This window comes from Phalacrocorax carbo, chromosome 1, assembly GCF_963921805.1.
Source record: "Phalacrocorax carbo chromosome 1, bPhaCar2.1, whole genome shotgun sequence".
Classification (NCBI taxonomy): domain Eukaryota; kingdom Metazoa; phylum Chordata; class Aves; order Suliformes; family Phalacrocoracidae; genus Phalacrocorax; species Phalacrocorax carbo.
This window is the reverse complement of record NC_087513.1, coordinates 102,531,978-102,649,650: the sequence shown is the minus strand read 5'-3', so window position 1 is coordinate 102,649,650 and position 117,673 is coordinate 102,531,978. Positions and strand designations below refer to the sequence as shown.

Below are 117,673 nucleotides of genomic sequence, written 5' to 3'. Positions count from 1 at the left end.
CCCGGAGGCGGGATTGGGCCCCCAGCGGTATTTATTTATTGGCTTCGGGGGCGAGTCCCCCGTCACTTCTGGGTGGGAGAGGGATGCGCCTCGCTGATGGGTTTCAGCCCCGTGAGAAGCTCGGCCAAGGTTAAGCAGCGTGGACTCTCCATAGTCAAGCATCACCTGCATCGGCCACACTTCACCTCCTTAGGGATTCTTCCTGGAAATTCGACTGGGAGGAAGGAAGATCCCACTTGTCCCATAGGAGGTGGCAGGTTGGGTATGTTTTCAACTAGCCTGGGAAGTCTCCCTTCCCTTCCCACATTTGGTCTGCAATGTTTAAAAAAAAAAAAAGAAAAAGAAGAATTAAGTGCACTGCTCTACTTGGAAAATATGCAGAAAACCAGTATCTGGTGGTAGTGGCTCTAGTCCTACTCAAATACATTTACGGCCTACCTCTGCACACACATTTTTGCCCACAAGCCACCCTACTGCAGTCCTGTGCTTGAAGGCTTTTGATACCATTCCTCACATGGAAAAGACTACGCACGTGGCTTGTTAGCATTATCCCAGCCTATGAGCCTGGGAATGACTGCACTTGTTTGCTCTTGTTTTCTCCTCATTCAGGCTAGGATGAATTATTTCAAGTTTCCTTTAAAAAAAAAAAAATTGTTTTGAAGTTTACCTGCATTCAATAGCGGCCAAAGATTGAAGCCTTCAACCAAAAATTCTAAATTTATATTCTCCTCTCTCTGTGTATATACACACAAACACACACGCATCTCCTTGGCCAGAACAGTTAGATGAATACATAAGGTTAAAATAGCTCTGTCTGACCCCAGTAGGATTCCCTGTTTATAGAAAGCATTTCGCTGAAACATTCGGCTGTAATACTTTTTAAAAAAGATCCAATTTCCTGCAGGCACATTTAATTATTTTTTTTTCTCTCTCTCTCTCTAAGTTTTGGGCATACAGGTTTTAAGGTAGCTATACACTTCTTTTAATAGCATTCTGGTAATTTGTTCCTGTTGCATTTTGAGTCCATTTAGGTAGATATAGAATCTTAAGTGTTATCCTTTACAGCTAGTCCAAAGTTTCCGCAAGGGTACAATACACATACAGCATACACTTTGCTACAATAAATATAGGGGCTTCCGAAAGGTTTCTTCAGGGGAAACAGAAAAATCCAAGTGCTGATTGCTATCTACAAATCTCTGCTCGGTATGAGCCCTATTAATTTCAGAAATCTCTTCCTACTCGTTTCCTACCGCAACAACAAGCCTAAGGCAGAGCATTATCCTGACAGCAAAGTTTGCAGGAGCCGGAGGCCGCCGATCAGCAATAACAAGTACCACCTTCTGAAGTTCGCTGTTCTGGACACTCGTCTGATCCTGACCTGAAGGTTTTTACCGGGAGTGTATGGCCGGGCTGCCTTCAGGCATTCCTCCGGCTGCTCCGTCTCCTGGCACCCGGCCTTCTCACATTTGGACGACTGGCTGCTATCCACCCTTGCAGATCCTCTCAGGGAAGCTGTGCTGCTTGCCGCAGAGGATTGTGAAACATGTTTCCTGTTTTAGGGAAGATGTTGTTTAGCACCATTCTGTCTGAGGTAAAACACTTTCAGATGCGATGGCAATAAGGCCCGATGCTAGTTTATCAAAAACCCCTCCAAAACAACACCCTCTCATGCTTAATAAACAGCAACAAAAACAAGTCTGTAGAATCACGAACAGGAACAAGTTCTTTCATTACCAATTGATCGTTTTTAGGAGAAAATCCACTATCGGTCCTTAAAGCAGAACCAGACCAAAATAGAAAATGATTTATCATCTACTCTGCTAACGCAACACCTTGGGGTGGGAGTACATTAGCGATCATTTTACACCCAAGTACATGAGGCACTTGCAAGAGATTTACTGATGCACTAACATAGATATCAGTGTTTTCCACAGGATGCCAAAATGCTCCGATATTCATTTAGCACACATTCCTTATTATCAGATCCTGCCACAATTCCTATCGGATGCCTTCGGGCATGATACAGTGTCATGATACCTCATGTCAAAAAGCAGAACGGGACCATTATCAGGCAGATGTTTGACATGATGCATCATGTCAGTCAGCCGGTGGCACGCAGCCATTGCTGAAAAGGATTTTGACATGACACAGTGTGCCAATGCTGTAGCACAAAACTAGCATGTTCCAAAAATAGGGACAAATTCACCTCTGGCATAAGTAGAAGTAACTGCAGTGACTTCATTAGATTTGCATCTGCTTATGTCAACAGTGAGTTTGGCCCGTAACCTGGAATTTGTATAAAAGAGTGGTAAGTGGGTGCATATTCAGATATTTGTTATATTGCTTTCTATTCCCAGCATTCAAGCATCATGAGACAGCTGGGGTAAAGCTGCCACCTTTCTCAACTCTTTCTCCACCACCCCACAAGAAGCCGCATCAAATTTCCATTTTTAGCAGTGTAACAGTACCTCAGAGTATATAGAGGGCCACTATCTCCAGAAGCATGGGAAGGTGTGAATTTGGGGATTTCACAAGGAATATGAATTTATAAAAAAACGGAGAGAGAGGGTCTCCACTTTCTTCCTCCATGCTATTTCACAACAGTAGCTTCAAGTTTTAGGTGCCGAAGTACAGCAGCAAACCATAAATTCTCAGTGGCAATTAGAGTCATAGTAAAAGAATAGCATGAAAGAGCAGCCAGAATGAAATGTGAGATCTGATAAGATTTGGAGATTTCTTAAAAGGCACTGCAATTTATTGTTGTCCCCTTTCATCGCTCTAGAATGAAAAGCACAGCTTGCTAATGCAGATGCATCATGCTGACTAAGGAGAGGAGGGGTACAGGCTAAGGTATGACTGGTGCGAGATCTCCGTCACAGAAGAGAAACACCCTGGTTTCCTGCCACAGTCCGTTTCGGTAATGAGGAAAAGAGCCCACTGGCCGTATTTTAAGTAAAGTTCACTCATCTTTGCTGTGTGTTCTAGCTTCTCAAATCCATCAGGCTACCCTGATTCTTCAACTAGCTGAACCTCAGTGATGCTAAGGGCAACCATGGAAATAAAGACAAGAAAATCCTCATGGAGCACTAGGTAAGCACCACAGCTAAATGCTACTTGGTACAGCAGCTCTATGGGTTGCAACATCAAGGGAACGTGACTTGTCTGGTACGCTGTAGTTCTGGAGGGGAGAGAGCGCGTAATGGTGTGGTGGAAGCAGTCTCTGCACAGGCTCATCAAGAATTCATTCGTTTGTCTGTTTTGAGATGAGCTTTTCCTGTTGAAGCTGGGGGTACTCGCCACTTCCACAGATCAGAAAAATTATGCAGGGGTCTGAATAAATGCTGGAAAGCAGTTGCAAGCCTTTCAAACCTTTTTGAAAAATAACAACAAGAAATATGGGTCCTCCCCCTCCCTTCTCACCACTATGCAATTATTTCCAAATATTTCTTTGAGGAGACAACTCTGTGGAGTTGCAGTTCCACAGAGATTAAAACAAACAAGTCCTCTCCTTTATCCCCGCTCCCCCCCGCTTCTTTCACCCTCTGCTGGCATCCTATAAGTATTTAAATCATTGGAAACCACACCCTAGTGAGCTGTGGCTAGTATTTACAGGCAAAGCCCCTTGGCTTTGCTGTTACAGTCCACTCAACAGCCAAAAATGTAACATGTTAGTTTTTCCTAAAAGAGGAGATCAAATCTGAATATATGCACTGCATCCCAAGGAAATAAACACCAGGTGTTATCTACGCCTGATATAAAAAGCAATAGGAAGGGTAGAAATAATGCCTGTTCACAAGTGTCTGGGAATTATCTGATGAGGTGGACAAAAAAAAAGTCCATTTTGATGAAACAGCATTTTTGTGGAGACGACTCAATTTTGGCAAACACTCCCTAGAGCAAGTTAGGTTTCTGGCATAACTTGCCACACAGATTTCTAAAGGTTTCACACCAACTGACATGATGCCTAGCAGCCCAGCTAGGGAGTTTAGCTTGACCTAGGGACCCAAGGGCTGCCAAGCACATTCCTGTAAAGCTGCCGTGCTATCACCACCGTGATCTACACTTCCAGCTGATCCAGTGCAAGTCCCAGAAGTCCAGGAGGCAACAGAAAGTTCCAAAGCTACTGGGTTGAGCTCAGGCTCTCCCCATTCCCCAGGGAAGATGCACAAGACAGAGGCAGGCAGGCACACCCTTTCATTCCTAAACAAAAGGAATGGAAACAGACTGCCCTAAACATTTGGGGAGGGAGAGAAGGGTGAGAGTTATTTCCTTTCCTGAGGACAACACTTCTCTCTATACATGCTTATATCACTCCAATTTGTAACAATATGGAAATTGAAGGGTTGGCTGTTTGGGAAATAAAAGAAGTGCTCCATTCATTCAATGCCATTTTCATTCACACAGCACCTTGGGAGTACAGGAAACAGGCTTAACGTTTCACTTATAATTATAGCGATTACACACTCACCACCGAGGACCCCTCTGGAATGGCAGGCAGCAGCTCGCATGCAGCAAGTACATTACCCTGAGATTTCAGAATCACTGGGTTCAAAAGGCAATGAAATACAGCAAACCACTGGCCAAAGTTACGATCATAAGATGCAGAGCAATGGCTCCATACAACGTGAGGATCCGGACACCTCTCTAGTCATCCCCTTCATATTTGGCAATATAAGCAAAGCTGCGGTGCCAATTACAGCAAATATCTTTCTCAAGCCACTAACCGCTTTCACATCTCTTGCCTGTAATCCTCAGCAAATAGATCAAGGACTGTTATTCATTTTAATGCCTAAATGCATTATATTTATTCTTGTTATAATATTTTCTGTTACCACAGAAAATGTTTGGCTCCCAAAGAAAAAGAGGGAATTGTGTCAAAAGTCCAAATTCTTTCTTGAAACGCAAACATTTTTAATGGCTTTAATGGAAGATATGCATTGGAATCCCAGGGCACAATCTGGCACTAAAATCCTCTATCTATATTGGAATTTTTCACCGTGTCTTTTTCATAATATATTATTAAATGTCTTTCTATCTCAGCAGTTGAATTTTGGGGCCCTGTTGCATCTGTGAGGGAAGTGCAAAGCAGCTGGGGAGTAACTAAAGGAGAAGCAGAAAACTGACCGATACCTTCAGCTGGATGATGCCTTTCTCCTCCTCACAGGAAAAAAAGCACACTGGGGCGCTCCTTCAAACTTGCAGCCAGTACGCTAGCTGGCCCAACGCAGGGTAGCTTCAATACTGTTCCCAGTTATCCTGAAGGTTGCTTTGGACCCTAACTGGCCACAGATTGAGCATAGACCCACTCCCTCCTCCCCCTGCCAAACTCTGGGCCTGCAGCAGAAGTGGTGAGTATGGAGCGACTGAGGATGAAGTCCAGCAGCTCCTGGCAACTGAAAAACCTGGGAGAACAGGATTTTAATCGTTCTGCAGACTGGGGACCAGTGACCGCTCCATGAACAGACTGACACTTTGCTCTGAAATTAGTCCTGTTGTCATCAGCATAGTCGCTCACAGAATATTACTGTGGTGATACAGCACCTGTAACTGCTGAATGGCATGCATATGAACGCTTTTTTGATGAAGTAGACAGAATACAATACAAACTGACTGCCAGTTTTATGCAGCTGGGGGCAAGCTGACAATGGCTGGTCTGGCACGAAGCCCGTAGCAAAATATTAGCCCAGCAGCACATTTAGAACAAATCTGAACCAAAGTGAGTTTGTAGCAGAGCGTGTTTGCATCACCTAACTGCAAAGGTTTTGATCTAGTCCAACAAGCCCTAAGGTAGGGCTAAGGCTTTCGATTACACTTAAGCCATAATTGCTATTAAAAAAAAAAATAATAATCCCATCTCCTTGCTTACCTTTGCTTACCCTCATGTCAGCTCAGACATGTGTATCTATGAGGTTAGTAGGACAGAGATACTAGTCCAAACTAGGACTAACTCAGTAAAATAATGATCAGTTTTACCTTGGATTAGTTCTTAGTTTAAAAAAAAAAAAAAAAAAGAAAAACAGACTTACAATCTGACTTCCCCATACCCAAATGATGCCTAGATTTTCTACAACGGTCCCCACTGGCACAGCTATCATTCTCCCTGCCTGCCCGTGCTGCCCCGCCATCTTGCATTCAGATATTGCAATCTACAGGATAACAGGAATGATTCTACACTCCTGCTTCACCCTCAGACCTCTATCGCAATTGTATGGTTTTGCCACCAGACGTAGCAAATCCATCTTTCCCAGGTAGCTGCTTCAGATAACTCCTCATGAAACAAAATAATTACAGTACTGCATCCAGCCAAGCTGCACTCATTTTACTTCTTCCTCCTTTCCTTCTGCTTGAAATAAGTGGTTTCTATAAAAATTCAGCTAGTAACAGTCCTTATGTTTTACTGGGTATGATTAGCGACTATAGGATTATTTGATGAACACTCTTGGTTGCAGAAATATGGCAATGCAAATCCATTCTTTTGCTTAAATGACAGAAAGCATTTACTACAACAACCACTGCCATGTTTTTAATACCACACTCCATTTCCCAACTCTAAATATATGTTAGATGCAAGTGAAATTTGTTTTGCTCCTGCAACACACAGTTTCATAAATGCCTTTAACAATTTAACAATTTAACAATTGCTTGGGGGGGGGTGGTCAACTCCTTTTGCCAAGAGTCTATATTAGAGTAACAATGTAATTTGCTCCTATACTAGGTTATATTATAATAATTAGGACTGTCAGCATTTCCCAGTTTCTTTTCATATTGCTCTTGTGATCTCATTATCATAGGCTTTTCATTAGCTTTTCTCTGCTCATTGAAAGCATGTGCATACGGTAAAGGAAATCACTACAAAAAATACTTCTAGAGCATTACCAGTTTCTTGATGTGTAAAAACAGAACAAACAAAAAAAAAAGAAAACAAAAACACAAAAACCAGCTCTCAATAACAGTTAACCAGCTCTTCTCAGTTGTTTATGGCATCATTCCCTTCCCATCACAAAACCAGAATACTCTGTATGACTGGGAAAGCAAGTAGTTAATTATTAGTGAATTGATATGTTGTAGAGTAAAATGTATAAAAAATTTATATATAAATGTACTAATTTCCACAATGACTATGTGAGCTATCAGCACTATTTCTTTTAGAGTTGGAGACACAGAGGCTGTGGGCTTAATCAGCTCGAGATCATGGCCAGAAGCTTTGCCATTCAGGCATAGGCTTAAGTCATGCCGCTTGTTTAGTCTCCCGTAGAGAGCGAGATTCATTGGCATGATTATTCCCTACTCCATGGGCATGTCTATGCTACAGAATACGATTGCCTTAATGAAAAAGGAGGTCTTTAAGCAAGCAAAACCAGATTCCTGAAACTGTCTGGAAAAAAGCAACTTAAAGAAGTATATCGCTCACATTGATGAGTCTCCACTTCCCAGACGGCCAGAGGGTGGGGGAAATACAGCAGAATGGTTTTTGCTAGTGCCAAAGCTAAAGCAAACTACTGAATAGAGATAATATTCCCAAAGTCAGGGATAAGACAGCTGAAGATTAAGCTCCATGTCTTTCCCCCACAATGGAATTCTCCTACCTGTTAAACAGTCCTTACCCCATACACACACATGCATTAACCTTAACATCTAAAAGAAATACTGTGCTTCTGTCTCAAAATTACATACAACATATCACGCATTTCAGTTTTTTGGAGGACGTGAGTTCAACACAACAGTACTTGGTGTTTTATTTCATTAAAGTTCTCTTTTTAAAAAAAATAAAATGCTTTCTTCTAAACTCACCTTTCATATGTCAAAGTGAGACACAGAATTGTTACCTCGGCAAGGTACATTTGAGGCAAACAAACCAGATGGGCTAAGAGCACTGGCCTGAGCAAACAGCTTAGTTCTCCAAGTGTATCAGTACCACAGTTCCCATGAGCACCATCCATTTTGGTGGTGAAAGTTTCAGGGCTTGGGTTTTTTTTGTTAAGCTTGCAGCAATACATTAGAGACAGGAACTAGTTAGCAACACTAATGCTAAGCCAGGGCACTTGAATGGCACACTACAGTTTATTTCAGAGGTATCCTTACAATGTCAGTAGAGTATGCTGGGGTATCCCTTTAGACAAATGCAGTCTTGAAGCCTTTAATTTTGAGAAGTACTATTAACTGCCTTCCAAATAAGAGAAGGCTACGCCACCAAAGAATGAGCCATGCTCTTTTTTACTGTAAGCAGCTTATTCTTTGCAGGGCTGCCTCAGTGGTATTGAACACCACCATCGTTTTGCTGTTGCCCTCACATCCCAGCCCAAATGCTAACAGCAATGAGAAGTTGCTCACCTGTTCTTGAAATTCTCGCAGAGAAACCTTGAGAAGCACCGTAAGCAGGATACACAGGGAGCAATGGAGAAACATTTCCTCTCCTGGGCCAGGGAGCATAGCAACACCCCTCACTAACAGCATTTTCCTTAGATGGAGAATAGAAGCCTGTTTGTCTCCTCTGTCCTTACACCTAACCCCTGGGGTCCCAGTCTGCTGCTGTAACTCTAAGTTAGAGGTGGCAAAGTCCTTTCACTCTGACTAAAGGCAACTATTTCTTTCACCAACAGCATCTGCATATTCCCAATCAGGGAACGCTTTAATAAGCAGCAGCATCTGAGAAGGGTGGGCTGCACAGTCCTAATTAAATGGCAACTGACATATCACTTTTCAAACTAAACATCCAACTGGGATGCTCAATCTAGTGCACATGATTTGTAAACAACTGAACAGAGCACTCCATAGAGCAGTCCTACAGGTTTCTACCATGAAATGCTGCAGAGGCTCCCTTTGCCCTTGTAACAAATGATCTAACGATTCTCAGGAGGAGGAAATGAGGCTGATTTGCAGCTCTTTTCAAGAGGCTAACCCAGTTAAGTAAGATTTCTTAATTGCCTGCTCTTTATTATTTAATGCATAAGAAAGTTAAAAAAAATCCTTAGGGCCAGATCCCAAAAAGGTATTTAGGTATCTAAGCAGGCAGCTAGGCAGAATTTAGCTGCAATTACAAACAGTGATACTAAAAACCTCTGCTCAGCTGCTGCCCAACTCTGAAGGGTCTTAAACCTAAGTAGGTACCTATTTCACTTTTAAAGTTCTCCAGGTGCCTACCATTCAGCTTCTGCACGTGCCAAGAAACACTTCACTCCTGACAGTGCTGAGGAGGCTCGTGTTGGCCCAGTGCTCAGCCAGTCAAGAGCCACGAGAAACCTGAGAGGTTTCAGCAGCGATGAATGTTTCTCTGGTGGACAGAAGCATCTGAAAGCCTACCTGTATCTCTTGAATGGGTTATAAATAAAGTCAGCCTAATTACAATGTGGCAAGCAAACAGACTGGCAAAAGACATGCAAGAGTTACACGACAGAAAGCAATACAGCAGGGAGGCAGTCCTAACACTCTCAGAAACACTCAGAGCTGCAAATTAGGAAGGACAAAAGATCCTGGTACCTCACCCATGGCAAGGCAAGAAACATGCCTTTTAAAACACTGCATCTTGCTCCCTTTAGGCCAAAGTGGGAAAATTAATCCTTTAAATGAGTTAGACAGAGGTCAGACTAATGTTTGAAGCTCATCAGCTGTGGCATCTGAAAGCAGGGAGGCAGCCCCTGTTGCCCCACTTAAGAGTCCTGCCAGAAACAAGGATGAGATGGACAGGAATGAGAGTGGGAGTACTTTGTCTGTCCTACTTGCACATCCCAACAATGGTTTTATACATAGGTCATTTGAAAAATCTCGCTTTCCTGGAGAATGGCATTTACGCCATGCAATTTAGGTACCACCATTCTGAAAATATTAGTTCTTTTTTGCTACATGTAGTCTTACTCTCACTGATATCTGCTTGAGAGGGATGGGGCTTTCTCAGGACAGTGTTTGGGACTGAGCTATGATCCACATACAGCATCTAATAAGATTTATTGCCATATTTCATTAGTTTGCTGTGAATTCAGGTAGTGCACTAATGGAACAATGAGATAGACCCTTGACTTGGTAAATACAGAGTCAGAAGAAAAAAGGCTTATGTAAGAGCCTATAAAAACAAGACGGTTCAGAAATCAGGCAGCTGCTCTATTCTTGATTCCCTCCATTGTGCCTCAGGATGGACAGACATCAAACTGCCAGATCTCTTACATGCATTGTTGCATTTTGTAAAGTTTGGGCATAACGGAGAAAAATGGCAAAGATGAAACGGTAGTGTTAACTTTTCTGTTTGTCTTCTGACACTTTAATTCTCTTCATCTGACATTGCACTCCTGGGAGATTTGATTTAGTTTTAAAATTAATGCTGTGTAAGGAAAAATGTCCCTTAGGCATATTGCAATATTTATAAAGGTAATTGCTCTTTTCTCAGAATATTTAGCCTTGGCAGAGATATTCCCCTTGTTCTGAATAGCATCTATATAGCAAAATAATATTAAAATAGGTCCTAAGGGCCAGGAGTAGTTCTGATCCGTGTTTCACTTGCTGTCATGGTCAGTGCCTGGAGACCAGTCCAGCACATTGGAAAGACTGCCTAATGCTTCGTACTGAAAACTAGTTGGAAACAAATGCTGTTTGGCATGAGGTTTCTGCCTCTCCAAAGTAAGGGTATCTCCCAGAGCTCTAGAGCGAAGGTGACACAAATCTCTACAGAAGGCAGAACTTTCTGCAGATAAAAAGGGAACAGCTTCCCCCAGAGTCCTTGCAAATGCCAGTATTGCTCCCATCAGGTATCAGGAATTGCTGTCTCTGAAGTATACACAGTGACATGTATAGCTATTTTGGTAACTGAACCAACTCTTTCCCTTCACACCTGCATCTCTCTGAAGAGAATGTAAACATTAGCGTGCACAGTTGGAAGGTGCTCTGATACTATAGTAGTTTTTTGTATTGCTATATGCAAGGAACAGAATTGGTGTTCTATGAATACTAGTATTAACAGCAATAACTAACATTTTTGATGTGCAAAAGAGAATAAAGTTGTTGCATTCATTCACAGCTTTCCCTTTCAAAAAAAGAAAGCTGAGTGCACACAGTGAATTTTAAGTTAGTCAAATCAGAAAGTTAAGCCATTGCGTATAGTTAAGCACCAACACACACCAACATGACACTTAACCATTGTCTCACTGTTTATTATGCTTTTGAATTGTCCAAATAACAGCCTGAGTAGGGTTTCATTGACTTTCTCTGTTTAAAGCAGCTTTAAAAGTCTGTTTGAATCAAAACTTGTTGAGAACGTGTGTTTTTCATGCAGAATTGCTGAGTTGGTAACCCTGAAGCTTCTTGCTAGAGGTATTCCATTTCAGTGGAACTTCTCTGTTGTAACAAGTGTACAAAACATATCACAAGAAGAAAACGTCCTGTCAAATTGCAAACATCAATTTTTAAGAGAAGTTAATGGTTGGGAATGCTGCCCTACTCATTCTGCAAAGCATTAAGGGCAACACAGCTCACTGGGTAATTAATTAGCCTGATACGGGTACTTGAAGGAGAAAAAGAGCATGCACAGCAGGACACCCAGTGCTCAGAGGCCATCAAAGCAAGACTTGCAACCACTTTCCAGTTGCACAGTGGTCGCGGCCTTTCTGTTAAACAACTGAAGTAGATGTTGGCTGGGATTCAGAGACATGGGTCTATCAGTCAACTCGCTTCACTCAGGCAGCATTGGTAAAGAGAGGCTCCAGGGAGAGTAGATGACTGCAGCATATAGGCAGCAAGAGTGCTACCCTTCCATGCTGACATGATGTGGAATGCAGCAGGATTCCCATTTCTGGCCATCCAACACTTTGCTTTGGTGCTGCAAAACACTTTGCTTTTGAATAATTTTGATTAGATGGTCTCAAAATCCCATGACATTTTCAAAAGGGTTTTGCGATTTATTTCTTGTTCTCTGACCTATGATTACTTCCATGGGTTACGGTAGTCAAGGTGACAAGGGATTTGGGATACTCTCAATTACTCTTCATAAATAAAATTGATATGAAAACCTGTTTGTTAATCATACTAATTCAAGATTTTATCTTTCTGTTTCACAGGGTTCCTATTTTTAAACACAGTTCAGGTACACGGGACTATTACATATGCCAGTTGTACATCTCCTCGTCAGCAAGATCTAGTGCACACAAGCAAAAGGATTAATTTAAGTCTCTCAGGAGTCTTCCTGGTGTAATGTCCCCTGAAGCAAATGGAGAGGGATTGCAGAACTGCGCCTTTAATTCATTTATATGGTTTAGATGTCTCAGACAGTGATCGATCATTCTTCTCCAAAATTTCCACTTGTTCTCTGGTGGTAAATTTATCAGCATAGAATGAGCCAAAGTCCACATTTTGAACTTGAAGAAAATGCCAGCAGCCTCATCAGGATGTAGGTAAGCATCTGAAAACAAAAGTGAGAACATATCTCCACCAAGAACAATGGGCTTACTGAGGAAAGCAGTCCATCAGAGAAACTCTGCTGCAGGCTTCAAGAATTTGCAAATCAACCTTAAAAAAAAATAAATCACGTTTATACATACAGACAGTGCTAACGTACCTTTTAGAGAAGCCGTTGTTGTTTGCTGCTGTAATATCGAGCTCTGCCCACTAGATGGACGTCATTTTCAAGAAGTTGAAAGGTTTGGGTCTGCGCTGGGCTCCAGGGTTCAATTTAACAACTCCATACAGTGAACTTTCTTTTCTGTTAAACACTTAACAGAGACTTATCACCGATAGCCGAATATAATCACCCCCCCGATGATCTGATATGTCCGTTCCCCCGTTGCAACCGTTGTAGCAAACACAAGCATTGACTGTGAATGTTTCTGGAAGGTTGCCCACGAGGGAAGAACTGCGGGTTATTTCCTCCATTTTAATAACCCGATTATAATAAGGCGCTATTTTTGGTCTATTGCAATCAAAACTCACGAGTCAGTGTGCCCCTAAAATCATGACTTAAAATCAACTTTAAAAAAATTGACTTCAGGAATGAGCCCCTCTAGATTCCTTGTTAGACTTTGGCCTTCTGAGCTTTTGGGTTAATTCTGGTTTTACCCTGCCTGGGGTTTTATTTGGTTTGGATTGTTTGGAAAATACCATTCTTAGTAATTGTAAGAACAAAATATTTTTTGCATTTTAAATGAAAGGTAAGAAATGTAAAAAATAATAATCACATCACGCAAAGAATCGATGTGTAAACCCAGCAAATATTGTGTGGTTTGCAATAAGAATATCAAGTTTTGGCAAAACTGGAAGCAACAAATTTCCTTCTCTTACTGTTTTAGGCTCATATTTGGCATTATACATTCATTACTTTGGGACACACATGTAAACACATGGATCTGCTTGAAACCATACATATTTTTAAGCTAAGACTTGAGCTATAAAAGCCCCTTTTGAAGAACCTGCAAAATAAACTTGGCTTCTTCTGGATCTCAATGACACCTGGCTTCAAAAACAGAACTAAGCTCATCAGTGGATTTCTCCAAGAAACCCTGGAACATAGGGAACCTCTGAAAAAGGCATTTTGCAACAGCAGCATGGAAATGTAAGGCAGGCTTGAAGTCAGAATGAATCACTACAGTAACTACAGGAGCAGAGATGTGATAAATTCGGTTTATGAAGTCACCCAGCAGTTTCTTACGTGACTACTACTTCCACTTTAAGGATTAGGTTCTGGTTTAAATCAACAAAATGCTTGGTTTAGCCAGCGTACACAAGATTTTGTCAGTCGAAGATTTGGCTCGCAGTATGAGCCGCCGCTGTGTATGGATTACACGAATACCCTGCTAATTAACATTACAGAGCAGTACTTACTTGAGAAGTTATTGTTTCTAGCAAGGCAGTCTAGTGCTAGCCAGCTGGTCAGCCTGCGGGTATTTCTGCCTCTGGTGCAGCCAGCAAACCAGAGAAGGAAGGTAAGGCCCATAGTGAGACCTGTTGGTTTTGAGGGACAAGAGAGAGAAGAGTACAGTGGAGTGAGCGATCGGAGGGTATTACATGTGAGGGAATGGTAAAGATCCTAGTGGGAAGGGTAAAGGACATAGGGCATAGACCTGTATAAACAAACTTCATTATCCTAAGGATCATGGAGCCATTAATTAGTGGACCAATCCACATTTAGCAGTTTTCCAAAAAAGCAACCAAGTGAAAGAAGCTTTGATAAAAAGCCATTTATGTAGCTTGCAAAGGAAATACAGATATAGCGCATGTAAATTAATACTCCTAGACCACTGCCATACAAACAGGTGCTTAAATCAATAAGCTTCTGGAAGACAAACATGCATTTAGAAATGAATTAACCTCAAGGCTGCAAAATTTTAATAAAAATAGATCTTAAACAGATGAAGGGCAATGCTTCCAAAACCCATGAAATTAAATTGCTTTTATATATCCTTGCTCTTCCTATAGCCTTGACTCTGAATAATATTTTCATTTTAATTGCATCAGCAGTTTTGTATTGTTCTTCAAAGTAAATCTTTCATAACTCAGGCTAGCCATGAATAATTTTGCTTCTCAAATGAAAAATCAAAATCTGGACTATTATAACTTGGTAATACGACCATTGTTCCTCAAGGGAAATAAAAATATGCTCCTGACCATATTCCAGAGTCATACTGAATGATGCCTTTCTGTGCTTGGTGAGGGAAAGTTGCTCATCGTGGGAGAAGAAATTCAGATGGTGACCCTAACTAGTGGAGTTCAGTAGAGCTGTGGAGTAATTGATACTGACTCCTCACCAGCAGTCTCCTAAGCCAAACCTGCACTTTCTGGGACCACATGAGCTGCAAGCATCACAGAAAAGGAAGCTAGAAAGTATCTCTCCCTGAACAATTATGGGAAACACCTGAAAATCATCTGATTTCAGTCTTTATGGGAGAGCCTGAATTACAGAAGGAGCCAGACTTCAAGAATGAGGCTGTGCCTTCTTGGATGTAGGTAGATAAAGACTATTCTTTAAGGTAGGCTGAAGCCTACTTCACTTCAAGTGAAATAGGTTTAACTTACTGATAAAACCCACCAAATGTGATCATAAAACAGTTCCTTAAAGTATCAAAACTGTGAGTAAGTTTTATTCTACATTGCCAGAAAATGACTTTTTTTGTGGGGGGTATTTTTTTTTTTGTTCAATACCTAAAGGGATACCTTTATTACCACACTGGACTTAAATAATTTCTTACTAACATTCATGTAAGTTTAAAGAAAGCCTACTGAGGATGAGAGCAGGTCCTGAAGAAAATATCTTATCTGATTAAAAATGAGAAATATGGATTCTCTGGGATGATGGGAAGTAGTTGCCACAAGATAGTCAGTGATATGATATCAATCAGGAGTACAGCAGAGAAACACACAGTGATGACTTACTGATGGAAAGCCAGGGGAAAATACTAAGTATCTGCTAGGCATCTATAACATGGATTTACTTTTCTTTCAAGCATATAAATCTATCATTTTCATATTCATTCTGTAACTTGAAGCAAGGTTTCCTTTGAATGATGATTTCATTAGGATTTGTTTTGCCAGATAGCCATGCCTCCAGAGTTATGTACTACATTAATTCTGTCACATTTTTTACCTTACTTCTATTTTTATTTCACAAGAATTATGGGAAAATATCTACATGCTGATAACTAGAGGATGCTATTTTGATGCATTTATCATAATTTAGATGAAAGTTGAACCTTCAAAATAAAACACAGTTCACAAAATAGGACTGCTTACCATGCTAAATGAATAACACTGTAGCTTATTAGAAAATTATTACAAAAGACAATAGCTACATTTTTTTTTTTGAGTCAAAAGGAGACTATATGTTGAATTTAAAGAGCACTGAATGAAACCCAGATTGGAGGGACAGTTAGTGGTAATACTATTTCATGTTATCCTCTTGAATGATCAGCTGCTTTGGAAAAATAGCCATACCTTACAAAGCTTTCTTCCTATTGGAATGTCGGCTTGAATCTGTCCAAGGGATGAGCCCAGACACTGAAATAAAACTGTCACTGTTGCTGGTATATGTGACATCATCTTACGAAGTCTCCAAGTCTGAAAACAATCAGAGCAGAACACTAACTACCACGCTTAAGATATGCAACTGGAACCCAAAGATGTTAATGACAGCTTGTGTGAACACACCCAAGTTTCTTTTTGTATTAGAATCATAGAATTGTTAAGGTTGGAAAAGACCCTTAAGATCATCAAGTCCAACCGCTAACCTATCACTGCCAAGTCCACCACTAAACCATATCCTCAAGCACCACATCTACCCTTCTTTTAAATACCTCCAGGGATGGAGACTCAGCCACCTCCCTGGGCAGCCTGTTCCAATGCCTGACAACCCTTTCAGTGAAGAATTTTTTTCTAATGTCCAACCTAAACTTCCCCTGGTGCAGCTTGAGGCCATTTTCTCTCATCCTATGGCTTGTTACTAGGGAGAAGAGTCTGACCCCCACCTCACTACAACCTCCTTCCAGGTAGTTGTAGAGAGCAATAAGGTCTCCCCTCAGCCTCCTCTTCTCCACACTAAACAACCCCAGCTCCCTCAGCTGCTCCTCATAAGGCTTGTTCTCCAGACCCTTCACCAGCTTTGTTGCCCTTCTCTGGACACGCTCCAGCACCTCGATGTCCTTCTTGTAGTGAGGGGCCCAAAACTGAACACAGTACTTGAGGTGCGGCCTCACCAGTGCCGAGTACAGGGGCACGATCATCTCCCTGCTCCTGCTGGCCTCAATATTCCTGATACAAGCCAGGATGCTGTTGGCCTTCTTGGCTGCCAGAGCACACCACTGGCTCATGTTCAGCCGGCTGTCAACCAACACCCCCAGGTCCTTTTCCTCCAGGCAGCTCTCCAGCCACTCCTCCCCAAGCCTGTAGTGTTGCACGGGGTTGTTGTGACCTGGCACTTGGCCTTGTTGATCTCATACCATTGGCTCTGGCCCATCAATCCAGCCTGTCCAGGTCCCTCTGTAGGGCCTTCCTGCCCTCCAGCAGATCGACACTTCCACCCAGCTTGGTGTCATCTGCAAACTTACTGAGGGTGCACTCAATCCCCTCATCCAGATCATCAGTGAAGATACTGAACAGGACCGGCCCCAACACTGAGCCCTGGGGAACACCACTCGTGACCGGCCACCAACTGGATCTGACTCCATTCACCACAACTCTCTGGGCTCGGCCGCCAAGCCAGTTTTTAACCCAACGCAGAGTGCACTTGTCCAAGCCGTGAGCAGCCAGCTTCTCCAGGAGAATGCTGTGGGAGACAGTGTCAAAGGCCTTACTAAAGTCCAAGTAGACAATGTCCACAGCCTTCCCCTCATCCACCAAGCGGGTCACCTTATCATAGAAGGAGACCAGGTTAGTGGGGCAGGACCTCTCTTTCATAAACCCATGCTGGCTGAGCCCAATCCCGATCCCCTGGTTGTCCTGCATGTACTGCTTAATGGCATTCAAGATGACCTTCTCCATGACCTTTCCTGGCACCGAGGTCAGGCTGACAGGCCTGTAGTTCCCCAGATCCTCCTTCTTGTAGAGGGGCATCACATTCAGTAGCTTCCAGTCATCTGGGACCTCCCCGGTTGACCAGGACTGCTGATAAATGATGGAGAGTGGCTTGGCGAGCTCCTCTGCCAGCTCCCTCAGTATCCTCGGGTGGATCCCATCCGGCCTCATGGACTTGTGAATATCCAGGTGAAGAAGCAGGTTGGTGACTGCCAGCTCTTCAACAACTGGGACTTCATTCTGCATACTAGCTCCATCTCCCAGCACAGGGGCCTGACAACCCTGAGGATGACCAGTCTGACTATTAAAGACTGAGTTAAAGAAAGCATTAGTTACACTGGGCACCACCAACAGCATCACTGCAAAAGATGATGTTCACTGGGAGTTGCAAAACTTGCTTTTCTGTCCCCATTTCTCTCCCAATACCTTCACCCAGTGCAAATATTCAGACAGTATATCATGCTGAGATCTGTGCTGTCACCCTACCAGATGGTTTTAAGCCGTATGTTCAGGTAAGGCTGAAGACAATGTTGTCAGCTAAAGGCCAGGCAGATGTATGCAGTGACCAATTTCTGTAACAGCTTAGACCAGACTCCCAGCCCACTTTTTAAGTCTTCAGGTAAGCCATCACTACCTCTAGGAGCTCTTGGAAAAGTCAACACTTTCAAAATACCCTTGGAGCAAGACCTACATGCTCCTTACCACAGTCATTCTTGCAGTAATATTGAGCTGCTCTCTCCATAAGAGAAATACTATGAGAGAAAGGTCATGATAAATCATATAGTCCCTAGAAAGCTGAGTAATAGTAACAAACTCCATTTATCTGCTCTGGTGTAGGGTACTCCTATTTGAAGGGGAGATGGAAGGAGATACACTCAGTATAAGGACTATGTGCTGAAAACAGGCAGGAAATTCTGCTAGTTCAGTTGGAGCAAGCATATCTTGTTAGTTTTCAAGTAGGAACCCCTGGACCTTGCCAAAAGAGGCTGTTGAAAAAAATGTGATGAATTAGCCTATTCCTTCCTACACTACAGCCTTTCCCCCACCAAAAGGGTCCAGGGAAAAAGGTGTAATACGGGAAGGAGCAGAACGGGCAGTTCATCATGTTTGTCAATCCTTTTAGGTTTCCACCAGCATCATCTGCTGTCATAAGTCTCCTCCAGAGAAGAGGGTCCTGGCCTCCTGACTAAAGCAGCAGCTGTCAGTATACTACAGTGCTGAGCTCAACCCATCTGTTCAAAAAAACCATTTCACACTCCTGCTTCAAGGACACTGAAGAGAACTCTATGCAGAAAAAAGATTGGTCTTCTGATGAAGAAAAATGAGCTTGTTTTTAAATTAGTACCTACGGTATTTTAGCTCCAATTTGAAATAGGAAAGAGATGACTGAATAACCAAAAGTTTGTTGAAAAAAGTATGTGGTTTGCCTAGTAGCAGCCAGGATAGCTTAGTTACTCCTCACCCAGGCTCAAATTTTGGGCTGTGCTAAATACTGATTAGTACCTTTTCATCTCTGCTAGTAAAAAATGTTGATTTTGTTCTAGGCACACAGCATATTGAGACAATAGACATGTGGAAGTGCATCACGCACCCTGCAACTAACTGTTTTCAACCTCTGCATCAGCTCCAGATGACTGGCAGGTTCAGTTCAAGCCCAAATTCAGTCCCAAAAATGAGTGACACATTCAGTTCAATGGGGAAGGCTGTGTTGATGACAGAGTAGAAGATTTTGACCCTGTTATACACGGAAGTCCTTCCATATATTAGAAATGTGAAGCTTTAGTGGGCTACAGAGTCTCATTCTGACTTTAGGGCGTGAATTCTGTGGGGTAGGTTTCACCCTGGTATGTTGCTTCTTCTGATGCATGGACACTGTCATGGTTTTAGCTGGGATAGAGTTAATTTTCTTCACTGCAGCTGGCGCAGTGCTGTGCTTTGGGCTTAGCATGAAAAAAATGTTGAGATAACACACCGATGTTTGGGCTGTTGCTGGGCAGTGCTTGTGCTAGTTGAGGACATTTCCAGCTTCCCATGCTCTGCTGGGTGCACAAGAAGCCGGGAGGGGAGGGGGCACAGCTGAGAGAGCGGACTCAAACTGGCCAAAGGGATATTCCATATCATGTAACGTCATGCCCAGTGTGTTACCTGGGAGGGGCTGGCCGGGGGAGGGGGGAGCAATCGCGGCTCGGGGACGGGCAGCGTCGGCTGGCAGGTGGTGAGCGGCTGTATCGTTTGTGGTTCTGTGTTTTTTTTTCCCTTCCTTTTCCATTTTATTATATTAACATTATTGTCATTATTATCATAATCATTACTATAATTATTATTTTATTGTAATCATTAAACTGTGCTTATCTCAACCCACAAGTTCTTTTGCTCTTCCGATTCTCTTCCCCATCCCACAGGGGTGGAGGGAGTGAGCGCACGGCTGCGTGGTGTTTAGTTGCCAGCTGAGGCTGAACCACGACAGAAGTAGTAATCTGTGAAGAACCACGTACAATGGCCTCACACCAACACACACTAACAAAGTGGTTCCAGGCTCTGCATGCAGAAAGCCTCTGAAGAAATTACTGCAAGTACCTTTCTTACTTGAACACTGTAGGAACAGGCCCCAGCTAGTTGTTTTTCTCATGTTCTGTCACATCAAGGTTTGTTGGTAGCTAGGGACAGCTGTTTGATTCTTCTACTCTTACTTCCCTGAGTCCGGGACATTTAAGAGAAAGTTGTGCAGCTGATCAAATATGGAGGGTGACAAATTCACCTAGGGAATTGTCATTTAATGAAGTGTTTCCTCAGCCTTGCAGAAACAGAACATGTATCCCTGCTACATTTTCATGTTCTCTGGCAAAGTAAGGTAAGATGATCAGACTATTGATTGCTGATTTATAATCAATTAAAATCAGCATCTGATGTCTTCTCTCATTTTTTAGAATATTACACTGTTCAGTGAGTACAATATGAAAAACAAACAGTCTGTGGAACAATCAGTCACCTCATTAATAAAAATTTTGTGTCAAGCCTTACTGACCAAGCCTTGAAAGGAAAAAAAAACCCTATTTAAATCCTCTTACAGTGCTCTAGTGGAGACTGGTCAGCAATTACAGACAGTTCTCAGCAGAAGTTTTTTAGCGGTGGATAGGTTTTTTAGAGGTTGGCACTAGTATTTGTTTTAGTGAGACAGAGGTAAGGTAAGGGAAATACTGAGGTGTGAGAAGGAGAGATGTGACACCCTGACTAACTTTTGTCTTTCTACTACAGTCACATGAAAAGACTGGGGTAAAGCCATTAGCACACATGGGTACAGATCAGCGTACTGGTGATAACTGGCAGAAAGAGTCAAAGAGGGAGAGGGACAAGCCAGGGAGAAATACAAAGCAAAAGAGGTCAAACAGTTCTCATCTAAGTCCTCACTGTGCCAAAAACTTCCAGGCAGTCTGAAGGTGGTCTAAGCAGACGGGAAGCATCAAATCTGAAGGGTCTTGTGCATGATAATGAGAGAATTTATGATGCAGCAGAGGCACATTGAACCTTGCAATCAATATCAGGTGGAGATCTTTGCCCTACAGCATTCAGAACCAGCAGTACTCCACTTTTAAGTAGGCCCAGCACTGTGAGATTTGAGGAGATGGCAGCTTGGATTTGAAGGGATGGCAGAGCTACAGCCTTCTTTCTATCTTGTACAAAAAGGCTGCATTAAAGTAAACCTAGTTAACTAAACTGATGACAGAGACTATGTGAGTCCATGTTAATGATAATTCACTGTGGTTTAGATTCTCAACCAAATCAAAGCACTAGTCTTAACCAAAATAAGAATACACAGATCAGTGTTGGTCCTTTTAAATCATTCCTCAGGATGAAACAACCTTCTATTTAAAAGGATGGGAGGTTTTAAATGCAGTCATTGTAAGATAGTAAAACAAGTAGCAGTGCTACTTTGGGTATACCCCCACAACATGGTAAAAAAGAGAATACCCTGCCAAATACAAGTGCCTTGTGGAAGAATCCTGACCTCACAGTTCACTAGAAACACTAAATTTGCAGAACTTCATAGGAAAATTTTAGAAATTTGGAAGATTTAAAACCAGGTTACCTGGTGTGAGATTCTTTAAACAGCTTCAGTACAAGAGTTGATATTTGAGCTGAGAGTCTTGACTCCATTCAGAGGAGGAGAGAAGCGGGTGCTTATAGGATGCAGCTTATCACATCCCATGGTAGGTGGCTGAAATAGATCAGATGCAATTGAACACTGCTAGGATACAAAGCTACAGGTATGACTCGAAAATACCAAACTTCTGTTAGTTTCAGAATAAAACCTCCTTTCATTCAAAGTCCTCAACCTTATCCCAGGTGAAAAAAAGCCTCAAACTTTGCACTTAATATAACATTTCTTTAAGAACAAAAAAGGCACTAAATTGATGCAGGTCTACAAATTGCTGCATTAAGTCTGCTGTACACAACCCACGCACAGCAACATAAGGGTAATGTAAAAACATGCATTAGGGATGAAGAAGAATATTAGATCCATTCCTCCCCCTGTGAAAGGATGAGCTGAGAGCTGATGGTGGGTGAGTACTGCTAGCAAAGCAAACACTTCACTATCTGTGGGTGAACACTTCATGCATGCTCTTTATTATAAAGCCCACTGCAAACTTAAAGCTGCTTTTCTGAAGGAGCTGTTGTGTAACTCTGACATCTGGGGTTTTCAGTCGCTGCCCTGTTTGAACTGGTTATGGAACACATTAAACCCAGAAGGCTCCACTTCAGCTGTTTACAAACCTTCCCCACACTCCTCCAACCATCCCAGCTTTGTCAACAGGCTCCAGTTCAGCACTGGGGCTGAAGGCTCAAGCCTGGCTTTCTTGGATAAGCGCTACCATGGGCCACAGCACAGCAGGAAGGAACTCTCGTTTAAAACGCAGCGTATTTTGAAGCTGAAGGGTCTGGCAGAATCAGGACTGTTGTTTTCAGAAGTTTAATCTGCAACTCTGCCTTTGGATCCACCCATACAAGCTGCTGTGCCTATAAAAAGGACCTTTGATTCCACATACATGTAAATCTGTGTATGCCTATAGCTGTATAACTGATACAGCTTGCATATATGCTTGGAACCCTACATCATACTTCCTTCTGTTTGGGTTGCATTATTATTATAGTCAGGAATCAGGTAGCAGGTCCATGCATGTCATGTAAATAGCATTACTAAAAAATTCAAATGAATAAATCAAAACAAATAATTCCCTCTTTCTGTTCACAGCTTTTAAACATGCTTTGAATTTGCTATTCAAAATAATAATGGGTTTATGTATACAATTTCCCCCCCTCCCCAGGTGCTCACAACAACTCAATGCAAACACTAGAGCTTCAGAATTCCTATGGAGGGAACCAGCTGTCACAAAGTGTTTTGGATGTCCAGACTGTAGGGATTCAAAAAGCAACTAGATAATTTCATGACAGAAAAATCCAGCAAGCTGCTATTAAACCCAAAGACCACCACTTTTGGATCAGAATGTGTTAATGTTGCAAATCTCTGGAAGCTTGAGAAAAGCGCTGGGAAAGTAATATTACAGGTATTCCCTCTTCTTACGATCTACCTTAAACATCAAGGTCAGTGTTGGAAAGAGGAGACTGGATGAAACCCTTGACCGGTCGTATGTTTATCTGACCCACCACTGCTTTCCTTGTTTTTCATTGTCTTATGACATAGATAAAAGTATCACTCTGCTTTGCTGATTTCATGGTTTGTGTTACATCTGCTACAGTAAAAATTCAAAGTATTGACAGATTATATTTTTGGTAAAAATTCCCTTTCATAAAACACTCAGCAAGCTTACTTATCGTTGTGTAAGTGTGGTATTTTAGGATGAATTTTTCCCTTCCAGACTCGCCATGGGAGTTTGTGGAAGCAGGGAGTATCAACAGGTTCAGAAAGCAGCTGCACACATTCATGGACAACAGGTCCATAAATGGATACTAAACAGAACAGACAGGCATATTCCCTTGATACCTCTAATAAAAAAATTTTGACTCCAGGACAGCAGGAAAGGCACGAACAGCAGGATGTGGACAGGCTCATGTGTTCCCCCCAAATGGCCACCCTGATTGGCCCAGCCGCAGACACAACACGCGGCTAGTCCGAACCAGCAGGCAATTTCATAAATTCTTACTACCACAACAATTACAAGGGGACCTGGCTATCTAAGCTATTACTGCTTTCTCTAATATGCCTTGAATGTTGAGTAAAGTGAACACGATCAAAGAGATGAAGATGGAAGCAAGCAAGCAATCTCAGCTACACACAGTGTGCTGTGGGTACCGCTGTGCTGGTTCAGTCAGGGCCTGTTACTGCTCATGACGGCAGAGGAGAAGCGAGCTTCTCCAACACTTTGAAACCCTTATAGTTGCATTATTTGTTCATTCTGTTGAGGACAGAGCCATGAGCACTGGAGCTGCAAGGAGGAGGGCAGATTTGTAGTCCAACAGGAAACTCATTAAACTGGCAGTGCTTCCAATTAAGGATAATGATGGAAGGCATTATTGGGACATCCAGTGCAGAAACAGCAGCTGAAATACAGCACAGCACAAATAGAGTACCACAGTTCCATGATATGGGCCAACAAAGGTTTGTGACTGTAGAAAAAGGGGGGAAAAAATGACCTGAAGCTGGGTGTGCAGAGTAGTCCCACACAAATACTTTCAGATGCATCTTTTTGGCTCTTAACTTTCTAAGAACGAGCTGTATATTGTAATTTTGGTTAGCTATATGACTCCACAAAGTGTAAAATGGGCACTCATATTGGATAATACAAACAGTCTTAGCCACCACAAAGGATGAACTATATATAAAAACTTATTATATCAGACTTCACCAACCTTTACACAATAAAAAACTTTATTTAGGGAAGCAAACTTTTATATTTATAAAAAATTGATCCTATGAACAGCTGCCAATGTATAATCATCTCATTAACTAAGACTAGTGGTAATAGAGATAGGAAATGATGCAAATAATTGCATAGAAATATATGAGCATATGGATAATATTGTGCTTTGCACGGCACTTGGAACTGAGACTTCATCTACCCTGAACAAAAAGGGTTGACTGCAGATTGAGTAACTCTGCTCAAACTGACTTTAAGTAGGGCAGGTGCTGACATTTGTGTAGCTACAGCAACATGGATTTCAGCATAGGATGATGGGCTGGGTAGGTACCAAACCTGGCAGCTGCACTATATTCCATGCAGTTGCAGTTATTTTCTTAGAGGGACCCAAGCATCTAGTTTAAAGTTACTTTGGGAAAAGCTGCATGAGCGACAGTAACATCATGAAAGAAGCAGAGCCCCACTATGAGTGACGCTTGGTACCGCTCTACTCATTACTCTCCTGGTGCTGGGTAAAAGGACACTTGGTACCAAATAAAACTGCCAGACAAAAGACTTGGGGCCTACAAGCACCAAAACTGCAATACATTTATGGGCAAGCCCAGGAAGATTAATTAAAATTTACCTGCAGAATTAAGAATGTTTATAGCTTCCAACAAAGTCCAAAAGTTTCTGCTTAGCCCACAAGCTCATCTGTGCAGCGCTGCTGGACCCAACTCTGATTTAACTTTTGCCCATTTGAAGCAGTGGAGTTATGCAGGCACAAAGTCAGAGCAAAGTCAGAATGAGATGCTTCTTACTGCAGTATCTACATGCTGATAGGATGTTACAAAACCACGATACCACTCCAAAACGGTATACAGCACATTTCTTGGTATGGGGACTATGTTCTACAACAGATTGATCATTAATAAAAGCCTCTAAGATGTTGCTGGTTTTACATCTAGAAAAGCTACTAAGAAGAATAACAACCCTGACAGCTAGATTCTTGGGTGATGTGAAGTATGTACAGGTTGCTGTACTTTTATTACCTAAGCACTAATGGCAATTTCAGAGAGGAATGCAGGCAAAGTGGCACATAATAGGAGATCAGTTATAAGAGTAATAAGTCATGTTAAAAGTCAGGCAAGTGACTAACATTGACAGGAATATAACCAGTCAGCTGGCTGTGGTTTTAAAGAAATTACCTAATACATTTACTGCATGAGAACAAGAAAAATATCAAAAGACTTGGGGGAACAAATAACATTTAAATCCTCAAGATCAAAGTCTATCATGTTATCACTCTCAGTTTTACAGAATCCAAGAAATGTGAAGAAGCTTCTGAAAAAGTCAACCAGAACATCAATTGCAGGTTCAAGATTAACTCGGGAATCTTGCCTCACTGTGGAGTGCATGTGCCTTATTTATCTGATGACAGTGACATGGGTTGCCTGTTTGTGAGGAAGAGAGTGCAAGAGTCTACCTTGGTTGACTTATGCCATATAGCAAGCTGTATTTTGATGCAGGTAATCATAACTTAATCATAAGAAACCATTCCCTTAAAGAGGGGTTCCCCACAATGGGATGCTGAAGTCAGACAACAGAATTCCTCATCAAAATACAACTCTGCTGCTAGTTACCTGTAGCAGAAACAAGTGCTGGATTCAGTCTATCTTTACTATATAAGCATGCGTCTATTTTTAGCTTTGGGAAATTCAACTAAATTTCTCTTAGTCTTTTCACAGCTGATTTTTCCAATCCATAAGAGCTCAGCTGTCCTTTGGGAACACAACACAGCTGCCTTTTTATATGTGAAGAAGTATAAAGTAACCAATACCTCTCACATACAGCCCTCTATGGACTGCCTTTTGCAAACACAGGGCCACTTAGGGCCTTAAGTGGCTTCTTTCATGAAATATGTCCGCACCTGCCATGCAGACATAGCAAATCCTGATTTACTGTGGATACACTCAGTGCACGTAATACTTCCATCGGTCTACTGGAACATGCCTGGCTTATGCCTGAAGCAATGATTTGCTTCATATGCACAGCAGTTCTGCTGCTAGCTTGCTCCCTGCATGCATGAAGAGCACCTGAAAAGAAGCCAGGAAGGGGCTACTTTCACCAAACATTCCTCCAGCCTGAGGCCTCCTAGAGCACAGGTCCTGTATATACTTGTGTGTTTCATGGACTCTAGTGATAACATGTTTAATGCTGCCCTGCCATGGATTAGCTGTTTGACCATCAACATGCTTCCAAACAGTTACTGCCCAGCTAGTGGCGATTCAGGGCTTGCAACCACCCTCCCTATATAGATTAGAGGATGTAAAAGACAAAACATTCTCGCTCTGTCCACTATCCTCTGCCCTCTGCTGTACTTGCTAAGCATCAGTCTTATTACCAAATTAAAATTATCCAAGCATAAAATTAAGATGGCACATTTTAAACCATGTGTAGCAGTTTCCTACTCACTTTCACAAATCCGAGAATCGTAATAATTGTCATTTATACACTTAAAACAAATTCCAACCAAAGCAACAGATTTCAGTCAATTCAAAGAAAGAACGTTTACTAATGAGGTTATAATTCACAGAGATTACCCAGCAGGAATTTTTTCCCCTCCTTCTTACCCCTGCCCCTGCCCAGGCTGGGGAGTGGGGACTTCCATTGCTGCAGGCAGTCTGGTCCCCAGATTTCAAAGGGAAAGCTGCAAGAAAAGGGCTCCATAAAGAAGTGGTACAGGATAAAAAAGATGCAGGAGCATAACAAATGCAGATTTCTAGAAAGATGCTTGAAGCTGGGATTTTTCCCTGAGTTTATTTTAGGACGAACAGTGAGAGCCTCTGAGCAAACAGAAACCTTCTTCACTGAAGCTAAATATGCCATTCCATGCATAGATTACGTACAAATCATGAAAGAAGTTCTGAGCCATTGAAATCATTGTTTGTCACATTATTTCAAGCATTCATTTACAATACCGCTTATTTAGCAAGTCGGTCTTCATACTTCAGAAATAAAAACCTTCTATTTAGCTCAAATGAAAATGGATGAGTAGAAATTACTTGACAAATTTGAGAGAGCCAAAGCCTGTATGGTGACCACTGAAAAGCAGTTTGCAGAGTATGACTGGTGATATGAGTACTCAGTCAGGGGCACAAGGAGTCGTGATGGAAGAGGCAGCTCTCAGAGCTCCGTGAGAGTGTGGAGACCTGCAGGATTCTAGGCTACGTCACAGGGGGCAAGATGATTTTGTCAAGCATCATCTGGTGTGTAATATCTATTGTGATAGTTGTACAGGTAGTAATGAGGAAGTCTGTAAGTACTTAAAGGAAACTATAGTTATGAATATTAACCAGCTAATAAATCATGCCAGAGACTCTGACTAGGTACTTGATCAACTCATAAAAACTTCTGAAATGGAAGTATAGCACATATTATATGTAGAATTCAGTAAAGTACCTAGTGCACAGATTCATACCATTTATATATAAAAACATAGTTTTCAGTTAACGACAAAGGCTAACATGGGGAGCCTTTACGGGTACAAATATTATTGTTAGATTGATCTTTTTCAACAATAAATTGATTGCCCACAGCAGACAGGCCCTCTGGCAGAAAAATGAAAGGCAAAATGCTGAGTTAGAACATAGAGTTTCACTGGGCAGGGATATATAGCTGTAGTTTGCCTGGACAAAACTCTCAAACATACATCTGGACAGCACCACTGATAGCTCTACTCTTTCCTAACTGTTGCGATGGGAAGAGATGTTGCCTTCTTGAAAAGCACAGCATCATGAGGTGGGATGACATTGAAAGATCTGGTCCACCATTTTTTTAACGTTGCAGTACTTTAATTGACAGATGAGAGGTTCAGGTTATGGTGTAGAAAGAAATTAGAGTCGATGATCCTTTCAAGGCCAGGCCATGAAGGTAATGACAGAGCGATTTTAATCTGTAAGCTCTTCACATGTTTACATGAAATAAATTGTTCTCTTTCCAATGATGGGATGTTGTCATTCCAGAAATCCTCACAGCTGGCAAGTTCAGTAGAGTTCAAGAATTAAGTGCATACAGACCCTACCTGTATCTTCATAGAGATACTTGTTTGGGGTCAGCTTCCATACAGATCAGAAAGGTGGCATGAGGAAACATCTTGCAGTTGCGTATTCTGTGCTTCTATGGATATAGAGAAAGTCATGGTTCGAAGCTGGTGTTTATTAAAGCTTCTATAATTAGAAAATACAGATGTTTTCTTTAGGTGCACAGTGTAAACTCTACATAGTGTAACTGCAGTAACAGTGAAGTGAAAGTTTCCAGCGCATAATATTTGTATGCGAATTTTAAGTGTCTGGATTCCATTCTGAACATTTAGCTATTGTTTTCAAAAATCATCTATGAAGATAGCTGAGCAAAGTGTCTGCAAGTCAAGCTGTTTCACTACAGTGCAGCATATCTCATCCCTTTAATACTGAAAAGATGAAAATTTCATGATCTCTATAGGTTTACTGTAAAAGTAATGTATAAATGCTAAGAAGCAGCCTGTATAATTTGTTTTTGTAACTCAGCATGCTGACAGAGAATTCTTGATCTCAAAGGATATGGTTAATTGTGAGTTGGGGGAATGTTTCCTTGGCTTTATTGGTCCTGCAGAACGTATTAGAGCAGGTTTGGCCCCATAATAACCACAGCCTCATTGACTCCCCAAAGAGAGGCAGCTTGCATCTAAGCTGCTCAAACTGCATGAGTCCATACAGGTGTGCCGTAAGGACTCAGCCACGGTACCAGAGGGAGTCAGTAGTAGAAGAGGACACTCAATCTAATACAGCTGAGCCTGAAGCTGGTAACAAACATCTGGACTATGTTGTACTATTCCTGCCTTGATATGATTTGCACTCACCAAAGAAGGACCATTGCTGCCTGTAGCCACTGAAGCGCAGCACAGAGATGTCCAAATTAGCTTTAAGCGTAGCAGCTCAGGCACTGCACTGTAGCCATTACAATGCAGAGACCCCAGCTTCTCAGCAGGGTGATTTAATCTGCAAGGGCTCTGTGCTGCTGTCACTGTCAAGTAGACATGCCCTAACTATTTCTCTTGAACTTAGCCTCTTTTATATTAATGGATTTCACTGCTTGAGGTATTCTAATTGTGTTCTATTGCCGAAGGCTTTCTAATACCTCGATGATGTTTTATGTAGAAACAGAAGTTTCTGGTTGCTTGAAGACTGAGATGACATCCTGAATAATTGCACAGCTTAGGAAGATGATAACTGAGCATATGCCTGACAATTTCACATTCACATTTGATAACCTCATCATTTATATGAATAATCTAAAAACACAACAGAAATGCCCCAGTGACTCTGATGCATTTATTTTTAAAGGCAATTAGCATACAGGCTTCCCGACATTCCAGCTATCTAGCCAGCTTTTTATACAAATGAATTAGACACTGATAAAGAATAAAACTGCTTGGTGTGGCTGGTCTCACCTGAATTGTCCTTAGTGGAACTATTTTGCTAAGTGAGATTCCCATATTTGTTAAAGCATGGTGAGTCTGTGGCACTGGTAGTATTTGGTGAGGTGACAATTTCAAATCATACCTTTTGCATTATTTTTAATGCAGACAGCACCCCAGTTTAGTTCCGTCGTGGTTCAGCCTCAGTCGGCAACTAAACACCACGCAGCCGCGCGCTCACTCCCCCCACCCCTGTGGGATGGGGAAGAGAATCGGAAGAGCAAAAGAACTTGTGGGTTGAGATAAGCACAGTTTAATAATTACAATAAAATAATAATTATAATAATGATTATCATAATAATGACAATAATGTTAATATAATAAAATGGAAAAGGAAGGGAAAAAAAAAAACCAAAACACAGAACCACAAACGATACAGCCGCTCACCACCCGCCGACTGATGCTGCCCGTCCCCGTGCCGCGATTGCTGCCTCCCTCCCCCGGCCAGCCCCTCCCAGGTAACACACTGGGCATGACGTTACGTGGTATGGAATATCCCTTTGGCCAGTTTGAATCCGCTCTCTCAGCTGTGCCCCCTCCCCTCCCGGCTTCTTGTGCCCCCGGCAGAGCATGGGAAGCTGCAAAAGTCCTTGACCAGTACAAGCACTGCCCAGCAACAACCAAAACATCGGTGTGTTATCTCAACATTTTTTTCATGCTAAGTACAAAGCACAGCACTGTGCCAGCTGCAGTGAAGAAAATTAACTCTATCCCAGCTAAAACCATGATGAGTTCACAGGATTGTCCCACAAACAGTTTTGCCAGCACTGCTTGGAAGACAGGGACAAGGTCTGTGCCACAGCAGTTGAAATGACTGGGGAAGGCAGCTGCCTAACATTGCCTAATGCTACCTAACACTTTGTACTGAAAAATTATGGCTACATCTGCATTCAAAAGAAAGCTTTGGGGGAGAATGTATTTTGCTGCTTTTTTTTTTTTGTTTTGGGAGAAGGCTTGTTCTGCAACACTACCATCTTGAAGTCTGAAATAGAAGATAAACCATGAATAAATCTATGTGGAAAATATTACTTACAGATGAATGAAGATGCTTTAATTCTCACTTCCAGCCTTACTAGGCACCGTTGAGGAAAATGCACTTTCGCCTTACACATGATGTGGTCACAACTGTGCAGTCAAGCAGCATTCCCATTTAGATCAAGACTTCATCCAGCCCTGATACAACTGCTGTTAACTCAAGCAATACAGATATTGCTCTCATTGAAACCTCTCATACACTCATTATATTTATATTATATGTACAAAGTTAACCGCAAAAGCCATAGGAATGCTCTATGGCAGGCTTGAAACTTTATTATTTACAGAGGTTCTGCCACTACAGAATTTCAGTTTTCACCTCTCTCAATGGTTATTGAAGATATTTATACGAGGATATATATACAGATAAGATTCTCAGATAGTGGAAAACTGAAAGTCTGGTTCAAGTCAGAACTATATCAGTTTACACCACCTCAAGATTTGATCCAGGTTTTGTGTTGCTTAGAAGCTTGCTTGTTTCTCACTTGAAGTCAGTGTTCACTGTTTGCAACATTACCATGTGCTGTGTTAAAGATAATCTGGTTGCCAGAAACAGTGAAGTATGTCTGCCTGAAAGAAAAAAGCAGCAGGAGCAGAGGAACCCTTAACCCACAAAAGATCATATTTTTCAGGGAAATGTACTTAGTAATTAAAAACAAATGGGAAGATATGATGAAAACAACATATTAACAGAACTGGCTGTTAAGAAATAAAACGTTTTCGTGGTTTATTTTATCCACTCTTTACCAGCAATTCTGAACCAAAATGATTTAATTTTAAAATTATTTAGATGACTACGTGAATTAAATGCAAATGAAAATAGATAACGTAGCTGAGGCCAAAACGTATGATTTGCTTAGTGAAGAGTAAGTGTCAAAACAATGGGACAAGCCACAATATAAAAATTGACATGATACTGTCAGTTAACATATGTAGAATCTATTAGTCTATATTCAGCTAAATACTACTTCATTTTTTTATTTCTTCCAACATTCAAACGCCATATTATGCTACTGCACATTTCTCTTCTTTTGGCACAAAACCATAATGGACACCGTTAAAATGCACACACAAATGAGTCAAAGCTCCATAGACCTTATCATAGAGACTTACTCCTTCAACATATTTAAAAGAATACTGTTTAGCCTTGCATTTTAAATAAAGTTGCTGGTTTGCTCTGCTCAGAGATTGGGATGACTTTTTCACATTACAAAACTTATGTCTGTTTGAACTATCCCACCAGTATTAATACTTCCTTTGTGGTTTTTAAATATTCCAGTATCTCGTTACCAGATTAAAAACTCTGATGATTTTTAAGCAGCTATGAAAACTATGGCATACGTTTTCCTCCATCATTTCTAATTTGAAATAGAAGCTGTTCTTTTTGAAAAAAAAAAACAACTGTGAAACAAATAAATTATCCTGTACTCAATCACGGAGCCATCCTGGTAGAGAGGGATTACTTACAAAAATCCGAGGCAGTAGAAAGCATGTGAAAAATATTTTTCAAATTATTTCAGTCTACCAAATTTTTTTACAATTAAATTTATAAATGGAAGTACTGACACTTTTAAAAATTAGAATTTCCGTAAACCATAGGCTAACTTGCCTGCTGTTCTAAAGGAGAAAACTTCACTGAAGCTTCTGTAGATGTATTCAGCTGTACAAAAAGCCATTTATTATTGTCAAAGCCTGTCAATTTTTTGTCAACTGGTGGACTACATTCTGTTTAAAACTGGGAGTGTGATCAAGAGCAGCAGAGGACTTTCCTGTTCTGTCTTCTATGAAGTGGCCACCAAATGGTCGACTGGTAACAAAAACCTGTTATTTCAGAAGAGGGCTGGAGGGGGTGATCCAACATTGACACATCTCTGCCCACCTCTTCTGAAATAAAGTCAACTTCTAAACAGTTCCAGTTATTTAATAAACAGATTTCTTTTTTTTTTAAAGGAAAGCAGGAAAGCAAAAGGGATCAGTAAATTAAAAAAAAACCCTGAATTAGTAAATAAAATTTTCATCTCCTTGATCTAAAGTGGTCATAATCCAGTGCAGCTTCCAGTAAGCTTCAGGGTTTATAAAAGCAAGTATACTAACTGAGCAGTATTTAATTGTTAAGGTCTGTCTATAGCAAGAAGCGGACTGTATTACAAAAGGTGCATGCATCAGGCGCATATATCCTCATGACAAATGTTTTACCATATTATAGACCTAAAGAAGGGGGAAAAAAATGTTCATTTGAAAAGAAACAGTTAGTGCTGAATATATGCAACAGACTGTACATACGCCTAGTTAGTTACTATAAAAATATGTAATTAAGAACAACTTTCATAACATATTGAGACACTTAAATTTACAGGATTTTCCTAAAGAAAAAATATTTTTCCACATGTGACCAGCCCTTTACTGAATTTCAGTAGTTTACAAACCACTCCTTACCTTGCCAAAGTATCAAAAAAGAACTGTATCCTGTGTCCTGTTTTGATTTATTAGTGGTTTATTTTACATTTCTTGACAGAGTAAACGGCCTTCAGCAATATGCATAACAGTTAAACAAATGCCAAGTAAAATCAGATAATTTTGTCATAGGTCCTTAGTTTTGAGTTGTGTCCTTGGCTGAAAAGTTCTTCCATGCAACTTGGAAAGCAATAGTGTGGTTTTATTAGCCCCACTGAAAACGTGAAAATAATTTCCTCCTATTAACAAGGACTTTCTTTGTATTTAAATAGATAAAATTAATACAACATTCACTGAAAAGTCTGTTTTCGAGAATACTCAGGTCCCGGTCCAGTGCTATTTGAAATCTGCCGACATAACGACATGTAGAAACAGATGAACCAGCATTCCAAAAGGTATATAAATGAATTTAAAAAAAAGCCCCTATGTTCTTTTATAACTCTTATTAAAAAAGCCTATTTAAAATTCAATTTAAAGCAAGACAGCATACATTAAGCTCTAAATTTACTACAACTTATTAAAATTCTCAAAACATAATTCAACATTCTATTTCTTAAGCAGTCCATGTTTGTGCTGAAGTTTTAAGGCTAAACCACAGGATCAATGGGAGAAGTCATTAAACAGACTGAAAGTTTATTGAAGCGGTATTTCAGGTTTCGGCAGCAGTAGCTCCACTTGCAGGTATCAAGAATATTCATTCAATTACATTACTTCAATACCTAACTCATACAACGTTATGAACTAATTGGTAAGTTAGTCCAGCAGAACTTTTCTTTTTTACTCTAAAAACTGCAGTAAGATCTTGTAATTCTGAAAAAAAAGATATAGTAACCACAATATATGTGTTTACTAATCATATGTAATGTTTCCTTTCGTTTAGAAGCACTGCAAAAAAGTTGTAACTCAAGAACACTTTTAAAAGTGTTATTAACTTGATATTATTTTTTAATGTTTTTCTACATTTTAATTGATTCTTACTTTGTATCAAGATCTAATTGGGTGGAAACTAAGTAAGGTTAATACTCCTGCAATGATAAATGTTATTTTTTGGCGATTCTTTCATTCATCATTGTCTAATAAAATAAAATGCAAAAAAAAAATAAGGCCAAATGCATTAACTGTGTTACATGATTTCTTAAATAAATGTTCATAATATTTCCCATAGCATATTTCCTTTAGGAAATATGAGCTTTGTACTCACTTGTAACTGACCTCTTTAATGGCCACCAGAGAGGAAATCAACTCCCCTTTAGAGAACTGACGAAATCAGTGCAAATGCAAGGCATGTTTAGAACCATTATTTTATTTTAGTCTTCCTCATTGTTGACTGGAATCATAAATGACGACTTAATCACTTGAGATAAGTTTAATATTTGCAGGTTTCATCCCAATGAAAGCATTGTTGATTGATTCACAACTGAGATATTGCACTTTGAAGACGTCATATAACTTACCTATCCCAAATCTTAACGCTCAAGAAACTGAAAGGGTCATAAGAAAGAGGGACAGAAAGGCATTTTGGTTTTGGAGGTACACAGATAACACAAGCAATGTCTGGGGATGCCAAAGACTCTCAGCCTTTGATGCGATCTTAATTTTCACGAGAACCAAAACCATTTGCTTGCTTTTTCAGGCAGGATCCACACAATGAAATGTCCAATGGATTAATCCGCTGTCAGTTATAAGAATGTATATCCACAGGTCACCAATTTTAATATACCGATGTATCAGAGGAAAACATTTCGGCCAGGAACTTTGTGAGGATAATCCCAGCAGGTGGAGAGCAGCACACTTTAAATCAAGGTTGTTGCTAGTCCTCTCGAAGTTAGAGTCTGCATCGGTGACATTTCTGTGCCACAATTTTAAAAATAAATACAGCTACATAATAACATGCCTTTTCTGTGCCCCCTCCCCAGCTCACCAGATCTGCTCCCTTCCCCACGGGCAGTCTGGTTCCCATGGCAATGAAACCACCTTCATCTGCTGTTTTGTACAGCCCCCTCCCCTTCTACCACCCCCACCCTTGCATGACCCAAACACTCCAAATGTGGAAACTCTGGCAAGTTTACTCATATTGTTAAAATTAACAGTCTGGGGGCTAGTGGGATGTAAACTCAAACCTCCTCTCTCAGATGTTTATCACTGAGAGCCCTCCTGGAGCTTGAACAAAAAAACAAATGCAAGAAATGCCAACCATGTGTCATGAAGTTACTTCTTCACGTAACCATGGCAAAGTGTAGGCAGTTAAGGAAAACTGTGATTATTTTGAATGGTTTAAAATATTCGTACTGTCATTAGAGAGGCCAACTGATGGCCAAATAGGGTTTAGACCAACTATGTGATTCAGGATTAGAGACGAAACTGGGGCTGGTATTTCTGCTTGCACTGGACCTAGTCAGAAAATTTCAATGTAATAAGGAAATCTAAAATTATATTTAAGTTTCAGACATTACTTCTATCCTGTTATCACCCTGGGTCGAAAACTCTAGGCAGCCAGGACCATGAAATCAAAGTAAAAGGACACAGGACAAGCCCCTTTGCCCCCTTTTTAAAGGCAGCAGAGTGGACAGCCACCACTGGCAGCCTGTTGGCTTCCTGGGCTTTTCCACATAACTATGTCAATGATATGATACATTTGGGGAAGTGTTCCTAGGAAGATTTTGCTGGGTAACAGCTACTACTCTTATGAAGTGCAACAGCGAACTAATAGCGTAATGTAAGTGTAAGCTTTTATGGCTGCTTGGAAATCTCTGATTAGTTCATCTAAGCCATGATTTTTCTATAGTACTATTATTTTAACAACATCTCCACACTGGTAGATGACTCTGACATGAGGACAGCCATCCTTTTTTCCCCCCTTTCTGTTGCAACCTGACCAAAGTTATTGCAAACTGCTATACTCTTTTTTTTTTTTTTTAAATCCATCTTATCTAACATTGCTCATGTTACAGCTGAAAACCAACACCAGTAAAGCAGACAGCTATGCAACTTTACAGCCCAGTAGACAGAACTTAAAATGGTGCACATAAGGGTGGTTTGTTTTCTTTTTTGACAGGAAGCTGACTAAAGCAAAGACACAGGTGCCTGATGCCACTTGAGAAAATTGTGGTCTTTCTCTCATCTTTATTGAGTCATGCTGAATTGCAGAACGCATGGACATTTGGTCGTGTGGGCCCTGTTCAATGGTATTCTGAGAAGAAAAAGGCTGAATAGCAGCCATATGGTTGACAGCTTGATATGCCAAGTAACAAGGTAAATGTTTGGGCAGCAGAAGAGGGCAAGGAACATGTTTTGAATATAATTCTTTCAACTTATGCTGTCTGTTCATCCGGGAGAGGATAACTACCAATACAGCCCACTGGTTTTAGTATGTGCAATACCTGAATAGTTTGAGACTGTTGTCATCATGGCGTCAAGAAATGACATCATTACAGCTAGAAACTGGAAATAGTTATGTGACTTACAAGAGTGTATTAAGATGTTAGCAAAAAAAAAATCATTAGATTGGATTTAGTGACTGATGTCACTGGATCGAAGGTATTAATTACAAACAAGGATCTTAAATTTTTTCACCATTTATTTCTACTGATAGTGTTTCCACAACATATAGCAAAGTCCTTGTATACACAGTGTATTTATATAACTCAATATCAGCCTTGATGCCTCAAATGTCTTAATTCATGAAAAATCTTAGACACTCTAAGATCATCCCTGGCCTGCCTTCTCACTCATAAACACACACACTCCATCTGAAAATCTTATCTGTCTTTATTTTTTCTCTCTCAATCGTTCCCTCACATTTTCCTCTCTATTCTCTCCGAGTAAACTGGATGTATATAAAATGCTAAAAATTAGGGTAACATTTTACTCCCAAGAGGCTATAAAGCATAAAGCAGTGGGAAAGCATATCTTGTTACAGCTTTCAGGTTATGTAAGTAAAAAAAAGGAAAAAAGAGATTATTAATTTGCACATACACAGTTTGCCAAGATCCAAAAGCCAATGAAACCTGATCAGAGGATGCTCACTTATTTTAGATCAAAACGTGTTTTGGCTGACTCCATTCCTTTCTACCTAATGCCAAAATAACACAAGTGCAAGTATAAAGACATTTGCAGAATGTATATTCTTTACTCTCGTTACTTGGAGGATTTACAAACTGTTTATGCTTCTCAATAGATGCAGCAAATCTTATTACAGAGTTCATATCCCTTCATTGAATACAGCATTCCGGAAAAAGGGCAAATAAGTGTGACTGGGAGATGAACCCTCAACCCAAAACTGAAGCCAAAATTTAACATGCTTCGCAAGTGCCCATAGTTCCTTCAATTATATCTAAAACTTGTAAACAGGAAAATGTTTTACAGATGCACTAATTTTTAAGCTATTGGCCAACCTCTGCCTCCCCTCTTTTCTCCCTCCCCTCCCTGTGACAACCATGATTTATGAAAAAATGAGGTGGAATTCTTTGGTGATGTCTGTGATAGAAATAGTAATAGCTCCCACAGGAACAATGTCATCTTCATTATTTTGGCAGCTCTGGGCTACGAGGCAATCAACACTAACAATCACTTCAAAAAAGACGACATGGAAATAAATCGAGGAGAAGTTATAGAAGAAGTAAAAGCAATATATTAATTTTCCCATCTTATTTGCTTCATGGAATGTTATCTTTCCATTTATTACTCCTATCCCCAAATTATAATAAAACAGGAACCTGCAAATGAGAATACTTGACAGAGTGAGTTATACTTCCCCTTCTCCATACAACACTGCATATTAAGGACCTCTCATTTCTAGTATAACAGACTTCCAATTCACAGTATTTTTTAAAAGGTCTGACTTTCAGCACAGATATTCTCCGATACAGTTTTACATGTACAAGTAATCGCAGGCATAGTTTTACTCTACTCACCAACCATTTTGAGGCCCATTTTAGTATGATCAGTTCCCTATTACTTATTGCATTTGCAATCAAATACTTAAACCTAGGTGACCAAGTTTCAGAGATCTGTCCCAAAAACTCTTATTACCTATCTACTAGTATCTTCAAGGGTATGCCACATATATCCAAGAGATGCCATAAAGAAAATTAAAAGGTTTTGCTATCAACATGCTTGTCACTGTGCAGGAAGTCAAGGGAATTGCATAACTGACACTGCTTAAATGTGAATTTGTACAGGATTAGCTTTTAATTCAAACCACAACTAAGGCATAAAAATACAAGTACAGAAATATCACAAAATGGTCGAGGTTGGAAGGGACCTCTGGATGGCATTTGGTCCAAACCAGCTGCTCAAGCAGGGCCACCTAGACCCAGTTGCCCAGGACCATGTCCAGACAGCTTTTGAGCATCACCAGGAACGGAGACTCCACAACCTCTCTGGGCAACCTGTGCCACTGCTCTGTCACCCTCGCAGTAAATAAATGTCTCCTGATTTTCAGAAGGAATCTCCTGTGTTTCAGTTTGTGCCCAGTGCATCTTGTCCTGCCACTGGGCACTGCTGAAAAGAGCCTGGATGCACCTTCTTTACACCCTCCCTTCAGATAATAAGTATCAGCATACAAAACATGGATGAGAACCCCTTGAGCCTTCTCTTCTCCAGGCTGAATAGCCCCAGGTCTCTCAGCCCTTCCTCATATGAGAGATGCTCCAGTCCATTAATAATTTTAGTGGCCTTTTACTGGACTCTCTCCAGTAGCTCCATCCCTGTTGTACTGGGAAAACATACAGGAACATGAAACATGATACAAAAAGTAATTTGGATTTTTTTTAAAAAAAGGCAATCTCTAATGCTAATTTTTGATGACCAGCTTTAGAGGAAGAATTAGGTTTTTAAATCAGTCTCTGAATAACAGATGCTGAAATCAAGGAAGTGAGCCAGTTACTTCCATTATCATATCTGCTTCCCATTTATTTGATTGAGTTCTTAGTTTACAACCTTCAGTGGACCATCATAACATCAACTTGTGATTCACAGGCTGCAAATCCTACAGGCATTTTTCAGGTACCTCCCATTTTACCAGAGAGCACCCTGCCTTATCTATGTCCTTATTACAGAGAAGTTCATGATGGTGACAGTCTTCATTTTCTAGCCCCTGCTGAGAACAGCTCAGAATAAGTTGGGAAGAAGAGAGACCCCAGTTTCTCAAGCTTTGGCAAACCAATCCTGCCTCCAGCAGGACCTGAGAACAGCCTGTCCTTTCAGACAACAAGGTTATCCAAAGTCAAATGAGAACATTTACTGGTACAGATGCCCTGTAAATATGTCTCTTCAATAGTAATGGATAAGCCTTGGAAGCAGTGGACGAACAGTTTAGGCATATATTTATAATTATTAAGAATAATTATTTAACTTTTTGAGACATGTGTCATGTTCTTATTCTTTTAGACTTCATTCTGTGTCTCCTCATACAGCTGATTAGATACAAAATCAGCTAATTCTGAACCTTCACAAACCAAAATCCAACTCCAGGAAAACACATAATTGCATATCTAGACCCAGTAAAAAGTCCCTCTGTAACTTTGCATATGCACACTTCCACATTTTATACATGGACCCAAAGTCAGTCTGAGACATTAGGTATGGACGAAGAGTCTCAAATTACTTGACGCAGCATCTAATTATTACTAAATGTCCAAGTTTCATACAGATATTATTTCACCTCCTTGCATGCTCTCTCAGCACTTGGATTTTCACTGATTTGCGCTGTGTATTCATGCTTATTCATTAAATCAAAGCACGTGACTTTTAGAAGACAGGGATCTCTTATTTTTCTGAAGTGCTGGGGTTTGAAAACACAGAACATGTGTTACTCATCTGCAGTAGTAGAAAAGAATGTTTGAAATTCTCTTTTTTTATTTGTCTTTTAGACAACATATGTAAACTTTTTCTGATTTGCTTTGCTAATCAGACACACGCAACACTTAGATGTGCAACAGTAAAAATGTTTTTGGAGTTAGTCACTATTTAAGAAAGAGCAGATATTAATTCCAAATACTTTCAGAGCATCGCATAGCCAAAAATAGATTTAAAAGTTATGCACAAATTTCTATGAGCACAATAAATTCTCTAGGAAAGTTTTGAAACGGCATTAAGCACTGTGGGAACAAGAGAGTACAGGTGATTCTGACCAGGGTTACAAGAAACAGAATGAGCTGTATGATATGCTTGTTGTCAGCAGTCAAATACTTGTCTTCAGTGGAGCAGTTTAGCATGGATAGCTCTCAGCAGTGCATAAGCAAAGAAATCTGCTTGCTAAGCTGAATTTATCAAGCCCATCTTTGACTACAACAAATCAATAGAATTGAAATAATCTTGGTCTTCGCAGGAGATGCTCTGTACCTTTAGACAGCTGCTCTCAGCAGCCTCAGGTCAAAAAAACCCAAAACAACAAAGGTATCATGGGAAAGACTAGTAGATATTTGCTCGGGGACATTCATGAAAATACATATAAATTTTCCAGAGCAAGTACAAAACCATCAAATTCAAAATGCCACAGATATCAATAACTCAGCAGGATTCCCTCAGTGACCTGCATGAATGCTAACACTTCAATCTTTGGGATTGTTTTGTTTTGCTTTTTTAAAAGAAAAGTAATTTGAAGGAATATAAAGCATAAAGAAGCCAACCTGCCCCTGAAGAGATATGTTCTTCCAGGGTGGAAGTTTCCACAATGGATCAGTTTGGACTTGTTTTTATCCTGAGAAGCATCTGGTAATGCTCTGAGATGGATTCTGGGTGCCTAAACATAAGGAACAATTGTGTAATAGGAAACTTTTTTTCCCCTTTAAGACTCCCTTCACAGGAGAACTGTCAGTGGAAGTACGCATTCATTCCTACGTAGGCTGCATATCTGGAACTCTTTATAGGACAAGGAAATTTAAATAACTGAAAATGTCCCTATATAAGGCAAGTCAGGACTACTTATGCTTTGTTATCAGTGAAGGGCATCTTGTAAGGCTTTCCTTCTCTACTCTACTGCTATTGTTTTGCTGAAAGACTTATTAAAACAAAATTGAACCTGAAGTATCTCTAAAATCTGTGAGATTACAGAGACTGCTCCATTTCTCCAAGCACTCTGAGAGTCTTCTGGAAAGGTGAGCTAAAAGCTTAAATCACCAATCAATTAGTCAACTAATTTGAATTAATTTGTTAACCTGTTTAACTAAATTAGGCTGGTTTCACGCCCTTAATTAAATACTGAGCAACAGTTTCTCTTCTGTTCTGCCTACAGCATGCTTAAAGGAAATTTCAGATGAGGCAGAGGCCTAAGTTTCTTTATAGCTTTCCCCTCCTCATCACTCCTCCATCCTGTCCTTCCTCTTGAAGCACAACAGGGTGCCAGTTCAGCACAATTTATCCTTTAGCTACAGGAGCCTCACTGAGCTGGTCCCATGTGAGAATGTGAAGATAATAGAAAAAAGAACAATAAAAATGAATCTCCTTTTTATAGATCACTAGGGGGAAGTTTGCACTTGGAGATGCTTCCCCAGCCTTCGCTTAATCTTTGCTCCTACTATGGTGCATAAAGCTCTGAAAAACATGTAGATCTGTTTGTAAATCAGAACCAAAGACACATGACTCTAAAGATCTGTGGCTCATTCTAACAACCAGCTGCTAATGAACTAGGTAATCGCAAACTCTCTGTCCTCCTCCCTGCCGCTCTTCCCAACAACCCGCTATTACTTGCTTGCTACCACCGTTTGGCCAGTGACAGCAACCTTGTGGCCGCATGGTTGGCTTGCTTATCCACTTGGGAGTTGGCCTGACCTAGAAATGATTCATTTTGACCCAGATCAGCAAGTGGCTCTGGTGACCGCACAGCCACAGGACTGCTAGAGCAATGTAAGGGAGGAAGCAGCAATGCACGGGCTGTGCTTTCCAAGGTCAGCCCACCATTTTCTTGAGGTTAAGCTAAGCTTGAAACTGTATATATATTTGAAACATCTGACCTTTTGCCAAAATTTGTTAACATCTGCCAACAGACTGAAAACATGGTGTGCAAGCCTCAGTCATGATGGTGCATATAAATATTTAGATTGCAGAGGTTGCATCAGGCTAATAATGTTATGTGCAAAAAAAGATGTAAAAGTTTGTTCTGATGTCCCAGGACAATAAGCAAACCTGACTACAGACTGAATCTGCACCTCACTGCTAGCTGGCATGACTTTTTAAATAAACCTCACGAGTCTGGAATTACTTCTTAATACTTAACTGTTTGAATTAGGAGCCAGCATAAGAACTTTGGGTTTCTTGCTGCCTGAAGAGGAAGTTTCTATCACTGAGAAATGCAAAGGAAATAAACTATCTTTTAAAGAGTTTCTCAAATCATGATATATGACCAAGTGACTGATTTTCCTCAGGAAAGAGGGAAGGAGCAAGGTCTAACTTTTGAATGGCTGTAGTTAGCAATACTGAGCACACGAAACACCTAAATCTGGAATACTATCAAACTGCTTGACAGATAAATGAAAAATACACATCATTAAGACTGAAAGCAAAGGCATGGAATTGCATAGAAAACAGGAAAGAAATTAATTCTTTGGCCAACAACTGCTTCTGAACTAGCTGGAGCAGCTTCTGGAGCAGTTCTTTTCTTGCTCACTATAATCATAACACATTTTTATTTTCAGCAGATGTTGTTTAGTTGTTCCAAATCTCACTATTTTGAAAGTCAAGGAAAAACAGCAATCTGGTTTCCAAAGCTCTTAGACAAGTTTCAGTGTCATGAAATTTGTGATTATTTAGCTTTGTCTTTTTACTTTTGAATCAACAGACTACAATCAGTTCAATATCTAAAGAATTTCTTTGCAAAGGCAGACTGCAGACTTTCTTACGGTATTTATTTTTAATGAAAGCCAATGTTCTCAGTGCAATTTATTGATTCCAGTAGTTAAGCCTTTTGGGAAAACATCTAAATCACAAAACTCATGCAAGTTGTCATCAAAGCTGAAAAGAACGTTTACAGGGTTTTTTTTTAAATACTTGGTGTTATAAATACTTCCGCAAAAAAAGAGCTGGTACAAGGTAACACCATCAAAGTTTTAACAGCATCACAGTCAATTCACAAGTGGCAGACTGAACTGATTATAAAGGCTATCTGTACCAAAAGCTGGACAGCACTGGATGTTGTGTCTATATCACTTACTAGAGAAAACCAATCCTTGAAACTGCTTCCAAAACACACGCATTTGCATATAAAATTAAGGCTTCTTTCAAAGTAACTCAAACATCCTTGAAAAGATCCCTCCTATATGTAACACCTCTCTAAGCCGTTACACCTTCTTTTTAAAGTTACACCTCATAAAGCCAGTATATTAATTACCTCGAATCCAACTCTTGGAATGGGGAAAGGAAAATTCTATTGCCACTTTAAAAGACTGAAAAATCGCCTTGCAAGCCCTATATATTCCTAAGTGCCCAGTCACTGTTGGGGGCAGTGAGTTGGCTTAAATGGTTTATATGACAGGGACCCCCAGCTCCAAACTCCCTAATCCAGAGGTAATGTGAAGAGCCCTTATTGCTGAAACATAGGTGTGGTTTTTTCTTTTTCTTCTAGAAAAAATACTTCTTCCCCATCACAAGATGTGATAAGAACAGATATCCTAATTAAAAAGATATGCAGCCTTTTCTCCCTCTCTTTCACATCATAACATAAACATAGTGCTTTCTTTTTGCCAAAAGACCATAAAATTTACATAAATACACAACAGTTAGGCTGGGCAAGATGGTCTTTAAATTTAGCCTATCCTACAGCTTTCCTAAACTTCAGCCATGTTAGGAACCTCTATCAAGAGATGGCCAAATTAATTTTTCAGGGACTAAAAGTCAAGTTGGAGATGTGCAGGTAAATTTATAATAAAGTTTGTGAATGCTCGACAAACTATTCCTATTAGTCCCCACTAACCACTCTTTGCTGAATGTGAATTGAAAAACGTTGCTGTTTCCAACAGCATTTGAACCAACACTTTGTGCTTGCCAGTGTTTTATTCCCCAGACTACGCAGAGACCAGCTTCTAAAAATGTAAAAAATGCTAAGTGATAAATTAGCCACCAGAGGGAGCATCTCCAGTTTCATAAATACAATCCAACCCAACAAAGACTGGCCAAGAGAGATACACTTGAACCTTAATAGATTTTAATGCAGACAGTTGCAGGGTTCAAAGTGCAATCCAGGTTTCGCTCTGACCTTTGCATACATAATCCAAGGAGTGTGGGGGAAATCAGATTTCATTTCCTTTGTTCTTTCCTGTAAAAGCAGAAAGATAACACATTGCATCACATGTTTATCTGTTACTAACACACCTCTTAAAATTTTTAGAAGCAGCGCTACAATGAACGGTGCCTATAAATCAAAAAGCCATAAAGTAAACAACTGAGACTGCTGTGGCACCACCTTGTCTCCCCAATTAACATAAATCCTGGGTAAAATTCTAACAAATCCCAAAAGGAGAGAGAGAGGAGACATGCAAAGATAGCGAAGTGCATCCTCTTTGCCAAAGGAGATCTTGGGACAGCTGTGCACAAGAAGCAACTGGAATGATTACTACACATGCTCACCCTGCTGGTGAAGCAAGGCAGTTTAATCTCCGCTGAAGGCACTATTAGCTGACCTTTATGACATTATAGCTTTAATGTTAAATGCTGCAATTACGTTTCACGCTATTTGCGATTCTTGTGTCCTGCTTTAGTTTTCTAATTCTCATATCTGGACTTTCATTTTATTTTTACAGACAAGGCTATCAATCAGTTGCATTTTCACAAATGTTTCAGTCATTCCAACTCTTCTCTAGAAAAGCCCTATACCAAATAGCAATTGCATACTAGACAGTAATTCCACAAGGGGGTTTCTGGGTTTGCTGCTATAACTGAACACAAGCTTTATCTTGTCCTTTCCAGAATTTTTGGTTTTGTTACTATGTAAGAGGCTACACAAATTCCTTTAATAGTACTAGCACTTATGCAAGCTGCCTCAGGACAGCATGATAGATGTCCTAAAGAACAGAAACCAACGAAGCTCAAAATTCTATAGGAAATTGGAAGGTACCTGCACATAAGCTGAAGAGAACATAACAGTATGTGGCAATATGTAAAGAGCTTATTAACACAAGGTTTCTCCAGTCAATGAATAAATTGGAAGGCACAGACCAATATAAGTTAAGTTTCTGTCAAGACCGTCAGGAAGATAGTAAAAAATAATCCCTTACCTATAATAAAAAGGTAAGCAATAAAGATATAGAGCACGAAAGCTCTCAGATCAAAGATTTATCCCTGGGAATGGCAATAAAACTAGCTACTCCAATTTAATTACGAAAGGGAAACATCTTGGACAATAAATTTACAGTGAGGTTCCAGCACACAAATTAAGATACACTACTTTGTATCTTATAGAATTATCCCTACTCAGCATAAATCAACAGATGAAGCACATGCAAGGCCCAGTGAGGCTAAGCAGAAAGCTAACGTTGCCTGCCTGAGGTTACAAAGCAAGTCCTTAACTCAGAAACTTTCCTTTAGATTCAGAGGAAAAGGAACAGCTGCATTTTTTTTTTCTCTTATCATATTCTCAAATAACAAAGGAGTGCATATGAGAGAACTGCTGTCTTCTTCCCTTTTAAAAAAGTCAGGTTAAAGAAATTAACTATGACACAAAAAGCAAGGACACCTCAAATATCCACAAACTATGCTGGAAGCTGAAGAGTGGGCTTTGTTTTAGAAATGGCGTTTTTTTCTGAAGCTTTCACTCTAGCCCTTAGATATTTATTCCATAAGCAACATAATTAAGACGTGTTGGATTTCAGAATTCTGCATAAGAAGTTGGATTCACATTCACTCCTTTTGGACTTCTTCATAGGTGTTCTCGGGGACTGTAAAATATAAAGATGAATGCACTGAAGGAAGTCCAAGGCTTTCTGGAAAACTTTTAGGAATACAAAGGCTGGATGCTACTCCCTATGGACTTTAAGGAAAAATTCCATTAACTTTCATTGTGTCTTTGAAATCAGATGTAAAATGAAGAATAATTTGTTTATGTATTACTGCTGATTTCCAGAAGCTTAGAGCCAATCAAAAAGAGAAAAAATATCTATACTTATAAATTAAGCCCTATCTAAAAAAAGCATTTGTAGGAAAGGGCTAACAAATCCTAGCTTAATAAAGCAGAGATTTATCAACAGGTTCTGATTTTGCAACATTTCCAGCCTGACTAGAGCTTAAGCACTTCTTGAAATCTGACTGGATTTGAGCATGTGCTTAAGCAGCGTGCTGACATGGGCCTTGGGGATGTCTAAACAGGATTTATTGTGGAACAATACATTTATTTAGCATCTGCTGAAGCAGGATTTCTGTTTGTCGTGGAGCACACTGTATTATGATACAGGAGAGGCTTTGGACGGTGTGTTGATTGTTTTCCCTCCATTCACATCCCTGCTGGATTTCCATCTTATTTTCATATTAAACAGTTCCCTAATCCAGTTTAAAGTGATACTGTGTGAGTGGACAGCAAGCCAGTGACTTAAGCACCCAGTGAGATGAAGCAAGGAAAGCAGAGCAGCTGTGCAGAATTTAACTGCACTGCAATGCACTCATTTTTAGTTACTTTTTATATTCTATAATTATCCCTTACACTATTATTCTAATTACCCGGATAGATGTCCCCTGTTGACAAGCACCCATAATCATACAGCTTAATTAAAACATAACTGAAATACCTGTGGTGATAAAAATACCTCTAGGAAAAAAAAAGCCTAGACTATAAAGGAAGCTCACCTTATATTTGCTACTAGACCCTATGCCTGCCTTCTTGCACCCTCACAGCAGAGCTTGTCTTGGTGGTCTGCAAGTTAAGCATATATTTGTACTGTCACAACAAGGAATTTGGAATAATACTGCTATTCTCTTACTAGAAAATAAAACCTGGTTCCAAACCTTTATTTACACATTTTATTTAGTCACATACCTCTGTGCAAAACGTGTCAACAACTGGTGAAACCAAGCAATTCAAAGCAGTAGTATTTTAGAGGTTCTTTGCACAAGTTACATACTGACCATCCAGGGAGGACAACTGTGGAGAAGCTGGTCTAGGGTTGTCTGAAGTATTCAGGCTGATAAACACCTTTACACCAAACAGGCTATATACTAAGAGGAGTTAACAACTTTCAGGATAAAATAATAAACACTAATACTCAAAAGCAACCTTTATATCTTCCTAAAGTGACATCATCTTGTCAAGGTAGCTGGAACCACTGTGAAAGAAAAATGGTGTGCTAGCTGTGAACACAGGGAGGTGATGCTTCCCCCCAGCCCTGGGGAGAGCACATGTGCCCAGCTCTGTACTCCCCACATACTGGAGAAAGTGCAGCAAAGGGCCACAAAGATGACTAAGGAACTGGAGTATCTCTCTCATGAGAAGAGGCTGAGAGACCTGGAGACGGCTCAAGGCCTTAGCTCTTATCAATAAGTATAAAGGAAGGAGTTGGGGGGGATTGAGATGATGGAGGCAGACATTTCTCAGTGGTGCCTGGTGAAAGGACAAGGGGCAACTGGCAAAAATTTAAATACAGGAATTTTCATTTAAACGTAAGAAAAGACCCTTCTTTATTGTGAGGGTGGTAGCACACACAGTGTAGCCTCAGCAGTCTCTCTCCCACTGTAGCTAATCAAAGCTAGATGCCTACACTGCACATCATTTATCCCTTCAAAACTATATAATAGTTCCTTTAAACTCTACGTTGCACTCTCTTTCCTTGTGACTTCATTTTTCTTTTCTCTGTGTCCAGGCAGGTCTTATTCCTGACACCTTCTCAGTAACGGCTCATTCCGAAAATCTCACTAGCAATTCAGATAATACAGGAGAATGTAGCAGGTATAAGTCATCATTTTTATCAGTTGATGGTGTTTTCTATGGATCCCAAGGATGGATTTTAAAGTTACAGAATACAATCAAAACTTACTACAAGTTTGAGAGAAGAGAAAGGTAGAGTTCCCAGAAATTAGTGCAGTATACTCTTTATGCAATTTAGCTTACTCCATCAATTTTCAAACTGCCTTTTAGCTCTCCACTATTGTATGCATCTGTTAAACTGAGAGGATCACATGTGGTGCCTTTTCTATTTAAATTATTGCAATTTAGGATTGAATTATAAACCCCTCAAAAATCAGCAGCCAATTAATATACTAGCAGGAACGTTATAGGTTAAATTTATGAATATGTATCCTTATAATTTGTTTCATTGCACATGTAGGCGTTGACAGACTTTAAGCTCTATTATAAGACATTAGCAATTTAAATGAAATATTAATTAGAAAGAAATTACTGAATTTAGCAGCAGAGAGATCCAGGCAACAGTTTGCTCAAGATTTGTTTCTAAGCCACAAGAGAAAAGGAGACTGATAGTGCCATCTGTTGGTCAATTTAAAATGGACAACATTTAATGGAGGCTTGTGGTCTAAAATATTACCTGTTATGCTTAATGTAACACCAGCAAGGTTAACCACCTGAACAGTCTTAATAGCAAACGACACTGTAATCTGTTCACAGTAGTGTGCGCAGAGCACAGTGGGGCCACAACACCCCAACACAGAAGCGGGGAATTGAAGTTCCGCTCAAACACGCACTGTTGACCATAAGAGACTTAACAGTGGTTTTTTTTTTTGATTGATACACCACGTATAGTATATACTGGAAGACAGTTTTTGCAGAGTGGGGCTTCATTACTGTTTTAGTGCGGAGCAGAAGGGCACTTGAAGCAAATCCTCTGATCTTCCCTGTTAACTGCACACAGGTTCAGACGGTTGAATGGTGCACAGGAACTAGATTGCTTTTGGTCATGTGCTCCATGTGCATATGCCGCACACTCCAGTGGCTAACGGGGCAAAAAAAGTCTGAACTAATGAGCGGTCCATTCAACCATGAAGTCCTCGAGCATGTTCCCAGCTTGCATGATGCAACAGACTGCTCTCAAAATACTGAGAGCTCATACGACATCCCAAAGTACTTCTTATGCTATGTAAAAAGTCAGATGGCACCTAGGTCATTACAGTTGGCCTCCGGGAGGTCTTGGTAGCACATATGGAAATGTTTGTATTTTGGCTGTTGCCTCACATACCATTTTCCTGTCTCTCTCTTCACACATCCCATTACCTCCTGTGCCCATCTTTGTTCATTCCCACACATGTTATGAATCATATTGGCGCTTGCAGGAAATAAAATTTTATTTTCCTTTGAACAGTCTTGCTGACCAGTTTCTCCCAATTGCATATTTGGCCTTTGCTCTGTACCAAGCAGGTGTTTTCTTTGTAATGAAGTAGTGGAGATTTTGGGTAATGGAATAGGCTGTCATGAGGCTGGCAGGGCACATTCACTTTCCAAATAGATGTTTTTAATCTTTTCAAGGAAGAAAGGTGTGAAGAGCTTGGCCAGTAAAGGAACATTCACATCCTGCCATCCATACAGGCTGTTGGCACGTTGTCATAGACATCATGTCTCACAGACAGGCAACCACAACCTGACTGCACATCAGAATGACATACAACAAAGCCCATTTAATTGGCCATAGGAGCATAAGTCATTGATTATGCAGAGACTCATAAACCCAGTGGGTCAGGAGGTATGTAGCATCTTCAGCAACTCTCCAAGCACCCAAACGATGCAGGTGAGACTGTCCCTACTTGAAACGAAGATGCAGGAGGCCCTTTTCAGGCCAAAGACTAAAACACAGCCATTAGAGAATTTTCACACCTTCCTGAGATACCCATGACCTTGCCTTATTGGTATACCATGACCTGCAGGACAATCTCACATGGTAGCCCTTGACGCTTACATCATCTTAGGTGCCCTGAGCCCTGCACAGCCCTGTTCTAAAACAGAACTGTGGACAATTTCAGAAAATCCTACACAGCTCAAGAAACCATGAGGAGTAAAGGCCTAGTCAGCACTTCCCCCATACACTATCTGCACACAGTGGACTTGTGAATGTCTTCAGAGATTTTGATCAGACTTCTCCCATAATACACTTGCCTACCACAAAGCGGTTAGCTACTGACCACTCGGAGTAGTGGCTCACAATACTCCATAGGACCGGTCCTTCAGATACAGAAACAGATTTCTGAAATTGCATCTGATGATGCTCCAGCTCTGGTGTCAGCTCACAGTAGACAGCATCACTAGTGCCCTTCTGCCTTAAAGTTCTGCACACACAGCTGTTTTCCCCACATCTCCAGGACGGAGTACATTGCCCAGGCCCACAGTGTCCTGCCAGGTGAAGACACAGTAGTCTCCTGACAAGGACTTCCAGACTGCCAGTGTCCATCAGACAACAGGATATCTAGCATAGAAAGAATAATTTCCTGGGGAGGTGGGCCCTCCCAGCATAGCTGCCAAAGCCTCAGAAGAAAAAACTTCTCCCCAGACAGCATGTCTGTCTGCCCAGTGACAAGACCTAGCATCAGAAGGTGGTTGAGCAGTAGGCACCATGGTGACATTTGTAAAGATCCAGGGATAGACTTACAGGAAGAACACAAGAAGGAACAGAAATAAAACTTGGTTTTCATGGGCAAACAACCCACATGCACGTATACACTTACAGGCAAACATCATTTCACTGTGAATCCTCACATAGGAATTAAAAGATTAAATAGCTAATGAATATGCTGGCAGCAAGTAGGAGCAGTAATAGGCTTAGACAGGATGCTGGGCAACAGCATGACAGGAAGACAGAATGAAGTTCTCTTAAAGATTTAATGCCAAAGACATCACCTTTGAAATACATTTACATATTTAGATGTACCTTTGGTCTCTGCTCCCTTTTTCCATTCACAGCTAATTTTTTGCAGCTAAGCCACTGACCAAAGGGGGGGGGGGGGGGGGGGGGCAGGTAGTAGGGGAACAAAAGACATGAACAGATTATGAATTTCATGTCCACTCACAAAAAAGTGAATTTCTGCTTAAGAACAATATTTCAGTGACTGTTAGAAGGCTTGTCCATACATAATGAAGTCCTAGCAGGGAGTGGGGGGAGAAAAGCACTCTATAAAATTTTCTTCTTACTGCATGTATTTTGAGTTGACAATTAAAAACACTGTCGTGTCTCAGGATTATTTACTCCATATACATATGATCTCTTGCACACGAAACTGTCAGTGTACTCTATTGTGACAAAGTATTTATTCCAGACAGTGCAAGAGAGTGCAGCAGCATGTTACACTCCATAACAGCTTTTGGTCAGATCTTCAAAGGACATAAATGACTGTAAAAGTATTGGCATAGTTTCACTAAATACAGTTTGCTCTCAGTAAGGACCTGACCTTTTACATTTGCCATACCAAAGACATGCTCTGTTACTAAGCATTTCTTTCTTTTTTTTTTTTTTAAACTTATTTAAATAAGGAATAGCATAACTAGGGGAGAGTGGGGGGAGGGAAGAAGCTTTAGGCAATTGACTTTTCCAAAGTGTTTGCAGAGATAATTAGAAAATGTATTGAAAATGCTGCCAATCACCTTAATAGATGCAAAAATCTCATATATTTCCAGAGAGACAGAGATGCTCCTCAGGGACACCAGGAGAGAGTTCACTGTATTTGATAAGAAGTTTCCATTGGAAAGAAATTTCAGGCTACACCATAATTTTATTAAACTCCTTTAGACTCCATGTCTGCTCCCAATCATTCTAGTGTATCTGCTAATTATTACAGAACAAACCCTTTTTCTTCTGTTACTCAGGAAAACATTAAAATATTAAACAAAAACCCCTTCTGAATGGAAGCACTTAAAGAATTTTGTGGTGTGAAAACTTCCCCGAGGTGGAGACAAACCACCTCAGCAGTCAAAAAAAAAATCAGTAGTAAGAGAGATGCCTGTATTATTTCACTGTTTCTTTACAAATTTTCTCTCGGATCTGTGGTGTAAGACTGTTCTATATCTTCGTCCAGTATTCACTTTTCCAGTGTCTACAGGACACTCACCAACAACAGAACCACTCCATCTTTCCTTTCATCTCTGCATATACTGAAACCAGGGATACAAGAGTCAAATGATGTTACAGATACTATTGCTGTATATTGTATTGACTAGAATCCTGGAAATTTTAAAGAGGCATTTCTTTTCCTTTTAAACTTCACATACAAAAAATTTTGAATTAAAAAAAAAGTATTTTACACACCTACATAAAATGATCGAGCAATTACTCTTTTACAGATTCACTGCTTTTGCCACACAGTTTGCCTTCACTTGCCATTTGGAATTCACCAGATGATACATTTGGATTAGTCTCCTCTGGCTAAGTACCAAAGAGAAGGAACAAACATCATGAAGAAACAGACCTTCCACCATTACCGGTATGTTTTCCAAAACAAATATTATAGAAAACAGGGAAGGAAATGGATACTATGCTGATGTAGCACATTCCCGAATTAAAAGACAGTTTTCTCTAAGCCCTACTGACAGTTAGCCCAAGCCGCATTCATCAGTAAAAGCAAGCCATGGCACATACTGCTCTTTATTCAGCTTCTGTAATCCTGTCTCAAGCCTTCGGTACACATCAAGAAGAGGAGGGCATTTATATGCCAGGCTGACATGTCGTACAGTAAAACATTGTACTGAGCTGTCATTCTCCATACAAAATAATGAAACACAAGATTTACTACTGCCATCCTCGGTCAAGTAGAAAAGCAATCACGACAGTGGATGGTTAACTATTTTGACTTAACTGTTAACTAATAAACTCACATGAACCCCATTTTGCATATCTAAATCTTCATTACAATGGCACTGAGTAAATCCATAGGCCTAAACAGGGCTCCAGTGTTTGATAGCTGAAAATGCCTGGCCAGAGAAGTTATCAAGGATCACTGAAGTCATCAAGTATCACAGAAAACTGTGGCAAATAACAGGCTATGTATTTGCAGACTAACACATTTTTGAGCTTAGACAGAAGCTGCTGGGCTACAAATGAATAAAATGGCAGATACACACATATATAAAAAGAGAGACCCATCAAATGTGATCCTCCCTCTCCAATGGCAGTTTGAATGCCATCAACTTAGTTTAAATTTTAATTAGATTTTACTGTAACAAATACCATCAACTGTGCTACAGCATGCATACATGAGTAGTGCTGCCAAGACTGCTAATAAAATATGATGTCTCTTCACAATTTAGATAATCACAAATCTGCCCTTTTCTTTCAGCCAAAAGCCATTCTTAAAATTCAGAACGATAGGTTGGTTTAGGTTAAATAGTCAAGATAATTGCAGAAACAGCTCACTTCTCCCACAGATGGGGGGGGGGGGGAAAGATACAATGACCATCCCTCAACAGAAAATCCTATTTATTATTTCTTAGGACATTTGTCCAAATTCTGGAATGCAGCTTTATGATGCCTTTTTTTTTTTTACTATGCCATTACATCATCTTTCACACAGTGTTTTGAAACATGTACTCGTTAGACACTTTTGTGCTCTATACAGGCTATATATGCAAGATTTTAACTGCACATCATAAATTAATTAATAACGGTAGACTAACACCAAGAGCCAAAAATCAGTTCCCACAAAATACTATTTTCTCAAAGAAGTTAATGACACCCCTTTATACAAGACATCAGACTACCAGAGATTATATTTTTACCCTGAAAAAAAGATTGTTTAGAATACCTATGGGTTTTTTTTATACATTCAGCTCCTCAATGTGATGATTCACTCTGTACAAGATATCTGAATTTAAAAAAATGAATTGATTCGGATGTGTTACCCAGTCATAGAACTGGACCTCATGCCTTTCTTTATGGCAAGGAGACACTTTGTTTCAGATTCATATATCTGCATTGAAATAGTTTTATTTTGCAAATTTTCTGAAGTTCTCATTCTTCAAATGCCATACAGATCCTTCATATAAGGGCAATTCTTTCCAGATAATGTTTGCTACTTTCATGTCTCTACTTCAGAGTACACATTTTTGTTGCCCACTAAATGCTAAAGTGATATACTCTCCTTCCAGATGATTAAGAAAATGTACATCTAGTTGCAAGCTGTCATATAATAGCTGCTTGATGCAACCAATATCAACATCAAGGACATTTTGTATGCTAATGAGAAGAGTTTTTTTGGTAATACAATCACTTGTAAATTGAAGATGACATCACAATACAAAACACTAAGTGGTTAAATTTAGGACTATTTAAGTTTAAAGTATAATATTTGTTCAAAGAAGAAAATTGGTTTATTTTATTGAATGCATATAGCTAAAAAGGAGTTGGGTGTTTGTTTTGTTTTTAATTCATCCTATTAAAACTTTTCTGGAGCTGAGTTAATGTCTCAGGTGAGGTAAAACTCTAAAGATGTTCTTACACCTTCCTGACCAAAAGACAAAAACAAAGGAACTAGAAAGTTGACATGTTGTAACCCTCCTACATGTTCTTGAGCTGGAACCACCGAAGAAACCATCCCATGACACTCTGAGCAAAAGAAAAGTTGACAGTGGTACTGAACTGAAGCAGTATTGAAAGAAATGGTTTTCCACCTACTAAGAGATCTTGAACCAGAAGAATATGTATTCATCTGAATATGGGCATTTCTGCACTACGGCTAATAATTCAGGGACAATCATGAGATGGAGTTTCTAAAAGCACAGCGATTCATTTATTTATCAGCAATTTTTATTTATTTTAAGCACACTGAAGTTCTGTTAAAACTTAAAATGCTAGCATGTTGTCCTGGCACAGACCAGACTGTTCAGGCTATGTTTCCTGAAAGAAAGATGTGAATTTATCTTGTTAAAAGGCACAAAATAGTAGAATTTAATTTGAATGCAAGTGTGTTAATACCAGTTGGTTACTTGTTTCAGTATGAGAATCTGAGGAGCAATTTTTAAGCAACAAAGTTTAAATACTTTTGTTAGCTTTGCAGGCTGTAATTGAGATCACTACCTTTTCCCATTGATGCAGTCTTTTACTGATAGAAATAGATTCACTAATGCTTAAATAGAAATCCTTTGCCAACACATAAGCTGATTCAGTTATCCTTAATATATGTCTATAGATGGGAGTACAGCTTGGTCTTATTTTACTTTAGTGAGAGTATTCCTTCAGGTACAAACTTTTTGCACTGATAAGAACAGGAACGTTTTAGCATTTGTTAACTATGCTTTCCTGAGATGATTAATAACTTTCATAACCACACATGTGGCTGATAGATGTCTACACAGATCTGCTTTTCTTTAGCAGGATGGAAAACACTGAGAATTACCCAGTAAAAAGCTTTGAAGCATTCACTGGATAAAAACAGATGACTGAGCAAGTAAGAACAAGCAGACAAGGATACAGTAAAACTCAAACGTCATACAAATAGTTTTTGTGACTATATTTAGCAAAAGAGTGCCAAGAATCCTCCATTTTTCCTTGTAAGGCTTCCCATTATTCCTGTCCCAATATTAATACCCTTTTACAGGTACTGAGAGCTTTGATATGAAAACTTAGATCCAAAAAGCCGAGTCCAAACACTGTGAGATTCACTGTTTCTCAATTAGCTTTGGAACTTCAAGACAAATTAAATTTAGGTTTTTTTTTCCACTTGCAGAAGAATTTTTAAAAATAAAACATTCACAAAACAAAGCCTCACAACTTTCCAGATGTGCTCATCTCCAGAGAATTCGCTGAGTAACCGAAGGACAAGAATCTCTTCCAGCTTACATCAATACAAATTAGGACAACTGAAATTAAACCAAATGACAGAATTGTAACAATGGCATAAATGACAAAAGGGTGTTAATTTTATTGCCTACAGCTTTCAGAAAACTGTAGCAAATACAAGAAAAACAGAATGTGTGAAAAGCCCTGCATAATCCTTCATCTTCCCACCAGCTGAGGGTGGAATCTCAGCAGTGCTCTGCAAGTGAGCTGTGCATCATCTATTACTCCAGCGCTTTAGAAAATCCACACATCTTGAAACATGCAATATCTCAGATGCTAGCGATTAAAACAGAAAAGTGGTTGGTCCAGATCTCTGTGGGCATTAAAATGTGCATTTATCTAGGCAGGTTAACTCTAGGCAGATAACTCTCTCTCAGGCTGGGTGAAGGTAGCATAGGGTTAAGAAAAAGTTTAACAGCCATGTTATATTTGAGCAATCATTGTAATGCCAGCGCTCTGGGCAATGACAATCTGTTAGCTCTTTTCTAAACACAGTACAAGCATTTGTAATGCAAATGTTAGCGCACTGAATATATGGCAGTGTTTCTACACTCATTCATACCAGGGAGGGGAAGAATCATGTGGCCCCATCCTCCCCCTCCCAGCAGACAGCTCTTTATAGCTCTTGTTTACTTCCCTGTGTTTTCTCTAACCTAGTTTTAAACATCGTTAAGCGCAGAGATTGTTGTTCAGGACTGGTTATAGTATTTGTTAGCCTTGCTCCTCCTTCCCAGCATATAGCGGATCGATGTATACAGTGAATAAACTTGACTCCCCTTTCACATGATTTTTAATGCTGTTTTGTTGAGCTGCATTGGTGGCACCCCGAGTTTCGCCCTCTATAAACAATCTACCTTTTTAGAAAACGGGAACAGAAGTAATAGCCAAGCTTTCTGAGAAATTTATAGCTCTATTTCCTTGAAATCTATGCACTTAGTAAAGTACTTCAAAAAAACTGGGAAACTGAGTCTCCAACTGAGAAAGGTTCAAGGTTAAAGAAGAGTGGTATGAAGGAAAATTATTCCTGTTGGATGCTGCCATTCAGTAGCTGCAGAGAACATATAGATACATAATATGCATACAGCTCTTTGTGTGCAGGTGTGCAACACCACCTTATAACACTGGTTTGCAATTGGTTTTTTTTGGAAGCCACCATAAGAATTTTACCGCAGCAGTGTGAATACCAGCAAAACTAATTTAAGCCCACTGCAGAGCTTATTTTTCTGACTGAATTTTCACAGACCTGTTAGAAATAGACCTTAAGTTTGCTGAGGGCTCTGTAGAACAAGTTGGAAACTGCTGATTAGTTTTTTTCTTACAAAATCACTCCAGTGACAGCTCACCATGCAGGTAAATTGAAAGATTTTTCTTCTCACTTTCCATTGTCCTTGATGAAAATAAACAAATAAAACAACTAACCTGACAGGAATAAAAGGAAAAAGCTGGCTACCCACCCTGGAAGAAATTAGCAGAGAGAAATATATCACACAGTACATCAGCTGCATTCAACAGATTAAACAAGATCTGATGGCCAAAAACACAAATGAGAAACTGAATTTTCAATTTCTTTTTCCTTCCATTCAAATGCATACATGAAAACCAGAAACTCACCAAATGTTCAAGGAGACAGCTAAATTCTGCCAAGGTAGACATCTCTGTCAGACCACTAAGTATGAAATGGAATTTTAGGAGGGCTTTTTGGCACAAGTGCTGAGATACAGTAGAGTTCATGGCTTCTCACCTCTAGACCTACAGAGAAATGCAAATAGTGATAAATGTTGTGACTTAAAAATTACCCTGGAGCACCTGCCATGACACACATACTAGCTGAAGGACACACTAGAAGAAGGTGCTAAGTGCTCTGCATGGAAGGTGAACTTCTGTATAGTTAAGATGCCTACAAAAGGCATGCAGGAAGGGCTAGGGAATACAGTATAGGCAAGAAAGGTGGAGAACTGCTCATGCTCTGTCCCAATGTTGAGTAGCAGAAGAGATTCCTATGACAATTTGTGTATTTATTTATTTGTAAAGCAGTAGGACCTCACAATCCCATTGAATTACTATGATTTCATTGCACTAAGCACTGCATAAATAAAAAGCAAAACAGCGATGAGTAGAGCTTTACCTGATACACTAACTCATGCCACTACTGAATGTTGTTTTATTTCTATCTCCATGTATTTACTTATTCAAGAAATCTGCTTCTAAACATGAAGACAGAAAGCATGAAGACATGTGAATACATTTTCAACAGTGTCTAGCACCAGAGCTATGAACAAGATCTGAAGTATTTAACAGCGAAGGCTACAGTTACATGGATAAAATATTCTAACATGGACCTAGTTAAAGCAGCAAAAAGTTCCCATTTTCACTTCAAATCAGGAATAAGCAAATATCTACCATCACACCATCGGACTGAACAGCTATTTGTGTTGATACAGTAAATGAACAATTTGAATACAGACAAGTCTTGTGTAACGGCACATCACCTGTCCCAATAGATTGATGCCCTTAAATCAAGAGGATTATTTTGAAAATCCAATATTTCATGTAGAGGGCTTCAATGATTAAATGAAGCCGTATTTCTCAAATTCTCTCATTTACAATCAATGACCCACAGAAACAGTCTTGATTTTGTTCAAACCGACCCCCAAGCATGCAAATAATTGAGAATCAGTACCCTTCACCTACCTGGCTATACAACAGAGAACATGAAAACAAAATCAAAATAACAAACTGCCCCTCTAGAACATGGGTCAGAGCAAGTCATTTAACTTTGTACTTTATCGGGTAAAATAGTTGAACTGTCAAAAACTACCTCAGAGGAAAAGACATTTTAGGATTGATGTCGTGGCAACTTCCCTTATATATATTCCTAAATGTATAAAACAATTCCATTTTTACTGTAAACAAATAAAATTATTAACACTTAAAAACAACAAGGTTTTTATTTGTTCCCTATAGTTAGTTATTTAAAGACACTACCATGATTTCTTAGGGGAAAGAAAAATCCCAACCAAATAAAGAAGATACAACTGCACTTAGCATATTGATGAAATCAGAAGGGAAGTCCTACTGAAGGACTAACTCTCCTTAATGCCCTTATTTTCCGTTCATTATGCCATCGATGTCCCATGACAACAACATTAATTTGACATGGATGAGTTATGACCCACTGTTTCTTGCACAACTCTCAAGAAGCCCAAGGCAATGTTTTCTACTTTGGGTATTGGGGCCAGAAAGACCGTGCATAAAACCACTGCAGTAGGAGCAATTAAGCTACAGGTTGTTTTGCTGTAAGCAGTTAACCAGCTGTGCCTAATAAATTATTTGATTATACAACATCCTATAGTTTTGACATCGATTGTAACCATGCATAAAACTAACGTTCAGTGATTTTGTATATTTGCTTGTGTGATTATATCATTAATTCCTCCTGGCGCTCATTAGCGCACCTTGGCAATCCAGCACTATCAGGTTTTCCATACAAATGGTCAGCACGCTCACAGCACTTCAGAAACACGGACTAATAAAATACAACCATCCTGAGAAGGAAGTGGGATATGACTGCTATTCCTATTTGCTGATGAGAAACAGACCTGTGCAAGGCCACTCACAGAGCAGAAAAGAATGAAAGAGTAAGACTGACGCATGCATATGTCAGATGTGTGTATATATACAACAGACATACACACAAGTACGTACACATACATGAAGAAAGCAAAATTCAGTAGAGGTATCCAAGAAACTCCTTAACTAGAAGCCTGATATATATTTTTATGTGTATAATTTATCATGGTAATGTACATACTGCATTTCTGGCACCTGTACTACTTTGCTGAGCGACTCTCCATCACCTCCACCACTTTATTCTTGGTAGCTGTAATGATGGACATCACATTTCCCAGTCCCACACGAACTCTGTACTACGCTGCCCTCTCACAAAAGAAAAGGGATTTGTTCTGATGAGAAAGCTAGATTACAATGTCTTTCACAAACTTGAATTAAAACAAGCACTGTGAAACAGACTTCACAGCCACTGCAGATCTGAACAGCTGTCCCCTTTGACCACATCCATTTCCTAAAAAATGCTGGCACATGAGTCCACAGAGGACAGCCATCTTCTCATGTGATCACACAGAACCATGGGCTGCTGTAACTGTTCTCTAGCTAACAGTTTCAGTGCTCCAGTGAGGACCCAGAAACTGTCAAGATGACTCAGAGGACCATCACATATCACATGTAACAAAGCAGTGAGATAAGCACGTCTCAAAAAAATGCAGACAGCAATTCATAAACTATTAAATGGAAGATTATGAATAACGAATAGATGAATGTAAATTCAGTTCTCCGTGGATAATGCATGTACAAAAATGCTAATTTTTCAGGCTAAATTATTCACAACGAATGAGTCAATCAGCCCTATTCCCTCATAGACCACTATTTCCGGAAGCTATTTATAAGTGAGACAAAATGAGCGTGCTTGTATCATCTACTTCTGTACAGGAGGAAAGTGCATGATAATCCTCTTCCTATTCCCTTTATTAAGGCATTCCATGAACATGAATGGCAACAATGAACACAAGAACCAGCTGTAATTGTTACTTCTATGAGAGCTAAATTGCGAATTGGTGGATTTGCCTAACATTACAAATTTCAGTAGCTCTGATCAGGCACTTAATAACAAAATACCTCATTTATTAAGTGATGTAGTCAGCAGAACTCTGAACAAAACAGCCCATTTCAGAATTCTGTTCACCATCATGTGAAATACCCATTGTACAGGGACTATTCCTAACACCAAAATATCGGTAATTCCCAGGAGCAGTTACGATCAGAACCCGCTATTGCCAAAGAGGCACATCACACAGAGCTGCTCTTCTCCAATTTCCCAGCCAGCTGTACTTCCCCGAACCACAGGATCCCCTCCTACATGGAGGAACTGGGCTCTCTTGGGCAGCAGAGATAAAAAAGCAGATGAGTTTCCCCTCTGCTCCACAAATAAGACTTCAGCGTACTAGTGTTTCCTGTGCACTATATAAACAGCAAAAATAGTCACCAAGTCTTCCTTCTCAGCAGAGTAGCCGTATCTCTGATTCATTTCCAAAACCAAAGCAAGTCCTGATAAAAGGACTTTTCTGGGGAAAGAAGGATCAAGCACTTGCGCACAAGCTTGCACACAGGTTCAGAAGAACTTTGCTGAACTGGGACGTCAAAGCCACCTGTGGTTCACGCTCTCCCTCTAACTTTGGGCCAAGACCCATAACTGTCACACACACATTTTTAGCAATTATAGCCATATCGGAATCAAGGAGTAACTTAATTTAGTGATACTATTTTACAAGGAAACAGTTGCTACATTGCTCGCTTCAACAACTTGATACAAGTTAAGGAAAAAAAGCCACCATAGAGACATTTTTCCAGATACAATTTAAAGGTTAAGCCAGACAAGTCCCCTGAACAGGGATCTAATTAGATCCAAAGGCTCAGCTCAGGAGGCTTGATGTTGTATGAGCAAAGGAGAGGCTGCTCAACATTGCTTCCGTCAGCGACAGCTAAGTCTCCCAGAAGGCTACAGACACTTGCATGTGAATCCTGGCTACCTCATTTACCCATGAAACATCCCAATTAACTTATAAAGGGATTATCCATATGAATTCTCACTGAAATTAATGTGGCCAAACATCTTTCCTGGCTTTGTAGAACTGAATCTTCATTTGCATGTGGCTGAGCTCCCACCCCGCCATCCCTGGAAATGGCACATATTTCACCCTAGCTGTATAAAGTGACGATGGAATTAAAGTGCTAAGAAAGAAATTGTTAAGCATGATGTAAAAACGGTGTTTGAACTACGCTAAAATAAATGGCATGCCTTTTTAAACAGTGAAAACAACATTGGTCTATTTTTTTTTCAATACTGATTCACACATAGGCAACAAAGAGAACATAGATTCAACTAAAATCAAACGAGATAAGAAACTGCTTCCAGAGTTGGTGCTGAAAACAAAGCACGCACAAGGGTCTACTGTGCTCCACTCTTGCAAGGCATAAACAGGGTCTGCAATAAACTGCTTGATGCTGCCTTGCTGGTCATAAAGCTATGAAAAAAGGGGTATGCCATTTTTTATAACACTTTAGGGCCCAATGCAATATAAAATATATCTGGCTTTCTGGCAGTATATGCTTTGGGAGCAGATTCTAGTGACTTTTATATACACTTTGTGATACAGGAACTGAACATATTTTTTGTTGGATTGGACCATTATCTAGCTACAGCTATTCTCAAAGGACAGCATAAGTGACAAGCATTCTCAACCCCAGTGAAAATATAAATCATTAACAAAAAGATCAAGACAAGAAATCCTTGATTTGACATTTCCAGTGTTAATATTCCTTTTATACTTAAAATAAACATCTTTTCTAAAAATATCAAAATGACTTTGTGTTCATGTGGATGCCAGAATACCATCACAACTCCAGTAAATAAATGTATGCTTCTTCTCACAGCTATCAGAAGACTGAATAACAAATGTTTTAAAGCATTGCAAAATCATCATAAATAAAAAAATTTTTGCCTTCTTAATGGATGAGGAAGATCACGCACTTCATTTAGAACAAAATTAATATTAAAGTATTTCAATTTATCAAACCTTTAAAAAATAACCCCTCCATAAATATAATTACAAAAATGCTAAAAAAAAAGAAACAGAATTGCACATATTAAGGATGCACCCTTTCATTTACCTAAGGCTCTGTCCTTGGTTTTCTTTCCCTCTATTGTTTCTGGAGTCTCATTCATTAGTACCAAACCTCCACTATGACTCTTGTTCTAATAACTTATAGCTCTGCTGCCCTACTCCAGACTTCTATTTGAATTGAAATGTCAGTCTCTTTGTCCACCATTGGTTTATAGACATTCAGCTCCATAGGACAGTGCTTCCGACCTTCTTCCTTTCCTCATCAACACGGTCACCACCACCTTCACTTCCATTACTGAGAGTGGTCAGCTGAGTGTCATCTCTAGATGCTCATTGTTTTAGCTGTATAAAAGTCTTATCAATCCCTCTACAGAGCAGCTCTGCTAGACCAGCCTTTCCTATCGAGTCACAAAGCTGAAGCTTTAGACCAGAAGATACTCATTACTGTGGTGCAAGATGAGCGCAACATCTTTCTTCACACCCCTGGAGAATCCAGCCTGGCTCCTTCAAAATGTTTTGTAGAGGCCATCTTCTTAGTTCATTACTTCCATCACATTGCCGTCGTCATCGCCCCCACCAAGTGGTTCCTTCAGTTATTTGCCACAAGCAGTGCATCTCTATTCAAGGCCTTCCCTGACCTATCCCAGCCTCTATACCTCCTCCATACCACCTCACGGCCACAGTCCACGCTGACTCCTTACTTCAGCTCTCATTAACTCTAGCTTTTAGCAACCAATTAGTAATTTTGCTTATGAACAACCATCCTTTGTCTTCTCCTGGCCTCATCACTGTTGGAAGGACTTCCTCACAAACTGACACCAAGGTCTTTTTTCAAATGCTTAACATCTTTTTACCTTGACACCTATGCACAGATAGTATGTGAGGAAACTTCTAGTTTCTTTGCACTGTCCAGTCTGTTGACATCCACATATTATTTCCTATTATACTGGGACAACATGTTCTTTGGGGGGGTGGAGTGGTTTTGTTTCACCTCTAGTCCATTCCTAGCCCAAAGCAGTCATGTTCCTAGATAACAATGTAACACAAATAATGAACAACCACCCCCTTAAACTGAATTTCCTAGGTTTATAATCCACTATTTTAAAACAACTCTGTGTTTTACCTGATAAAAAAAATGTACACACATTCTCAAATCTGAACAGGTCTAGATATGTTAAATCTTGGTGTGTACCGAATTCCAGCTAAGTGAAGTATAACAACTTTACCATTAATGCAGCATTTCGCCTGGGCAATATAAACTAAATTTTATCTAAGATACACATAGGAAGTACAAACAATAACATTACCAAAAAGGTCTTCCCTTTAGGATCAGTAGATTGGGTTAAGGGCAAATTATTTGAAAACAAGTTACTAAGGCAATATTCAATCAAAATGACTACTATCAGCCATAAACATACGGGACCCTCTAACTACCCAAGGTAATAAGTCTTGTATATTATTGCTGGGAATTCTTTCAAAGCCCAAATCATTTTTAGTTTGGAAAGCTCTCTAATTTATTTTCCATGGTTGGGAGGAATCTGCTGCTAAACTAAAAATACAGTTTTACCCCCCATTATCTCTGCACATAAAGAGTCACAGAGCTTCGGGCTAGAATTAACATGAGATAGGCTATTACGACTGTAAGAACATTTAGCAGTCCCTGTTGACTTTGCAGATTGTAATAATAAATATCCTCCCCATAATCTCTTGCCCTTTTTTCTAAACTTGATGCCTTGAGGAGTTCTTGAAGCTTGTGATAAAATGCTAACAGTATTTACCTATTTGGTTGCTAGCCCGGATTTCCTTTTCTCCTTGGGCAAAGACATTTAAAGATACAATATTTGCAAGCAAATGCTTTTAAAAGTATAACCCTTGATTTCATGAATGCCCTACAGAAATATGATGTCCTACTGTACTTGATTACTGAAGCAAAACTAAATCTATGTGTACAGAGTAATGGCACTATTTTATAATGAAGTGTTCTCTCTTCCACCAAGGAAGAACCTTGCAATCAGATGTGAAGGTTATAAAAGATGTAGTCTGCAACTCAAAAGTACCTTATTATTGCCAATCAAGGTAATAATTAAAACACTATTTCTGTAAGGAGGGGTTAGGCATTTAGAAGGTTTCACAAAGCACTGAACTTCATGCACATATTAAATGGAGCAAAGGACTTATACTTTATTAGGAAGATGCTGAAAGTGACTGAAACTAAGGTGTAATCTTGCACACATAAGTATCTTACTTTGATAGGCTCTTTCCATGCAACAGAAAAAAACTTACTTGCCTAGTTACTCACATATATTAAGGATGGTTGGAGGTTTTTATTTTGTTTTGGTTTTTGTTTGTTTCACCCTGAATTGTTTGCAAATACATCCAGTAGTAAGAAATTAAGATGAAGAAAACATCCTTTAAATGTTCAGATTTCCAGTACACTAAAAGCTCTTCAGCAAACTTTACAGTAGCATTTCATATTTAAGATACTAGAGTTTTTCTTCAACTCATTCTTTCCAGTTTTTCCTTACCCAGAAGCCTGTCAAGTGAATTCAGGGGATTATCAGGTAAAATATGCACATCACAAAGCCCCTCTCACATAAAAAGACAATTTCGTTCTCCACAGATGTCACGCAGCCCTCAAAAGAACAAATTAAATCAAACCATGCTTCCGCACCTAAATGTGTGTTTCCCTCTAGCCTGTACACCTTGTATGCTGTAAGGAATAGATGAGTGACGATCTATTGGCAATTGATCCTCTGTAGACAAAGAAAACCAGAAACAATTAAGTTTAAGACCAACAATACACCCTCTCTGCTTCACATACATGCCCAATTCAACTTAAATTGTGAACAGATGGGAAGCAAGACATTCACTCATATTTCAGATCCACCGCATTCCTCAATATTTTCTTAAATTCATGAAAAATATCTTTTTTTAAATGAAAATGTTTAGAATTATAAACTATTTCCAAATATATAATCCACTGATTGTTCTGTAGCTCACTGACTTGATTCCCATTGCAACCTCATTTATTTTGGTGTTATTCTTACCTGACCGCAATTCACTACTGCCATTCTTTGCAGACTGTTAAATAATTTTCCCTTATGAAATTTGTCTTATAATTTTACTTCCAGTGTTTCTAATGGTTATTCCATACTTGTATATTTGCTAGATGTGACTCCCCCTTTCCTCCTATGAATTAAGTATTTTTCAGTTCTCATGTGCTTTCTGCAAAAGTTGCTGGAAAGTTATCTAATCTGCAAGGTGAGGGAGAGATACCCTGTATAAAACCCTTTTTTATACCTGTACATATAAATAAACAATTTCATTTTGAACAAAGCAGAGAAAATGAATTTCGGAACCATGGTACTGGAGGGAACCTCCAGCGCCTTACAGCTCCATCATTTCCACTGCTCTTCTCCACCCTCTTTATCCTCACATCTAGGCCTTTCTTCATCTATTCCTAGTGTTTCTAACCATTTATTCTCCTTCACAAATTGCCGCACACACCTTTTGTGATGACCACCGATCCTCCCCTGCCCCTTTCCATTTCACCTTCTCCCCAGTGTCTCACATTCTGTGCCCAACAGAGCACGTTGCCATCACCTCTCTGCCCTGGAGAGCACGCTCCAATTTCCAACTACCATTCCCGAAGTATGTAATCAGAGAACATTACGACATACACACAGGCTTCAGCAGAGCCATATATTTTAACACAGCCATAGCACTCAGCCTGTGCCACAGCAGGTTCTTACTCAGGAAAGAAATGCAGGTGTTGAGCTGAACTGCAGCCTGAGCTTCTAAATGGTCTGCCACTCTCCCAACGCCTTTTCCTTTCTGTCTCCATCCTAACTCAGCCCGCTTTCGTAGGACAAGATGTAAGGTCATGTAGCCTGTAAAGCAAGATGTCAAAATCTCACACGTGTAAGTGCCATGTCATTCGATTTCAGTGGAGCTTCTCCAGGATAAATTAAAGCATTAGCAAGTCTTTGCAGGATTTGGAAGATGGCCAGCTGCTGAGGCCTCAAAGACACTTTATTTTACACGTTAAGAGCTGTGCATTTCATATAACAATACATATATACCAGTCTTTGATCATTTATCTCCTTCAGACTCCTGTAATTTTCAACTTACCCACTCCATTCTTTACTACATGTGGCCTCATTTAATTTCCTTATAACTGCAGATGAGAAATTAGGCAGGCCCAGAATAGATCAGAGTACTGAATTTGGGTTGTTATCCACAAGGCATCCCAAGACAGTCTGCCTTAGCTTGTCAGCTAAAGTTCCCTCATCCTAGAAAGGGAGATAAGGAAGACTAATAACTTTCATTAGACCAGCTGATATAGCCAGAAAACTTGAAAAGATTTAAAGCATAACCTTGAGTTTCTTCAAGACTCACATGCCAGAAAGCTCACCTCTCCTTGTTCTCCTGCAAGTGCATCAGAAAAGTATTTTTGCAAATCAGCCACTATCTCTACTATTCTAGAAAGAGCTGATTTGCAAGCATCTCTTCAGAGCAGCCATTTCATCTGAGCACCTGAACATGATTAACATCAAGCAGACTGAACATAGTCACCTGGTTTAAATTAGCAATATGCTTAAATACTCCAATGGACTAAAGCTAGAGTAGCTTATGTATTTAAAAACAACCTCCACCTTTTTCTAAGTACAACTCTGGAACACTGATGACATTTCCTGCAATTAATCTGTTTTTCTTATCCAAATTACTTTTTATACTTTGATTTGAATGTGCTCAATTTCAAATTAATACAGGATATTGTATTATCTTTCTGAACCAGTTCTTGTGTCCCGCTTTACTCAATGTCCAACAGAAAATACAGTCCCTGCTTCTGTTTGCTACTGATATTTGCATACAGTCACTAAATCAAGGTTATTTATTCCATCTGGTTGATTTTTAAAGTTTGTTCATAGCATAAAGGACTACAATATTCTTTTTATATTTTGTTTTGCAAATAGATCCTGAAACAAGACATAGAGAATCTGAAAGAAACACTGACATTTAAGCATTATTCTTTTAAAAGATAAATTCAAGGGTTTCTCTTGTCCTATCACTACTACCAAAAAATTCAAATCAAGTACAGGACAGCACCCCAGCAGCCAGGCTTACAGCATAAAAAAAGTAAGTCTTGGCAAGCAATAGCTCCGACATGCTTTATTTATTGCAACCATGAAGCCTATTACCGACATCTTGGTTTACCTCATTGCAAATAAACATTCATGAAGAAATATTGTGGAAAAAATGCTCTCCTGGTCTCATAGCTAATTAGTGCAATTTTAAGAGTACCCCATAGTTAAGCTGCCCGGCCTGTCTCTCAAGGAAAGCGGGGAACTGAATCTAAATTACAAGCGCTCTCCTCCCCTTCATCTGTGCATTTTCAAAGCCAGGATTTCAGTTTTGCTTACTAACTCATCTCTGACTGATCTGACCTGAGAGACAGTAGAGACATACAGGAATAAACTTGCAAAGTCTATTTTATTAAACTTATCTCTCAGTGAATTGCTAAACTTCCATAGTACCTATGTCATTCACACGTGATCTGAATTTCGGTCTGGCACAATCGGTACAAAATAACCAAAGGGCCATATGAAAAACAATAAAAACTTGCTATTTGCAATAAAGTGACTATTTTCAGAAAATCAAGAAATACTGACACCAAATACATAGTTTGTATCTCCCTCTATCCACATATACCTTTACACTGCTATTGTAATAGTCTGATACATTGTTTTTTCCACGCAAGGCCATAAAAGCATGGTTTATTAGGGTACTGCCACCATAAACTTACAATTCTTCCTCAGGTTAAATTTATACCTAGCTATCAAAATGCATTACTACATTACAATCACTTGTTTTTCCTTGCAAATTAACATAACCCCCCACAGCACTTCAAAGTAAGTGAAGGTGTGCCTAGCTAGCATTCAAACGGGTAGCTCCGTATTTTCTGCTAGAGCTCCTTCTCTGTTTTCTAAGGTCACGATACGCATGTAGATAATTGCCAGTGATGAAACCCCAGCTACGTTATAAGCCGCCTTATTAAAAATTAAGGATTGTAATTAGACCCTGAAAACCGAGAAAATTATTATTGCCATTTTCCTACTCCCGCACCTCGCGCGCCCCGGCAGCTGCGACCCGCGGGCAAAGGCTTAGCTGGGGAGGCGGCTGCGTGACCCTTCCCCAGGCAGGGCGAGGGTTCAGCGCCGGCAGGCGCCTCAGCGGGGCCCGGCGCTGCCCCCGCAGCGGCCGCAGCCCACCCGCGCCTCGGTCAGCGCCACGCGCGCGCTGCGGCCCCGCGCCCCCCGCCAGGAAACGGCCCCCCGCGCCTGCCGATGCGCGGCCTGAGCCCGAGTCCCTCCGGCTGCCCACGCAGCAAGTGGCCCGGGGAGGGGCGGCGCGGGAGCTGAGCCCCGAGAGCACCACGTTGCTGAATGTACTTAGTTCTTAATAATTTGAGGCACAGGAAGAAAAGCTGAACCATTTATCGGTGCGCGGGGCGGGAAGCCACGCAGGCCCGGCCCGCCGCGCCCGCACTCCGCCGCCGGCCGGGCTTCCCCAGCCCCCCCGGAGCGGGTCCCAGGCCCGCCCGTGTCCCGTCACCACCCGCCGCCCGGGACGGTCGCCGGCGCCCCCCCCCTCCCGCCGCTCGGTCCGACCAAACTCGGCCGCGGAGGGACACCCGGCAGGGAGGTGCTGCCGCTGGCCCGCCCCGGGCACCGACTCCTCCAGGGGCAGAAGCGCCACCGCCGCAGCCACCCCCACTACCCCCCGCGGGAAGCGTGGCCCGGGCCCCTCACGGTTAGCGGCCACCCCCAGCCGCCGCCGCGGGGTAGGCGGGGGTAGCGCCGTGGCCCGGCCCGGCCCAGCCCCGTCCCGCCCCTCGACGGCGGGGAGGCGGAGCCGGGAGGGTGTGCGGGGCCCGGCCGCTTCCTGGTCACCTGAGGAGGAGGCAGGAGCCCGCTGAGGCGGCGGCGGCGGGCTCCGGCGGCTCCGGGTCTGGCTGTCGCCATGGCCTCGCTCTTCAAGAAGAAGACTGTGGACGGTGAGCGAGGCGCGGGGCCGCTGGCGCCCAGGGGAGGGCCCCGCCGCCCCTCTGGCAGCCCGGGGGCGGCTTTCCCCGGCCCTCGTACGGTCCCGGGCCCCGGCCCAGGCGGGAGCGGGGGCGCGGGGGTGGTGACGGTGCCTGCGAGGCGGCCGTGGGCCCTGTGTCCCGGCGGAGCGGGAACTCGCAGGGGGGGGAGGAGGAGGAGGCGGCCACAGCCCGCCCGAGGTGACTCACCGGCGGCGCCCGGGCCGGGCGGGGCGGCGGGGAGAGCCCCCCGGCCGGGCCGGGCCGGCCCCCCGGGACAGCGAGGCGTGGGGTTCCCGGGGCCTCGGGCCCTGTGGGGCGGCTGGGCCGGGGCGAGGTGTGGTGAGAGCCGGGCCCTGTTGGTACCGGTCGGTGGGTGAGGGAGGAGGAGGAGGAACAACAACGTCCCTCGTTGGCAGCAAGGGAACAAAACAGGCCGGCGAAGAGTTGCCGAGGGCGAGAATGAGCAGGGGGCGAGCGGTGCGGGAGCCGGCCGGCTGCGGCGGGGTCCGGCGGCCGGGCATGGCCGCAGGCGCCCGGAGCCGCTGCCCGGCCGCGCAGGCAGCAGCTGTCCCGGCCGCCGCTTGCGCCCTCGGCTTCGCGCGGGGGCCTGCGGGCACGTTGGCCCTGGTGTTTCTGTAGGCCGTCTGTTGACAGCGCTCCTGGTCTTAACGCGAAAAGGGCTTTCTCCAAAGTAAAGCCAAAAAATATCGCTTACCTGACAGCAGCCCGGTGGGCGACGGTCAGCCCTCCAAATCGGTGTGCCCCACGCGTGGCTGTAGGGCAGAGGCGGCCGGGGGTTGGCGGGAGCCCCGCAGCTGGTGCTCTGGCATGTTGGGTGCCCTGTGTCAAATCAGGCGGGTCCTCGTTCGAAAACGGCACACCAAAAATGACGCTGTGCATCAACCAATTGCACGTCACCGAGGGAGAGTACGTATATTTCCCACTTGCCTCTTCCCATTTTTGGTGCCACACCTGAGAGGGGAGGAAGGGGGAGATGGCACTAAGCTTCCATAACCAAGGCGGATTGTAGGAGCCAGGTCAAGCTGTGTTGGGTGTCTCTTGTCCAACCTGTTTTAAGGAATGGAGGTGCTTCCTCCTTACCCTGGCCTGCGAGGCGGCTGTTGCGGTGTGACACACAGGAGCGGCTATCAGCAAAAGGCTGTCTCAGGAATACCCCGTCTTCTTCTGTCTGCTGTGGTGAAGCTAGGAATTTCTGTCAGTTATCACAGAGAAACAAGAACCAAGTTCTCATCTTGACCTTCACTTGCAAAAACAAATGAAAGGGCATGTAACTGCAGATAGCTGTTGTTTTTGGTTTATTGCTATCCTTAGCTTTAGCCACTATGTGAGATCAGAAACAACAGAAATAAGCATCGTGCTCACCCTTATGGTCTCCTGACTTAAGTACAGGTCTCGCTTCTTATTGTCTTGAAGTTCCTACCTCTCAAGCTTTCTACGCTAATGGATTATTTTTTTAGATAGTTATTGTAGTTAGAAAAGACAGGCTTGTATGTAGCTATTAAGGCTTTTCTTTCATTTTTGCAAGTGCAGCTGTGCAAGTAATAAACGCTTGCCTACCTTCAAAATGACTTGCCTGTAGCATTGTTTTCAGAATAATTTTCACCGCTGCTTCGCTGGTGTGAAGAACGCGGTGTTATATTCCATGCCATCTTTCAGCTCTTCGTTACTGTCTGTTGAAAAGCCTACATCTCCTGAAGATGCTTTTTGTGTAGTTCTCAGAGCAGTTGTAGCATTGTAAAAACAGGTCGCTTTCTCACAAAGTTTGTTTGGAATACGTACTTATTTGGCCAAAAACAATTGGTGGGAGGGGGCAGTGTATATGCCTTCTTGAAATGCCACTGAAGCTTTAATTTTTTTTATTCAAGCCTATTACGGTTGAAATAATTTCAGCAATGGGTATTTTATAGAGTGTCTGGTTGTAGGAATGAAGAACCTGAAAGCTTCTTTCTGTTTGTAGAAAAATTGTTGCAAGCCTTAAAAAATGAAAAGGGTGGTTGTGGTTTCTAGAATTTATCCTTCATGCCTTTATTTCTGTTAGTAGCTCTGCCTGTTTGTACTGATTTTCACGTGCTTTAAGCTTTGTAAATACAATACCAGTGCCCTGCCATGATGTTACATATGTGGATTAGAAGAAAGAGCTCTAAACAAAGTTTATGTGAGAGTCTGCTCCTTTTAAACTCCCACCCAAAGCTTATCTAATGTTGTATAGACACATACATTATGAGTAGATGAATCTTTTCCTAAAAGTACTAACTTCTTTCCTCAATAAAGGTCAGAGGATGCTGAGTCAGATGCAGATGTCTCTACCTTTGCCCTGGTGAATCACACCGAAGTGTGTGTTGTAAATTTTAAGAGTTAATTGCAACTAGCATGATTGATGCCTATATTGTAAATAATACTTGCTTAAATAAGTGGATGTTACTGGTAAGTAATTTTTAAATATTAGAGTGGACAAAGCTCCTATGAAGGGTGGAACGTTTCACCTGACAGACAGTGTCCAAGCTGCTGCTGGCTACCTCGGTTGTCAGGAAACTTAGATTTGGTATAAAGGCCTCCACTTTCATATCTTACTATTCTTAAGCATCTGATAATTGAAAAAGTTTGAACGCTATTGCTTTGTAGTCCAACTTGAAGTTGGGCTGCACAGACGTGCCATATTTGTGGCAGAGAGTAGTCTCTATCGAACCAGAATAAGGACAGAGAAGAGCAGGATCCGGGACTTGCACCTAGGAGTATCTTCACTGTTAATTGGCTTGGGAAATCCTTAACTGCTCTGAAGGCCCAGAGAGGAGGTTTCTTGAGCTGGTCTATGTGTGGCAGTTAGACCTGGGTGAAAAGCAGTGGACTCACAGTGAATATGTTGTTGCTGAGTTAGGGTTGAACTTGCAGAAAAGTGTGTGTACCTAATTCTTAACTGTGTGTTAAGGCCTTTGCTGTGGTTATGGTGCAAAGAAACATACTAGATAAAACAGTCTTTTCATTATGGGGTATGGCCTGTGCTACTGAAACATAATCATGTTGTATACATAAAGTTGTATTTTTCTGATATTTAATATATTTGAAATGCTGATAGTTCTTTGATAGCTGGCAGTTCGTTCTGAACAAAGGCTCAGAGGCTGTCAAACATGATGTATGTCTGCAGAGTGCTTAGCAGACAAGGTGTTTATGTAGTATTGAAAACTTTTCCCAGCTATAAATATTTTCTTTCCAGATATAATAAAGGAGCAAAATCGAGAGTTAAGAGGTACTCAGAGGGCTATAACCAGAGATAGAGCAGCACTTGAAAAACAGGAAAAACAACTGGTAAGTAGAGCAGGGAGCTTTATTTTACTCTTTAAAAACAAACACATACCCCCAGTATAAAACTTGCAAAGTGTTAGAGATACTACTCCATGTACTGAACACTAAAGAAGTTGTCTTCCCCTTTTTGTCATTTCAGTTATTGAAATTGCGTCGGAAAAAATTTACTATCTGAAAGTGATTCTCAGTCTTTATTGTAGGAAAAGCCTAAAACAATGTGTCTAGATTAAACAACCACATTCATTTTTCCCTTCCATTCTTAGCATTCTGTATCTTTCCAAAGGTTTTTTCTAACAGGCTTGTAAATCAGTGGTCTTGTGGTGGAAAAACTAAAAGTGTCAGTGCTATCATTTGTTACCATGACTCTCCAGTGGGAGAGAGTACTTGAAAAACCATAGGGTATCATGAATACCCAGTAGGGTTTTTATTTTCATTCATACAGAACTTCCCTAAAACTAGCTAATAATAGTAAAACTATCTGCCTAAATTAAGATCTATTTAAAACTTAGTGTGTGCAAGCTATAAAGGATTCAGTGAATGGATGCTGCACCTGTGTGGCAGTATAAGTGGATAAATGGATGTGACAGATGGTGGGGTCTGATGCATGAAGACATGCTCAGACTGTGGGAAAAGCTATGCAAATCAGGCCACTGTTTCAGTAGCTATCGCAGTGCTGTTTCATGGCACCAGGTCACATAAATACCAAGGAGAAGTGAAATATGTCTTTGAAAAAGGATGAGAGAATCAATGGACGATAAACACTACTTTTCAGAGTCAGATCAGGCGAAAAAGACGAAGAGCTTGTCAGTCAATCTCAGAACATTTTGTTATCTACTTTCTTCAGAAAGACTTTTTCCCCCCCCTTAACTATGAGGTACTACTCAGAGAAAACGTAGTTATATTAATTCTACATATAAAAATATCTTGAAATATGCAGACATTTCTGCTTCAGTTCAGTAACCTCATCTGACTAGATGAATTTTGATTATTTTTTTTTCCCAAAAGAACATAACTGACTTTAATAAGCTTGTTCCAAACCTCTCAAAAGCACATAATGTATTGCAGCTCTTTATCCAAATTCTTCTTAATTAAGAATAAAATCATCTATATCTAGGATTTGATATCTGCAGCTGGATTATCTGCAGTGATTTAGCAATGGTTGGTGTAGGTTTCTGTTTTGCTTTGAAAATCAGGTTATAAATGCTACTTAGGTATTTCATCTCAGTGAAAAAAAAAATCCTTATTTTCAAATGTTTGCTCTTAAAACTAGGGTGCAAACTAATCCCTCCTATCCCTCACAATACTTGAGGTATGAAAAAAGGAGATAATATTCTGGGCATGCTATAGAAATTTGTTTTTGTGGTCTCTGAGCTACTTACAAAGAGGACAGCTTTACATATATTTCAGGCCTCTAATGTTTGAACAGTTTCATGCTCCTTACTTGCTGATCTGTACCTTCTTGGATTAAAATTAGTACGTATGACACAGCATTTCAGAAATTACAGATTTACAGAGAAGATCTTGTGCCAGTGCCACCTCTACAGTAAACTTAATCATGATCTTTCCTAGAAATAAAGCTGATGCAGTGGGTTAGTTTACACTTGCCTTTGTTTTGCACGTCCTGGTGGCCAGTATTGACCTTTTCAGACAGTGTATCTTGTTATGAGTGCAGTTTTCTGGACTACCAGTGCACATAAATGAAACAACTGTATTTCTATAGCAGGTATATTCTCCTGAGGAGTCACAGGAGAAAACTGCTTTCTAAAGGCTGCTTTTACTTAATAGTAAGAATCAAAATGTACAATTGGACATATACAAAGAACTGAGGTACTATGGCAAGCCCTCCTTAAAAAGGCTGAAGAGGAAAAATGAGTTGAAAAGTTTGCATTACCAATTCACAAATCAGAAGGCATACCTTGAAAAATCCCAGGTGACAAACTTTTTCCTGGCACCATGGGGCTGAATGGCTTGCTACGTCTCCTTGAATTGACAGATGGAGATTTGGGGATTTTTTTGTATGCCAGAGGTGTCCTAAGGTTTAAGCACATGTTGTGGACAAATTATAACACTTTTATTATGTGCTAAGTTAAGTCCAGCTTAATTATACAGGCAAACAGCCTATAATTATTGCTCATCTAACTTTATCTACTTCTTCCCCAAAAAGGTTATGAGATTCTCTTGAGGCTGAAAAAGTGTTAAAAAGAACCTCTGAACTCCCCAGTGTGGCTTGATTGCCCAGGAATGCAAGAAGTCAAAGATGATTAGAGTTGTGGCACTAATAGTTGGCTGGCCATAATAATTTCTTCACTTTGGGGTTTGATTTCTTTTTTTAAGTGTTACTTCTTATCCAGATATGGAATTAAATGTGCACATATAAGTGAACATGGAGTTATGCAGAAGTCAAAGCCTTTTGGGGAACTGTGTGCTACCACACTGTAATCCAGATTTCTTGTGTTTTTTTCTTCTGGTCAAATCATAACAGCATTGCATTTATTCTACTAAATAGCCTTGGTAGAAAAGCAAGGAAGACTATGTAACTTTCAATGTCTTAAAAAAAACAAGAGGACAGTTAACTTCTGGAATGTAATTATTAGTGTTAAGTCTTAGTTATAGTCTTTGAGTGAAAATTCTGTAGAATTAATCTTATACCCTTTTTAACAGGAATTGGAAATAAAGAAAATGGCTAAGACTGGCAACAAAGAAGCCTGTAAAGTGCTAGCCAAACAGCTCGTACAACTGCGGAAGCAGAAAAATCGAACGTATGCTGTTAGCTCTAAAGTGACTTCTATGTCAACTCAAACAAAGGTCATGAACTCTCAGATGAAGATGGCAGGAGCTATGTCAACCACAGCAAAAGTAAGACGTTACAAGACATTCTTTTACATTAAGATGCAGCATGTTATTGCAAAAGTTAGGTTGTGTTATTTTATACAAGATAACTGAAGGGATAAAACTTAGTGCATAATACCCCAAATGGTGTTGAGGATACAGTAGGGAAATGTAATTTGATTCATATTATGAATTTTTTTTTCTAGTCAACCCAGCCAGTTAGCACCTAACTAAGCGTATTTTCTTGGGCTAGACATCTGTCCAATGTTTGCATGACAAAAATAAACTCTGATGCCAGTGGAAGAACTCTTAGTACATCAAAAAAACCCAAACCATGCCTCTGCAGTGTCTTGCCTGTATATCTTGTCACAAGCAGTTTTTATTGAGAAAAAGTAGGGCATGCTTCGTCTAGAAATCAAGGCAGTGTGTCAGTGTAGCTTTATGGCTTGTGCAAAAAGTAGGTTATTGCTTTGGATCTTAAGTTCCTAAGGAAATCTAATCTGGAGTTGCCTGTCATTCTCACTCTCTGTGCTCTAAGGAAACAGTATTGCATTAAGTTTTCTAACAAATCTCATCTCATAAGAGCCTGAAAAGTCTCGTTATCTGAGACAGTTGTGAACTTTCCCCCATTTCCCTGAAACGATAAATAGGGAGTTTGCTTTTGGCAAGGAGGATTGATTGTTCAGCTTGAGGTGTAGGAAACAGAATTAGTGCACAGCATCGTAGACGAGTTGTGTTTTTATCACGGTCCAAGTTAAATCCAGTTATGTGCCAGTTAAACACAGTAATGCAACGCAACTTAGTGCAGAAGGTAATTACTGCTAAGGCTTTGCTGTCAGATACCTTTTAGAAGCAGTGTGTTGGCAGAAATCAGCTGTTCAGTGACACAAAGTTGTGGCTCTAGCAAAATTCCCATCCTCCATGACTAACCCACGAAGCGGGGGCGCTTGTCTGACTGTACAGCCGATCAAGTTAAACACCTTATTCAGTATTCCTACAAGTGTTGCATGTGAACAGGTTGGTCATGCTTTGTAATTATTACGTGGCTGACTTGTTTTTATCTATGAGACATCTTGGATTAAATTTCTCAAAACCAAAGTGTCACTAGACTAATTGTGAAGGTTAAGTCAGTAGAAAAAAAAAAATTTAAAAAATAAATTAACCAGCTCCAGAAAAGTAATGTGTTTTGAAACACAGCAGGTACTTCGATGGACTAGTTTGGGTAATGTTATTGGAGAGGAAGGTGTTAAATTCTTTTGGTCACTTTTAAAGAGAGCATTTTGCCTTATCAACATGGGAAGCTTATAAAAGAAAAGTTCAGTCGTTCCTTTGAAGCTTAAACTATTCTTTATCTCATACAACTATCAGTGAAAAAATGTGGAGTCAGTTGCCTCAACGAGCATGGCAAATACATGAATGTGAAGCTTTCAGAGTATTTTTCTATATACTTTTTAGCATGTATGGCACTAATTTTGGACATAGTAAAGTCTGGTTAATATTTACCTGTTTCTTTTAATCATGCATCTGACCCTTATTTTCTGAAGATATATAAATTCTATATCAGTTTAGTGCAAATATTTTTGATGTCGATATATAACTCTTGTAAAAGAATTCTAAACAACCAACACCTTTGAAGTCTAGAACAACTTTTTAAATTCACATAATGTGACTATGAACACAGTCTTTGAAATTAGAAGTGTAATATATTATCTCTTTAAACAAACTCAGACATGAAGGCAGAAGAGCTTCTGTGAAGCCAGTAGCGGCTGCAGTAGCTGGATAGCATCCCTTTTAATTAACCAACTCTTTTATCTTCTCAAAGATAGTTAGACTTTACGTTTGAATAGCTCATGTCTATATTTAGGTTTTGGCGTCCCATGAGAGACGTAGTAGCTTGCTTCTTAGGAAAGAAGAAAATATTAAATACTGGTGCGTGCAAAGGCAGTGCTGCACGCTTGTAGTAAACCAGGTGAAGTGTATTACACTGTCACAGAAAGATCTCTGCCCATTGCAAAGGTTCACACTAAGCTAACATGTACTTCCTGAACACTGTATTTGCTTTTCAGAGAAAAGTAACTTTTCCATTAAACTATAACATAAAGAAACAATTGCAACTTAACGCCTGTCCTCTAGTGGTGGTTCAAATAAATGTTCCTTATGGAATAAAAAAACCTGCAGCCATTTACCTTTTTAAAGTGTTTAGCCTGCAAAGTAGGAAATGTTGTCCCACTCTTTTCATTTAGATCAGGCAGATTTTTCCTAATATAAGGCAACGAGAAGGGTTGTGGTGCAAGAAAGATGCATACATATAAAAGCATATCTGTTAGGGTAGCGGATAGCAGTATTTCTTACTAGGTGCAGACTACTATTGATCTGTTGTGTATCTACAGTTCTGACAAGATGAAAAGAGACAAGGAAAGTGAAATTTGGACTGAAGGATTTTTATTAGAAAAGTCTTGTTCCTTCTTAACATATATACCGGCCTTTACTAATGTCTTATTGTATGATTAAGGGTATTTTCAATATTAATAGACAATGCAAGCAGTTAATAAGAAAATGGACCCACAAAAGACCCTACAAACTATGCAGAATTTCCAGAAGGAGAACATGAAGATGGAAATGACTGAAGAAATGAGTAAGTTCTGCCCTACAGGGAGCAGCTAGCTGCAGCCCACAGCGCTCTTGAAGGGGTAGAACCAGTCTAGAAATACTGATGCTTGAGGTTTTGTTTCTACAATACACGAGATTGACAGCAGAAATGAAGAGTAAACAAAACAATGCGTGTCTGAGCAGGGAAGCTGTCTTGGGCTTTTTAATAGCTCTAGAGACATAAGTCTGCTTCTCATCTTCATGCAAAAAAAACATACTGGAAGGAAAGGGGATTTGAGACCAGCTCAAAACCTCGTTGGCATAACTGGTAGGGGGGACTTGAAAAAATGCCTTGTCTGTAGCTGATAGTTCTGCATGTGCTTTTTCTTCTTCTGGCACTGGACACTTAAAAATATGGGTTTAATTTCAACATTATTGGTCATCTCAGCTTTACGTACATGGTGGTAGGGGATGTTTTTTGTATCCTTTTTTATTTCAAGCCACAAACTTCTTGGGGAGGTGGGGGGGTGGCAAGTTTCTTTTTCCTGATTGCGTCTGTCCACTGTCAGTTAAATAATACCAAACTTCCTGTTGTTGCTAGCACAGTCTCCTTCCTACCCTAATCCCTGCCACTGTGTTGGCTGTAGTCAGTGGCATGGACTCAAAACAGTATTGTTGAGCAAGATGTGAACACCTCAGCTGCAGAGAACTGAATTGTTGCAATCCAGAAATTAGCTGAATAATTAACAATTTTGCAACTTATTTGGAGGAGGAAGAGGATTTTTATGGAACTGTAGAAGATGTTTTTAAGAAATGTTAAAATCTAGTAGGGGGGAAATAGAGCAACCGAACTATTTTGATGAAACTGAATGTTTCTATAAAAGCAGTCATGCCTTACCCTGTTGTTGCTCTAGCTGTGCTAACAGGCTTTGCAAGGCAGAGGTAAGAAAGCCTCTCTGATATACAGCTGCTTTCTGTTGGTATCTCATACACTGGTATTAGTACTGCATGCTGGGTGGGTAGAGAGATGGTACTAAGTTAATTCAGAAATATTTCTGCTTAATGTGGTATGGATTTCTTTTTCCTTCTTTCTTCTAAGTAAATGATACTCTGGATGATATTTTTGATGCTTCTGATGAAGAGGAAGAAAGCCAGGATATTGTTAACCAGGTGCTTGATGAGATAGGAATTGAAATCTCTGGAAAGGTATGGCTATTTTTACATAGTTCATGTGCTTCTTCCCCTTCATTCTCTTTTTTAAAATAGTTTATTCTAGCAGCCTTTAATTTACAGTCCTATTCTAGAAGTCAGCTTGTCATGACGTGTATTATTTTGACTGAAGAAAGGTTCTGTCTTCTAGATGGCCAAAGCTCCGTCAGCCGCCAGAGGCTTACCATCTGCTTCAACATCGAAAGCTGCTACCATATCAGATGAAGAGATTGAACGACAGCTCAAAGCTTTGGGAGTTGATTAGCTTGATGGCAATATACAGCCTGCCTGCCGCTTATTCAGCTGCAGACAGATACAAAAAGTGCAAATGCTCTTTCAATGCAACCAATGCCTAGGAAAACTCTGAAGCTTCAGAAATGACAGCTTGAAGTTGGTACTGGGGGAAGGAGAAGGGAAGAATACTTTGCATCAATTTACAGGAGAACTACACTTGGTGTGTCCATTGCATGGAGTCTTTTTGAGCACTGGACCAACCAGGGATGTAGTTCTAATGATAGAGCTACATTTATACCTAATCTGAATCTTTCCTCAGAATTCAAAGTCGTCTTCTATCTCAGTTGCATACCTATCTTTAGAATTGGCTATTCTGTGGCTGGTGGTGATGCCTCCTAGGACAGCACCTATATATAATATATTTCATTTTTATAAAACTATTGCTGTAGAAAAATTTAGTCTGTCACCTTAGCACAAATGAAACTTCACCTTTGCTCTTAGTTGGAAACTGTTTTCTTTTGATGAGAAACAGGCTTGAAAGTCTAACAAATTTAGGCAGAAAGAAAAAGCATTTTATTCTTTCAAGTTCCTGTAGTAACTTTTGAGTTCATTAAATAATAGCTAGTTACTCTTTTTACTGAAAGGGAAGGATACAGTTCTAGTGCAGTTAATTTTAATGGAAGAGGGTTTAAATTTTTTAGTGAACTTTGTTGCATGAAAGGCACTGATTGAACTCCATTGTACTGTAACATAGCTGGTTTCAACAGAATTGCTGTGCCTTTATGTATATAAATCTTGTACCTTTGTGATTTTTTTCAGAATGAGTCTTTGAAAGGTGAGTAAACTGTAATTAAGATAGGTTTCACAGAACGCTATGGCAAGAGCTCTGTGTACTCTTGATGGGACTCGGTGCTGAAGTTCAAAAATGCACTTGTTCAGAAATGCAACTTGCGCACTTGCAAAAAGGACATTTGCCTGAAACAATATTTGTATATAATTTTACAGTATTTCTTAATGGAAGATGACTGTGCATAATTGTATTGTTTACTAAGATGCATTTGATCACATTGATAAGCTAAATCTAAATTTTAGTTTTGAGAACAATTTTGAACGATACATGATAATTACTTGTCTAAACACTATAATAAAAGTGTCCTGGTTCCATGAAAGCTTTTCTGTGGTCTCTGAACTGTATCAGCATGATTCTAGCTTTAAGTGGAACGTGTTGGGCTAATGAAATAAGAGCTGTTGATAGTTTAAATAAATGACGAAGTCTCAGAATGCAGTTCCCAGTTATGGCTTTCCAGATGGTGTGAAGCTCCTCGGCCCTTATGCTGCTGGAGTTTATTTGCCCCTCAGTTGTGCTGATTTAGTGGGGCTGTTCATCGAACAGAAACAACAAAATCATCTTGGCTGTAAAAGGCGAAAAGCAAAATACCTCCTAAGAGTTGAGACCAGGATAACGGGTGGGGACAGACTTTGTAAGGAGACTTTGCTGCTAGAGAAAGTGTAGCAGGAAACCGTAACCTCTATGACGCTACTGTTGTCACACCATCTGCTTTTTAGGATTGAAGTCAGCAGAGAAAATAAAAACAGGTGAGCCTTCATCTGGTTTTTGGCATAGAAATTGAAGTGTTCTTTCTCTTTGAAGAAAGTAATGGACAAACTATGGATCTGTGAAGTAGTGGGTAGGAGTGTGTAAGTTTATATATTGCATATATCTGATATGGGGTGAATATACTTTTTTCTTTTTACAGGTTATTTTGTAAAAAAAATCTAATAAAAGGCTTTTTTCCACAATGACTTTGTCGTCTGTAGGGTTAGTCTTACACATGTGTCTCTTAGTGGGCTTTCTTTGGACTCCTGTTAGCTCTGATAATTTTTCCTTTCACCTGAGCTATAAACCAGCATAATATTTGTTGTAGTTGCTTGTGGGCCTTTGACTTCAACTGAACATTCAGTAAAGGCTTGATTAAGTTTGCATTCCCTTCTGTCAGTAGCTGGGCATCCAAGTACTGTTCTTAGGCATTGAAGGAGAAAAAACGATAGTATGAAATCAGTTAGGTATAAAATGTTACTGATTGATTCTATTTTTGTTGAAAACAAAGGCTACTGTCCTTTCTGAATGAAGCGTGCACTTTATCCTTTTAATGACTGTCAAAATTGGGTATAATTCTATTATGAGATTTTCCTTCTATCTATGGGGTCTTCGACAAACCATAATAAAGGCATTGCTTTTTGGTGTCAGTAAGACTGCTGAACTGGGGCTACTGTCAATATCTATCCAGTCTTTCTGTTAACAGTTATCTTTTAAGTCCTGCAACTCTAATCTGTATAAAGATCTTTCAGTAGAGGAGCGAGAAGCGTTGTAGGTTTGCAGGCTTGCTTATATTTATTTCAATTGTAGTTAGTATGTTGTAGGTGTCTTATAATAAAATTGTATCCCCTACTTAGAAAAAAATTCCTTTTAAATCACTCTTAGCAGACTGAAAATAAAAACCTCACTCAGTCCTTAAACAACCCCTTTATCCTTGCTGATAGCTTAATAACAACTGAATCTGAAAGTCCTTCAAGAACAGCGATGCAGTTGTGCATGCAACCTAAGAATGGCTCTGCTGGGGCAGACCAAGGTCTGTCTCACCCAGAATTCTACTCCCCGCATGCCCATAAGCAACGCCCAGGAAAATATGAGAACAAGATAAATGTAGATGACACTTTCTCCCTTAGTACTCTTCCAGCCTCTAACTATCTTCAATTTAGAGCACTGCCAGAGCCATGTGTAAGGTCTTCTACATACAACAGCTTTGAGTGGCTTTCGCGTCTCTGAACTTGTCCATATAAATAAACTTCTGGCACCCACATTTTTTTGTAGAGGCTTTCCATGGATCTAATCCCCACCAGGTTAAGAACGACCACTTTTGTTTTTTTAAAGCTTCTTTCCAGCTTCACACATTTACTTTTAGTTCTTACATTAGGCAAGATGGTGAACAGCCTGCCTCCATCCAGCCTTTCAACACAGCTCATAAGTCAGTAGACCTCTACAGCATTCAATGCATGCACATTAAATATAGAAGAGCGACAGTAGCTTGAACAGTTATTCATCTTACCTTTGATCATCAGTTTTGCCTGCGTAGGGGCCTTTTCCAGGTCTTCTGTGTCTTCAGATGAGTGGCACAGAATGCTACATAACACTCTGGAGACAGGTGAACCACAGATTTACATGTTGTTATGATGTCGTCTTTTGTCCTCTGTTCTAGTTTTAAGACCCTACCTAAAGTTACCATGGGAAGAGCAAGAGCAAGGGAAAAAAACCCACAAACAACTCAGAGAAAAATAGTGGAACCCACGTTAGTCAGATGGTTTATAAAGCTACCGCTTGGAAGTCTTATCTAGGGTTTTTTCCCCCACTCAAGAGTGATTGATGGCAATTGTCCAGTGCGTAAGTTGTTCCTACTGAAAAAAAACATTGCTGCTTTCTCTAAGTCTAATGGCTGCTGCTGCAGCACATTAAAGAAAAAAACTGCATGAAATAAATTGAAACAATTTTGCTCTAATTTGTTAATTTCTATGGCAACAACTAGATGTGTTTAGGTAATGGCTGCTTCCTCCACTTAGCCTTTTGTCAGTCTTTTGCAAGAAAATGGCATTATGTGGCACCTTCCATTTTATTTTGCTATGCTCCTCCAATTAGCCTTCACTTGAGAGACTTTTTGCAAAACTGGAAATCACAATGTTACGGTAGTTCTGCTTTTGAATTAACTGTTACAGCATGCTAAAATGAATAAGCGCATCAGCATGATACACAACTGAAAAAAGTGTTACCAAAACAGAATGACAAACCATTACCTAGAATACCAAATGTATAAGAAAGAATACTTTATTGGATGGGGGCGTTGGGAAGTACAGGCTTACAGCATTTCTAAGAAGCCTTGTATTTGAGAAAATAACTTAAAATATAAATAACTTTTATATATATCAGATAGTATCAACAGCCATAACATTAGATTACATAACATCAAAGGTACACAAACGCATGCCACCGCCTTAACTGAGCACTAATCGTCTCAACTGCAGTTGTCTTTCATCCTGTTGGACAGCTCATGAGCTGTCGATACACATGTGGTGGATAAAAGCTAAGGCTCGGTCTTTCTCTGCTGTGGTGGGTGAGCTATGCTAGTGATGAGAACAACCTGAAGAGAGTACATACCACAATTTCTCCCCTTTGAGCTATTAAATTAAAGGTTTCTTCTAAATTAAGGGGTTCTAGCAAATGCAGTCATCTGTAAAAATGTATTTTTTTAATCTAGGAGCCTAATTCCATAGCTGAATATGCCTATGGTCACTGTAATAGGTATCGGAGATAATTGAATGTACTCTAGAGAGAGAGCACTTAATTTGTACACACTGCTTCTAAGTGGTCTTGAACATTAAGCTCCTTTTGCTGTCTGTGGGCCTATTATCTAGACATTTTCTAAATCATCAGGTCTGTTTTATGGAAAAATAAAATGTATCTGGCCATTACTACTTGCGTGTACTCAATTAATTTCAGTCCTGGGAATACAGTCAAAAATATGGTAATGGGCTATTCTCATAACAATGAGCAAGGTTGATGAGATGGCTGGATAATCTATCCCTGGTGAATACTGCAGTCATTAATTCAGTTTCTCGGTGCCTAGTTTTCTGATAGGTGGAGCGCTGGCACTAGGTGGTTTTTTCCCCCAATTATCTCTCTGGGCTAAAGGATGACAAATAAGGGATTATTTTCAATTAGCGGGGCGTGAGAGAGTGGGAGTGTGCCGTGCAGTAAAAGCTTTGTGTAGATACTTATTTCAGAGCGCAAGGGCCTCCTTTTTTTAGCTTAACACACTATCTCTGGTCTAAGTATGTCCACACATGGATTTAATCAGAAAAAAAAAATACAATGCAGAGAAAGCCCAAAGTAATAAAAGCCATGATAATTGGGTTTTTTTTTCCCCCTCAAGTCACAAAGTCTTAAGATAAGGTAAATTATATCCCAATTTTTATAGCTAAGCCTATCCAAGTCAAACTTTAAGCCGCATAATAAATCAGCAAGAATTACCTCCGGTAACAAGCATTAAAAAAAAAAAAGAGTCACATCTACTTGGCACCCATTTACGGCAGTCAGGTGGTACGCAGAGACAGAGCGCACAGTAGGAACAGTGTTGACTCCTCCGTACCATACTTACTGTACCATAAATAATAACAGCAATTATGGTACATTTCTGATGGCTTTGTCCTGAACTTACACACGGAAATTACCTGAAATGATTCACTCAGAGGTGTACAGCTGTTGTCAGTGGGTAGCTGAGTTTGAGCTGTCCTTTGGAAAGGCAGGTCTTCAGCTAGCATTCTTCTGCCTGGCTCTCAGATCCGGCGGCACTCCCACGAGATTCCATGAGTATATCCCATCCTTGGCCAATTGGCCATAACTAGATAGTCAGCAGCGTCACCACTGCTTGTTTAAGGTTGCTTATTTACCTTCTCTTCTTTGAAGTTCTAATTTCGCACTGATGCTCAGTGTTCACTACTGGAGATGGGCTCTGACATGTTCCTAATGGCTTACGCTCTCACAAAGGCCAGTGCAGGTAGCTAGGCGGGGGGGGGGGGGTGGGTGGTGGTAAAGCACATGCATGGACACGCAGAGGAAAGATACTTTCAATACTACAGCTGCTGGTACCAAGCTTTGTAACCTTTCTTCACATACAACACAAAGATTTTGCTTCCTGATGCTTCAGGGTACCTACATGGGGTTCTCTATTAATCATTAAATGTACCACAGATGCAAGAAAGGCACAGCACAGGAAACTGCAAGTACTTGGGCAACTTGGAAAGCATTTCCAGTTGAACAATGCATAACAGTTTCTTTACAGTTAAGCAGAGACCTCCAACTCTTTAAATATATGCAGTAGCATTTCACTTGTTTCCAACCTTTTACATTAAAACCAGGTCTCCCACAAGACACTATATCTGAAGCTTGTAGCTTGTAAGAGAACCAAGTGGTTTACTTGTTTTTCTTTTCTTTTTTTATTTTTTTTTTTAAACAACATAGTATTTACAACATTTACAAAAAGCAAAACAGAAATCCACATCTATACACGGAAAAGCTTTACCGGCATTCATGGTGCTCCTTGATAATAGAACTAAAGGTGTTCTGATGTAAACTTGTCTTCACTCTTTTCTCCCTTTGTCTTCTGTTGCAAAACCAAACTCTCACAACTTCTTTCTCAAGATTGAGCCCCTCAGCCATCCTCATAATTTCCTGAGAAGAAGGCTTGCTTTGTTCTCCAAAGTGCCTTTCTAGGGCTTCTTTGGCAGCGATACTGGATAAAGGGATAAAATTTCACCTTTAAAAGCTTTTCTCACATATTCAGGCTTTCACCACTAGATCAGGAGAAGGGTCAAGTAAGAGCACAGAAGGTAGTGACTTGGTTTGTTTTCCTCTTTTCCTACGCAGAGGAAACCTAGAGAGCTTAAAGTACATTGTAGTTCTTCACTGACGTGAACAGCATCACAGCATATACAGAATTTCAGCACAAAGTACTTCAAAGGCAAAACTAGCATCACGTTCGTTGCAATTTCAGTGGTAATCATGAAATATTTATGCTTCTTCATGTTCTCTAGGAGATACAGCTACTCACTAGACATGAGTGGGATCACAGGAGTTGGAACAAGCCTGACCGCCCAGTCTTTCCCAGCCACAGCACCGTCATAGGGGTTAAGCAAATGCATGTTAGTGGGGTTACCCGGTTTCATCAAAACATTTGGGTTTACAAAGGGGAAGAGCTCCATCACTTTTACAATTTGGGAAATATATGCTGTATCAAGTTCTGCATCTCATTTTGTTATATAGAGGGCACTAGAGTATTCCTAGAAATCACAGAGGTTATGGCAAGCTATTTTAGCAATCATCACATTTTCTAAGTCTGCCTTAATCTATTCCTCAGAGTCAGCAGTGACCAAAGGTGAGTGGTTCCATAAACAAAACAAGGCTACTATCTTTTCATATTGTCATACAGAATTTGCTTCCCGTTTGTGTTACATGTTCTCAGAAAGCACTGAGTATCGGAGACATGCTTGTGAGCCACCAGGATGCATCCAGAACGTTTCAGCAGTAGCTGTAATTTCTTTGGACGCAAGAGGGCACTTCATGCATGCATTATTCTGGAAATGAGGCGCAGGTATTTCTGTTATAGAAATATACAAAGTATCTGCTGGAGTTCCAGTTATTTCATTACTTCACCTGTAATATGTTGTTGGTCTTTCATTTATAGGTCAATTTTGCAGTATTTACTAATGTTACCAAAAATACCTTATTAATTGCGTGGTGTTCTGCACACACAAAAGTATAGTACCATCATTATCTTTGACTAACAGCTTCTTAGGCTTTGATCAAAGTACAAAATAAAATAGCTTCCACAAATTCAAATTAAGTAGTTTTTCTCAGAGTATGACTAACCTAATTTAGTTTGTGGGACTTTTATTTTACCTCTAGTTTGCCTTCAAACATCCATTAAGAATTGCTAAGAGTAAGGCTGCAGTTCAAACAAAGTCCATCTCCCTTATTAGTTTCAGGTCTTCAAATTGAGGCCCTGTATGACTTCAAATGAACAATTCGTATTTTCTTACTGTATGGGATTTGGTCCTGAACTTCCCCTCAATTATCTGTGCCCTTGACAACCTGCCATATTTGATAGTCCCAGTGCAGCAGGGTTAGATGTAAAAGCAGGAATAATTAAAAAATGCTTAATACAAGGACTGATTTTCTCAAGAGCTGTTAAAAACCAACATCAAACCCCACAATGTTAGATGAACAGTCTTCATGGGTTCCTCTAGCCAGGGGAAAGCGCATAGGACAGAGGTTCTCTCAAGTCATAGGCAGCCATACTGCATAAACTGGGCAAGGTCTTGGCACTGCTGCTCAAGTCCTTACTGGCTTGTAGACAAGCTGAGAGGAGAAACTGGCCTCCTGAGACTAAGGCTTCATATCTTGTGAGGTGCTGTGATGAGCAAATGAGCTATGAAGCATCTCGCATCCCAAATTCATTCCTAACTGAGAAGCACCCCCTCAGAGGAATACTTCATTCCATAGTCAGAGAGAAATCACAGCTTCATTTTATTCTGTATATCAAAGCCAATACGACTGATGCGATGCATCCCAGAGTCCTGAAGGAACTGGCTGATGTAGTTGCCAAGCCACTCTCCATGATATTTGAAAAGTCATGGCAGTCAAGTGAAGTCCGTGTTGACAGGAAAATGGGAAGCATTGAACCCATTTTTAAAATGATTGAAAGGAGGACCCTGGGAACTACCGACCTGTCAGCCTCACCTGTGTGCCTGGGAAGATCATGGAACAGATCCTCCCAGAAGCTATGCTAAGGCACATGGAGGACAGGGAGGTGACCCGAGGCAGCCAGCGTGGCTTCACCAAGGGCAAGTTCTGCCTGACCAACCTACTGGCTTTCTGTGATGGAGTGACTACCTCAGTGGACAAGGGAAGATCTAAGGATGTCATCTCTCTGGACTTCTGTAAGGCCTTTGACATGGTCCCCTACAACATCCTTCTCTCTAAATTGGAAACATATGGATTTGATGGGTGGACTGTTCAGTGGATGAGGAATTGGCTGGATGGTCACATCCGAAAGGTAGTGGTCAACAGCACAATGTCCAGATGGAGACTGATGGACCCTCAGGGGTCTGTACTGTATTGTTTAATATCTTCATCAGTCATGTAGACAGTGGGATCAAGTACACTCTCAACAAGTTTGTAGACAGCAACAAGCTGAGTCGTGCAGTGGATGCACCTGAGTGACAAGATGCCATCCAGAGGGACCCAGACAAGCTCAAGAAGTGGGCCCATGTGAACCTCATGAGGCTCAACAAGGCCAAGAACAGGGCAACCCCTGGTACCATACAGGCTGGGGGGTGAAGGGATTGAGAGTAGCCCTGCGGAGAAGGACTTGTGGGTACTGGTGGATGAAAAGCTGGACATAAGCAGGCAATATGTGTGCTTACTGCCCAGAAAGCCAACTGTATCCTGGGCTGCATCAAAAGAAGCTTGCCCAGCAAGTTGAGGGAGGTAATTCTGCCCCTCTACTCTGCTCTGGAGAAACCCCGCCTGGTACTGCATCCAGCTCTGGAATCCTCAGCACCAGAAAGACATGGACCTGTTGGAGTGAGTCCAGAGGAGGGCCACAAAAAAGATCAGAGAGCTGGAGCACCTCCCCTATGAAGAAAGGCTGAAAGAGTTGGGGTTGTTCAGCCTGGAGAAGAGAAGGCTGCGGGGAGACCTTATTGTGGCCTTTCAATACTTAGAAGGGGCTTCTAAGAAAGATGGGGACAAACTTTTCAGTAGGGCCTGGTGTGACAGGACAAGGGGTAATGGGTTTGAACTGAAAGAGGGTAGATTTAAACTAGATATAAGGAAGATATGATGAGGGTGGTGAAACACTGGAACAGTTTGCTGAGAGGTAGTAAATGTCCCATCCCCGGAAACATACAAGGTCAGGTTGGATAGAGCTCTGAGCAACTTGATTGAGTTGAAGATGTCCCTGCTCACTGCAGGGGGGTTGGACTAGATGACCATTAGAGGTCCCAGACTATGATTCAATGACTCAAAAACCAAGTCTCAAGTTGAATGTGAAAGGAGAAGCCACATGTTGTGGCTGTGAGGCAGTAGAGCAGCCTCTGACTCTGGGAGGTGGCACTGCACATCGGGAATGATCCCTGTTCAAAAAACAGGCACTTCACTCTAACGGGTAGGGCCTGACAGCACCAGAGTTGTGCCCAGAGGCAGACAAATTCCCTTCCTGTGGAACGCTACTACAGCAACTTGGAAGCCCCCTTCAGTGAATTCTTCTTCACCAAAGGTTATAAGAGTCTGGGATATCTAAAGAAGGAAATACCCCATGTTGTCATCTTGCCTATTTGGTAATTGTTTTTGTAATATGATTTACCAACCTATCTGATTTCCATATGGAGTTGAGGCTAGATAGATGGTAGATATTGGCCATCAGAGATGTGAGAAACAGGAGAAGGTGGTTCCCAGAACAGGTCCCTTTTTCCCATTAAAATGTTCCTTTGGGAACTCCAAAGAATCCAGTGACAGAAGACAGGGAAAGGGGTACAATATTATGTGTAAGATCTTGCCCTCAAACTTCCCAGGCCTCAATTCTTTGGCAAAATAATGCAATTTATTTTTGTATAATGTAGAACGACCCAAAATTAAAACAAGGGTGGTGTGATACATGATTCGCTATATAGATATCATAAAATTCAGGCAGAATTGGAATAAAATATATTTTCTTATTGAAGTATGTTGTTGTATATTGAAAAAAATGTCTTTAATTGGGAAATATTTGGAGCAAATCGGGGTTTTCGAGAGTTACGCTGTTGTTTTTCAATGGAATGTTTCAAAATAGTGAAACATTTTGAAATACTGTCTATAGAGATTAATTAAGAGAAAATAACACTTCGATTTTGAACCCAACAAAAAGAAGCACCTTAGCCAAAGAGGTTTCTAGAAGTAATGCCCTGAGTATTTATTTACCTAATGGTGGTTCTGCGCTTCCTCTTCCGCTCATTTGCTCCAACTTTTTCATTGTATAAAGCTGTATTAAAAACAAAACAAAACCTGGCAGTTACCTTTCACAGAGAACAGAAAACAAACATAACCATCTCCAGAAAGAGAGTCCCTTTCTTTGAAGAGAGAAGAAAGCATAGCAAATAATGCTGCTGAATAAGAACAGCACCAAGCACAGGAGCACTTCTGTCTTTAAGATGGTTGGTCAATGTTTTACCTTCAGCTATAAATGGTTACAAGCAGAAATGGTGTGGCACTGGTAAAGCTGCAAACAGCGCTGGCTCTGTGCCTATGTACCTGCAGAGCTGTACTTCAGCCCCCTCCTCTGACATACCTTCTTCCTCCTACCCTGCGAGGTACAGTCTAGGGAGACGGAGTCCATTTCCATGCTCCTCGGCTACCTCACCCTCTTTCTTCAGAAACAGAGCTTTGGCCCCCAACCCCACTTATTCATCTACCTCTTTCACCTCACTTTCTGATGGACAAGTCCCACTTTGCTTCTCAGAGGCTGCTGCTGCATGCACGATCTTACACTGCAGCTGAAGCCTGTAACACTGCTCAGGCGGTCAGCAGCTGCTATCCGCCACGACCCTCTCACAAACAATTCTTGCAATGGGCCGGCCACATTAGGAGAGCCTGTGGTTTCTAGGGCAGTTACAGGGGAAGGAAGCTTTCTACATTTGGTTCAAAGGAAACTGAAGTGTGTGGCAGGAGCAGCTGTTTAACAGCGTTTCCTGCTGTTGAATACAATGGCAAATCCAAAAAGTAGCATTAAGATCATCTTCTCTTTCTTCCCAAGCTAGGTACCTGCTGCACAGTGGTAGTCCTGGCTTTTGCTGTCACCTCCAGCCATACTGCTTTCCAGCATCACAATTCATCCAGCTGAAAAGGCTGCTTTTCAAGGCAACCCATTTCCCTTAAATCAACCAACCTGTTCTAAAGTACACTTTGCTCAATGAGCCCCATGACTCTTCCTATAACTGGAAAGTAACGGGGCAAAAGGAAGGCAATCCTCTAGCAGCAAAACGGTCGCATCAAAAACCTCTATGCCATGGTATTCTTCTTCAGGGTTTAAAGACCACTGCCTCAGCTGAACTCAAGTCCTTTTCCCCATGGCCACATCTCATATGACAGAGGTTGGGAGGAAGAGTTCTTTGCTAGTGAAGAATCCCTGTATGCTGCTAAATGGGCTGTCCTGCAGATCCTAATAACAGCTCTGACCTATGCTACAGGAGTGGAGCTAGTTTGCTGAGATGGGACTGAAAGAAATTACTTCCAGTAGGCCAAGTGATGTTTCTGCTATTCTGTACCCTCCACGCATTTCAGTTTGCCCCTCCTTGCTCACCCGAAAAAATAACCAAAATTTAATATAAGCACACCTTAGTATCTAAACCTGGTAGATCAAAAACTTTAGCTTACAAAAGACACATACTAGTCCTTCAACATATATATAGGTTTCTGGTTTAAATGTAAATCAATAGTTAGAGGATTTCAATTCTCTACCTCCTACTTGTTCTGCTTCCTCCAGCCACTTGGACAGTATCGATTTCAGTTTGCATGCGTTCTTGAAACTCAACTGCAAGTTTTCAAACCTGCAAATAGTAGTTTGGCTGAATTCAGAGCCGTGCACGGCAGCCAGTGCTTCTCCAACATTGGTTTGTGTATAACCTGTCAAAAACAAAGAGAAAAAAGTCACTTTGGAGCTTTCTAGAAAGGGTTACTTTCCTTGAGACACTTAGCCCTTCACTGCTGACTCTTAAGAACAGTGTGTGCCTTCAGTGTCTTCAGGATGGGTTTTCTGCAGATGTCTCTGTGGCTGACTCTGAGTTCACCTCAGAGGCCTGTTCAGTCTCCTGCTGGTTTCAGTGGAGTTTCGCACTGATTTAGTGGAGTTTTACACTCTGAGATTAGGAATTTGAGAAGGATCCAGACATCCCCTATCTTCCTTTCTATAGACAGTGCAATGGCAATAAGCTAATCCCTGGCAGCACTGCTGGTGTCCTGTTATTGCAACAATTAAGTGATCAGAGGAATGTTGCCGTTTCCATGCAGACACGGACTTTGTAACAGCAGCTCCCTGTTCAGTGCTGTGAATGTGCACCTGCCACGTTCAGGGGTCTGGCTCATCGTCCTCCCTTTCTGCCTCTGTGCCAGCACAGGCAGGATCCCTTCAGATGCTGAACATCTCACGAGGCAGCTTTTTACCTCTATTTTGATTGCACTAACACTGTGTGTCTCAGTCGCAGACCCACAGCCCATATTAACTCTGTCTTCCCATGTAAAGCTCAACCTCAGATTAGTTTCCTGTGCAAATTGCATTTTCCCCATCAGAGCATTAAGCCATCTTACAGGCTCTGTGTCGTTTGTTTGCATCAGAGTCTTGCTCCCTCACAAATTCAGGATGAAGATGCAGTAATAATTACAGTGATTAACAATGTGGGGCCTAGCAAACCTTTCCATTGCTGTGGATGACATTAAATACACGATACACAGAAAACCTGTCAAAGCTGCAAATGCTATTTTAAACCCTAAATTTTTGTTTCAGTTCTTATTTTTACATTGCAAATGGAACACATTAGCATTCTAGCTGTTGAGATAATGCATAGATACTGGTAATAACCTTATAATTTTTTTATATTTATAAAGCTAGAAGGATGCCCTGTTTTGTGATGATACAATGTAATGTTATAAGCAATAATGTCAAAACTGCAACTCTTCCTTCGGAGTATCCAACATTCATAAGTGGGCTGAATCTACAGTGCTGGATGGGAGTTTTTGTCAGTACTGTTCAAACAAGGGTGAGACATTATTTTACTTTGCAATGTACCTCTATCCCCTACAGGTGAGAAAGACAGGCCTCAGTCCACCTTTGTCCTCAGCTAAGGTTGTCTAGTGAAAGACAAGCACCTCACCAGAGACCCTCTAACGCAATCCATCTCGCATCAGCTGCAGGCCCCAGCAGTTATCAGACAGCAACGGAGATATCAGTTGCTGCTGTATCTGTGTCTTGGCACAGGAAAATAAAGCAGGAAGAGAAGCTTCCTACTGGTATGAACTATTTGCCATGGATGTCACCCATCTTGCGTACTGAAATGACATTGCACCATCAGATGAAGCACTTCGTGGGGAAGGGGATGGATATGAGAGGTTAGAGCATGTGCTGCCCTAAATTGCAGAAAATTTGGGGCTGTGCAAAATAACACACCTGCTACTCAATGTAATTTAATGAACAGCAATAATTTTCCCTGCTCTTAAGACAATTTAAAGGAAGGAGAATTTAAAGTCACTTTCTGCGTACTAAGTTGCAAAAAGCTGAAGTTCATTATTACATGCAAGTCTCTTGGGAATGGAGAAAGTTTGGCAGTGCACGGCAGGATTAGAGTTATGATTATACAACTACAGAGGCTAGACAGTAAAACATTTGGAAATAATTGGGCTTTCACTGGAAGTTTTCAGTCTTTTATTTATGGACATAAAGCACATACCCAGCTTAATTCTCCGCAGCTTAAATTCATTAGCAAATTTTTCTAGTTCCCTGATTTCAGGGGAGTCCATGTCAACGGGTTCTTCAACAGACTTGCTTTTTCTGCGGAACTCCTGCTTGAAGTCTGCAGCAGTGGGGTCATCCGTGAGGAGAGACTGGTGCATGGGTGTGAAGCCATGGCTCAGGGCACAGGAGCTGGCGCTCAGGGCATGCTCCGGGAATTTGTAAAGGCAAGGGGTCAGGCTACCTGAGTAACACCGAAAAGAAAACTCAGAACAGTTATTCTCTACTGCTACATAACAAAAATATGCCTTCACCATCTCATAATCCATGTCCATATTTATTACACAGTTTATGCAAACATATCCAAGAGTGAGGATCTCCTAGGAGATATGGTCTCTCTTGTCCCAAAACAGGAAAACCAACCAACAGACACTTTCACAGGCCACAACCATCCTATTTCTTAGCAAACTGTGATGCACTGAAATAAGATGGTAAATGGTCCAAACTTAAAAAAAAAAAAAAATTCAAGGCCTCAGCTGGAATTACATGGTACAGCAAGACTGATAGACCTACGTCACTGTGAGCCACCTAAATCATACCAGTCTATTTTCTGGAAGAAAGAATATTTCCATGTAAATACCATGTCATGCTCAGACAAGATACTATCTTGGTTTATCTTCAGCATAAAATTTGTTTGAGGAAAGTACACGAGTAAAACCTCAAAGAAAAAAAAAAAGAGACGCCAGAACACATTCAGAATGATTGTTCTGACTTAAAAAGAAATTGCTCAAGGGCAAAGCAAAACCAATCTCATGCTACCTTCTGTTCACAAATATCAGATTTAACAAGGACACTCAGTTAAGAGTGAAGGCTGTTTTTTTCACTAGATACTGTCCATAGAGCTAAAGAGTCTCTGACCTGAAGGGGGAAAAAAAAAAGTGGAGGAATATTAACACTCTCCAGCATGTCTGGAGCAGCCAGTAAATTCCAGGTTCTGAGAACATTCTTCCCAAATTTCTAAATTACACTAAACTTTGTAGCAGAACTCAGAACTTCATTAACCTCCCACCCCTTCCTCTCTTTACTTTTCATGTCTTCACTGCCCTGATTGCTCTCACCAGCACTGCAGGTTCTAACCCCATAGGAATACTTTATACAACTCACACAGGATAACCACAAAATAAGGTTTTCTCAAAAAATAAAGGAAGAGACTTTAAAAAAGAAAAAAAAAGAGAGAGAAGGACTTGCTTTGCAAGGTGCTGACACCGTTTACCACATTGGGATGTGGCACGCTGCATGTCTGTAAGATGCGACCCTGGGAGAGACTTGCTGATAGCATCTCTGGAGTTGCAGGCTTGATGCCTAAAAAAAACCCGTAAGGGTGAAAAAAGAAAGGAGAATAATGAAGATGTATTTATCTTGGAATAAAGCAAAGTGAACTTTGAGCAATACCTTTTGTTTAATACCTATAGACTTTTCCCAGGGATCTGAATGATGCCAAGAACATTTGCAAGAGATACAGTAATGGACAATGAAACTGGAGTATTTGGACATTTACACACAGTGAAGGAAGTCTACTAACCATCTGTAAAAAGTCCCTATGCAAATGTATTTATCTATGCTGATTTACTGTAATATTTCCTTCACCTTAAGTGAAATAAAATGTTGAGTTTGATTTCGGATTAGCTGAGTCACAATTATTTCCCTCGAGTTGTGTTAATTTGGTTTATTGCATTATCTCACTGACCGCTACTTGAACTTGCATAGAATAACAGTTCCTCTTTCTTACTCAGCCTAGGACATGGCAAACAGAGCAGGATGCTAGCATACACTCCTAGCATACATTCATGAGTGTGAAAATCCACTATCATCTGTATTATCTGCCTGCTAAATTCAGCTATCCTTCCAGTATGCCACCATTTTATAGCTCCAGTCAGGGCTCCATTGCCCCAGGTACTGATAATACACAGGTACATCACTCCTGGTCCCTCAAAAAGTGATTGTCACCAGGGGAAGTGGACATAGGCAAGCAAAAAGAGCAGCACTGTCCCAGTCCTGTAGAGAGAAATAAGAGGTAGAGTGATTTGCTGAGACATGCAGAGGTTTGGGGAAACTCTGGGCGCTGACCCCTAATTTTCTAAACTCTTTTCTCATGCCTTAACCCCAGTCCTGTCCTCTTTAAGCAACTGCCTTGAATTAGTCCCTCCTAAAGGAAAACTGACCAAAATCAACATGCTAATAGCTCACTCAGTTAAGGGCATGTCTCTTACCTGCCATCACCCCGTAGGTAGACGGTTGATTTCCATAGTGACAGGAAGGCACAGAGTAATGAAGGCCTGCCAAAGTGTTTCCAAAAGTCGTCATGGCAAAGCAGATATGGGAGCATATAGGAGTTTGGATCAAAGACAAAACAGATGTGACTGGTAAGAAAATATGTGAGGATTCAAGACACAGCCTTTAAGTTCAGAGGCAGACAGTCTCCTTGTACATAGTTTGGTGTGCATTCAGTAGGCATTTAACTCTTGGCCACTACCATCAGGTTAACACCGCTGAAAGTACAGACACTTGGGCAGGTTGCACCAGATGAGGCTGCCAGTATAAATCGTGAGATACCCTCTGGCCCAAGACCAGAAATTGTCATGCTGGCATCTCGGTGCATTATTTTTAGCATAATCTATGGGCATAACCCAGTTTACATATACTGCTGAGCAAGGGAAGCATTGAATTCTCCAGGAGGAGGCTGGTTCCTCTCCCTACCCAATTTCCACACATCATTTCTTTTAATCTTACACAAAGTCTTGCTCTATGTTCCCAGAAAACTGATTGGCTTCACTGTCGTGCAAACCCCACAGTTAAAACAGGCATCAAGGAAGGCAATATTTTAGGCATGCCTAAGACCTGGGTTTCCAAAAGCAGCAGTTTGGGACATTTGATTTAAGGCATCCAGAAGCCACATTTTCTTAAGTGCCAAGCCACTAAAAACATTTCAGAGTGCTTTGGCAAGGTGGTAGAGGAACAGGACAATAGACTCTCAGCTCTTCTAAAAAGTTAGGCCCAAATCAACATTTTCATCATCAGCACCAACAAACACACAATTAATTGATCTCTAGTATTTTCACAGGGGTGTTTCAGATCTGTGCTCAGTAATTGCCAGTGCGTGAAGAATCAGACAATTTTTTACTGAATGCGAAATGATAGATATGGCTGTTTCTCATGCATAAGTGGGCACAGAAACGCATATACTGTCCCCTCTAACAACTGCTATGAAGTATAATATTAAAAATTCATGTTTGTGAACATTCAGATATGTAAAACTGCACTTCAGAGCACACATTGCAGTTGTTCAAAACAATATAATTAATTAGGGCTTAGAATCTCTGTTTTTCACAAACAGTAATAATAACAGTAAAATGTTCTGTTCAGATAACTTATATGCACATAAAATCTACTAAACCAGGCATGCTTATACTAGTATAAATGCACCCAAAATAAAGATTGCATTAATAATACTAATACATTTAGAGCAATGCAACTTTTCTGTTGAGGTAAGATCTAAGCGTTCACTAGGTTTTTTTCTTCTATTCTTTCATAATCTACAGACTATAATTTTTATGCATAAATGTAACATTTTCAACTTGCTAATGAGGATTTAAAATTAAGTAGTGAGGATGATGTTATTTAAGTTAAATAATAGCAATTAAAGTGTTGAGGATACCACAGAACATCAACTGTATAACATGGTATAGTATTTGAACATATTTATATTCACATCTATTTTGTGATGCAGAATTGTCACATGCATTTAAAAAAATTTGACATTTAAGATAAGTCAAAATTCTTTCATGTCTACTTTGTGCACAAATTCTCCTCAGACGCTTTCACCAAAACGGCACTGTTTATTACAATATCTGAATTAATGTACAAAGTGTGCAAACCTGTATTCATTATAGTTAACACCCTCTGTCACTGCTTGCATTCTCACAGGGTCATCTGCTAGATGTGAGACTGCAAACAAAATTCTCACTGACTATAGTGGTATTTGTTCTTGGATGGTAACTACAACAATATCAAAACCCAAATCTGAAGCAGACGAGCAAATGCTTTCGGCCAGCTGTCACCATATACATTTTGTTATGAATCAGATTCATTTAGAGAATACTACTATGATACCGATACATAAATTTGGCCTCATGCAAAATTCAAATTCTCCTATTCCCTACTACCACTTCTATCTAACAGCCATATTAGGATATTTTGAGTCTCCTACTTAATGTATAAGATCCTATTATCTATGACCAATGTTCAGTTTTCATTACTTACATGCTTTTTCTTCTTATTAAAATGTTTTATTACCAACGCGCTTCAGGAGAAGGCTAGTTTCTTGTTAAGACTCCAAATAAAATTCTTACCTTAATGCAACTGCAAGTAAATCAAAACTGTTTCTTCTTCTGTTTCTGAAAGCTTTCTATCAAGAGTTCCTGTATTCCAGAATCCCACTTCTACAGGTTAAAGGCTGCAAGAAGACTCTCTTTCTCTCCCTGTCTCTCACATAGTTTAATGATTACATAGTCCTAGTATTTAAATGCAATTAATTGGATTATATAAACAAACACAAACCTCAAAAATATTGATGAGACTTCTGCCTCCAATTTTGGAGAGCCCACTTAAATCTCAGTCTTGATTCAGTATGCAATATGCTTTATAAAGCAATGTTTTTCCTTCTTGAAAACTTCCCCAAATGATATTTAGATCTGACCTTTAAATACATTTCCTATTTACAGTAATATATATTATTTTAAATTGTGCTTACATAATAAACAAATTTTTAATTAATCTACGTGGCATTTGTCATTGAAGACTATATAGCCGTACCAACAGTGACAGTGTTTGAACCTATTCTAAGTTAATGCATTGGTAGCATACTTGAGCCTAATCTTGTAACGATCTAAGAGAAAGCTACAATTTCAGGTAAAACACAAACATTTGGGGTGCTCCTGATTCACTCATCATGCAGAGTTTCGTGAAAATGCTTCTATTTTAATGCAGTCCCAATCTGACATAACATCGATACTAGACACTAAATATTGCAGAACTCAATGAACAAGTAGCATCCAAAAGCATTACAAATGAGAGTCACTGAGAGCAAGATTATTTTTAAAAGTACCTGTAGACACAACATTGGTGGCATGGTTAGAAACCGGCAGGCACTCTGCAGCGCTGTGATGCATTATCAGAGGCAGAGAAGGAGAAGAGTCAGAATTCAAGGGTACAAACGTGTCAGATGAAGCAAATGCTTGGCAAGTCATGCCCTCCAACAGGCAAAAGAGCCACTTGTCCCTGTTTTCTAACAGAACAGATCCTGCACGATTAACCACAGCTCAAACGCTATTCCAGGCTTTTTACCTGCATATACATACACAGGAGGGCTCCAGAGCACAGGGAGGTCGTGTGCAGGTATTTATACCACTAGGAAATCCCTTTATCCATTTTAATGTTTTTTCCCAGCAATATTGCTATACTGCTATAGAGCCTCCTTCCTTCCCACACAAACACAATACGTGTCCAATTAATGGCAGGGAAAGAGGAGGGAAACCAGAGACATGATTTGACAGTTATTTTCAATTAGGTCTTTTGTGAAGAACAATGACCAGAAAACAAATATAAAGTATCGTCTCCAAAGTCGGTAGCAACGAGACAGGTATGTTTAATACTAAGTAGGTTTCCACAGTTAACACCTGCCCCCAAGATCTCATCCGGGCAATTTTCTGGAAGGCAACCCGGCTGAGAGCTCAATCGAAAGTCTGCAAAAGTCAAGAACCTATAGCAAAATAATCTAAATTAACCTAATTCCCAGCCGTTGCACAGTGATAATTTGTCTTAACATATACTAGCATAAATCAGAGACCTGTAATATGGAGCAGCTGTAGCCAGGAGGAAGTTTCTGAACAGAGAACTTTGCATAAGCATGAAGTATTAAATGTTTATCTGAGATAAACTCTTGAAAGAGCCCACAGTGTCACATAAAACTCGTTCACAGTTCCTATCATTAATTTATACTACCGCAGCAGGTACAGTCTCATCTAGAAGGCCCTGGTCTTTGTTGTGCTACATACTAAGTAAAACCAGGATATTTTCTCAAAGAATTCACTAAATGATTTGTTGACATGAGATTGGAATTACTTTGGAGCAGTAAAGAATACACAGGTTATCCTAAAAATTATGAAAATTACTGCAGTACACCATAATCACATTCTATGTATAAGCCATAAATTTTAAAGGAAAAAATGACACAGTTGGTTTATTTATTTTTTTATATTTTAGCAGGTAAAATGTATGGATGTGGAGGTGGTTTTTTATTTTGTGGTTGCTTGTTTGGTTTTTTGAGGGGTTTGGGTGTTGGGCTTTTCCTTGTTTTTTTGTGACCAAAGATGGTTAGGTCAGAACTTTTATTTATTTTGCGTAGAGATGATGATACTTTCTCTGTGTTTGGTATTCAAAACTGGTTCAAATGTCTGAATTAGGATTTTGATGGCATAGACTTCAGATACTCAGAGGGACCTTAATAGGCTTGAGAGGTGGGCCCATGTGAACCTCATGAAGTCCAACAAGGCCAAGTGCAGGGTCCTGCACGTGGGTCAGGGCAATCCCAAGCACAAATACAGGCTGGGTGAAGAATGGATCGAGAGCAGCCCTGAGGAAAAGAACTTGAGGGTGTTGGTTGATGAGAAGATCAACACAACCCAGCAATGTGCACCTGCAGCCAAGAAAGCCAGCCATATCCTGAGCTGCATCAAAAGAAGCATGACCAGCGGCTCAAGGGAGATGATTCGCCCCCTCTACTCGCTCTCATGAGACCCCACCTGGAGTGCTGCGTTCAGCTCTGGGGTCCCCAACATAAGAAGGACATGGAGCTGTTGAAGTGAGTCCAGAAGAGGGCCATGAAGATGATCAGAGAGCTGAGGCACCTCTCCTGTGAAGACAGGCCGAGAGCGTTGGGGTTGTTCAGCCTGGAGAAGGCTGTGAGGAGACCTTAGGGCAGCCTTGCAGTACCTGAAAGGGCCTACAAGAAAGCTGGAGAGGGACTTTTTACAAGGGCATGTAGTGAAAGGACATGGGGCAACGGCTTTAAACTGAAAGAAGGTAGATTTAGACTAGATATAAGGAAGAAATTCTTCACTATGAGGGTGGTGAGGCACTGGAACAGGTTGCCTAGAGAAGTCATAGGTGCCTCATCCCTGGAAGTGTTCGAGGCCAGGCTGGATGCGGCTTTGAGCAACCTGGTCTAGTGGAAGGCGTCCCTGCCCATGGCAGGGGGGTTGGAACTAGATGATCTTTAAGGTGCCTTCCAACCCAAACCATTTTAGAATTCTATGATACAGGAGGAAGCATACATATTACTGCATCGTTTTTCACAGATTATTGCAGAGAAGCAGTATTGTATCAAGCCATTCTTCAGAATCCTTGATATTATCTGTAAATTTGTTTTGGGGAAGGCTGTATCTGAGGTTGTTGAGAAACTTCAGAAGAATTACTGCATATGGTAAATTGCATTTGTTCTTTAACAGTGGTGAGTCTCTGCACTCATAAATACTATTTATACATGCACTTTCATATTGCAAAACATACAAAAACTATAAAATAATCATTGTAATATTATGGAGGATACTGTCATCAAATGACCTGGCACCTATATTACTTTGGGCTTAGCCCGATATATATTAACATCTGTGGATTCATGAATACACTGACTAATGAGTGAGAATTGAGTCTTAAACTCTAGTATTTCATTCAGCTAAGGGTGTATTTGGAACCCATAAAATTCTCAGATCAGAACATGGCACTGAAGGAAACTAAGACAGAAGATAACAATGGTGACATTGCCTTATAACACCCTACAGACTATAAAGAGTTCTTAAATGGCGTATCCTTCCTATGACAGAGTTTTGTTAGCTCTAATGGCAGCTGTGTCACTCAGCCATAGTGCTATGCATAAACTGTTAATCAAGCAAATGGAAATTCAACAATTATTTTAAGCATTTTCACCTCTGGTGATCTTTTCTTCCTCAGCAAAGAGCATGATACATCCACAAGGAACTTCAGTCTACCTACCTACAGGAGTTTTAAAGCCATGGGAGAAAATGAAACTCGAAGAATAACTTTACAGCCCTGTCCTTGACAATCCTTTTCTCTTAAATCCCAACAGGTAATATTTATACTACAAACTCATAGCTAGGTGCAAAGAAATTGTAGCCTGTCCCCAAATACAAGATGGAGCTCACTTCCAGATTTCCATTTCTTCCCGAGGTCAGGGGACTTACCTAACTTTGCCCGACTGCTCAAGCTTTCCAGACCTATAGAGTTCATTAAAGGAGGTGGTAGTATGTTCATGAAGGGTGCTCACCTGCAGAAGCTGGGACTGAGAGACACTGGGAATGTATGTGCAGCCAGTGATCATGAGGCATTTAACTTCTCAGCGTACAGTAAAAAGCTGCTTTGTGACACCACCTCAAATGAGTTTTTCATGTCACTGCTATTTAGTGTTGTGTTTCATACTGCTGAACAACTTGGATTTTTACGTGTTTGCACCACATTGCCCGCTTCTCAGTACAGGTAACAACGTCACAATTTTTCTTTTTGTTTTGATTATGACAGGTTTTAGTTGCATTTGGCTTAAAATAAAGGTATTTAGTGGCATTTTTAAGGATCCTGAATAGCTAGACTCTGTTACCAATATAAGTATTTGACAAATTTCACATTCATCAGGTAGAATAACAGCTTGTTTCTTACAAGTCACACCTCTCTTAAAGCTTTGTTACAACCCTCTGTGGATACCTTGCTAAGTCTGTTACTACTTCTGTTCTGCCAAGAAAAATCCCTTTGTGGTGAAGCCCTGTCATGCCAGCTGTTTGGCTGGGCTTCAGATTGTTTGTCTTACCCAAAGTTACACTATGGCTCTGTGTATTGTAATGTCATGGTTGCTTTTAAAACTCTGCCTCACAGCAGAAGGATTTTACTGATATTTGCTCTTCTTGTCCCAACTGCTATCTAGACCTGCAGTAATAGAAACTCTCTTGCTTCTTTAGGGAGGTGCTGGAGCCACATGGACCTGAGAATTGCCTCCCTACTGCCATGCTGACATCTCAGGAACCTGTGACAGGTCTTTGTCCAAGGACACTCCATTCTGGCCGTGAGAACATCTAATCATAAGCAAAAAGGGTGATACAGAGCTCCTCTCCTGTGTCCAGAAGCAATCAGACTTTAGGACTGGAGAAGTCAGGTTGAACTAACAGCAGTTTCTGTCCTCTGACTACAGTCACAGAAGACCAAACTTCTTCCAGGCTAGTAGACCACAGATGGGGGACCTGGAGTGATTGGGTTCTTTAGTTTTGTTTTTTTGTTTGTTTGTTTGGTTGGTTTTTTTTAAAATCTTAATCTTACAGGACTGTAAAAGCTACCCAAGGTCCTTTTTTCCTCCTCAAAAATCAACAGGAAGTGCCAGCTTATCTACAGACTTAGAGCAATAGTACTCCCTCTTACTTAGTTATATGACCTATGTCTGTCCTCCCTCCAAACTGCGTTCTTTGGCCAGATCTTAAAAAGAAAGACAGGACTGTACTAATTATGTACTGATAAATTCCAATCACCATCTGAATATCAACACTCAGCATCCCAAGTTTGGACAGTTTATAGAAACCAAATGGAAGTGTTCTTTTCTGGTGAGACAGTGCTTTATGATTAAGAAAATCTTCACTGGACATACTCAGTGGACCAAGTAATATACATGGAAGTCATTATCACCCAGAAAGTCCTGTCTTCCTTTGTTTCTGCGTTGTTTTCCAATAGTTAAAAATGAAATTGTAACAGTTCAGCTGCGGGTTTCTGCCAGCAATTTGAGATCTGCTGCCATTATCTGAAAGAGATTATCCCTTCCCTACACTTACAATTGCTCTCAAAAGTTCAGTGGGGGTTTTCTGCCCTGAGACAGGGATCCCATTCTCCAATTGGATGGTTATATGTTGTTGGTGCATGTCACAGCAAAGACCATCTGCCCCCTCCTGAATCCTCTGCTGAAACCGGCCTTTCAAGTGGCTATTACTTCTATAAGGAAGACTAGGGAAAATAAAGATTTTAATGACTGAGCCCTTTTAACAATGTCCATTATGTGATAATGCTGAGCTGACTTTAGTTTCTTCCCTTAAGTTATCTCCAATTTTTACTTCATGTCAGGAGACGGATTCTTTTCCCCCTAAAACTGTTCTGATTGAATCCCAAAATACTGAAGAGACCCTTCAAAAAAAACCTTTGAGTTTTTCTTTAGACAGAATTAAGCTATTTGTTTTTGTGACAGAAAGAGCCATTCGCATGATTTTCTCAGCTAAGAGAACCTCTCAGTGTAAGATTTCAGGACTGACCACCATTACTTTTCTCCACAGGAGCACAGCATCTCTGTTCCTAAGAGATGACCCCATGCTTATTGACAACATGGACTTTCATCCTCACCTTTGCCAAACACATTGCAAAGGAAACCAGGCACAACACAGGTCTTGGGAGCATCATTCATTCACTCCCTTTCCTGCATCTCAAAGACCTTCTTCTAGATAAGTTGAAAATATAAGGCTTGTTCAAATAAAGAGCTTATGGAGATGGAAGTCTATACAAACAAGCTCACTATGGAACTCCTAAGGCTGAAGCACATCCCGCTCAAATAATCTCCCACGTGCACATTTGCGCTCTGAAGAGGGTGTGTATAGAGATATATATATATATACACACAGACCTATGTATCTTTGTCTCCCAGTAGTGCATGTCAGACATGGTTCCTTTACATGCAAGCATCACTTTTGCCTTTACTGCATATGAGGTGGGGGAACTTTAACTCTTTCTATTTCTGACACTGCCACAATTTGCTTCCTGTCACACCTGTACATTTTTGCACAATGTACTTTTATGTGAAAATTCCTCTGTCACATATTTCATTTTTACGTAGAATACCTAACTTCCCAGGGTTAACTTCCATAATTTCATGGCTGTCTTTAACTGAGTTGGACAAAACCCGTAAAATAAATAGAAAGGAAACAGAAAACTACCTTCTGACTTGTTTCTATTTTGCTAGTAACAGTCTTTCGCAGATACGTGATAAAACAATGATTGAGCATTGTCTAACTGCATTGCAGATTTCCAAAGAGTCCCAGCTCTGCTGGGGCCTCCAGTTGTATCATTCCTCCATGTAAGGTATTTTTTAAATTTATTTTACTCCTGCCACACTCTGTGCATCTCAGCAATCATGCAAAGCTGAGGAGTCTGTCATAACTGTTCCACACGAAGCATCCAAACTCTGCCTGCTCAGTACTGTGTAACAAGACTATCTGCAAAGCATAGTGGAGGCCATTTCATGTGCACATGGACTCTGAAAGGTCCTTACAGGAACAGCAAGCACTCTGTTCCTCCTCTCCCCATGTCAGCTCAGTGGGCCACCTGGACCTCAGCCCTCAGGCAGAAATACTCTATCGTTGCTGCACAAGCTACAAGGGAAAGCTGGTCTGTGAAGCCCACAGTAACAGTGAGAGTAGCCCCTGCTTTCCTTAAATACAGATGCTTGGGCTGCTCCTCAGTATCACAAGTGCGCTTTATTTTTCAGGGACTTATCTTCACAGAGTGATCAGTCTCAATGGTAGGTAGTATCAGTCAATAGGAGATGGAATTACTAAGCATCACAAAAAGGCAAGGCTGAGAGAGATTTCAGCACATCTCAGAATGTAAGCATTAAATATGCCAGTATTATTACACAAAACCTGGACAGAAATAAGGAGCAGTGTTATAATTGCAGATGCTGTGTCATTTTTGAAAGATTTTAATATTTTTCAGTAGTTTACAACTGCTCTAAAGATCTGCATGTTTACACACTTGTTCTTATTTTTACTATCCAGAAAGATCTTTAACTGAAATCACCGTGCTCGTGTTGTTATTGAAATACTAAAAAGTGAAAAGGATATCACAGATTTATGGTTTACTTCCCACACTGTAAATGAAAAAGATATCTCTAAGTTCATTACACTGTGCACAGGAAAAGAAAGAAACTTACCTTTTTTAGGTAAGACATAAATTGACTAACTAACTGTCAATGTATGCCATGGATAGTTTCATCCACAAAAGATGTGGAGGGAGGGAGGATTAAACATATTCAAGGACGACACTTTCCCAGGGACCAGCAAATGCAATTCACTTTTAAAAACCTATAGACAGCTTATCCAGTCTTGCTGCCACAGTGTGGTTCACTGGAGACTGAGTAAAAAACATGTGTAATTGCATTAGAGCAAACAATAGCCTTAAAGCCAGATTTAGACCAAGTGGGACTACTTGATAAAGACCAAAAAGAACGTAAGATTATTTGTTTCTCCGAGCCACCTGTCTTTAACCATTAGATCATCTCTGCAGAAAAGAGCCCCTGAACATAGAGCACAGACATGATCTGTTATCTGCAGGGAAAGGTGGTGTTCCCACGGCTCTCAGAGAGCAACCTGAGCCTTGCCAGCAGGTCCCCATACAGGGAGCATCATAAAATATGTTTAAAATTATAGATAAGATTTACAAACTTAAATAACAAAAGATATACCAGTTCCACTGGTTTGCTTCATGCTCCCAGTTGACTGGTGCTTCCCAAAATCTTACATGTTGCTCATTCCAGTGTAACTCTAGTGAAAAGCAGCGTAGGAGAAGGTGGCAAAGAGTTATGACTGGGCCCAGCCAGTGGACCTATACCAGACATGAAGTTAGCCAAGTATGTGGGAAAAAAAAAAATTATAGTTAGCATCTTTTGTACATTAGCAAAATCCTCACAATAATAACTATTTCACAATTGTTAAAGGCCAGGTTTAAAACTAGGACGTGGTATGGTTGACTCATTTTCAGTTAATTCAGGACCACGTAACATCCTTTTCAGTGACAAAAATCGATTTTTCCATGTAATTTTTCATTTTAAAAACAGGAACTTTTCCATTTCATATACCTGGTTACGAATTTAAATCCATACAGTGCTATTTCTAACAACCTAACTTTTCAGTGAGCTCTCTTATTCCTGTCCAAGCGACTTCTTTCAATTTTTTTAATGTCCTTTCAGAAAGGGTGTCTGTAACACCAGGAATCTTTTAGCATGCAAACAGGGCTTTTGCTACAGTAGCCAGACCATTAATTCTTTCCTATTTTTCCCTTTTATGTTACAAGACAAACACTGTTTTCACAAAGCTTTTGTAAATATTCATGTACCTTGAATACTGTGTAAATGCTACTGTGAACCTTGCAAATTCAACATTGCCTCACAGCTTCAAAATACTAACCTTTTTTTATTTTTTTTAAAGTTAGTAAACTCCCTTCATGTCAGATGGAGTCATAAAAATGGTTATTAATATTTGACTTCATTTTCTAGCTGCGTCTAAGCTGAGTTTTCAATTACGAATCAAACTTCTGTAGTCAGAAGTCATATTTCTTGATATTTTCAGATTCAAAAATGTGTTCAATTACAAAAAACTGCTTTCAAAAGCTTACATCATTCATCCATATGATATAGTGTATGTTTATTAAAACTTAGTTGAAACAGACAAGAAAATCAGAGTAGTTTTGTAAGGATCAAACACTGTAAAATGGTATCACCTGCTAAGACTCTAGTTTCATAGTACTTTCTTAAAAAGATAGAAGCTCCCAACATGGTACCTGAGCAAACAAATAATGGTTAGATTATGTTTTATTTTTTGCCTGCTGGACAGTAACATGAAATATTTGGAAAACCTTAACATTTAAAAGTTACTATAGCATAGAAATTATTTACATTCACTTGTACCTTAAGGTCTGTTCCCATTCCCTGAAATGGTGCAAACATATACATCCCCTGCTTCTCAGTTTATACTTTCCTTAGCAAAAGGGTTTCTCTCCAAATGCAGTTAATAAAAGAAATCAGGTTTATTTAAAAAATAAATTTAAAATAATGGAAAGAAGAACTGACTAGCTCCAGGTCTGAAATATTACAGAAATGCTCCTTTATACCCTGAAGCAACACAAAGATGAAAGGAAACAAAATGTAAAAAAAATGAGCTAATCCAGATCCCTGAATTCATAAAACTCTTCCCAGAAAATGTCTTGGAACCATCCAGATCCACCATCCAAATACCTACCAACCTAATACTGAAATTCATCAACATTACATATAGCCTAAGACCACGTCATCCTAATCTCTGCAGCTTTGCTGTGAATTAGTCCATTTACTATTAAAGATTACAAGATCCGTCATAAAAACTAGAATCTATCTGGCAGTACAAGCGTTCCCCTATCCAAAGTGCAAAAATCTAGTAAGCATAACTTATTCTCAGGAACTGTGCTTATAAAATTAACCAATTGTATAAAACAGTGAAAATGATCAACCCCCCCAAAATATTTTTCTTGAAAACGTCTTTCACTTCACATATGTCCAAAAGCAAAAATTAGTTTTAATTCCCAGACAGAGTATTGAAGACTAGCCTTACTAGCTTTTGAAAGAGTTTCAGAAATTCCCTTCTAGAGGTCAAAAACTCTGAAAGGGTCAGAGTACATTTAAAGGCTCAAAATGTTCTTCCGTGGCTGTTTATCACAGTGAGATACCTTTAGCATTACAGCCTGTGTCATCTTTGAGCAACGTACACCTTCTGTTATTTTCCTGGGATGACGTATTTCATGATCTGGTTTTATGCCCATTTCCACCTCTTGGTGGATCACAGCAAAGTCTCTGCTATAGTAAGAAAATCATCATGAGCGTCTTCACACCACATAGTGAAAGAACGTGTTTCACCATGTATTCTTTATGTAACCTCATCTCCAACTCTTTAAAATTAACTTAATTAGAAAGAATACCAAAGAAACTTTGGTAGTCTAGACATTCATTATAAGCTGCCATCAATTTCACATGATTCACAGCCAGAGGCAAATGAGTGCCTCATTTGCCCGTGCCTCTCTAGGGAAGTCTGAGAGGTGTGTGATGGGTAACAATTGAAATCACATTCTGGGAGGCTGATTAATACTTTTGCCCATTGCTCAACTTTATTGGAAACTTGGGACAAGGATAAGGTAAAACTCACAGGAAATGTACCGAATAATGAGGATTCTCATTTTTTTTCCCTTTCTTCTCCCTCTGGCATAACAATCGCCCTCTGATGTGCTCATTTGCTTCCCTGCTCAGCTCCGTGCCTCCTGTCCCTAACTCCCCACTCCTTCCTCATTACATGTCACAGGAAAGAGGAACAGGTTCATATGTTCCCAATTATATTTGGATATCTGACCAGCAGAACGGATGAACGCTTTTCAGCTCTAAAATTGTTTCAAAACTAAAAGCAAAATCTTTAGTTTCCAAGAGTCTGGCATAAAATAAATGAAATAAACATATTTAAATGGAAAGTTTCAGCTTTAAGGAAGAGTGATTCAGAGTCATTCAGAGTTTCAGAACTTTTGAAGTTTCAGAGGCCTTACCTAATGCTCTGGGCATCTTTGATGAACTTTCATAAATCAAATACTTTTTTTTTTAATTATATGAGGTGGCATTAAATAAAATATTCAGATTTTTGATCTGCAGTATTACCAGTGCTTTTTAATGTATATAGTACAGAGAGCTTATACAGAATAAATTGTGGGAGGAAAGCTTTCCAGACAAACTGCAATTTAAGACATTCACTCTTTTGGGATTAATCCAAATTTGTGATAATTTATAGGATTACAATGTTACTTAATAGGATTTACAGTAGTAAAAACATAAGATAAAAGCAAAGTCTGTGGATTTTTATAAATTCAGTTTGAATCTTCTGGAGTTACTGCACCTTTTATTTTTTAAACAACTCTAATACTTCAGAGCACAGCTTATAAAGACACATTTTGCTCTTTCTTACCAAGATAACCGTAACGTTCATAATTCATCCTGAAAAATTACCTATATTCATCCAGATGCAGTCCAATTGAACTGACAGCAACAATCAATGTAAAAAAAACCCCAAACCAACACTAAACCAAACTCTGAAATACATTCAAGATATTAGGGTCAGACTTTGATATCCTCGCTGAGCAGTATGTTAAGCAGCAAGCAGTCTCAAAATACTCAGAAAACCACGATTAGTACAGCTGGAAAGATGTGGGCTAAAAGGGACTTCCTAATTTGCTAAAATGGTTAGTGATGAGAACTCAATTATTTCTGTATTCATGGAGCTAAGTGATAAAATAATGCTGCTTTCTTTCATTATCAGTGTAAAATAAAGGTCATCAACTGGCTACAAAGATCAAGACCTAAAAGAGACTATTATATGAGCTCCCCGAAAATCCTAGTCATCTATATTCATACCTGAACTTTGCCTGCACACAGTGCATTGATGAATATTAGTGTATTAGACAGACAAACATCCTCAGCTCAACATGGTCAGTAGTTTTGAGTTTCATTACCAAACAAAACATCTTGCGAGCAAAGTGATTTCATTAGCATATTCAAAACACTGGCTGGCTCAGTCTGAAGGTCATTTAAAATTCTTTGAAATACGAGACAAAATTTTAATTCTGAAATCTCACATAACATTTAAAATGCATTATCCTTTAGGAAAGTATTTCATAAAGCTCTCACTAAAAATTTAATCCACACAACTCAGTTAATCACTACCAAATAGTGTTAAACCTGAAAAGCGCAGCTTCTTAGTAAAAGAATAACCACCATGGTATAGCCCTACTTTGCTCTTCGATATCTCCTTTCATCTAAAGACCTTGTCATCATCTCCAAAGGTATTGCTTCCATTTTATAGGTGAGGAAACTGATGTGTTAAGCAGTTCACCCAAGAGAATACAAAATCAGTGGCCAACATAAGGATAGATAGCAGCAAGATCTGTCAATGACATTTTGATCAATGCTTCACTTATAAAACTAAACAGCTTTTAAATGCATTCCTGTGCCATGGGGTAAAGCCTGAAATGTTTCACTACATTGACATTAGGATTCAAAAATTTCACTTCCACTTTCCAGGGTGTGTCCAAGGGCAAAGGACCATACTTGTCCAGTCTCCAAATTCAGAAGCCACTGTCCAAGATCTGAGCTGATTCAGTCTCAATACAAGTTGACTGGAGAGAGATCATCCTCTCATTTCAAATATATGTGAGAACAGGGGTTAGGGAGAGAGTGATTTATGATTTTTTTCTGAAGGCAAGAAGTGAATTTGTCTTCTTCATATACGCACTTCTCTTAAAATATTGCTCAGGTAAAAGTCAGAAATTGGGAATCTTCCCAAAGCAATACACAACTAAACTTAAACAATAACGACAGAGGGATTGTCATAAACAATTGGCATGAGACTATTGTTCTAACACTTACTGCTTGAAAGTGTTCAATCATGTTCCCTTCTTCCCAAGGCAAGAATTTTAATGCTTCTTATTGGAACTACATCTACTGCCCTTTCACAATATCACTGCTCTGTGAACTGGGGCATCACTCTCCTTTTAAAATGTCCGACCACACAGGTACCGTTCTTATGGAAACCATGCTGGGAGGAGGCACAACAGGGCTCTGAAATTTCCTTTTAAATCACAGCACTGCATTTTAATCTGACAGCATACGCATGTAACACATGGCAAGAAGCTTCTCACTGTACCGGCAGGTGTGGTGGTCTGAAGGAGCAGATATTTAAATAAAATACCATGTCATTTTTCAGGTGTTAAAACAAACAAGCACAACTCAAACATGTATCTGAGGGGGGTGAAACAGGAGAGGGAACTTCTTTACAGAGAATCACCCTAGGCAAATGAAACCCCAAGTTTGCCTCAATGGCATTTAGACCTTTGAAATCCCCTCTTTCTTCTCGTGCAAGAAAGCTCTGCATTCGGGCTATGGGCAGGGAGAGCAGCAGTAGGCTGCAGGTAGAGAGAGTGATTCCCTGCATGGCTCCATTATGGGTGACCTCCTGTGCCGTGTACTATACCTGAAGCTGTCATGCAATGCAGTGGCCTTTTTCCTGCTCCACCACCATCAGGAAGAGGCAGTTGGCAAGCCTCCATCTCCCCCTGGGGCTGTCGGCCAGCCTGTGGGGCCAGCAGGCAGCCAGGGAAGGTCAGCGTTAGACATGGCCACCCAGGAACCCTTGCATTTCACGTGAGAGTCAGATAACTTTGCAGGAATTCCCTTTTGGAGGGGGACTCCTTCCCCTCCATAGGAGTCAAACTCTCCCCAGCTGGTTATTCCCCAGTGCCTGCAAGAACCCCACAAGGACCCAGAGGATCCTTCAAGGCAGTGCCCATCTCAGGACTTCACAGCAGCTGCAGGAGCTGGGCTTTTAAGGAAGTCTCCATTAGGACACTTGCAAAAGACGCATTAAGTCAGGGGACTCCCAGAGTACAGAGCACAATACACTCAACCTAGGGATTTAAACATGATTTTTCTCTACAAGCTCCTTCCTGTGAGGGGAGGGAGTCACTGTTGCAGCCTCCCCTGCCTAGCAAAGATGGGGTAGGGAAGGAATAGGATGCACAAGCTGACCACCGTTGTCTACAACTTTTACACCATTTACCATGGTATTGCAGCAGCTGCAGGGAAATAAGGAAAGTATTGCCAGGAATACATAAGCCAGTCCTTGTAGTAACTTAAGACTAAGAAACACAGATAGTATTCTTCATAAGTCACTGGCAAACTATCGGGTTTCTTTTACAAGAATAATTGTCCATGTGTAATGTTGAAAAACAAGTCAGTAATACAGAGAATTCTGTGCAGACTATATACTCTAAGAGAACTATAGCCAAGTATATCCTTTCCTACTTGCACTACCTGGAGAGAGGGTGTGAATACACAGAAATGAAAGGAACTCCTTATCCATGTAACACAGCTTACAAAGGGGCAATAGAAGACCGCTAAATTCCCCTCCCTATTCACCCTCTCTGGTTCAGATCAGTATGAATGAGTATTTTCAGAAGGGAAGCGGAAGCAAGCACAGAGAGATAGTTCGAAAACATTATCTTTGAGTTCAGCATGGTCTCGAAGTCTACACTGATGATGGTGCCGTATCCTCACCACTACACTATGAAATGTATTTACAACCATAATTGTGGGCATCAACAGTTCAAATGAAGGCGGAAAAAAAAAAGGAAAAAAAACCCAAAAACCCAAAAAGAAAAGAAGGAAAAGGAAGAGGACATATTTACTGATCTTTCCATAACACAATTCATTATAAACCACAAGAAAAACCTCAAACCAAGCATCTATGTGAAACTTATTACCCTGCAAAATGTAATCTGGTTGAGTGTTTCCTCCCTACCACCTTTGGCTGACTGAACAGAAAATGAAGTTTTTCCCTTCTCTGTCACCTGATTACTTCTTTCAGTTGTTTCCTCCTCTTTTCAGACCCTGCTTTCCTGCATGGAGTTGGCTACATTCCCTTTTTTAAGCTCCCTCCAACTACTCAGTTGACTCAATCACATGGTGCAATATCACCTGCATTAGAGGACACCACCTTTTTCTTGTTGTCCAGTAAAACTTAAAACTACAAGTTGAACAAAAATATACAATATATTGAAAAAGGAGCTGACGTGTCAAAGAAATCCAGATTTAGCACAATTATTCAGAGATTAGGTACAGTCTAACCTTTTTAAATTTAACTGGAAGTTAATTTGGGAGGTATATTACTGTTTCCTCAATGAAAATAAGAAAGTAACAAAAACGCCAGCACATCCCCTGTCACAAAACTGTAGTAATCACAGAATATCCACCATTTTCTTTGCCAGTTGGCATTTGCTAGAAGCAGCTCATAATACCACCACCATATTCCTATTACTTTATTTAACACCAGTGTTACTAGCAATTAGTTGCTTTCTTCCAGAACTTCCCTTTAGATTGCCTCAGACTAACTAGTTACCTTCCCCCTGAATAAACACCAGATTTCATTTTTCAGTCTTACTGGAGTTGCTTAGAAACGCTGGTGAACTATCTGACTGCTCCTTGCCAGAGAGCACGCAGGCAGCTGCCCCCCCTATTTGCACCATGTACCCCGACATAGAGCGAAAGGAACACAAAATCAGATCACGTGTCTCTGTTCCAGGGCATTGAGAGCATGATGACTTTTCCAAATGCCTGGGAAAAAACACATTTGATTTTTTTTTTTTTTAACATCAGCATCCTGATGTTGTTCGTAACTATTGTTATGTATTCTGCTATACAGCTTTCATGCAGATCATCAGCCAAGCAATCTGAATGATGAATTAATTCTTTACAATGAAACTCTACCACTCTCGGTGACTGTTTTATCCCAGCCTGAAACAAATCACCTCTGAGTTCACAAAAGTTTTAACAGAGAAAGCTAACTAAGAAATATGACATTACAGAAAAAAAAACATATGTTGCTACTAATGCCTATGATAACCTATTGTCTCCACATAATAAAGGTGGTACCTGAGCGGAAGATTTCCACAAAGCCATCTCTTAATCTTTGTCTTAATCCAACACTCAGACTCATCTTCGTGTTTGAAAAACATAACCACTTGTTCTTTTTCCCCCAAACTGTTGAAAGCATGTCCATATCATCTACGGAATATTCTTCTAAATGAATAGCACGATGTATTCCCAATAGCAAGCCATTTTTCAAGAGGCAACAAACTTTATATAGAGAATAAATAAATTTATAAAATGAATACTTCATCTCTAAAGAGAGAACTAATTGATATTACTAAGTGTCTCCACCTGTCAGAGGATTTTATTAATAGCTTAGCTTTAAATAGTCATTATTAGGTAAAGATTGCTTATTTAATTTTCACTATTTGCTCAATGATTAAGAATTATATAAACCAGTAAAATATCACATTAGGTGATGTCTGTTTCAAAAGTATCACCTGTAGTGAAAGATACTAGAGAGATATTAGAAAGGAGGTTCATGCTGACACAAAATTATTTGCCATAAAGGAGGTAAGCAAGACACCATTTTAGTGTTTGTTTGGATTGAAACACATAATAATCCACTAAGATTTTCCTGTTCTTATATTAAACTACGTGTTAAAAATAAGGCTACTATTCTAATAGTGGTTTTGGCAGTATGCTTGGCTCTCACTGTGGGTCTGTTGACTCTCAGAAAGTAACTTCTGCGAGACCACAATTTTTCCATGGTCAAGAATCATCTTGTAAGCATAGAAAATCCACAGGCAAAAATGGTAAATGTTTAAGTTTTTGTTTAAAAAAAGATTTGTTGATATATATATAGACAAAATTTACATTTTGTTTATACATATCACAATACATATTTGTTTATATACAAATACACATGCTTCACAGCTTTGTTTTGGACAGAGGTAGAGCTGATTGTGCACTTATGTCATGGACTGAAATAAAGTGGTCATTTAATAACCACACAGTCTCTTTCAAAATTAAGATTTTTTGTTAATTTCATGAAACAACATTCTGAACTAATAATTTCATATTTTTCATGGATATTAGCCATTTCCACAAAAGCTGAAGAAAAAAAAATATTAGCAAAATGACATAGTAGGAGTAATAAAATAAAATGTTTTTGATATGTTTTGGTCATATCATTAAACACAGGACTGAAAAGGATTGAGAGCACTGGCATTTCAGGGCATGTGAAGGTAGTATGATAACTGGTATAAAATATAAATACCTGTTAGTACTTAACTGTCACCTAAGTTTTTTCACTTTTCTTACACTGTTGTAAATTAAATCTGCAATATCATTTGAAATAATGATTTCCCCTACTGTTTTCAGAGAAAATGCTGTTAAAATCTTCCATTTTGAAAGGCAAAGTGTTTTGAAGTGAGTTATGTGAAAGTTGGACTATGGGTCTGTTCAAACTGTTCCACTTTCCTCAGCTTCCAACCTGGATTCCTATAGAGAGGAAAAAGTTTAATAAAGGATAGATTTTTTTGAAAAGCGTTTTGCCTATTTTTGAACATTTTTCTGTTTTTATTGAGATTATCTAAATACATCTACAACAACCTTCTCTCAACTGAAATGTCAGAGTATTGACATGTGGACACATGTAACAAACTTTCATATCAAACACGTAGGGAAAAATATTGGGAGTTAAGGTTAAATGTAGTAAACTGAAATTTAAAAAAAGGAATTTCCTGGATTTGTTTTTCTTAGTAATTGAAAAATAAAGGAGCAATAAAACTAATTTGAGATTCGTCTTTCAAAACAAGAAGTAGCTGGCAGCATTCAGTATGTCTTGAATGCCAGATTTTACAACACACTGAATCTTTTCTATAGAAAAAATTAGCATAAAAATGAATCGGATGTTACAAAGACACCAATTATGAAAACTTGTGTGCTCATGCGCACATGCAAACACATGCACACACACACTGATCTCTACATTGTACTCTTTCCATAGCATTGGCTTGAATTTTTGGTACATCAAAAATCAAAAAGTTTCTTTTTTTCAGCAGGCATTTTATATCTATATTCAAACTAAAGCACAGTGGATAAATTAACTCCCTCATAGTCAGTTCAATGTTTCAGTCTACGTAGGCTTCATCTTGTTTTTCTGCAGAAGGCCAGAAACGTTAGCCCACAGAGATTTTAGGTGTACATTTGCACCATTACTCTTTTCATTTCAGAACAACAGGGGATAAAAGAATTAGGCAAGGTTTCAGTGCTCAAACTCAATCAGATACCATAAAACTTAAATACAGGTGAGTCTCATTGTCTTCTCTTTTAATATTATGTCAACTTAATAATTCAGGCAGAAGCAACATATTCCTCATGATGTGCCAGCACCTATTGACCCCACAATTTGGGAACTGGTGCCCAAGAGGTGTTGCAAGCTTCTCTACAGCAATTAGGTCAAGATTCACAACCCAACTCTTGATCCCTTGCTTTAATGGGTATCCCACAGCTTTTCTTTCCCAAGACCACACATACTTAAGCTACTCTGCATAACTCTCTCTCTCTTAATATGTGGATCCACTTCTTAGAAAGTAGAGACACAAACTACTGGCACAAGTGAGGAGGCTTGTTGACATAGCTCAAGTTCACTTGCTTCACCACTGGCAGCTGCCGATTTGGACCTCACCACTGATAGCAGAGACATGCACTAAGTCACATCTCATTAGTAAGAAAGACTTATCCATGCTATGGTGCTCTTGGGTAGTGCTGCTCACCACGGTGGGCTTTGCCAGCCTAAACCCATAAGATACAGTCCTCTGTTTCTTTTTCTGATCTTTGGGTGAAGAGATTGGATTTTAAGTTCAAGTGAGTTGTCATTTAAGAATGATAAACCACATATACCTTTTCTCTTACCTATCGAGTCAGGAGCACACGTAATGCACGTGCCTGGAGCAGTTGATTTGTTCTGAAAGCTGAGAAATTAGTAGCTGTTCCAATAACCTCCAAGGGCAGCCCCAGAGCCAGAAGCAAGCTGCTGAGAGCATCACCTTTCTAGCCTCAGCAGTCTCATTCATTGCACTGTAGCCTTTAAAATTGGGCCATTTATATTCAGAGCTTAGAGGTCTGGGACTGAAGTCTGAGGATGACTGTATTTCACTGGTGAGCTACAGTTCTTAGGGGGGCACCAAGGTATAATCTTTGAAAGCTTTAGGCTTTCAGTGGTAGCTGTTTGG

The 117,673-nt window shown here is 40.2% G+C and overlaps 2 protein-coding genes and 2 long non-coding RNA genes across 5 annotated transcripts; 1 reads left to right on the top strand and 3 right to left on the bottom strand.

Annotated features, from left to right (window-relative positions):
- Positions 1–11,127: 11,127 nt before the first annotated feature.
- On the bottom strand, positions 11,128–70,735 carry LOC135316371 (uncharacterized). The gene is made up of 5 exons (XR_010375735.1): positions 70,525–70,735; positions 15,904–16,026; positions 13,798–13,917; positions 12,539–12,692; positions 11,128–12,382 (listed from the first exon to the last, which is right to left on the bottom strand). It is a non-coding gene; the product is annotated as an uncharacterized LOC135316371 (long non-coding RNA).
- Positions 54,511–69,360, bottom strand: LOC135316368 (uncharacterized). Of its 2 annotated transcripts, XR_010375733.1 has the most exons (6): positions 66,854–69,360; positions 66,475–66,612; positions 65,394–65,475; positions 57,636–57,773; positions 55,954–56,044; positions 54,511–55,082 (listed from the first exon to the last, which is right to left on the bottom strand). It is a non-coding gene; the product is annotated as an uncharacterized LOC135316368 (long non-coding RNA). The 2 variants fall into 2 exon arrangements; XR_010375730.1 differs by lacking the exon at positions 54,511–55,082 and having other exon boundaries at positions 55,953–56,044; positions 66,854–69,359.
- CHMP2B (charged multivesicular body protein 2B) lies at positions 69,623–81,160 on the top strand. Its single transcript, XM_064469579.1, has 6 exons — positions 69,623–69,779; positions 73,042–73,133; positions 75,792–75,986; positions 78,492–78,594; positions 79,648–79,754; positions 79,909–81,160. The coding sequence occupies exons 1-6, from the start codon at positions 69,746–69,748 to the stop codon at positions 80,020–80,022; spliced, it is 645 nt and encodes a 214-aa protein (XP_064325649.1). The 5' UTR covers positions 69,623–69,745; the 3' UTR covers positions 80,023–81,160.
- A 2,722-nt stretch (positions 81,161–83,882) lies between these two features.
- Positions 83,883–99,900, bottom strand: POU1F1 (POU class 1 homeobox 1). The gene is made up of 7 exons (XM_064469564.1): positions 99,243–99,900; positions 96,349–96,498; positions 95,323–95,440; positions 94,077–94,318; positions 92,095–92,259; positions 90,559–90,619; positions 83,883–86,332 (listed from the first exon to the last, which is right to left on the bottom strand). Exons 1-7 carry the CDS (start codon positions 99,382–99,384, stop codon positions 86,119–86,121), a joined length of 1,092 nt encoding a protein of 363 aa, XP_064325634.1. The 5' UTR covers positions 99,385–99,900; the 3' UTR covers positions 83,883–86,118.
- Positions 99,901–117,673: the final 17,773 nt, after the last annotated feature.

Coding starts and splice junctions, on each gene's coding strand:
- CHMP2B (XM_064469579.1), top strand. CDS start 69,746: ATGGCCTCGCTCTTCAAGAAGAAGACTGTGGACG. Junction 69,780..73,041: donor CAAGAAGAAGACTGTGGACG/GTGAGCGAGGCG, acceptor TTTTCTTTCCAG/ATATAATAAAGGAGCAAAAT. Junction 73,134..75,791: donor AAAAACAGGAAAAACAACTG/GTAAGTAGAGCA, acceptor CCTTTTTAACAG/GAATTGGAAATAAAGAAAAT.
- POU1F1 (XM_064469564.1), bottom strand. CDS start 99,384: ATGACTTGCCAAGCATTTGCTTCATCTGACACGTTTGTACCCTTGAAT. Junction 94,319..95,322: donor GTCAGCACCTTGCAAAGCAA/GTCCTTCTCTCT, acceptor TTACTCAGGTAG/CCTGACCCCTTGCCTTTACA. Junction 90,620..92,094: donor GGAAGCAGAACAAGTAGGAG/GTAGAGAATTGA, acceptor TTTTTAATACAG/CTTTATACAATGAAAAAGTT.